General features: G+C 36.1%; 5 protein-coding genes and 1 pseudogene across 8 annotated transcripts; 4 read left to right on the top strand and 2 right to left on the bottom strand.

Moving 5' to 3' along the window:
• Positions 1-36,833: 36,833 nt before the first annotated feature.
• On the top strand, positions 36,834-37,411 carry LOC132309133 (uncharacterized). The gene is made up of 2 exons (XM_059807481.1): positions 36,834-36,882; positions 36,954-37,411. Exons 1-2 carry the CDS (start codon positions 36,834-36,836, stop codon positions 37,409-37,411), a joined length of 507 nt encoding a protein of 168 aa, XP_059663464.1.
• A 14,346-nt stretch (positions 37,412-51,757) lies between these two features.
• Positions 51,758-56,927, bottom strand: LOC132306270 (probable polygalacturonase). The gene is made up of 6 exons (XM_059803599.1): positions 56,660-56,927; positions 55,275-55,592; positions 53,939-54,059; positions 53,657-53,831; positions 53,482-53,552; positions 51,758-52,834 (listed from the first exon to the last, which is right to left on the bottom strand). The coding sequence occupies exons 1-6, from the start codon at positions 56,687-56,689 to the stop codon at positions 52,161-52,163; spliced, it is 1,389 nt and encodes a 462-aa protein (XP_059659582.1). The 5' UTR covers positions 56,690-56,927; the 3' UTR covers positions 51,758-52,160.
• A 10,498-nt stretch (positions 56,928-67,425) lies between these two features.
• On the top strand, positions 67,426-86,943 carry LOC132306269 (ATP-dependent RNA helicase DEAH13-like). 3 transcript variants are annotated; one of them, XM_059803598.1, is made up of 14 exons: positions 67,426-67,981; positions 69,087-69,186; positions 71,237-71,306; positions 71,395-71,469; positions 71,590-71,639; positions 71,741-71,801; positions 71,906-72,310; positions 72,485-72,727; positions 72,858-73,088; positions 74,577-74,690; positions 74,792-76,027; positions 76,360-78,015; positions 81,216-81,297; positions 81,480-84,130. In XM_059803598.1, the coding sequence occupies exons 2-12, from the start codon at positions 69,122-69,124 to the stop codon at positions 77,839-77,841; spliced, it is 4,032 nt and encodes a 1,343-aa protein (XP_059659581.1). In that variant the 5' UTR covers positions 67,426-67,981; positions 69,087-69,121; the 3' UTR covers positions 77,842-78,015; positions 81,216-81,297; positions 81,480-84,130. The 3 variants fall into 3 exon arrangements, with proteins under 3 accessions (XP_059659581.1, XP_059659579.1, XP_059659580.1); XM_059803596.1 differs by lacking the exons at positions 81,216-81,297; positions 81,480-84,130 and adding an exon at positions 86,421-86,943; XM_059803597.1 differs by having other exon boundaries at positions 81,216-84,132.
• A 10,242-nt stretch (positions 86,944-97,185) lies between these two features.
• LOC132306268 (uncharacterized) lies at positions 97,186-99,518 on the bottom strand. Its single transcript, XM_059803595.1, has 2 exons — positions 98,204-99,518; positions 97,186-98,101 (listed from the first exon to the last, which is right to left on the bottom strand). The coding sequence occupies exons 1-2, from the start codon at positions 99,509-99,511 to the stop codon at positions 97,286-97,288; spliced, it is 2,124 nt and encodes a 707-aa protein (XP_059659578.1). The 5' UTR covers positions 99,512-99,518; the 3' UTR covers positions 97,186-97,285.
• Positions 99,519-100,878: 1,360 nt separating this feature from the next.
• On the top strand, positions 100,879-109,902 carry LOC132306267 (probable ethylene response sensor 1). 2 transcript variants are annotated; one of them, XM_059803594.1, is made up of 7 exons: positions 100,879-101,037; positions 102,820-102,906; positions 104,071-105,002; positions 106,987-107,355; positions 107,516-107,779; positions 109,022-109,152; positions 109,396-109,902. In XM_059803594.1, exons 3-7 carry the CDS (start codon positions 104,094-104,096, stop codon positions 109,616-109,618), a joined length of 1,896 nt encoding a protein of 631 aa, XP_059659577.1. In that variant the 5' UTR covers positions 100,879-101,037; positions 102,820-102,906; positions 104,071-104,093; the 3' UTR covers positions 109,619-109,902. The 2 variants fall into 2 exon arrangements, with proteins under 2 accessions (XP_059659577.1, XP_059659576.1); XM_059803593.1 differs by lacking the exon at positions 102,820-102,906.
• Positions 109,903-112,108: 2,206 nt separating this feature from the next.
• LOC132310537 (U2 spliceosomal RNA) lies at positions 112,109-112,244 on the top strand (annotated as a pseudogene).
• The last annotated feature ends 31,935 nt before the right edge of the window (positions 112,245-144,179 follow it).

Here is a 144,179-nt window from a genome sequence, read left to right as displayed (position 1 = left end):
ACACACCCAAAGGTAGGCATAAGTACCTAGTCTTAACAGGGTACACCTACCTACTATATCCAACTACGCATCTACTACATATACGCACCCTAACCAATGAGTCTAAGACTCAAGCTCATCTCGTGGTATTATAACCATATATCTAAAGTCCGTTCAAATCCAGAGTATGTCATTCAATTAATAATTGACGTGACATACAATACACAATCCATCTAGTCACTTAACTTATTCAGTTGATATGACTTAACGCAATTTAGGATTCAATATTTTACAATCCATTCCTTTAATCCGATAGGTTAGGTCTTAGCGTTTTGAGCTAAACCATCCCTAGTATGCCACCGTTCCATACCGGTGCATACAATCCTCCATATCCATATAAATTACAGAACCAAGATAACAGTTCAGCAACTTAAATCCAAATTCATAATCCAGTTACCAACCATAACTCAAGTAATTGCAGAATATGGTATAATATTTCAACAAGTTCAGTTAAAAACGTACTCCAGTTAATTGCAAAATAAGATTTAATATTTTAACAATTAAATTTCAAAACCATTATCCAGTCCAAATCCGAAGTCCCATTAATTGCAAAGTAGTGTGTGAAATTACAACGATTAAATACAAAGTATAATCCAGTTTAAAGAAAACCAAGTAAACTACAAAATTATGAACGTAAGCTTAGCAACCAAAGTCCAAAACAAGCATAGGTCAAAACTAATAAATACCTGACCCTATCATGCATTTAAAACAATTTTATAAACATATTAGATCCCATTGGAATGCTCAAAAATAAGCTTAAGCAATTAAGTTTTCATCCATCCATTAACCGTATACAATGTGCATAAATTTTATACGGTTTGTTCTATTAATTTTGAGGTAAACTTTAATCATTTAAAGTCTTATTAACACCCAAAATTAAATTTTTAATCACTCTGGAGAGTCCCAAAAAAATTGCACAACAGTTCAGACATTTCAAAACAGTTCAGACACTCAACAGCTTTAAAAAAATGCGTTAAAAACACATTTATGAAGCAATTTGGAAGGGAGCCTGCTCCAAAACTTTGGGAGCAGGCTCCAATCAGCCTGGTGCCAGCTCCAAGGATTTTGGAGCCGGCTCTACTTGTGTGGGAGCCGGCTCCCCCTTCTATGGAGCCGGCTCTCACCTCCTCTGAGAGCCGTCTTCAACTGCTGCAACTTCTACGACCTTTTGCTTCGTCTCCGGTCGCTCCCAACTTGTCTATTTGGTTTTAAACTATTCCTAAGGGTCCTAACTATGTCCAGTATAATCCCCATGGTGTGTTTACAGTAGTTGAAATTAAATACAAAAGCTATAAGTTCTACAGACTAAGCATGCTTTAAGAATACAACTGAAACCATATATGCACGAACCATATTTTATCAGATTTTAACATATATATATCATCAAAATAGCATCTAATATACATGTAAAACTCAGTTAATGATTAATTAAACCCTAGAGACTATCTAGGTGCACAGAACACAAGCCAGAGGGAAGGAGGAAGAAAAGAACTTGGCTGTGATTTCAGTTTTGAAATCTCGGCGTCGTGTCCACTATTCTGGCAACACTGAACTACTATATATCCTCCTCTTACTTCTACTCTTCCCTTCTCCTAGGTCTGACCTTGAAGCCCCAGTCAAATCCCACACCGAGCATGCTCTATTCTCTCAAAACCTCACTCTGTAACTCTCTGTTTCTTTCACTACGTGAATAGGGGTTCTATGCTTGTGGTTTACAGAATTAAGTTTTCTGTTCTAAAACCCTAAGTCGACATATCCTATAGTATTTATAGGCTTCAATCAACCAAAACCCTATTCCAATTCTAACTATAAGTCGGCCATGCTGAATCCTGAAACCCTAAGTTACGATAAACAAAATAAATAACCAGTGAACTAATTAAATAAATCAATTAAATAATTACATTAATTAAAAACAGTTAAGGCAACCCACGTAATTTAAATAAGTCAAATAATACAAATAATAAAAACAATTCAGATAAAGCAAATAATGCAATTAAATCAAATAATCTAAACAAGTTAATTAACCAAGCAACACAACAATTAAATACTTAAAAATGCAAACAAAATAATTAATTAAAATACCAGGACTATCCTTTTAAAATATGGGGTATTACACATTATTGGGCAGTTACCCGGCCTAACTTCATCAGCATCATGAACGGGCCTCCAAAATAGCATAGTCCAAAAGAATGAACCGGCCCATTAGCTTCCAAACTTGGGTACCAAGAGAGAGGTTTAAGGCAAATGTAAACTTCTATAAATAAAAGTTAGAGAATGAATGAGAGGAAGGTTGTTTGGAGTGTGAGAAATCTTTCCATAATAGAGAAGAACATTTCTTGCATCTTCAAACCTGGACCATCTAATAATTTCTCCCTTTTTAGCCAGACTCGTTCTTATTAGTCCACAAGACTTACGCATTAATGAAGGCACATAAACAAGACACACACGCACTCTTATCTTCCTTCTCAAAACTAATTTGTACCATTTTAAATAATATCCAAATTTAAAGTAATGAAGGGCTCATCTTATTTTTCCGTGCTCAGAATTTATAAATAGGCCTCCGAAATAGGGATTCGTTGCGTTTACAGGAAGCTAGCTCATAAAAAAATAATAATAATAAAAATAAAATAAAATAAAAATTCTTTCTTTGAATAATGATTTATGTAGGGCACCAGTTAAATTAAAGATCTGCAGTGTGTCTCCCGGAGAGTCAATGCATTAAGATGAGACTGTACTATTAAGGTTGTGGAGGATATTTCATTTAGAATGATTATAAGTTAGATGAGGATTTTGTTACTGATCAAAATGGACCTATCTAAATATTATAGGCTCATCTATTTAGGTGTGTTGCAAAGAATTTAGTTAAAATATACCTATTTAATTTTTCTGGACATGTCGATCGTTGACTGGGAAGTTGTGGATTAGTTTCTAAATTAGTTTTTGAGTCTCTAAAATGTTAGTCTTGTGAGGCAAGGCGTGTTCTTTTGTATGTGATTATTTATTCCAAACTCTAATTTGACTTTGTGTCTAGCCTACTTTAATTTCTAAAGGACTTGTGTACTTTTAAGAGAAAATCCAAAAGCCAAGTTCCTGAGAAAGTTTGTCTCACCGAGCAGGTCAGTGCTATTCTTAAGTATAACACTCCTTTTAAGGTTAAAGATCCTTGTGCTCCTACAATTTCTTGCATCATTGGAAACAATGTGATAAAGCGACCGCTTCTTGATCTTAGAACAGGTGTAAATCTTATTCCCTACTCGGTATATGAGAAATTAGGTTTAGGAGAGTTAAAACCTACGCTGGTTGTTCTACAGCTTGCTGACCGTTCTGTCAGACAACCACGAGGTATTGTTGAAGATGTACTCATAAAAGTGGATAAGTTCTATTTTTCGGTCGACTTTCTAGTACTTGATACAAAACCAGTCCACGATTCGAAAAAGTATATTCCTGTCATTCTTGGGTGACCATTTCTAACCACAAAAAATGCTTGCATTAACTGTAGGACTGGAGCCATGGATTTATCTTTTGGGAATATGAAAGTCAAGTTAAACATCTTCAATGCTATTCATCATCGCCACGATGATAATGAATGCTTCTTTATTGATGTTATTGATGAGTTAGTTGAGGAATCACTCCCAACTATTTTATCTAAGGATCATTTAGAAGCTTGTCTGAATCACTTTAATTATGAAGATTTCGATATCGATTCTTCAATAGCTGAAGTGAATTCCTTGCTGGATTCCACTCCTATCACAGATTTTCCTCCATGAAAATCTAGGTTAGAGCCTCTTCCACCACTTTCTAGTACTCCACCTATTCCTTCTTTAGAGTCTCCACCTAAGCTTGAGCTTCAGTCACTACCGGAAAAACTCAAGTATGCTTTTTTGGGTTTAAATGACACCCTCCCGGTGATCTTTGCTCCCAATCTTACAAGTTCCCAAGAAAGTAGTCTCTTAAAAGTTCTTGAGCAAAATAAAGAGACTATTGGGTGGAGTGTGGCTGATTTAAAATAAATTAGTCCCACCATTTGCATGTATCATATTCATTTGGAGGAGGATTCCCGAACATCTCGGGAACTCCAATGAAGATTGAATCCTAATATGAATGAGGTAATTTTAAAGGAAGTTATGAAGTTGCTAGATGCGGGTAATCTACCCCATCTCAGATAGCAAGTGGGTGAGTCCTACTCAGGTAGTACCTAAAAAGACAAGTATTACAGTAGTTGAGAATTATGAGGGAGAATTAGTTCCATAGTGCACCACCACTGGATGGCGTGTGTGTATTGATTATCGGAAACTCAACTCCGCTACTAGAAAAGATTATTTTCCACTTCCATTCATTGATCAGATTCTAGGGCGATTGGCTGGCCAGAGTTATTATTGCTTTTTAGATGGATATTCTAGTTATAATCAGGTGGCCATTGATCCTAAGAATTAAGAGAAAATTACTTTCACTTGTCCATTCGGTACGTTTGCATATAGACGGATGCCTTTTGGATTGTGTAATGCGCCAGCAACATTCCAGAGGTGTATGATGTCTATCTTTTCAGATATGGTTGAAAATTTTCTCAAAGTCTTTATGGATGACTTCTCTATTTTCGGGTCCACATTCGAAAACTGTCTCCAAAAAGCTTCAGCATTGTAGGGAAACCAATCTTATTCTTAGTTGGCAGAAGAGCCATTTTATGGTTCAAGAGGGTATTATTTTAGGACATATCATTTCAGAGAGAGGTATTGAAGTTGATAGAGCTAAAGTAGATTTGATCTCTAAATTGTCTCCTCCTACCTCCGTAAGGGGAGTACGATCATTTCTTGGGCACGCCGGGTTCTATCGATGCTTCATTAAGGATTTTAGCAAAATTTCTCATCCTTTGTGTAATCTTGCAAAGGATGTTCCTTTTGTCATTGATGAGTCATGTTTAGAAGCTTTCCAAAAGCTTCAATCTCTTTTTTCTTCAGCTCCTATAATGAATCCTCCGGACTGGGCTCTTCCATTTAAGATTATGTGTGATGCATCTGATTATACTATGGATGCGGTCTTAGGACAATGAGTAGATAAACTTCCTCATGTTATTTACTATGCGAGCAAAACTCTTTCAGATGCATAATTGAATTATACCACAACTGAAAAAGAGTTGCTTGCAGTTGTCTTTGCTTTGGACAAATTCAGATCATATCTATTGAGTTCTAAAGTCGTAGTCTATTCTGATCATTCTACTTTGAAACATCTTCTTTCCAAAAAGGAAACCAAACCCTATTTGATTTGATGGATCCTCTTACTTCAAGAGTTTGATTACGAAATCAGGGATAAGAAAGGGTCAGAGAATGTGGTAGCTGACCATCTTTTTAGAATTCTGATTGAGGATACCTCGACTTCACTTCCAGTTTGTGATTCCTTTCTGGATGAACAATTGGTGGAGGTTTCTTATAAGGATTTGTCTTGATTTGCTGATATTGTGAATTACCTCGTAATAGGCAAAATTCTTTTTCTTGGTCAAAACAGGAAACAGATTGATTCTTCTCCCAAATTAGGATGTACCATTGGGAAGATCCCCAGCTATTCAAATACTGTGTTGATCAAATCATTCGAAGATGTGTTCCTGAGAATGAGTTTCATAGTATTCTGACATTTTGTCACAGTTTGGCATGTGGAGGTCATTTCAATGCAAAGAATACTGCAGCTAAAATTCTTCAATATGGTTTTTTTTGGCCTTTGCTCTTTCGGGATGCATACTTATTCTGTAGGTCATGCCTTAGATGTCAGCAGCTAAGATCGATTTCTAGAAGAAATATGATGCCCTTGACTCCAATCTTAATTATTGAGGTTTTTGATGTTTGGGGTATTGATTTCGTCCTTTTGTTCAGTCTAATAAAAATAAATACATTCTTGTGGCTGTTGATTATGTATCTAAATGGGTTGAAGCAGTAGCTACTAAAATCGCCGATCATGCAGTCGTGATTGAGTTGATTCAAATGAACATTTTTAGTCGGCTTGGTATGCCACGAGCTATTATTAGTGATAGGGGTGCTCAATTCTATAATAGGTATTTCCGTACTTTGGTACAAAGATACTCCGTCACTCATAAAATTGCTTCTCCCTATCATCCCTAAACAAGTGGCCAAGTTAAGCTATCCAATCATGAAATTAAGAGAATTATTGAGAAAACGGTTAAGGCAGATCATAAAGATTGGTCTTTTAGACTGAATGATGCTTTGTGGGCTTACCGAATGGCATATAAGACTCCGATTGGTATGTCACCTTATCATCTTGTCTATGGTAAAAGGTGTCATCTTTCTGTAGAGTTAAAACACAGAGCTTTCTGGGCCATAAAAAAGCTCAACTTTGATATGATATCTGCTGGTTCTAATAGGAAGCTTCAACTAACTGAGCTTGAAGAATTACGTAATGATGCTTATGAGAGTGCTAAGGTTTATAAATCTAAGGCTAAGGCATTTCATGACAAGTATATCTTGCGTAAGACTTTTAAGCCTGGGAAGAAGGTTTGGTTGTTTAATACATGACTGAAACTTTTTCTTGGAAAGTTAAAGTCATGTTAGGAAGGTCCATATATGGTTATTTCTGTTACACCTTACGGTGCAATTAAGAAACAAGATTGTGAGACTGGAATATTGTCTAAGGTCAATGGACAGAGACTAAAGCCATACATAGAGGGTAGTGTGCAGAGAGGCACAGTGGAGTCAGTAGAACTTCATGATCCTATTTACTTAGACTAGAGGTCAGGTTTTCGTCGAGCTATCGACATTAAACTTAGCATTTGTATGTTGTACTATAGTTTATTTTGATTTTTATTTCATTATTTTAGTTTAATTTAATTATTTTCTTTTCTAGATGTTAGATTTATTTTAGTCTTCATTTAGGCTTAGATTAGTTTAGGTTTGACTAAAATAGAAAATAAAAATAAAAATTGAGAAAATAAGAAAAATCCAAAAATAGGTCTCAATGCTCGAGCCTGAAAGTTGGGGCTCGAGCATCAGCTACTACAGGTTCGAGCGTCAGTACCTCAAGCTCGAGCCTTCCGTCATCGTGTTGTAAAGATTGATGGTGGTAGACTCGAGCTCATACCCTTAAAGTTCAAGCCTGAGGTTCTAAAAGTTTTAAAATCGGAGTACTCCATCTCCTTGAACATAAAGGACATCCATTCTCTATATAGGCTCTCCAAGTTCTTTCAGTATTCATATTCGTTAATGCTTCATATTTTTGTCCCAGATCTGCAGGGAATATTGAGGTACAACTCTCCTTCTTCATCCTCTTTCCATTAGTTTTTCCTTAGTTCATTAAATTTTCTAGATCTAATGAAGGATAGTATGAGTTATTCTTTGAATACATGATTCTTTGGATTTTGTTTCTCCATCATCCACATAGACTAGTTGTTTAGATCAACTATTGATTGAATCGTAAACTGAGATTTCAGATCTGTTTTGCTGAAATCCAGGTAAGGCTTGAGCTCTGCAAGTTGAAGCTCGAGCATTGGCTGAAGCTCGAGCGTCTGGGAAATTTGAAGGTTTATCTTGAGGATGGTTCGTCCTACTCCTGCTAAGCGTGCTAGAGGGATGAAAGATGTGTTGCCAAGTCCGTGGCAGACAATTCCAATTTCTTATGAAACGACATTTGATTATCAGGCATTCATTAATGATCCTCACATTAGATGGGCTATGAAATCTTTCAGTTACAGGCACCTTCTCCATCTCATGGTCCCTGTTACTCAGGTTACTTATCCTCGCCTTGTTCGTTTGTTTTACCTCAATCTGATTTATAGTGAGGATGACCCTTGGGAGCTTAGGATTAGGATTGATAGGCATAACTTGATTATTAATCATGATGCTATTGCTGCAGCTCTAGAATGTTATCATACGTTTCCTGAGATTATAGATGAGAGGCGTAGCTGTCCTACTTTCACACCTTTCCCTAGAGTACCAATTGCAGAAAATCTGATTAAAAAATTGTGTGATGGTAGGTTTGCTAAAAGAAAGCATAGTAGTACTACCAAGGTTAAAATTCCTAAGAGATTATGGATTCTAGATTCTATTATCTCAGCTAAAGTTCATCCTCTTGGGCATAAGACTATTAGGAATACTGACTTTCTCCAAGCGCTTTATGCTATTCAGTTTGAGCACTGGTATTCATTCCCTAGGATGATTTTCTGCCAGCTACTGGAGTTTTGGTATGAGATTGGGCCGCATAAGGATATTCCTACACATGCGCTTCCTTTTCCATATATGATTACCAGGATATTAGAGCTACAGGGTTTTGTGATATGTCACCAAGGAGTCATGTAATGAGTTGCCACAATTTCGAATGAAGGAATGGGATAAGGTGTGGAGACATATGTCGGCACATCGCCATAATGCAGTGGAGTTTGGTGACGAGGGTTATATTGCAGTTACTGTTAGGAAGGATGATGGTGATGAGGTTACGGAAGAGATGGATCTCTTCGATAGCCAGCCCTAATTGAGGAGGAGACCAGCTGTTGCAGCCCAGCCTGAGAGTTCTTCTCAGGCTGAGATTAGAGCTTTACAGGCCAGGGTGGCCGAGCTGCAGGATGGTCAGACGGTGCTGCGGCAGATGCTGACTGCGCAGCAGAGCATATTGGAGGAGTTACTGCGCCGCACTCCGTCCGCTTCATCTACTTCTATAGATACTCCTCCATCTTCTATAGATTAGCTTTTTAGGGCTTTTCTGTATTTTTGTTGACTAGGGAATCTTTCTTTCAAAAGTATTGTACTGATTTCTGATATATATACATACTTTTTGCTTATATTCTCCTTATGTTGATATTTCTCTATACTTACTCCATATAATTGATACTCTGATGTGTGTTGGAGTTTATTCATTTTACCGAATACTACAGATTAAGTTTGGGGGTGATTTGTCTAACAGCACCATTGGGTGGTTTTGAGAGGAACCACTATGTTGAAGGAGACGATGCTGCGAACTCATTTTTACCCGTTTGTGAATTATTTTGCCATATCTTTGCTGGTCTGCTTGTATGGTAATATCTTTCTAACTCTCTTTAGTTCTTACACATTGAGGACAATGTGCACACTAAGTTTGGGGGTAAGGTTGGGAAATTTTTAATTTTTGGCTTAATTTGTTTACATAAGGACATATTTTCTTAGTTGATGATATAAGCATGAGTTTGAGTCTGTTGATGGTTATGTAATCTGTTTGCAGTCTAATGTTGGTTAGAAATGGTTTGTATGCTAAAATACTGTGAAAGGGATTCCTTGAAAAATTTTGAAATCAGTTAGTGGCTTGTGGTCCACTTTGTTAGGATGATTATTGTTTAATGATGTTGATCTTTAAGATGCTACACTTTGCACATATTCACACTTGCATGAATTCTGTGGGGTAGAAATTGGAAGTCTTGTTTTGTTTCGAGTTAGACTAAGATGAGCAGGTAGATTTGATAGTTTTGATAACCAAGGCATAAAAAAAATAATAATAATAAAATAAAAATAAAATAAAAAATATTTGGTATATATGCAATGCAATAAAGAAAAAAATCTTCACTAATGTGAATGTAAAAGAAAAAAACTGGATGAAAAAGAAAAAGAAAAGAAGTAGAAAAGGATCAAATTCAGGTTTGTACTTAGATTGCTTGAGTGATTAAGTCATTAGGGGTGTGTTCTGACACCTGATGTCCTAAGATCATCTGGTTTGGGAGTCATTGGCTAAAAGCTTGTTACATAAGGGGTTTAGGTTGCCTAGATTACTTGAACAATTAAGTCCTAAGGGGTGTTTCAACACTTAATGCCCTAAAACCATCTGGTCTGGGAGTCATTAGCTGAAAGTTCGTTACATGGGTGATTTAAAAAGCTTAATAAACCTGAACATTGCACAGTATCCTTTTTGAAAACAAATGCATACCTTGAAAAAAATAATAATGCCTTGGGAATCAGACTTTGAAAAGTTTGCCTGTGAATTGAGGAATAGTAAGGAATAAATGCAAGTATGGACAGTAAGCCACACGTTGAATTGTAGGATCATTTTCAAAAAGTGTTTTAGAGATTAGGATTATTGAATAAATGATTAAACTGATATGTGGGGACCATGGTTGCTTAATTGAAATTGGAAGTTGAAAGTTTTTCTGATTATATGATTGGTATACTTGTTGTATTTGACTGATTAATGGAATGCAAAGATGATATGATTTGAAAACGGACTTGAATAAGCTTACTATGCATTAAGGAACTGATTCGAGAAGTTTGTGGGTATTTTCACTGGAAACCCTTACGAGACTATAACTTGTCCACTAGGGGTAACATAGGGTTCAAAGGCTTGTTGCATAAGCTAAATGCAACCATGAATCCCACGAAAGCGGCTTCTTAGTTCTGTATTGCTAAGGGACTAGTGTGATACCTCTCGGATCCGAGACACGGGTTGATCAGGCCCAGGCCCAAACCTGAGGGAATATCAAACAATTAAAGTATTTTAAAGTGAACACAGATGACAAAATGAAATAATAAAGATGGAATAAAACTAAAAGAAACATTAATAATAAAACCCTCCATGCATAACTGAATAATAAAACTCCAATCCTCCGAAACTTCAAGGTTACAACTTGGGAATCCACTGGTGGACCCCTAACCAAAAGTTCAACTGAAACTGAAAATAGATAATGCTAAAAACATCGAGAGAAATTCTACGAAATCAAATGAATGTGAGACTGTCCTCAACAAGCACGATCAAGCTCTAAGGCTGGAACCATCCTGTACCTGAAAAGAATAATAAAGGAGTGGGTCAGACCCACGAGCAAGTTCTAATCTAACTGCAATCCATACAGTGACCCGATACGCAGATACACCGTAAACACCTCACAATACCTATCTAGTCCACACATATAAATATATCCACACTAAGGGACATTCACTGGTCTATAATAGGGGTCTCAACCTAAATAGAAGGCAACATGCGAATACGCACCCAAAGGTGGGCATGAGTACCTAGACCTAACAGGGTACACCTCAACCTATTATAACCAGCTACGCATCCACCGCATATACGCACCCTAACCAACGAGTCTAAGACTCAAGCTCAGCTCGTGGTATCATAAACATATATATATAATCCATCCAAATCCAGGGTATGTAGTTCAAATATTTAATAAACTGACATACAACAAACCAACTGGTTAGTCACTCAACTTATTCAATTGATGTGACTTAACCACCGTCCATTAATCCAGGAAGCCACTCAACTTAGTTGCAGTTGATATGACTTAACCAAGATTAGGATTCAATATTTATAAATCCATTCCTTAAATCCGTTAGGTTAGGTTTAGGTGCTTGGAGCTAAACCGTCACCAGTATGTCACCGTCCCATACCGGTGCATACAATCCTCCATATCCTTGTAAATTACATCATATATATAACAGTTTAGTAATTTACAATCCAAAACTAATATCCAAATAATTGCAGAAAGAATATTAACAATCTAGCAATTAAAATCCAGTAGTAATCCATGTAATTGCATCGAAGAATTAAATATTCTAACAATTAACATCCAACACATACATAGTTCAAATTTAATAAAACAATAACCTATCATGTATTTAAAATTAGTTCTATAATAATATTATAGTCTAATAAATCACTAAATTAATTTAAGCGATCTAGTTCCCTCCATCCGGTAACCGAGTACTAAGTCATATACTTATATTTTGTTGTATCCTTTAGCACAGAGCCCCCACTATGCCACAAGTCCAATATATTACTTTAAAAGACTTCATTGGGCATCTAAAATAAATTTAAAATCATTTTATAGCACCCTAAATCGTCAGATTAAAATTAATCAACAAATCTCCTTTCAGCCGTTAACTGTACGCAAAGTTGTCAAATAGCATACTGTTAATTCTATTTAAAACTAAGGGGTAAATTTATGCAATTCAAGACCTTAGTTACATGTTAAAATTATTATTTAAAAACCCAATTAAATTTTTAAAACTGTTCAATAACCCAGAATGCCCAAACAGTGACTGGAAGTCACTTTTACGCACAAACAAAGAAAGAGCCTGCTCTAGAAAAGTGGAGCAGGCTCAAGGTGACATAGAGCCAGCTCTACCACACCTTGGAGCTGACTCTAACAGGTGGGAGCCAGCTCTTGGCATTCCAGAGCCGGCTCTCTCTCCCCCTGTGAGCTTCCTCTCCGTTTCAACTTTATTCTGACCTCTGTTCCAACTCCGGCCAACTACAACCCTTCTGTTTGGTTTCTTAAACTGATCTTAAGCATCTTATTAACACCCAAGAACATCCCAAAGGTTTGATAACAACCATTAGACCCAATTACAAAGATTAAATTTTGCTACCGAACTAACATGCGATAGGAAAAAAAATCTAAAACTATTTGACGAATTGAACCGGAACAAATTGCAACACATATTTAAAACAGAATAATAACAACCCTATGAGTTTTATATAACCCCAGTATTGTTCCTATATTTTGTTTACAGTAGTTGCAATCAAATACAGAGACTAAAGTTACAACAGAAACGACATGCATGAAGGATAGAAAACTGGAACGAAACTTATATGCACTGTAACAGATTTATTTTCAACACCACAGATCATCAATATAGCATAAGTTAAACAGGTAAATTCCAGTTACTGATTTATTAAACCCTAAAGATTATCTAGGTGCACAAAACACTAGCTAAAAAGAAGGAGAAAGAGAAGAACTTGCCTGTGATTTCAGTTACGAAATCTTGGCGTCGTCACTAAGTTTCCCGCAACTACTGAACACCGGTAAACCTTCTACTGCTCTGAATCTAATCTCAATCAACCTCCTTGGTCCTTTCTGTAAAACTCCCCTCAAGCCTTGCTCTGTTTCTCTCACGTCTCTGTTTTCTCTCTGTATTTCTTTCTTGTCTTTGATACGTGAACAGGAGTGGTATAAAGACTTTTTAAAACCCTAAGTTGTTATGATGATATATTTATAGGTTTTAAACTAAAACCCTAATCCAAAATTTCTATTTAAGAAGGAAACACAAATACTGATATTCTCTACCTCAGTCAAAAACGTGAAACCCTAAAAGAAAAAAAAACCCTACGATAAACATTTATTTAATTAAATTTAATAAAACAAATAATTAACAAACCAACACAATCAAAATGCCAATTCATTTAAACAACAAGCAAATAAAGTTCAAATAAATCAACCAATGAAAACCAAACAAATAACCCACACAATTAAACAATTAATTAAATAAAAATGCAATTAAATCAATTAAACAAATAAAATGCAATTTAAACAATAAATGAAATACCAGGACTATCCTTTTGAAATTAGGGGTATTAGTTGGTATCAGAGCACTCTAGGTTCAAGTGTCTCTAGGACGTTTCGTATTAAGACTTCCGCGTAGCGTTTTTTTATATATAGAGCTCATGTTTAGGATTCGTTGAATTCTTTTATGGTTCGTTTAAACTCGTATTGATGCCTGTCTTTCTATGTTAACAGCATGGTTAACACTAGAAGAGGACAGAACATGAATAGTCGACAGAGGAGAGCAGCATGTAGACAACAAGAACGTCTACAACGTCGACAAATGGAAGAAGAACAGCAAATGCCAGGGTTTCAGGAGGAGCAGGAGGAAGTTCAACAAGCTCAGGGTCTGGTCAGAGATCCAGAGATTCCTCCACACCTCAATGACCTTGTTGCTCGGGCTATATAGAAGCTAGGGTAACAGCTGCACTCCGGAACCAACCACAGGTTCAGCAGGGGCACCTGTACCGGCACCAGTGGCTCAGACGGATTCTTGGGGAAAGGCTAGGAGCTCTTTCATAAAGGGGAGTCCAACTGTATTCTCAGGCTTCACCGATGTGCGAGCAGCTCACCAGTGGAAATAGGATATTGAGCGTCATCTTCGTTTGGTTCAGTGCACGGAGGTTCAGAAGCAGATGCTTGCTACTTTCAAGCTAGTTGGGGATGCACTACAGTGGTGAGAGTTAGTGATCACCCCAGAGGAGAGGATGACATTGTCTTATGATGAGTTCAGTGCTCGCTTTGAAAAGAAATATTTTCCCTATGCAGTCAGAGCAGCTATGAAGACCGAGTTTCTAAATCTGCAGCAGGGAAACATGACAGTGGCGGAGTATGAGCAGCAGTTCACACGCTTGTCTCTCTTTGCACCGGAGGAGGTGGATAAAGAGGAGAAGAAGCGCAACAGTTTCGTCAAGGGACTGATGTGGTCTATCAAAAGAGCTATTACAGGTAGTCCAGCCTACACTACATATGCTCAGGTGGTAGACGCCGCTCTACAGCAGTATCAGTTGACCGTGGACATCAGACAGGCTAGAGGTGAGAAGCGGGGTGACAAAGACTCTGTTAATCAGTCAGGGGAAAAAGGGAATGGCAATAGACACCGGCAAAATGACAAGGGCAAGTTCCAGGGACAATAGCCTTGGAAGAAGCACAAGGGTGGTTCAGATGGTCACCGGAATGGGGCACTTATTCAGAGGCAATAGAATGGGGGACCACGGGTAGGACAGGGTCAGCCACAGGCTAAACGACAGAGGAGGCCATTCGGTACTTTTCAGGGTAGTTGTTACACTTGTGGAGAGTATGGTCATACCACCAGGCAGTGTCCTAAAGCAGGACAGGGACAGGGACAGTATGTGCAGTAGGGACAGAGGGTGCCAGTGCCTCTACCAGCTCCACAGGTTCCACGGATTCAGGGATAGACACATTTGGCTTTACCGGCACCACCGCAACCTCAGGGACAGGCACCGCAGCAGTTACATTATGGCAGGGTGTACAACCCTAAGCCATAGGATATGCAGACACCTCAGGCTGTTGAGGGTAAGTTTCCTATACATGGTTTCATGGACGTGTTTTATTTAATACAGGTGCTATACACTCATTTGTAGCTAGGACTTTTGTTGTTTTATCTGGGATGAGGACAAGGGTATGCACTAGACCTCAAGGTATTTCTACACCATTGGGCGATACAGCTATTATACATGAGAGTGATTGGCCTGTGACACTAGATATTGGCAGACTCAGATTTCTAGCCAACCTATTGGTCTTGGACATGCAAACTTATGATGTGATACTTGGGATGGATTGGTTGTCACACTACTATGCCCAAGTTGATTGTTTTGATAGATTTATTATATTTACCATACCTGGTCAGGATATGTATGTAGTAGCTATGCCACGTTCTAAAGGGGGCGGTAGCACCTATTTGTTCCATGTGGAGGAGGAAAAGGATGAGGGGATTACTGGGTCATTGGATAACATACCGATTGTAGAGGATTTTCCAGATGTATTTCAGGAGATTCCAAGATTGCCACCTAGTCGCGAGATCGATTTTGTGATAGACTTAGCTCCAGGCATTGCGCCTATTGCTAGGGCACCCTATAGGATGGCACCGGTGGAGATGAGAGAGCTGAGGGATCAGATTCAGCAATTACTCAGCCAGGGTTTTATTCGAAGGAGTACATCACGTTGGGGAGCAGCGGTGTTATTTGTGAAGAAGAAGGATGGTTCGCTCCGCTTGTATATAGATTACAGGGAGTTGAACAAGGTTACGATTCGTAACAAGTATCATTTGCCCAGGATTAATGACTTGTTTGATCAGTTAAGGGGAGCCACATACTTCTCCAAGATTGATCTGCGTTCTGGGTATCATCAGCTGAGGGTTAAGGAGCAGGATGTTCCTAAGATAGCGTTTCTCACGAGATATGGTTCTTATGAGTTTCGTGTTATGCCGTTTGGGACGACTAATGCACCTGCAGTGTTCATGGACTTGATGAACAGAGTCTTTCGGGCTTATTTGGATCAATTTGTTATTATCTTTATTGATGACATCTTGATCTATTCTCGATCGGAGGACGATCATGCGAGACATCTTCGGATGGTGTTGTAGACGCTTCGTGAGCACCAGCTGTATGCCAAATTTAAGAAGTGTGAATTTTGGCAGCGAGAAGTGAAGTTTCTAGGTCACGTGGTGTCAAAAAGGGGGATAGCGGTTGATCCAGCCAAGGTTTCAGCTGTGGTTGAGTAGGGACAGCCTACATCACCTACTGAGGTTCGGAGTTTCCTCGGTCTGGCAGGATATTACAGGAGGTTCATCCAGGGGATCTCCAAGATAGCGGGGCCACTCACTTATCTAACCAAGAAAGGTGTACAGTACGTATGGGATGAGCACTGTCAGCGAGCTTTTGATGAGCTGAAAAAAAAAAGTTGACTTCTGCACCGGTTCTGGCTATTCCACAGAGCGGGATAGAGTATCTTGTTTATACGGATGCTTCGTTGCAGGGTCTTGGATATGTTTTAATGCAGGAGGAGCGACCGATTTCTTATAGATCTCGGAAGCTTAAGCCTCATGAGCTTAATTATCCAACACATGATTTAGAGATAGCAGCTGTGGTCTTTGCTTTACGTATATGGAGGCATTATCTTTTGGGTGAGTCTTTCGGATTATTCAGCGATCACAAGAGTCTGCAGTATTTGTTCACTCAGCGGGAGCTGAATATGAGACAGCACAGGTGGTTAGAATTCATGAAAGACTATCACTTCTCGATACAGTATCACCCAGGGAAAACGAATGTGGTAGCAGATGCACTCAGTCGCCGACTTGTTGGTAGTCTTTCTGTCTTATTCACCACTGAGTGGAATGCTTTGAAGAATGTAGATGAGTTGTCGGACGCTTTTATAGCTTGCATGGTGGTTACACCTTCCATTATTTGTAAGGTTTTACAAGCACAACTCACCGATCAGCAGTGTATCGACAAAGTTGCAGAGATAACTTCCGGAGAGGTTCTATTCTACTATGTTGGGGCTGATGGAGGTTTGTGGTACAAGGGTCAGTTAGTGGTACCTTCTGCTGATGATTTGAGGAAAGATGTGATGACTGAGACTCACCACTTCGAGTTTTCTGTTCATCCAGGAGGCGACAAGATGTATCAAGATATGAAGCGGCAGTTTTGGTGGGCAGGTATGAAAAGGGACATTGCTCTTTTTGTCTCACGATGTAGTACTTGTCAGATGGTCAAGATTGATCATCAAAGGCCGCCAAGAGCTCTACAGCCACTACTGATACCGGAGTGGAAATGGGAGAGCATTTCTATAGATTTTGTGCAAGGATTGCCAAATTCTTTCAAGGGGCATAATTCCATATGGGTCATTGTGGATAGATTAACCAAGTCAGCTCATTTCTTGCCTATTTGCACTGACTACACTTCGGAGCAGTTAGCGAGGCTTTACATTTCAGAGATTGTGAAGCTACATGGCATTCCATTGTCTATTATATCGGACAGGGATTCGAGCTTTGTATCTGGATTTTGGAAGAGCTTTCAGCAGGCTTTGGGTAAGGAGTTACATCTTAGTACTGCTTATCATCCTCAGACTGACGGACAGACTGAGAGGGTAAATCAGATTATGGAAGATATGCTTCGGTCATGTGTTCTTGATTTCAAGGGTCATTGGGAGGATTACTTGCCACTTGTGGAGTTTGCATATAACAATAGTTTTCAAAAGACTATTGGTATGGCACCATTTGAGGCATTGTACAGTCGACCGTGTCACTCACCTGTTTGTTGGATGGAGGTTAGAGAGAATCGATTCTTGGGTCCTGAGTTCATCAAGGATACCTCTGAAAAGATTGCTCTTATTAGGGATCGCATGTGTACTGCTCAAAGTCGGCAAAAGAGTTATGTTGATCGGCGTACTCGTGCTTTGGCGTTTAGAGTTGGAGATCAGGTTCTACTCAAAGTGTCCCCTATGAAAGGCGTTATGCATTTTGGGAAGAAAGGGAAGTTGGCACCGCGGTTTATCGGTCCATTCATGATTACGGATCGTGTTGGAGCTGTTGCTTATCGGTTGGCACTTCCAGATAACTTGGATCGCGTTCATAACGTGTTCCATGTTTCCATGTTGCGGAAATTTCTGCGAGATGAGGATCGGTATCAGCATATCGATGTTGGGGAGATTGAGTTGCAACTGGATGCAACTTATCTGGAGCCACTGTGTCGTATTGTCAATCGTCGGGATCAGATCCTTCGTAATAAGGTGATACCTTTGGTGCGTGTTCAGTGGAGTCATCACAATGAGGCTGAGTCCACTTGGGAACGGGAGGATGTCATTCGCTCGCAGTTTCCTAGAATATTGGATGAAGGTAAGAGCGAATTCCGAGGACGGAATTTCTTTTGTTTGGGGGGAGAATGTAATACCCCTAATTTCAAAAGGATAGTCCTGGTATTTCATTTATTGTTTAAATTGCATTTTATTTGTTTAATTGATTTAATTGCATTTTTATTTAATTAATTGTTTAATTGTGTGGGTTATTTGTTTGGTTTTCATTGGTTGATTTATTTGAACTTTATTTGCTTGTTGTTTGAATGAATTGGCATTTTGATTGTGTTGGTTTGTTAATTATTTGTTTTATTAAATTTAATTAAATAAAAGTTTATCGTAGGGTTTTTTTTTCTTTTAGGGTTTCACGTTTTTGACTGAGGTAGAGAATATCAGTATTTGTGTTTCCTTCTTGGATAGAAATTTTGGATTAGGGTTTTAGTTTAAAACCTATAAATATATCATCAGGACAACTTAAGGTTTTCAAAAGTCTTTATACCACTCCTGTTCACGTATTAAAGACAAGAAAGAAACACAGAGAGAAAACAGAGACGTGACAGAAACAGAGCAAGGCTTGAGGAGAATTTTACAGAAAGGACCAAGGAGGTTGATTGAGATTAAATTCGGAGCAGTAGAAGGTTTACCAGTGTTCAGTAGTTGCAGGAAACTTAGAGACGACGCCGAGATTTCATAACTGAAATCACAGGCAAGTTCTTTTCTTTCTCCTTCTCTTTGGCTCGTGTTCTGTGCACCTAGATAATCTTTAGGGTTTAATAAATTAGTAACTGGAATTTACCTGTTTAACTTATGCTATATTGATGATCTGTGGTGTTGAAAATAAATCTGTTACAGTGCATATAAGTTTCGTTCCAGTTTTCTATCCTTCAAGCATGTCGTTTCTATTGTAACTTTAGTCTCTGTATTTGATTGCAACTACTGTAAACAAAATATAAGAACAATACTGGGGTTATATAAAACTCATAGGGTTGTTATTATTCTGTTTTAAATATGTGTTGCAATTTGTTCCGGTTCAATTCGTCAAATAGTTCCAGATTTTTTTTCCTATCGCATGTTAGTTCGGTAGCAAAATTTAATCTCTGTAATTGGGTCTAATGGTTGTTATCAAACCTTTGGGATGTTCTTGGGTGTTAATAAGATGCTTAAGATCAGTTTAAGAAACCAAACAGAAGGGTTGTAGTTGGCCGAAGTTGGAACAGAGGTCAGAACAAAGCTGAAACGGAGAGGAAGCTCACAGGGGGAGAGAGAGCCGGCTCTGGAATGCCAAGAGCCGGCTCCCACCTATTAGAGCCGGCTCCAAGGTGTGGTAGAGCCAGCTCTATGTCACCTTGAGCCTGCTCCACTTTTCTAGAGCAGGCTCTTTCTTTGTTTGTGCGTAAAAGTGACTTCCAGTCACTGTTTGGGCATTTTGGGTTATTGAACAGTTTTAAAATTTTAATTGGGTTTTTAAATAATAAGTTTAACATGTAACTAAGGTCTTGAATTGCATAAATTTACCCCTTAGTTTTAAATAGAATTAACAGTACTATTTGATAACTTTGCGTACAGTTAACGGCTGAAAGGAGATTTGTTGATTAATTTTAATCTGACGGTTTAGGGTGCTATAAAATGATTTTAAATTTATTTTAAATGCACGATGAAGTATTTTAAAGTAATATATTGGACTTGTGGCATAGTGGGGGCTCTGTGCTATAGGATATAACAAAATATAAGTATATGACTTAGTACTCGGTTACCAGATGGAGGGAACTAGATCGCTTAAATTAATTTAGCAATTTATTGGACTACAATATTATTATAGAACTAATTTTAAATACACGATAGGTCATTGTTTTGTTAAATTTGAACTATGCATGTGTTGGATGCTAATTGTTAGAATATTTAATTCTTCGATGCAATTACATGGATGGAATTAACTGATCGTGTAAACGGGATATGGATTACATCAGTTATGGTAATTGTTGGAGAAGTAAATTGCATGTCTTTGTTTGTCATTTAACGGACTGTAATTCGGATTTCTTGGTTTAATACTGTTTTAATTATATTTACACAGTTTTCTAAGCATAGTAAATTCTTGGAATTAGCTATATTTGGTTGGAAGTAAATTGATATAACAATTCAGATAATTTTATCAATTAGTGGACTTGATGCATGATGTAAATGCTATGTTTTATAAATAACAAATTTAATGGTTGGAATATAATTTCTAGGCCTGGACTGAATGCCTAAGTTTTATAATTATGGATTAATTTGGTTTGTGCATATTTTGGGAGTTGGGTCGATGACTATCTAGTATTGTTTTATCAACTCTGTTAACTGGAGGATGGTATGTACCGGTATGGGACGGTGACATACTAAGTATGGACTAATTCCAATACTAAGTCCTACCTAATTTGGATTAACGTATGGATTAATCATAAAGGTTAAGTCCATCATCTATATGTGTCATATCAGTTGTGAATTGAATGACCTACTATGATTTCAAGATGGATTTGTTATACATATATCAGACCACTACATAGATGGATGGTATACTGTATTGGGAGGAGTGCGGACTTTATATATACATATTATATGGTGCCGTGGTATGAGCTTGAGTCTCATGACCATGGTTAGGGTGCGTATATCGCCTAGGATGGATAGCTGGACAGAGGTGTTATTACCTGGTAGGTCTAGATACACATGACCACAGTATGTGCGATTTGCATGGTATCTCTATTCAGGCTGAGATAAACCTTTTTGGACTAGTGAGTGTCCTATAGTGTGTACTATATACATATATGGACTATTCTATATATTGTTGAGTCTTCCTAGGATGTATCTGCGTATCAAATTACCGTTTGGATTGTAGTAGATCAGGACTTGCATGTGGGCCTGACCCACTTCTTTATTTTTCAGGTGCTCGTCAGTTCCAGGGTTAGAGTTTGGACGTGCAAAGCAAATACAGCTATTCATTCCTCCGAATATGTAGGAATCTTCTCTATATTAGCTTTGGATTTTATTTTTATTATTTCAGCATCTTTTGGAGAATTTTAATAAGGGGTCCAATGGATGGATTCCCGAGTTGTAAGCTTATGGAGTTTTGGATTTTTGGATTTTAATATTTATATCTTAAGGATTTTCAGTTAGCACTCTTTCAGCTTATTATTTTTATTTCTTATTTTATCTTGTATTCTGTGTTTGGTAATATATTAATTGTTTGATATCCCTCGGGTTTAGGCCTGAGCCTGATCAACCCGTGTCTCGAATCCGAGGGGTATCACAACTAGCAATATGTAAGTTTGAGGGTATGATGAACGTTGAATATATTAATATTCGAGCCTCTAAATATACGTATGTTAAGGCCTAAAGTGATACTTTTATCCATAGTTAGACTAATTTATGTTTAATATGTGTTTACAGGTACTTTCGTAGAGAAATGGTTAAAACTGGGACTTTATGATGATATCGAAGCTTACAGAGTCATTGCCGGTCATTCAAAGCAAGCCGAGAGATAAAGTTTGAAGAAATTCAAGCCCCAGAGCTTGAACCCAAGTGTTGAGGCTCAAGCAACACAACAAAAAAAAGAAAAAAAGTCAACAAGACATTAAAGCTCGAGCCTTGTACCTTGGTGCTCGAGCTTTACCTAAGGGTGCTCGAGCCTTGACCCTCAAGCTCAAGCATGAGGCGTCAGAAGTTGAAGAGTTGATTTTAATTGAAAAGCTATGTTCCCAGGTCTCGTGCCTTACCTTCAGGATTGAGCATCATTACTTGAGGCTTGAGCCTGGAGTCCCAAATGCTCGAGCCTAGTACCTAGTGCTCGAGCCCATGAAGCTTGGATCGAGCAATGTTAAAAGATTTCAATCCCAAAAATATTCTAAGTGTGAAAGAAAAAGACGCTTTAAAAAATAGTTGAAGAAAATTGGCTAAGTGTCAAAGTGAAGATCGAGTACCAATTCTTGAAGCTCGTGCATCAATCTAGAGAAGCTCAAGCCTTGTCCCTAAAGCTCGAGCCTAAACCCTAAATCTCGAGCCTCTGTTCCTAAAGCTCAAGCCTTCCATAACATGTCAGATTTAAAGTACGAGATTGCTCTCTTTATCAGCCGTATCTCATCTCAGATAGGCCAGAAAACCTAAAAGCCCACCAGATCCTTATTTTCTTCTATAAAAGAAAGCATAAGCCTTGATAGAAGAGGTTCAAAATTTGACGTTCTTTTTACGGTGTTATTCAGAAGGCCGGTAGCGTGAAGATCCTGAGAAGAGAAGTGTCGTCCGTGACGGTGGAGACAACGCCAACATAGATGACATCCGACATCATTATGAGTAGCTAATTCCTCTCTTAGGGCACTGATGTAAACCAATCTAATATTATGGTTTGATTATTTTAACTCTGGGATTTTATTTTAATATATAATATTTTCTTAATTATAAGACTATGAGCAATTGAGACAACTCAATTGGTTTTCATGCTTTAGTAGATTATAAACTGTTATTCCCTTATCTTAGATGTCATGGTTTATTGTCTATTCCCAACCTATCTTGTTGTGCGGTATCTGGCGGAGCCCTGCCAGACACAAGAATAAAGGTCATATAATGGTATTCTAACGTTTTTTACAAAAGAATGTTTTCATAGTCTATGCTTAGGAAAGGTGGATTATTTACAAAGTAGTTAGGGCAGTTAGAGTAGGTAGGTGGATAGTCCTCGCTAACCGTAGATAGGTTATAATTAACTAATTTTGTAAAACATCTTTCTTTAAAATCCGAATTGAACGAATGTTATTGAGTTCAATTCATTTGAAAACATAATTGGTTAAATTCCCAGAGTTGATTCAATTGACCCTAGTATAATGATTGTGATAAAGTCAAAGCCCTAAGATTTTCTCTCTCTAATTACTTAGTTTAATATTGCAGTTTAATTTTAGTTTGTTTTTAATTATGACAACCAACAAACTTTCCAACCAAGTGACCTGTAAACCATAAAACGAAATTAAAGACTGAAATAATCTCATCTCCCTGTGGGTTCAATATCTCTTTCTATAGCACTATTCTACACGGAATCATCTTATTACGAGTGGTAAAATTAGACACGATTAGCCATCATACGGGCACTTTTGGAGAATTGTGGTTACGGTAGATAGCTTCCTTGAGGTATGTGGGTAACTGTGGCAATTCGGGATGTCTGGTAACCAAATGGCATATTAGCCTTTACCAGATCAGTAGAGGCCATGTCTACCTTGAAGGTATGACAAGAAGATGGCCTTGTCTTGATTTCAGAGTTTATAGCAAAACTCAGTGAAGAATGAACAGCCAAACTATCCTTAGCATGAACAGTAATCAACTGATTGTCAATGATGAACTTGATTTTTTTATGAAAACTCGAGGGGGCTGCCCCTACATTGTGGATCCATGGTCTACCTAACAGGAGGTTATAAGCAATTGGAATGTTAACCACCTGAAACTTGACGTCAAATGTTGTTGGCCCAATCACAATTGAAAGATCAATTTGCCCAAGTGACTCCCGTCAGGCTCCATCGAATGCTCTTAACACTGTATTGCTAAGGCGAACATGTTTTTCCATCTCTATCCACTTAAGAGTAGCAAGTGGATATATATTGAGAGCAGACCCATTGTCGATGAGTACCCTTCCTACTAATAGATCTTTGAATTCTACAGTGACATGGAGAGCTTGGGTATGTTGGGTTCTTTCAAGAGGTAGCTCTTCATCAGTGAAAGTTATAGTATTGTAGGCTAACACATGGCCTACTATTTCTTCTACCTGCTTAATTGTGACACTGCTTGGAACATAGGCTTCATGAAGCACTTTTAACAGAGCCTCTATGTGTGTCTCCGAAGTAACGAGAAATTACAATAAGGAGATTTGACTCGACATCTTACTGAGGTGTTCCATTACATTGTACTCACTCCTCTTTAGGATTCTAAGAAATTCAGCAGTCTGTTGTTGAGTAATGGGTTGCTTAACTTGGTCATCCACCTTATTGTTTCATTTCTTTTGCTATTCAAGCTCCGCGGGTGTGTAACACCTACCCAATCTTATAAACCCTCCAATCTAGGTAACAGCTTGATCTTCTAAATCAATTTTTCTGCCGGATTCTGTTATTATCTCGACATTATAATTCCACGGTACTTGGCGGGTGTCTTTGATAGGCAATTTTCTTGGGATTGCAATTGTGACGGATTCTGGGAATGGTAGAGGGAATGTTTTGGGAGCCGACAATGTGGCCTTTTTGGAACGGCCAAATGTGGGTGCAGCAGGCAATAGTCTTGGAGCCAAAGTCAATAAAGGCTTGATTTTTGCTTCTGTGTCCACCATGTGGATACAGTGTCTCAAGTTCTAGTGGCTTTGACACATACTACCTCTCCATGCCTTTCAATGAATATGGTGGGATTGAAATATAAGTTATCCAGTCTAATCATATTTATGTCTTTCATGGAAACCATATTGGTGGAATGATCTGGTAATGGATTATTTGAAGTATTGGGCTCCCCAATCTTCACCAAGTTGAGCATACCTATTTCTATGATGGTGTGGGTCGTGTCGCTTCAAACCTAAATTGCAATGAAAATGTGCATAGTGTGGCCAAGTTTAAATTTATGAAATACCACTACCACTTCTAACTAAAAATATAGCTAGGGTGAGTAGGGATCATCCCAAGGGATCGGAGGTGTATTTGTGATGGAAATTAATGTCGGATTACTAGGTCGAGTGATCAAAGATTGCTTGGTGATTGGTTAATTAAACTACAATACAATTAAAGATTAATACAAGTAAAAAGAAAGCAATCTAGAAAATAAGGAAAAGATATAGGAGAGAGGTCTTAGGGCATAGAATCACCACTAAGCTTTACTTTATCGAACACTAGCAATTGTACATTAATGGGGAAATTTAAATTATAACTTGTGTGTGTGTGACATCAATTGAAACTAAGCATGGATGGCAAATAAGTATAGATTGTCTAGCTAATTTTAATGAATAGCACAACCTATCAAATGAGACCAATATCCATTCAATAAAATCACAATTAATGCACACACTAATATCTAAAGATATACACTTTTTGCATTCACAAGTATGGACCATCAAGAAACAAGAATGAATTGTTCACCTACCTAAAAAATTAAAGCATCTACACTACAACTAGGCTAGAGACATAAAATTAAACTAATTAGACTAGAGATGTGATACAATCCATCAAGAAACAAGTATAAACCGTTAAATAAATCACAAAAGTGTTCCATTAAGCACCATGCCTTGACCATCACTAAATTAACATCATCAATACACATAGACATTCATCAAATTCATTAAATCTAGAGATAAAAACATGAACATCAATTCTAGCATACATAGACATATAACTAGAGCTAAATGATCAATTAAAAGCATTAATCCATACAAATCAAGTAGACATCACAAGATCTATATTTATTAATGGTCAAAACATCTATTACAACTAAAATTCCCAAAAATACACAAAAGCTAGGTTTGAGAAGCAAGCCTATGGGCTATCTCTAGCACCAAGAGAAGGATTTAGCCACTCATTGTAGTAGATATGGAACCCTTAAGGGCTAGCTTGGAGGCATCATTATCTTCATCCTTGCTTTCTTCTCCAAAACCCTAATTCTAGAGAGAAAAAACTATCTATTCTATAATTGGTAATAATAATAATATTCTATCTACTACAATGATGTTTAATAAAACAATTATACACTCCTTTGAGTAAGGACCAAGTCAAAATAATAGCCTCTGATTGGAGGAATTCGCAATTATGCATGGTAGGTAGAAATCGGCGTGCTCGGGAATTAGACAGCTCACTGCCAGAAGCATTTTCGATTGATTGAAGATTTTCGATCGATCAAACACTTAGCTTCGATCAATCGAAGCTGACGTGGCATCAAAAATATCTTCAGGCCTTATCCACTTTGCTGAGCTGGCGCCGCCTTCATTTCGATCGATTGTAGACCACTTCGATCGATCGGGACTTCCCTTCGATCGATCGAAGTTCCTCTGATGCAATTTTCTTAGCTTCTTTCCAACTTTGCTCCTTAACTCCAAAAATGGTCTAAATGGCTCTTATTAGCCTGTTTGAACATTATTCACCTGAAATAGGCAATAACACAAATAAGTATCTAAGACATGAAAGTAAAATAGATGAATGGACTAAAATACCCTAACTTAGGTGCTAAAATACGTCACATTTGAGCACTCATCATATGAGATCTTGGATTTTATGCTTAAGAAAAAAACAGTTTTCAGTAGAATGACCTGCCGGCCCTAAGTGGTAGTCGCACTTTTGAAAGGGATCATGACCCTTTAGAGGGGGATTAGGAATGGGTCTTGCAGGAATTAGTGGAAACAAATCTTTCAAAGAGACTGGAGCTTCAATGTAGGTGCAACCTATTGGGGTAAAAACTCGATTTCGCCTATCAAGTTGCCTTTTTCTGCATTTTCCCTCGAGGTGGTGAAAAATTGAGGTTTAAGAGTTGGCACGACTTTCCTGGCAGGGAGGATTGCAGAGACTTCCTCCTCTTTCTTTTCTAGCTTCTTCGGGATAAAAAGACGAACACCAAAAGATGAAGCTTCTTTTCTTGCCTCCGCAATTTTGCCATCTCTGATACCATCATCTATAGTTTCCCCTTGGATGATAAGCTCAGATAAGCTGACTCCCATGGATGTGCATAATCTCTAGTAGTATGGCTTCTTTAGAGTATGTATGAAGGTACTAACCATTTCCCTTTCTGACAAAGGGGGACTGACTTAAGTAGCTATTTCTCTCCACCTTTGAACATAATCCCGGAATGCTTCAGAAGGCTTTTTCATAACCCTCATCAGAGAAAACCGATCCGGGGCTATATCGGTGTTATAGCGATATTGTTGCAGAAAAATGTTAGTGAGATCATTCCAGCTTGAACCTTGTGAGGGTCAACCTTGGTGAACCACCTTAGAGCAGGTCCGGTAAGACTTCTCTGAAACAACTATATACGGAACTTCTTCTCTTGGCCATGAAAGCCCAATTCTCCACAATAGACTTTCAAATGAATGTATGGGCACCCATTACCATTGTATTTCTCAAAATCTGGAATCTTGAACTTTGCAGGCAACTTGACATCGGAGAATAAGCAAAGGTTAAAGTAGTTGGTCCCGCCATAGGCGTCGATCCCCCTAATGGATTTGACTGTCTCTTCCAAGCTCTTGATTTTGAGATCAATTTCGCCTGACTTAGGAAGAGTGGAAGAGCTTTCTTCGATTACAACTACTTTGCCTTTGTCTACAGGAGTTGGAGGGGTATACTCTTTTGTAGCCCCTCTGGGTTAAAGTGCTTAGAAAACAGGTCCACCAGCATTTGAACAATTTTGTTGGTGTTAGAAACATCTTTGGCCAATTGGTTGAAGTCCTCTTGAGTGACAGCTTGATTATTATCTTCCTTGTTTGTCCTACCAAAAGACATTATTCTAACCTTACTGCGAGTGCCTATAAGACTCTGAACAGCTCGGACTTGCTTCTTGGAGATGGCACGTTTTTTTAGAGCGAAAGGATTCTTCGGAGCAATGGCGTTAATCTGTAAATCCCTTTTTTTTAAGGACCAAAATAAGAATAGAAAAGAGAAATGTATTAGTCTTGACTGAGGAAAAAAAATGCCTTATGTGATATGTGCATTTAGCAATTGTTTTTTTTTTTTTTTTTTTCTTTTTATCAGGGAATTAAAAATGAGATGATGAGGGGATGGGCCTTCTTCTTTTGTCTGCATTGCAGTGATGATGGGAGTACACATAGATTAAAAACTGCCCTAGCTAAGGGCTTAAGAAGTGGAAAAAATACACTGAACCTTTACATTGAAAGGGAAAGGGGGTATATGAAAAGATAAGGGATTATAATTACATTCCGGAAAAATACATGAAGGTAAAAATTATCCCATTGACTAATCTCTTCCAAGTTGATTCTTACTTGTTGAACACCCATCCCATGTTTACTTGCAATATATGAATGATTGGGCTTTATATGTGAGCTTTCTATATTTCATGTGTGCAAGATAAATGAAGATAATAACAGAGGGGTTAGCAAATAAGATGATATCCCTCTCCTTTAGTGTCTTACAATGCAACATTTATACTACATGTAAAATGTGGTTCACGGTTGGCTAGTGCAACCTAATAGGCCCGGTCCCCGAATCTTCAAACCTAGCCACTCTCTAATGAGAGTAACCTTCATAGGTTGGTAATTTGAGCGAGGGAGGTTCCATTGCGCTACCATTGCCTCCAACATACGCCAGTGTCCAATAGGCTACCAGCATACATACCCCCTCTATCGAACTTACAAGGTTTATTTAGGTTATGTCATGAAAAATGAATGTAGTGTACGTGTGTTTTTCAAGGAGAGGCAAAAGATGCTTTCATAATAATAAAATGACAGTTATTTAAATCATTAAATAGAAGTGCATCAATATAAATGCTTTAAAATAAAAAGACTGTCTTTGATTTTTTTTTTTTATTCTCCTGTGAAAAATAAGATAAAAAAAAGAATGAGTTAGAAACAAAAGTAAATGTATTCCAAATAATATGTTAAAAATAAGATTGTATAAATATATATTCTTAGAAGGAATAAATTATACTAAATGTTTTCCAAATAATATATAGAAAATGTGTAATAAGATACAATAGGATGGAATGCAACAAAAAAAAGTGTTCAAGGCTTAAACCCTCTAAGCATTCGCGTCCCCAGCGGAGTCGCCAACTGTCACGCTCGGATTTTCCCTGCCCTCTCTAAGGGTTATATTAAACATTTATGGGTCAGAAAATGGGTTTAATGCGACAAAGTGACTATGGTCAAATTATTATTTATTTGGAGCTGCCACCTAACATAGGATTTATTGGTGTGTTAGGTCACCCTAAAATGTCTAAGGACTTTAGAAAATATTTTATTATTTGACCTCCATTTTTTACTCTACGAAAACCAAATTAATGGGTTGGGGGGTTTGATTGTGCATGGGGAAGGTGTTAGGCACCCCATGACACCCGTAGAAACACGGTTACCTTACTTTCTATGTTGCATTCCAAAAAAACACAAATATATATATATATATATATATATATATATATATATATATATATATATAAGTATAAATGTAGCATCTAAAGATGCCTAAATATGACTTTGGAAGCTTAACCTTATTTATGAGAGAAAAGATCAATGCTTTCGTAAGCACGTAATATAAAAAAAAATGACTTTGGTATATATATATACATATGTTTAACGTATGGGTTTTAGAAAATTTGAACTTAAGAGTTCTTAAAGAGATTTGAAAGCATATAAAAATTTGTCTTTAAAATAGTAAGCTTTGAAGAGAAATATTTTTGTTATTTGTTTAAACACAAATTATTTAAATACAAAATTATTTAAAGTCTAGAGTGAATTTCATTATGACCTAGTTTCAATACTATGAAATTGTGTTTTAAAATAGCATGGAAGGAGCTCTACATTCAGGTCTTTAGGAAGACCTGATCCTAGAATTTAAAACCTTTAGAATCAATGATCTTTAGGAGAAAAAAATATATATATATACTTGGGCGGTTTCTATGGAAACTAGAATGACGCCATGTGAGTCCTTGAAAGTTTACATCATGAAATGTTGTTCTGTTTAAGGTGACTATAAGACTAAGCCGAAAACTTTTAGGGTGTGTCTGGTAGGGTTGATTTGGAGGGATAGGGAGAGAAAAGAAAAGAGAGGATAGTGTGAAGGTGTGTTTGGGTAGGTTAAGTGGAGGGATAGGGAGGGATAAGGAGAGATAAGGAGGGATAACTATCCCTACCTATCACTTTTTGCCTTTCTCTCCCAATTTGAGAAGATAGGGAGAGAAAGGATAGTGGGAACAAGTTGTAAAGTGCTAATACCAAAAATGCCCTTTAGAAATTAACACACTGAAATGTAATTCCATTCATGTCCCAATTATATATTATTCTTACTAGGGCAACAACCGATTAAGAAGTGAGAGGCGACGCAACTTAAAATCGATTAACTTGAAAGGCGACGCTCCTTCAGAATACTTCTCTAGCTTTGGGCAAGGGTGACACTGCTTCTTTCTCTTCTCCAGCTTCGGCCGTCACCACAAATCTTCCTTTAATCAGAGCAGGTCAGTATTATTCAATCAATTGATGCTTTTGAATCAATTTTTCGATTTGTTTTTCTTGTTAATTTTTAGTAAACCCTAGTTTTTAATTTCTTTGCACTTTCATCAAAGGAGTGAAGATGGTGATGATGTTAATAATAATGATGATGATAATTAAGGATTCTGATTGTTGGACATTAATTGATCAAGAAGAGACTAACTTAGTTTTAACTAAAAATGAGGGTTAATAGGAAATAAAATGAACATGAATACTGACTTGGAAATGGTATTTATAAAGTTCATCTGAATAATGAACAGAGAGTGGTGATGAAAAAACACATAAGTGATGATATGTCTGCAGTGCAGTCCTTTGTGCTATGGAGCATGCGCCCAGAAAATAAATGCTTTTTGCATCCAATAGAGCCTAGTAATCTGGCGGCTTGTAATGGGATTCTCCATGTGATTGATGGTCATTAATTGTATTTTCCAATATAGTCAATGGTGAAATTAGAATGGTCCAGATAACTATCAATCCTCATTGAGATTTGAATTATTGAAGCTACGCAAGTGAAGTTGTTCAATTACATAGCACATTTGTAACTAGGTTTCGAGTTACTGTTTTTTTTTTTTTTTTTTTTACCATCAAGTGACTTCAACATTATAAAACTTCTATGCAAAGGTTTTGACCTTTTCTTGAATTAGGTAAATTAAAAATTAGTGATTCACACCCAAAAATAAAAAATATGAGGGCAAAAAGTTGTAGGGGTTTCAATATACTTTTAAAAGCTCCATCATTTTCTTCTACTTTTTAACTTTTTAGGACTAGTAATATATATATCTGAGTACAAAGCTTTCTAATCTCTTTCCCTCTCTCTGGTCTATTATTATATATGACCACTTTATGAGAATCTTTCTGTCTCCAGTTACTTGTATTATATCAAGAGTCATTTTCTTTACCCACCCATATCACCTTCTTCCCTTTACAACATAACTTATATTATAGGAAAAAAAAATTCTGAAAAGGAAAAGGAGGAGTTACGATTCATGAAGCATCATAGACTACTACTATGAAAGTTCATCAGATAAAGTCGATGAATTAATTGGCTAGCCCACTGATCTACAGTACTTAATAAGATTCCTTAATTGCAACTAGTTCTTTAATATATGTGGCATGGTAATTGGCACATTTGCATTTAAAATTTTAAAGTATTTGACCAGTACAGGAGTGAAGTCAAAAAGGTGAAAACTGTGTAGGACTCTTTTGGGATTTTCAATAAAAGAAGATAACTTAACAACTAAGTATCTTGTAAAGTGTAAAGTCACAACTCCCTTCATTTTATTTGTTGGATCATACACAGACTCTGCATAATGCCCTAACTGAGAAGAAAGGACACCATAATAAGCTGTGTGAACCTTGGATTTTCTTTTTAGATTCAAATTTACTGGTCTTTATATCCTAAATGCTTGTTTATCTTGTCAGCACCAAGTACCATATTTTCCTGTATCAGTCCAAGTATTGTATAGTTGAACATATTTAAGATTAACGATCACCTTCGAATTTATGTTCCAAGTTCGCTCTAGACACAAGTACACAACCATTTCTATGAAAAATTAAAAAGATTTCATAACTTATGACCAATTTTAAGATTATTCATCAATTTTAATTCATCAAGTATTGTATAGTTGAACATATTTAAGATTATTCATCAATTTTAATTGCTTTCAATTTTTTTTTTTTTTTTTTTTTTTGGTTATTAATATATCATTTTGCATTTTACAATTTTAGATGGAGAGACAATGAAATGGGATACGAAAATTACATTTAATGTGGGAACAAAGACGACGTAAAATTGCAATTCTAGTCACTACCATTGCCGTGCATTGGTTTATGCGTCGAAAACGTAGAAACTAGATAGATAAACCTATTACACAACCAGAAATTGAAAGGCAAATAACACGGGATAAACTAATGAATGAGTTTAGGGTAAGTGTGAAATGTCGTAACATTACTCATATGGACCAGAAGCTTTTCAAAATTTCTGTGAGCTACTTATGAGAGATGTTAGTCTTTGACCCACAAGACATGCAAGTGTTAAAGAGCAAGTTGCCAAGTTTCTTCACATTATATCACACAATGTGAGGAATCGGACAATGTCATTTTTCTTTTGTCGTTCTGGTAAAACCATAAGTCGTCATTTTCATAGTATGTTAAAAGCAATAATATCCTTGGAAGGACAGTCCCCCCAGAAATACTAAATAATGATAGGTTTCATCCATATTTTAAGGTAAACATGATTATTACTTGTACCCCTCAATACTTCAATTTTTCTTTTCTCACCAACTATTACATATAAATTTTTATATAATAATTTATCTTAGAATTGCATTGGGGCAATTGATGGAACACAAGTTCATGTGAAAGTGTCTAATGAAGATGCACCAAGATATCGTGGTAGGAAGAATTATCCAACAATAAATGTGACGGCCCAAGTTTTTCAACCCGGTGCGTCAGTGATGAATCGAAAGTTAATCCGATAACGGATCCGAAATGCAGAAGCAAATGATAAACCAAGGTCTTAAGAGATAGGAATCACTCCTAAGACACAAATGTGACCTTTCATGAGATCACGGGACTTAAAGAAATAACCAGAAACGGAAACTAGAATAAAAAGGTCAAACGGTGCCCTATGGCACCAGTGACACCCAAGGGAACAAGATATAGTTCAAACTAGATCACATATACTATTAAATGGTCCAAACAAGATGAACGAAGTCGAATGGAAGAAAACCAATTGGTACAAGCCTAAGAAAGACAACCACCAAACAACATCAATAAGGCAGCTCCATTTCGGTCCACCGAAATGGAGCATCGGTCTGCCGAAACAACCTGGAAAAAAAGAAGAGAAAAGAACTCTCAGTTCGGTCGACCGAAGTGACAAACCGGTCAACTGGTTTAAAGCTCGAGATGAAAAAAATGAGTTTCAGTCAACCGATGTAGAGAACCGGTTGACCGATATAAGCCTCGAAGTGAAAAAGGTTACTGGAATTGGGATTTTTGCTGAACCATGAAAACCAAGAGAGGTTCGGTCGACCGAAACAGGCCACCGGTCGACCGAAACTGGTCAAAAACGTGAAAAATGAACCTGTTATGCATCAAGGCTAAAATGAGTTCCTAAGTCTTATTTGAATTCCACATGGCATGATCAAACTTAATTATATACTATTATATGATAATGTGAACATACACGCAAGTATAAAATGGTATTTTAAATATGCTACAATGGCCCATGGCCTTATTACAATTCATTTACAACAATTGATATGTCAAACCTCCAAGTTAGAAAGATTACATTTCAAAGGCAAACTCAAATATGCTAACACTTCCATGTGAACAAAAATACTTTAAATGAAGCTTCAAATCTACAAATCGCCCAAGGCAAGTGCAAGTCTCCAATCTTGAATCCTGTATCTGAACAAATCCCCAGTAATTTCGAGGTGAGTAAACAAGTTTACTCGTAAAGAGTGAGCATGCATCGACTTGATTTCTTTATAAATTTTTATAACAACATGAAACAATTCAAAAGGGTCATGCCACCTAACGTCTATGTCAAAGGTTAGACTCAGGAAGCATCCTAAGCTACCTTAACTCATTTCTAGCATAAACACATCCTTTATGCAATTTAAACCACATAGGAGCATGCTATACGAAGCAACACAATATAGATTCTCAAGGTCATCAACTTGAAATCTAAAATGCAAAAATGACAAAAGTGGGTCATGCCACCTAACGTCTATGTTCCAAATGAATCTATAGGTTCATTCCTAAGTTACATTTGAATAACAAAACACAAATCACAATATCTATGCAATTTAACCAACATAGAAGCATGCTATACAAAACAACAAGATATAGATTCTCAAAATTATCAACTTGAAATCTAAAATGCAATAACAACTAAATATATCAATTTAGTACAATTAGAATTTCTAAAACCACACATCAATACATAGATTCTCTAAGTTATCAACTTGAAATCTAAAAGTGTGAAAACAACTAAATATAACAATTAGTATAGATGTACTTAACAACATCAAATCGCCAATAGCCAAAACCACAAGTTACAATTAAACATGATTGTCAGCTTGGAATTGAATGCGAAATCAAATAGTGGAAGACTTGGACATCATGCTCGAAATTCTGCCGAAACCTCAATGGTTATTCCGGGCATTAACTCGCTAGGAAAACCACCCTAGTGCGCACTATCTCAATTGGGGAGAACTCATACCTCCTGCACTAAAGCCAAACTCTAGCCATGTCACTTGTAACAACAATGTCCCAAGACTCCAAAATAATCCAAATAAGTTCACAACTTATACATAATTTATATAATGCATGAAAACACTTTCCATGCGCAAGTAGGTTGGAACCACACAATTCATGCCTTAGAGTTTCAATTCTAAAATGACATACATAATGTCAATTACAAAGTGTGCAAATCATTACACAAGGCAATAATATATTCCATAAAGAAAACATGTTCTCATGAATATAAATTTTACAACAATGTACTCAATGTTTAAAACATAACCAAGTGACTACACAATAAGTCCAAATCCATGATTTAAATATAGAAACAACTTCTACAACATAATTGAAATCCATGGAGTAATGAGATAGAATTTAATTAAATCATAATAATTAAATCTCTATTTTTCCAAATCAACTCTAAATGATCCCAAATCAATATATGCTAGTACACAAGTCCTAGTCATCACAAATATCAAGTTAAAACACAAGTAAGCCAATGGAGCCTTTGAAATAGATTTTAATTAATACTTTTAATCAAAATCTCTAGATTTTCATACTCATCCAAATGCTCTCAAATTAAAATGATGATGAACATGTCAAGACTTAATTTAAAAGCATATCACAACTTAATTTCATGCAAGGTACGATCATGATAATTAATCTTTCACAAAAGAAAAATATTAAATAAAAATTGCAATTCTATTCCAAATAATCCAAATTTCATATATGTTAACTAACACATCAAAACTTAATTTCCTAGCATGCCACAATTTAATTCTAAGTTGAATACCATCATGAGAATTAAATCTTAACCATAGAAAATAATTAAATTAAATTTTAGATTCTTAACAAAAGCATGCATACAAGTTGTATAAGTATCAAAAACATGCAAGACAACAAAATATGAAATTATAACACCCCCTACCTCCATTTGAGATGAAATCTCAAATCCCCACTAAAACGAAACTGCTCTGAATCCGACGAAACTTCTAGGTTTTGTCGGGAACAACACGATGAACATAACCCCCAAGGAAGCCCCATCAAAATCACAACTTGACCTCAAACTCGAACTCAAGAAATGACCAAAAACGGATTCTAATAAGGGGGAAAGGTAGAGCACGGCAAGGCGAACATAAAACGCTAAGGCACTACACCTTTTTACTAAAGGGAAATGGCCGGAAAAGAAGAGAGAAGGGTGGTAGCCCCTTGGCTGCCATGGCTACCGACCAAGAGAGAGGAGAGAGAGAGAGAAAAAGATTTTTCTTCTTAAGACCTCCTATTTATAGAAAAACCCTAAAAGTGTCCCGAACGGGCCCCACCGAGTCCGGAAAAGTGAAATTTGAGTAGACGTGCTCAAACGACAAAACACCGTGAACAAAAAAGAACTGAAATGAGAAAAGATGGACAACGGAAGAAACTGCGTCAAAAACTGAGTCTCGAGCAAAAAGATATGCCCCAACCGGGGCCAGAAACCCTGAAACTAGAGAAAAACCACCAGAAGGAAATTCCATGAGTACACGACTCGACGAAAAGTGAAAATGAATCCCGTACGATGATCTAGACTCAAAATAAGGCATTTAGCAATAACTTTCATTAATTGCACAATGGCCCCTATAAAAAGTGAAAAGTGCGAAACTGCCCCAGAATGAAAATATCTTCCAAAAGATATTTTCTTAGATACCCCTGAAATAAAATATCTTCAAAAGATATTTACGAAAAATACCACAAGAAAAGAAAAGATTCTGAAAAATTATGCATCCATGCCCCTATGGACACCGAGAGCAACCAGAGTACATTCTTACAAAAGTAAAGATACGTATTTCGTGAAAACCACTTAGAATGAAGATACATGAAGTCAAAAACCAACTCCGAACATAAGAAGTAAGGTTATGCCAATAAAGTGACAAACGGGGAAAAGACAAAATAGGGAAAATGACGAAATAGGGAAAATGACGAAAAGTGAATAGTGTCAAAAAACGAAAAATGTGGAAATGACTCGGTCCTCAAAAGAAATTGTCAATCCAAAGAAAAGAGTCTCGGAAATCATTCCAGAGCACTCAAGACGACACTAAGCGACGAGAAACTGAACTCAGAAAGGAAAAGACCAACGGAAAAAATAAATAAATAAATAAATAAATATTCGTAAAAATCTGAGCAAAGGAAAAGAAGAAAAAAGACCGGGTCATTACAATAAATGTGTTAGCTGCTTATTCATTTGACATGAAGTTTAACTATGTCTTACCTGGATGGGAGGGTACCACTTCAGACTCAAGAGTTATGGCTAGTGCATTAGAAAGAAATGGAGATAAACTAAAACTTCCTCAAGGTAAATTTTATTAATATTAACTAATAAATTATTAATATGAAGCCAATTTTAATTATTATTGTTCTTGATAGGGAAATATTATCTTGTTGATGCGGGATACCCATTAAAGGCTGGACTTATCACGCCTTATAGAGGTGTGCGCTACCATTTAAAAGAATGGTCCTCACATCGACCGGAGAATCCTCGAGAGTTATTCAACCTTCGACATGCATCACTACGCAATTTTATTGAGAGAATTTTTGGTGTCTTGAAGAAACGATTTCCTATCATAGGAAGCAGTACTGAACCAACATATGATGTTAATACTCAAGTTGATATTATTTTAGCATGTTGCATCATACACAACTATTTAATGGGCATGGATCCTGATGAAAGCCTTATTAATGAAGTAGACCGGGAGCTGTTGAATGAAACTCAAAATGAAGAGGCTGGTCCAGTTGAGGGAAGTGAAGATCATAGTTTAGGGGAATACTTGAGAGATTCAATAGCTTCCCATATGTGGCATAACTATGTAGCTAATCAAATGTGATATTTCATATGTTTATTTGCTTGAAAAAACTTAATGTCTTTTTATGTTAGAGTGCTTGTTTTGATTTGGAGATGTAGAATGCTAATAATTTGTTATAAACTTCTACTTTGCATGCATTTTTTTTTTTTATCTATTTTCAATTTTCATTTTATTTTTTTGTCTCTTTCTTTGTATTATACTTGTTATTATGTAGACATAAGAATGAGTAAAGAATCAACCATAAATGGTGTGTCGAAGAGGGACAGATTGGATTGGAATGCACAAATGGATGATATATTTGTGGATGCATTACATAATCAATATCTCAAGGGAAATATGCTTGATGGGACATTCACAACAAGAGCTTATCATGAAATTGTTGAAGAATTGAAACAAAAACTCAAAATTGATATCAACAAAGCTAAAGTGAAGAATCGATTGAAAACAACCAAGACTCATTTTAACGAGTGTTTTGACTTGTTCAAAAATGGTTTGAGTGGATTTGCTTGGAGTCAAGAAACAAAAATGTGGAGCGCTGAACCTGAAGTTTGGGCTGATTTGATTGCGGTTGGTTTTCTAAGTATGATTATTATTATTATTATTTTACTATTAAGAGATGCATTATTTATTTATTTATTTTTTTCATTTTGAAATAATGATAATATATATTTTTTTCTCTTTTATGTTTTGGCAACAGGCAAAACCAGCTGCCGAGAAATGGAAGACTGCTACGATTTTCAATTATGATAAGTTGTTGGATTTATTTGGCAAGGATAGGGCAAGGGGGTTTAATGCCCTAACTGCTAAGAGGAGGATGGAAAAATGGGCAGCAAATGATAGGGAGAAGAATAATGAATCAGCAGCAAGTGCTAATGAGAGGAGCAATGAATGGGTGCCAACTCATAATGATGATCCTATGGATAACATTTATGGTATTGATCACTTGGTATCACGGAATGAAGCAAGTTTGGATAATACTGGTGTTTTTTGATCCTAAGTTTGAAGATATGAATATAATGTCTCCTGAAACACCTTCAAGTGTACCTTCCCATTCCACTTCTTCTTCAAAAGGAAAAAGAAAAAGGAAATCTTTGACTGCTGATGAAGATAACCTAATGATTGGAGTAGTGAAAGGTGTTGTTGAATCTCTTAAAGAGAGAAATGAACTTCTTAAAGAGGGAAATGATCTTCAGAAAACATTCAACAATCTTTATGAGAAGTGTAACCAAAAGGGAAAATATGAAGAGGATGTCTTTAAGGAGTTGGCAGCAATTGGAATAGAGGAGCATGCAATTGTTAAGGCTTTCATTTTTTTGACTGACCATGACCATCCTGCTAGAATGACACAATTTCTTGGTTGTCCATTTAATCATCGCAAGCAACTCTTGGAGGAATTCATGTCCGCTGATTCTAGACGTTGACTATGGTTTTAGTTATACTATCTTTTGGGGATGTCTTTTGATGGAACTTTCTACTATTTCTTTGTTTCGTTATATTATGTTTCTCTTTCGCTATGAAACTTTTGGCATATTAACTTTGAGACCGTATGTTTGTTTTATTTTAATGAGACATTATAACGCGTTATTTATTTTGGAATGCTTGATATAGGTTATTTTATTTTTTTTGTCTGCTTGTTATCTATTATGGAAAGCTTGATATGGGTTACTTTATTTTTTTTTTCACTACTGGTATCTCTGTTATGTGGTGGAAGCATTTTGTGAGTTCCATTCTAGTGGCTATATGGCTATGTTCCTTCTATTGCTATGTTGTTTGATGGGAAAAATGATAAGATTCTTGTAGTTCCAAGTAAAAATAATACTTCTAATTCTATTTATTTTGTACCAGTAGATGATGTATAAATATCTTCTTCTGTTACTTCTTTTCCTGTTTTGCATACTGATGACAATATGTGGATATTATCTAAGAGCAAGAGACTTTGTCTTCCGTCCTATGCTAAGGGGATGTTTTAGTTGTTATTATCATTTATCTGAGAAATTTCATTCTTTGAATTTAGCAGGGTCAACACTATTTTGTATACATTAGTAACAGATTGCTTTTAAAGTATATGGGACATACAGGAAAGACAATTTACCATCCAAACCATGCATTAGTGCACACATGATCTCAGACCTCTAGGTTGGTTGATACCGAGTGAGACATTTCCAGTGGAGACGAGAATAGCAAGGTTTGCATTTGTTGTGAGCACTAACATGTTGTTCAGTTTCCTCATTGCTCAGGCATTCTTGTCAATGTTGCACCCGTTTGTTTTATTGGAAATGGAAAGAAAATTCAAGAATGCATATTGAAGTGTCCAACCAACATTTGACATTCAAAATATATGACGATTTTTCAATAAATACATTCCATTAGGGGTCATAGATTCCAGTGTTCGATCCATTGAGGAAACTATATAAAGTCATACAACATAACAAATTAACATGTCTCACAGTTCATAACTTGGCAATCCCATGATGTGTTTACACATCACAGCCTTATCAAAATCAGGATCATAGACCTGATCACTGCACACACAACAATAAAGCTCAGCCCTTTCCATGTCCACAGCAATCTCATGACCATTATGAGATTGGGTGTGCAAATGGGCATGATTAGAATCAGAATCAGAATCAGAATCAGGAGGAGGAGAGGAACAACACGACACTGATGAACAGATCAAACACATACAGAGTCTGCCTTGATACCCAGAACATAAACTGCATCTGGGTATCTCTGATTTGGTTATGTCAACGGTTGTTCTACCATTTGGGGCTGTTTTGAGCCACTTTTGGATCAAATTATAGCCACTAAGCCCATGTTTCAGCTTCAAATCTACAAGGTGCTTTCAAGGCTTCGGGGTTATGTAGGAGGAGGACATGTTGATAGAGATTGAAAGAGGTTTTATTATATTTATGGCAAGTATATCAAACAAATATGAAAAAATCTTAATAATACGTGCTACTAATTAGTAACGAAAAAAATAAATCAATCAATCAATAATAACAAAAAAGAATGAAAAAATGACAATATTATTATTATGGAGAGTCGAATTGAATTAGATTGATTTGAGGTTGGATTGAAGGTTGAGATGGGTTTGGATTTATTTGGTGGATTTATTTATTTTAATATAATCCACCAAAGAAACACATTTAATTGCATGATATGTAGCATTTAATTTTAATGACCTGTAAGGGTAGGATAATGATTTGGTTACTATCATTTATTTTCTTTTCTCTCTTCCATCTTATCCAAACAAGAATAATTATTCTTTCTTTTCTTTTCTCTCCTATTTATCCAAACACGAATAGAAATTATCCAAACACAAATAGAAATTATTACTATCATTTCATTTCTTTTCTTTTCTCTCCTAACTAATACTATCCTTTCTTTTCTTTTCTCCCTTATTTATCCAAACACACCCTTAAATAAACTCATGTCTTAAATCTGATGTTTAAAAAAAAGTACTCTAAGAAAATTTATTTGATTTGAACCTTTAGCTCCTAAATTAGACCTTTATGCAAACTAGAACCCAAGACACAGAAACACATATTTAAAAGGTGATTTTGTTTATTTACTGTTATAAAGATCCTGAGTTGGAAGTTTTGTTTTAAAAGTTTATTGAAACCCAAAACCAAATTTTGAAGGATCTAGGGCTTACTAGTTTCGAAAGAAGTTTAGGAACTTAAATAATAAATTTTCTATTATGAAGAAAAAGTGTAAAGAAAGTTCATACTTTAGAAAAAAAATGTTTTTTTAAGTACGTGCTTACGAGACTACAAATTACGAAACCATAAAACTTTATTCATATGTATAAATATAGATATAATTTCCTTGAGACAGTAAGTTTGGAATTGTTTCGATATCACAAGTTTGTGAAATAAATTATTTTTGAGGATTTAAGAAGCCCCAATTTACCAAGACCATATATATAAGTCATTTAATGAATTAAGAACTCCTTGAACCTTATGTGCCTAAATAAACTACAGAGGAATAAATTTGTGTTTTAAGAGAAGTTTTGAAAACATGACCCTCCAGTTACTTAAGAGATCTCTAGTATGAAACCTTTTAACAAAATAAGGGTTTACTGGCACTTAAAGAAGTTGCTTTGAATGATAAAATAAATAAAATAAAGACAAAATAAAGAATGTCTAAGAAATGTATTTTCTTAGGAGATGGCAGGTCTGCGCATTTCATAATGATGATACACGTAACTTCCTTATTACAATTTTACAAAGAGAAACGGAAAGCAATCCAAACTTCACAATCATATATGAGTGGGCTTAATAAACCATTCTATAGTTAGTTGCCAAAAAAAATATGATCAATAATATATATATATATATATATGTAAAACACAGCATAACCCAGACTTGTGAATCTATAACCAGGTCTCACAGGAAAGGAGTAAATAAGGTTTTGTGCCCTTGAGAGTATCACCAAGTTCTAATGACCCTGCAACAGCCCTCATGCTTTGGAATTATGGCTTACATGACAACTAGGGTGTCATGAAATAATTGTATCTGTGGAGTTCAAAAATCAAATACTTGAAGAAAGAAAAGAAATAAAATAAATAAATAAATAAATAGATGCTGAGACGATGAATAAAGCAAACTACAACTGTCATGACAACTAAGGTGTCATGTAGCTATTGTAGAGATTCTATATAAAAGAATGATCAATATGACAACGAAGATGTCAGACGGCCACAATATTTACAAAGTAAATAAATATGCGCATAACTAAAAGCAATATATGCAATGGAACTAGGATCTAAATAAATGAAGCAATCTTTAAAAATAGAAAGAAAAATACTTCTACATTGTCTTATTTTTAAACACACTTTTTTTTTTTTTTTTACAGAACCTTCACTATTGAGTGGTTGCCGGCATATGATGGAAGTAGAAGTTTGGTGATGGCTGAAGAGGGGTGTGAATAGTATTAACAAAATGCTTATCGCTTTCGGGTCCCTCCCTCCTTTTGCCAATCTTGTATTTATAAGCCGACTCGCTCTGGCAGACAAGCAACGCTTGGCATTATTTTAAATTCCTGCCTTAATTATTTACTCACCAATCATGCTATCCACTAAATGGTGACGCAACTCATGCAATAGGAGTTATAAAACTGATAACTGGCTTTCCTTTTTTAATGTGCATGCGTGCATCTGTGTGTGTGTATATATATATATATGTATATTTTAATTATACTTTCCTTTCTTTTTATTTTATTTTGTTAACTTATTTTTGTTAACATTCTTCCATAGAGAGATCATGGCCTTGCGCCGTGGCTTAATGCCTGGACCGAATTTAAATGTGTGTGTGTATATATATATATATATATATCATATCTTTTCTTTACTTAATGCAAATCCTGTTTTGACCGGACAATAATATTCTAGGCAAGCATTATATGCTTAGCAATATGTTTATTTACTTACTTTATTTATATATATTTTATATTTTATTCATTATACATATATAGCACACAATTGCATGGTCTTTTTTTTTTATCATTAAGTTGGTTTATCCCTTGGCTTAGCGAGTAGGGCTACTTGGTGAATAGATACACACACACATATGTATATATATGACACACGCCAAAAATATAAATAAATAAATCAATAAAATAAAGAAAAGCAATAAAAGTTATGAGCTTGTATATTAACACCAATTTTGTAGTATAAAAAATTTAAGTATAGAAAATATAAGTTCAAACTATAAAGAATATAATATATGTGGATATGCCCCTTCTATAAAAAAAATATATATATAACGTTTTAGAAAAATATTATTCTATGCAACGTGATTTAAAAATATATATTTATACGTGTGATGGATTAAGAAGATCAATAGCCATTAAAAATAAATAAATACTATTATAATTTTTAATAAAAATTTATCGGAATGTCCGAATTAATGGGTGAGGCAAAATGGGGTGTCTACATCACCTTCATGTAGACAAAAGAAATCTTTATTATCCTCATCCTACAATTGATGTTGGCATTGGCGATAGCCAAAAGGACGGCCAAGGATAATGGTTATTTGGCTCTTTAGATTGGGAACCGGTTCTGTGTCAATGACTATGAAATCAACCGGGAAGAAGAATTTATCAATCTTGATCAAAACATCCTCAATTATACCCCGGGGCTTTTTGATAGATCGGTCGGCTAGTTGCAAAACTACCAACGTTGGCTTTATATCGCCCAAACCCAATTGAACATATATCGAGTATGGAAGAAGATTCACGCTTGCCCCTAAATCCAAAAGAGCCCGATTAATGACATGGTCACCTATATATGGTGCAAGATGTAGTCGGTGAACCGGGGTCTTTGAAGTTAGATAAAGTGTTGTGTTGCAAAATTGAGCTCACTTGCTCGGTAAGGACAACTTTCCTTGGTGTTTGGCTCGTGTTCTTTCTCTTTATAGTGCACAAATCTTTTAAAAACTTGGCATAAGCCGAAAATTTGTGTAATTGCATCTAAGAGAGGAAGGTTTATTTTAACTTGCAGAAACAAATCAATGATTTCATTCACCTTACTTCAAAAGATGCAGACGCTTTCAAAGCATCTGAAAATGGAGCCTTTGGCTTAAAAGATTTTTTAAAAAAATATTTTGTGAAGAATTCTCAACAACGGGGTCATTTGTTCCAAGTAAAGGAGGAATAGAATGTGAAACGGGACGGATGTCAACACTAGGTTGCATTGGTTCACTCTCTTCATTAGAAACATCAACTTGGTTATCAATCACCCTTCCACTTCTCAAAATGGTCACCGCATTAACTTGTTCAAATGAAAGACCTTCCATTTGGGAAGTTGTCTCTACTACGAATTGTTGCTTAAGCGCGGGATTAAGAGGCATTTTTCCTTTTTCTCTTGCATTTAATGTGCTAGTTATTTACCCTACTTAGGTTTTTAGCTTGGCGATTGATTGTGAGTGAGAATGACGCAATTGAGTATTTGCCTCCAAGGTACCTAGAGCCGATAGAACTTTTTCCTCAAAAGCTGGACTTCTAGGATGACTTTGAGAATAAAATGGTTGATTGGGACCTTGAGAATTTGAAAATTGGCTCCCATCGGGAGCTTAGTAAGACAGACGATAACCTTAAGAATTTTGGCCTTGCAAGTAGGGTGGAACATACTTTCCTTGAAAACCACCTTGGGGAGGATTTGAACCTTCCCCTTGGCTTTTCCAAGAGAAATTGTGGTGATTTCTCCACCCAGGATTGTAATGATTTCCATAGGGATTATTCCATTGATTCACAAATGCGGCATTAACTTGTTCATAATGCTCATTATGCATATGTCCATGGAGACAATTGGAAGTAGCATGTAACACATTTGAATATGTCATGCAAGACTCACTAGAATAATGATGATAAGGGGAGGAAGACCCTTAATGAGCCAAATTTTGATTGATCAAACCTTTAAGTTAAAGACTTTACCTTGGCAACTATGTCACTAGAATTTTCTACTTGATATAAGCTTGAATTCTTTCTTCCTCCTACATTAACATTCCTACCATTTCTAAAGGACAATGTTTGATGCATTGAGTTTTCACTCATGCTTGCATATAATCTCCACACATCATCCTCATGCTTATCCAAATAAGAACCTCCCATCGAAGCATCAACCATGCCTTTATGGGTATCCGACAAACTTTCATAAAAATGTTGGACTATTTGCCACTTAGGAATGTCGTGATGATAACATTTCTAAAGCAAGTCATTCAATCGTTCCCATGCCTCATGTAACATCTCCCTATCCCCTTATAAAAACTCACGAATTGAAGTTCGCATGGCATTGGTTTTGGAAATGGGATAATACTTTCTTAAAAACTCTTGTTGCATTTCCACCCAAGAAGTTATGGAAAGAGGTTTCAAATTGCTAAACCAATATTTTGCTTTGTCCTTTAGGGTAAATGGAAAGAGTTTCAACCTCAAAACTTCTTCCAACATGTCTGTGTAATACATAGTGGAACAAACTTCAAGAAACTCATCCAAATGCTTATATGATTCCTCATTTGTTAGGCCATAAAAATTCAGAAGCATTTGAATGGTTTGTGGCTTAATTTCATAATGATGTGCTTGAAATGGAAGAAGATGAATACATGTGGGTGCATTATATTCATTTGGTACATAGTGATCTTTTAAAATCATGGGAAGATTTGCAATTGGTGGCTCTACATGAGCTCCATTATTAACTTGGACAATAGGTGGTAGAGATGGTACAAAGAATGGCCTTGGCATTCCAATTGGAACTTGGCCTTGTGGTTGAGGAGCAAAAGGTCTAGGCATGTCTAAGGGAACGTGCATATTATCATGTTGTTGCATATTAGGATGGAGTATGCCTTGTTGGTCTACATGACCAAGGTCTTCAATATGATCGTCCATTGATGCAGTGGATTCAATTGAATTGCCTTTACCCCTTGGATTGCGCACAATTGACTAAAGATTAAGATTCAATAGAACAAGAGGATGATTTAAAGACCTACGACCATGCATAAACAATGCAAATCAACACGAACAACAAACACAACAAATAGCAAATACTTCTCCTCCACAACACAAATCAATCAACAACAAGCCTCCACATACAATGTTCCCATACTCCCATGCTTTTCAACAAATGCAAGAAAGTAAGTTGCCTCCATATGGGCTGATGATTTAAACTAAGCAAGAGGAGTTTAGAAACGCTCACAAAAGTCCTTAAGCAACTTCAAGAATTTTTTTTTTTAAGCATTTTGCTTTGCTTTTGCAATTGCAATTTTTATTATTTTTGCTTTGTACTTTTATGCTTTGCTTGCTTGCTTTGAGGCTCTCTTTGCTTTGCTTCTTTTTGCTCCAAGTACCTAGTCAATTAAGAGTAACAAAAGGAGAAAACAAAACAAAATAAAATAAAGTAAGGATCAAATGAGTACTAATTCCTAATCAATTCCCAATACAGCGTTGCTAATCCTTAGCAACGGCGCCAAAAACGTGGTGCGTCCTTGTTTTATACCTCAAAATGATGTAAAAAGTGTGAGTGTGAGAAGTGGCCACCACGTTTAGAATTTATAAAAAAACACTTAACACTACACTATGTAGTATGAGTGAAAAGGGATCGTCCCAAGGGATTTGCAAGGTATTACGGAATTGAATTCGGGTTAGTAGGTCGAATGATCAAAAAGGGTTTGGTTAGTTGAATTAAACTAATGATTCAATTAAAAACATGCAAAGTAAGAACAATCTAAAGATTAAGATATAGAGAATGAGAGAGAAGTCTTGGGACATAGAGTTCACCACTAGGCTTTACTTCACTAAACATTTAGCATTTGTCAATTCAGGGGGATTCCATGTTGTAAAACAAGTGTGTGTGTGTGTGTGTGTGTGCACCATTAATTAAAATACTAAGCATGGATGGCAAATTAAGCATAAATTGCCTAATCAATCTAGTAAGTAACACAACCTATAAAATTAAACCATTAATCATTCAATATACCCACAATTAATACTCACACTAAAATCTAGAGAAATATACTACTTGCACTCATAAGCATGGATCATCAAATAATAAGAATGGATTGTTTACCTATCTAGGAATATAAAACAACTACACTACAACTAGACTTATGATAATGAAATTAAACTAATTAAGCTAAAGAGGTAGCACAATCCATCAAGAAATAAGCATAATTCCTCAAACAAACCACAAGAGTAATGAATTAAGAACCATGTCTTGACCATCACTAGATTTATAATTGCAACACACATAAACATGCATTAAACTCATCAAATCTAGTGTAAGCACATGACCATTTATTATAACATACATAGACATATAAATAAAAAATAAAATATCAATTGGAAGAATTAATCCATACAAATCATGCAGAAACTCAAGATTTATATATAATCATGGTCAAAACATTATTTACAACATAAATCCCCAAAAACTACAAAACTAACTTTAGGAAGCAAGCCTATGGGCTATCTCTAGCCCCAAGAAAAGGATTAGCCACTCATGGTTGTTTTCATCCAACCCTCAAGGGCTTTTGCTCCAAAAAAACCTAATCTAGAAAGAAAAATTATCTAATTGTATTACAAAAGTTGGAAAAATACTTGGAACCAAAATTGGGAGCCCTATACAATTGGTTTCATTTAATTTAAATACAAGCCTCTTTAAGTAGGCAACAAGTTAGAAAATAGGCCTTTGATTGCTGCAATCTCGCAGTTACAAAAGTTAGTGGAGTTCAGGTGCGCTCGGGGAATTAAAACAGCTCACTGCCACCAGGGGCTTCGATCGATCGAAGATGATGTGGCAAAAATATTTCTGACAACTGGCGACCTTATCCATTGAGCTAGCACCGCCTTCTTTTCGATCGATTGTAGATATCTTCGATCAATCGGGACTTCCTTCGATCGATCGAAGACTGTCCAGTTTTTCTGACTTATTCTGAATTTTCTTCTTGACTTCAAAAAGGAGCTAAAAGGCTCTTTTTAGCCTTTTTGAACCTTATTAACCTGAAAAAGACGAAAACACAAATTAAAACTAAAACGGGAAAGTAAGATAGATAAATGGACTAAAATACCCTAACTTAGGTGCTAAAATGCATCACATTTGAGCACTTATCATATACATCACTCCAAGAGTTACCAAACAACTAGCACATAGACTCCGTTATGATACAAATCGCACATATTACTCTAAGACACAAAATAATAAAAGACAATGCCAGAATCAAATCTCGGACACGAAAACGAGATTGGTGCACTTCCACACCCCATTGGCCAATGTTCCAAAGGACTTTCAATCCACCGGACGCGATGTCCACTTTTTTCAATAATCGGATGGCGTCTATCCTTCAAACTTGTTATGTATGCCGTGCACACACAACTAAAACCTCATAGACGTATAACGAAACGGTGACCACTATACTCCTAAAGCCGTAGTGGCACGCACACCAAAATTTACACACAAGTTAACATTTCTACAAGTTCACAATGCTTAGTAAAGATAGACTTCACCATAGCCACACAACTAAGCCTAAATTGAGCACACATAAGTTAACATCATATTGCAATGTAGAAAACTAATTAATGCTAATATAAAGTAAGCTTCCAAGTTCTCATTTCAACATCAACAGGGTATTGAATATTAAACAATTCATAGGCATGCTATAAACATAAATCAAGAAATCTATATACATAGAAATCACTAGGTTTAAGTAACCACTAAACATGAAAATCTCTAGATTTTAGGTTACTTCAAATGAAACAACATAAACACAATATATAGGTTGTACACAAGTCATATTCAACATGAAACCCTAAGTTCATCATATACTAAGCAACCTATACGCAATTCTAGAAGCGTAAGCATGCATTAAACCTCAAATTAAACCTTAAAACACTAAGGGTATAAACATAGGACATTCCCTACCTCAATTTGAGATGAAATCTCAAATGACGCCAAAACGGAACCTTTCCGAATGCGACGAAACTCCGGGGTTACGACGAGGAGAACACAAAGCCCTCTTGCGGCAACACCCAAATCCAAACCTAAGCTAAATCCCGAATTGAAAAATTGGCCAAAACTGGATTCTAATTGGATGGAAATCGAGGCCTCTCCAAAGCCAACAACAAAGCCTTCTAAGGCTGGGTGAGAATCAAAGTGGAAGGAAGCTAAAAGGAGGAGAGAAGGAGGAAGATCAAAAAGGGGGAAAAAGGGCAGCAGCCGTGTGCTAGGGGAGGGGAAAATCTAATTATTTTTCTCTTCCCCCCCCCCCCCCCCCCCCGGCCCCCTTATATAAAGTCCAAAATGACCCCCGAACGGGCCCTGCGCGGCCTCGAAAAGTGAAAACTGTCCGGACGCGCTCAAACGGAAAAAGTCCGTGAATGAAAAAGTACTGACGTGAGAAAAAATGAACAACGGAAGAAATGGCGTCGAAAACTGAGTCCCGAGCAAGTTTGGCGATAACTGAGGTTAAAAACCCTAAAACTGAAGAAAACGACCGGAAGACAAATCTAAGAGTCCACGACCCAACGAAAAGCGAAAATGAATCCCGTACGAGGATCCTAGCCCAAAACGGGACACTTGGCATTAACTTTCGTTAATTGCGCAAAGGCCTCTCCACAAAAGGATAACTGCACAAATGACCCAAAATGAAAATATATTCCAAAAGATACTTTCTTAAAAAAACCCGAAATAAAATATCTTTTAAAGATATTTACGAAAAATACCCCAATAAAAGAAAACGTTTCCGAAGAAACTATGCATCCATACCCCTACGGGGAAAAGTAAGCAACTAGCATGTTTTTCTACAAAAGTAAAGATATGCATTTCATGGAAATAAATCAAAGAGATGGCACGTAACATCGGAAAAAGAAATCGGAAACAAAACCAAGAAATCAGGCACAAAACCCTAACTCGGTTTCCTAAAACCTTAAGGTGCGGGAAAGGAAACAAATTTACAAAAAAAAAAAAAAAAAATCAATGAAAACGAAAGTTGCCAAAAATGACTGGGTCATTACAACTTGGATCACTATGCTTTATTGCCTGATCTTCATCCAGTTTCCCCTAAGGCGAAACGTCAGTTTCATTTTGATGTAAACTGGACCATAAATTACCAATGTGTTTCCATAATTTTTTTTTTTCCGGAAGGTATATGTGTTTCCATAATTGCCAAAACCTAGAATCGGCCTGTCCAAGGATCTCGATAGTATTGTTGGGCTACCAAATTAAGAGTGTAAAAAAAGCTTTGATCCAGTGGGCTAAAGGAAACCAACATAATTCATTAAATCTTTGGCGATTGAAGGAAAAAAATTCTGATTATGATCACTCCCCATGTTCTTTAGGCTGAAGAAAATCTTAAGAAATGTTGGGTAGATGAGGAGCTTTATTGGAAGCAGAAGTCCAGAAATCAATGCCTTCAATTTGGTGATAGAAATACCAAGTTTTTTCATGCTGCAACTAGAAGAAGACGGGCTAGAAATTCTCTCTTCAGTAAATTAAGGATGAAGTGGATACATGGTACGAGGAGGAAGCAACAATTCACTCCAATTTCTTGCGGTATTTTCAGTAATTATCTCATTCTCAAAATCCCAGTGGCATCGATCAATTCCTACGTTGCATCCCTTGTCGCATTTCAACTGAAATGAATAAAATTTTACTGGAGCCGCCTACCGAACTTGAAATTAAACAAGCGGTTTTTGGCATCTCTCCTCTCAAAGCTCTTGGACTGCCATTATTTTATCAACTCTATAAATACCAGTAACACTCCTCCCATATCTCCACTACTCTCAAATCTCAATATACCATCGTGTCAACCCAATTGTTTCTTCTTCTATTTTTTCAAGAGTCTTTGTTGTGTTGAACCTAATACCTTTAACAAATTAAGCCCAGGAATTCACATCTTCAGTTGCTCCAGCAAGGATGCTCAAGGCTTTGGTCCTCGACTCCCACAACCTCATCTATTTCCTTCACATTGTTAATTTGAATGTAAATATCATTTTATACTATGTTCTTGCAGGGAGTCGCTTCAAGAACATTGAGTGAGGCCATGCCTTTCAGAGTCACACGCTGCTTTAGAACGAAGACACCGATAAAGTTCAGATCTACAGAGCTAAATCTTCCATGTACTGTTGGTCTTTCATGTTTTCGATTGGTTCTCTGTTATGAACAATGCAAACATTTTATCATGCTGGCTCTCTCCATTCGACTTGAATACTTGAAGCACAAGATTGATGCTCTTGATGCAGACAACCACGAATGCATTTATACTTTAATTGAGGGTTATTTGTTGGGCAACACAAGTCATTGTAGTCCTTTTAAAGTTGTCAATCATCAGTATGCCACCATCCTAGGTCTCCAACACAAAACTGCAAGTTCTGAAGGAGAAATTATATGGTCCCGGTCCCAGGCCAATCACCATTGCTGTAAGCAATTTCTCCGAAAGAAGAACCATAATAGGCTTGTGCCAAAAGCCTGTTCTCTAACTGAGGTTTATATTCAAAGTTCACGAATATATTATGGGGATATCCATATTTCAGCTACTCAACTATGACAAACAAACACCATGGTTTCAACATTTCCTTTTTCAACTTCCTTTCCATATATAATTTCACCATCCAGAAACAGATCAAATCCATTTTGAAGCAAGAATGCTATAACCTACCACTGAATAAAAAGACAAATAGTTTACGTAGAAATTAAGTAATGATCAGATGAGCTCTAGTCTGTGTAGTCTGATGAGGTATCTATTTTCAAGTATTACCAAAAAATGCATACATCAATATAACAACATAAAGAAATTCTGCAAAGAAGCGTCGTCGCGTCTTATGCACAGAAAGTGATGCAAAAAATCAACAAGCTAGTAGCAGAAAGGTGCATCCTAGTAATTCAGAGTACAGAAGACAAATTTTATTTCAAGAATATCATCACTCCATGACACCTTCCCCTCCCAATCTACTATTAATCGATCATAATGTCCATATCCATTACATAAATTTACATTGTGAAATAAATGACAATAAAATAAATTAAAAAAGAAAATAAAGCACCGAAAGTAATAAGTATCTGAGTTGTACTGCACTACCAAAAATTTCCTTGCAAATGAATGAAGAAAACGAGGCTGTACAAGAGCAACCGACCTGGATGATACCAATTTGGGGAGTTCCATTTCTAGATGAGAGAGTGTTCAATTGATTATCCACTTGAATTCAAAGCGGAAATGGCAGAAGCATTTAGACTCTCATTGTATAGGTTGGATGAAACAAATAATTGTAGTTTAAGGTGCTGGTATCATAAAATTGCAACGAGACTATTTGGATACAAGAGGAAGAAGCAGCCTGTGGAAGAATTAGAAAATGAGCTCTGCAAATCAGGACATGGTTCAGGAGACACGGCCTCAGAGAAACCTGACACATTAGAACATACCCATGAAGTAGAAGGGCCGGAAGTGATAGATAAGGAGATGTTTGATAGGCAAATTGAAGTGAAGGGAGATTCATAGATTCCAGAAAAGACTCCTGCTGTTGTGATATTCGTGCCAACCATGCTCTTAAAGGTGATGTCAGTGACAATTGGGAGTGCACTAGGATCATATTTGTCATCTGGATGGGATTCAAATTCCCCTGTTGCCTCAATTGCCAGCTGAACATTAGCCATTTCCACATATGATATGATAACGTATTTTATATAACCACCCCTGCCTCTTGATGTCCTAAGTCCAATGCCAGTATATGAATCATGTATATGAAGACGCTCGGCAAGTATGTTAGAAATGCCACCAGACATCTCACTGCCAAAAGCCAGACCAGAGCCCGAAGATGACTGAAGGCAAACATCCCTGATGTGAACATATGCAGTTGGTTTGCCATATGCAATTCCATACTCATCCCAACCGCTCTTGAGCACAATGGCATCATAACCCATGCTAATGTTGCTATTTTCAATGCAAACGTGCTCAGAGGAATCTGAAATTTGCATTTGGATATTGTTACATAAAGATATAATATTCTGCAACCTTCTAACTCGAATTTATTTATTTATTTAATTTTGTTATGAAAAAAGAAAACTTTGAAACAAGATTTGGCCAACAAAATTTCTCACACTCAATGTTATTAAATAAGATATTTAAACTTTAACAATTATGTACTGCATCATGCTTCATCTACAAAACAAAACAAAAAAACAAAAAAACAAAAAAAAAGGTAATAGTAATACAAGTAAATCAAGCATAACCTCTAACACAAGATTATCGGGTTATTAAAAATAAAAATAAAAAAAGTCTCTATTTATCCCTAGAAATTACCTGATTGCTTCTGTTTGGTTATCAATAACTTTTAAAGAACAGGTAATGGGCTAATGCAGGGAATTAGCTAACCATCTGGAAGTAAATAGATTTATAACAAAAATCAGATAAAGAATTTCAGCTGAAGACAAGTTTATAGCCTTGAAGAAAACAGAATGCCCGATGATAAGGAACTGTTCAATTTTTTTTGTGATTTATAACCAAGATAATAATAAATTGGTAAACATATTGCATATAGCATCGACAGATCCTCAATCACATGCAAATAAGAAATGTAAATCTCAAGTAACGAAATTTTTTCCAACTAACCTGGGACTATTCCACTAGTGAAAGGAGATTCAGGTGGAGAATGAACTGTTAAGTTCTGAACTAGCACATTACTGCATCATATCCACATAAAATATTACTACTCATCAAATCTTACTGAAGTTCATCATGCTTGCAAAGAGTGAAGGATAAACTTAAAGGATAAAAGCCAAGCTACCTGCAATATACTGGATGAATGTTATAGAAAGGGGAATTCAAGAAGGTTAGATTCGAAATAACAACATCATTAGAGCCAATAAATTCCACAAGATGAGGACGGCTATACTTCAAGGAATGAGAACTGAACTGCTCCCACCACACAGAACCCTGACCATCAATAGTCCCATTACCACCTGGTGCAATCAAAAGATGTGTGCAATTTGTCAGAGAAACAATAGATTTAGATACATAATAAATTATAAAATCATCGGACAAACAAAAAATTGAGGGGTGTCCCTGCCTGTAATCACCACGTCACTTAAATTATGTCCAGTAATCAAGCTGCGATATCTTCCACCTGGCAGTTCAATCCCTCGGCCATAAGATGGTAAGGGCTCAACTACTTCCCAATGAGAATAATCCTATAAATAAATAAATAAATAAAAATAGAAAAAAAGAAAGAAAGATAAAAGCAATAAGTAAAACTCACCCCAATTAGATGGATGCAAGTACTGATATAGTCCACAATATAACCTTACCTCTATAAGGTAGAGCATAGATACTAGATTGAAATAAATAACATGGAATGTGGTACTTTAATTGTTTGGTAGGCAAAAGCATCAACCTAAATTTTTTTGCTAAGCTATTTTTCCCATTGATGCATGAAAGAGAGTAAATTGGGAGCATGAGAAAATTATGGAGGAAAGATTTGAAAAAGTTATTTGCTCTAGTTATTTTAGCCACCTCCCATCTCCACATTTTTCTCCCTTCACAGAAGTTCCCGTCACTGATTGCTTGCCGACCACCCCCCTTCTCTTCCTCCTCTCTCCCCCACAACACCAATCCATTGGTTTCCTTTCTCCATTAATATCCAAATTTCTTGCTTATTCTAGCAAGATCTTTAGATTTTCCTTTAGGTACTGAAATCAAGACACTATTTAGGTTATTGGATTTTTTTGGCAACTGTAGTAGCAAAGGATTTCTGAGCAAGTGTATTGAAGACTATATGGAGGTAAAGAGGAACCGAGCAGGGAAGAAAGAAAGAAAGGCGCCTGATGTCACCACCAGAAAATGAATGAATGAAAGAAAGAAGGAAAGAAAGAAAGAAAGGTAAAAAGGCACCTGATGTCACCGCCAGAAAATGAATGAAGTTGAAGGGCCTATTCGGCAGAATATTTACTGATTATCCACTCAAGAACCAGGTTAATAAAACCCCAAAAACTATAAACAAAAACTAGAAAGGGACCATTTCCCTGGAGATTGAGCAGTGTGTTTGTCACCTCGTCTCCATTAAAAGTGGTTTGAATATTGATACAACAGCCTAATTGAAGTGTTGTGTAGGGAGGAGAGACAATGGAAGAAAGGTGGTAAAATAAGCCAAAAGTAGAGCCCCTCGTCATTTCGCTCCCATGTTGTCACACATTTACGCATTTCACTCCCCTTTTGTTGTTGTTTTCTCTCTAATACTGAGCAATGGTTTTAAGTTTAAGTTATCCATGGTTCATGGCTGCCCCCAAAAAAATAATAATAATAAAGGGACTCTGTCATAGTTTTTCATAGTTTCTAGAACAAGAAAAATGTATTGTTTTTCATTTTCATGAAAAAATAAAAAATAAAAATTAAGTTGAAATGAGAACCTGTGATCCAAAAATAGTAGCTCCTCTTTCCAGAAAGAGTGTAAGGTGGCTGGTAAGGTTGAAGCTTCCAGTAAGCCACCTGCCAGACGGAACGTACAGTTGAGCACCGCCCTTGTCTGCGAAGGACTTAAGGTAGAAAATGGCATTCTGGAAAGCGACCGTATTCAATGTCTTGCCATCCCCAACTGCTCCGAATTCCAAAATGGACACACTGTGCGGTCTGGGTTCCAGCGGCCTATTGAATTTACACTCTCCTTCACTTCCGGCCCCATATAGTTCAACAGCATCACTTAATGCCAGAAGCAAAAGCAGTGTCACCTGAAAAAAAAAAAGGGGGGGGGGGGGAACAAAAGAAAAAGGTAAAGAGCATTGCAAAACAAATATTCAACTCTCAAGCAGTTCCCTACTTTTCAGAATCAACCTATGCAACGCTCTCTTTTCCGTACAAACTGTTATGCCATTTTAATAAAGAGCCAATCAAAGGAAAAACAGAAGTTACTATGAGCTACAGAAGCTACATATAGAAAATCAAATCCAATCCTTCTACTTCACAAATCACAATCAAATTCCAGGATCATATAATAGGTAACTAAAGCAAAGTCAAAGAAATCAATATGATTTATGTTCATAGAAATCGAGGTAACACAAAAAACATCTGAACTCTTGAGTGAGAAACTGACCACTATGATGATAGCTTAAATGTAGACTCATAGCAAAAGATTAATTTTTGATCAAAGAGATAGCTTAAATGTAGACTCATAGCAAAAGATTAATTTTTGATCAAAGAGATAGATAATAGGTCCCCAAAACAGAAATTACAAAAAGGAACAACTCAAAAATTGATCCCAATTATCCCTATTCATGAACAGGAAAGTGAAAATTAAAATCCACTCCCTCAATACAACACATTGAAATTCTTTCTTTGCTTGGCGAACATTGAATCTCAAGAACAAGCCCCACAACAATTGAAAGCAGATCAACTTGACACTGATCATACAAAACCTAAATAAACCAAGCATAAAAGTATAAAATGGGAGTTGCTTACAGTGCAATACACACTTCAAAACTCAATTTAAAGGCAATGATCTACAAAACCCATTAAAATATAATTCCAAAGGACACAAAAAATATCATAAATAGTAAATTTACACTAAAAATATCAGATCAGTGTCCAATCAAAAAAAAAAAAACCCACAAAGATCAATTCCCAACTAGAACAATCACTTGATAAACATAATTGAATAGAATTACAACAAGAATTCTCATATAACAAATATCAAACAAACCCAGATGTGGAAAATTTCAGAACAATCAAATCAAGTAGTAAAGCCTCAGAATAAAGTGAGCATAAACCAGAAATTAAAATGAAAAAGCAACGTACTTACTAGCCTCTTCATGAGTCTCCCCTCTCTCATTCAGGGGCACCCAAGAGGCAAGAGCTCACAGCAACGGTAAATTGGGCAGTGACAAGATTTGATGAAATAAAAAAAAGGAAGTGGAAACAGAGAGCACAGGAAAAGGGTGTGATTATAGGATGCCGATTAAGCAAATGAAACAAGAATACAAACGGATGGGTTATAGAAAGCGACAGCCAAAAAAAAAGAAAGACAGCTCTTCATGTACATACTCTTGTTATACACATACATATAAAGAATATATACATATCAATGTAGTATAATCCAAGGAAAGTGCAATAATAATAGTAATTTAGACCCATAATTGCTGTTTAATCACTCCAGAAACCTACATTTCAAATGGGCTTTGCCGACACTAATAATTTAGACTCATAAATTTGCTGCTCAAGTATGTGTGTCCGTTATATATATATATATATGTATAGAGAGAATATTATATGTTGATTTGGGTGACTAAAAGTGTGGAAATTAATAAATAGTGCCGAAACAAGGGAATTAAATGTGGGATGATGCGTCTACATGGCGAGAGAGGGGGCAGGGGATTGTGAAGGAAATTGGGACCCACGGTCAATGATTTATCAAAAATGCTAGGCTGGCGTCACTTACTTGCCAGTTGATAACCCAGCAATTGGTGGGCCCACAGGTTTCTTCCTTCCAACCCCTTCTTTATGAGTGTCTTGTGTCCCTTAGCTTCAGCATCAAAAACTTATTCTCCCCACACCCCTTACTCGTGTCTTGGTAATGAATGACATGTTTAGCTTCATAACTCTCAAATTTTGTGTTTGGTTTGTCTTACGTTTTCGCCTTAGTCTCTCCGGCGTTTTGCGGTAAGATCGATTTTGGTGTCTAGACGAAGTGTGTCTAATTTAATTAATGTGAGTCCAAACTCTTTTTGTTGTCACAACTTAATAACTTACCTGTGCGTATTTGTCACGACTGATAAAAATAAAATAAAATTTTCAAACATGTGTATATTTGTCGCAACTAATAAAAGAATAAAAAATAATAAAAAAAAAAGTTTTTAAAACGTGTCTACTCCCCTAACATCTTGAGGGGTTAGAGCATTTCCAATGCAAAATACTATATTTTTATGTTAAATTTATATTTGAAAAGTAATTATAATGTCAAAATGTTATATTTTTGCAATTCTGCTCCAATGGTCTATTTTATTCAAAATGTTATTTTTGACAAAATAACTATTCTATATTTTGAAAACTCATTAGAGTGCCTTATTTTCATTTTAGCAATTTTTGATAATCTCAAAATATGATAAGTCTTTTGAGAGAGCCCATTAGAGTGCCTATTTTCATCCACTTGTTATATTTTGAATTTGAGAGGTACTATATTTTAAAATGTATTTGAAAATATTAAAATATGAGAGGTCTTTTGAGAGGCTATTGAAGTGCCTTATTTTTATCCACCTGCTATATTTTGAGTTTGAGAATCCATTTGAGAGGACATTGGAGATACTCTTAGTTAACATCTTTCGCTATGCTAAATTCCAAAAACAAATTAATTGGTTAGGATAAAATCAGAGTATAACAAAATCTTATTCTAAATAATATTTAACAATTATATTAACAAATTCTTTTCTTTTGTATTTAAAATTCAAGTAAATTTAAGAACTAGTAATAGAACAATTGTTTACCTAGCCGAAAGGAAGAAATTTGGAATCTATTCCGTGCATGTTCCTATTCCAATTAGAATACACGCAAACTTATTGGACAAGGGTTGTTGGGTAACTCAAATTTCAAAAATAATCTTTTTGAATGGAATAAGATCGTCTCAATTGCCTCAATTAGCATTAATAAATTATTATTAATCTTTAATTACATCTTAAATAATTGAATAATTGATTGATTACTATATGGATTTCCAGTCCACGAGTAATGAGAAGTGTGAGCTTCCTTCTCAATTATGAAACTAAGAGAGAGGTGTGCATTCTGAATAATATTATGAAAGATGTGTGTTGGAACAATCTCACCACCACCCTTAGAGGTAGACTTTTACAGTAATTAATTTGTCTCTCATCTATTGTTGACGGGGAGTGTAATCTGATAGGTTTATCCTATCTTTAACTTTAATAGAGAATTATAATAGCTTGCTCACACATCAGCCTATTAAATACATCCATTACTTATTTCTAACTCCATTATAAATAAATAATTGCACTCAAGTTTGCGAATAAATATTATTAATTATAATCTAGTCCTAGCAGTTATTTATACCATGAATTGACCCTTTCACGTTCATTAGTTATTTGGGTAAATATTACCATCAATCTGATGTACTAATTAATTAATATTATTGTTTGATAAAACTGAATATTAAGTACTAAAAATTTTAAAAGCTGAATTTTAAGTGCTTTTTTTAAAATTTAAGTGCTTAAATTTTTAGGATATGTTTTTTGAGTTTTTAGTGTTTAACATTCAGTTATAAGTGTATCTTTGTCACTTAAAATTTTATTCAATTTTAAGTGGCGCTTATCATTTTCAGCGATATTCAAAGTATGTTATCGAACGCACTTAATTAGATAAGTGTTGAATACATTCAAAATTAAGCTCTAAATTGAGTAATTAAATAGCACCTTAGTCTCCTACATTTATCCGTTTGATCACATATATTTAATAAGTAAAATCATATATTAAATATAACTTACTAGATTTCCCGTGATCAAATCAACCTAACTAAAATATTTTCACACATGGATTCCATCGTGATGAAATACGTTCTGCAATATTATATTAATATTTATATAAAGTACCCAAATGTATCAACCCACAAGTCATTCAAATAAATTAAAGCAAATATTAATATTACCCCAACTAGTATACTTCTTAGGCTTAAAAGTCAACTTATATTAGTAACAAATAAGAAAAATTACTCATGATGGTGTGAGTAATTTATCTACTTATCGACGATCCGTTCACCATGTCCCACACTGAATACATTCAGTTCTGAATTACCTCATATAGATGATTGAGATAAGTCACTCCACTTAGAACCCGTTTGGGGTTGCTTTTGGAATAAATAAAATATATATATATATATATATATATATATATATCATTTTTATCAATAGAGCTGTCAAAAAAATATGGTTAGTAAAAAGCATTTTAAGTATTTGGTGACACATTACAATAAGTACTTTTCATATTTAAATTATTTTTTAATTTATTTTGTAACAATATTTTTTAAAACACTTATATTGCTAATTTTATAATAATAGTCTTTAATATGATGTTATCATATTTGATAATAGCAACTTTATTAAGGAATTAGTGTAATGTCTTTATAAAAAATAAAAAAGATATAATTGACTAATGAAAAAGAATTATCTAAAATATTCAACCTCTACTCATAACGCATTTTAAAACCTCCAAATTCTAGCTTTATTCAAACGTTCTACTGAACTAAATTTAGTAACTATTAAAAGAGCTTTTAATGTTACCAAACACATCTAAATGCAATTTTTCAAAATAAAAGCACTTTTAAGCAATGGAGAAGCAATTGCAAACGGGCTCTTATGCTATGTTTGGTTTGAGGGAGGGACTGAGGAGGGATTGATGAGAGGGTGGATAAAATAAATTTTTCATGTTTGGTTGGAGGTACCCAAAATTGGGAGGAAGAGGAGAAAGAAAGAAGTAACAATTAACAAAAATATGTGATTTTTATAATTTGAAATAATGAGAGTATATTGGTAAAAAGAATATAAAACCCCTATTTCCCTTCCTTCCAACCAAACAAAAATAATATATCACCCCATTAATCCTTTTGACTATCCATTCAATTCAGCCAAACAAAATTTGAGAGAGACATCTTCCCTTCCTAAGGGCATCCATCCATTCTGCTCTGCCAAACAAAATTTGAGAGAGACATCTTCCCTTCCTAAGGGCATCCATCCATTCTGCTCTGCCTTCCATCTATTTTTCCATCCCTTCAACCAAACGCAGCATTAGTGTTTCCACTGAGTTAGAAATCAGCAGTTACATTCATGAAATTAAATGTCTAATTCTTTTCCTTTGAGTGAAAACATTAATAATTACGAATATCAATAAATTTATATATTATATGCATAAAAATTCATCATATCATAATTAATGGACAATTAGATCAAAAACTCTTTGAATAACTCAATACAATAAATTATCAATATTATATGAAGACAAATAAATCATATTTCATTTAATAAATGTCAAATTACAATCAATGGTTGTGCATAGCACACACAAACCCTAAAGCTAGACTAGTCTTGAATAAGAAAATGACCATGATTTGTGTTTTCAATGATAAAACCACTCACAATAAAACGAATCCTAGTATGATATGGTTATATTGAGAGTGTCAAACCTCAAAGACCATGATGGTATTGTTAAGTATAAGAATACTTCTGATTTGATTCAAAAGAAAAGATTGATTTGTTGTTTTTCTACTTCTAATTGCAATAAAATTAAAAATTGAAAATAAACTAAGTCAGATGATAAAGTTTTCCAAGAGAGAAGATCTAGGAAATTGACTTCACTACTAACCTCATAACAATGGTCAATTATATTTAATTTGCGAAAATTAACATTATGTATAATTATGGATCTTGTGGCTACAAGCTCACAATGGTAATATCAAGAAAATATATATAATCAAACATTAAGTATAAATTATCTTTGGTTGGTACAAATTGTCTACCTAACGACTTTAAACTAGGGTGTAGCACAATTTGTCTTCCCTTAGTATGAACTATCAATGTAACAACCCTCACCCTATCCAGATACAATATTATTCGCTTTTAGTTCCCCCGGACCAGAGATTTCCTAGAGGGTCACCCATCCTAGTACTACTCCAGGTTAAACATGCTTAACTTTGGAGTTCTGGTATATTCACGGTCATCACGACTTTAATTCGCGTTATATCATCGAAGGGTGTAAAGCCTACATATAAAACTTCACTCTGTAGCCTTCCAATGTTCGCCCACATCGCATATGCCAACAGACACTCGTCATAATCAAGACACTTATTTATAAATTCAATGAAAACTATTACATGATCATTACTTTTATAATCACAGAAAATATAAGTAATTTGATTTCAATTTAAACAAAATTAATTCTAAGACAATATCATGATTCTATTAAAATTGATTATAATCAATAAATCCTTGATTGCTTAGTACAACTAAGTCAATTCTCCAAACCATGCAATCAATATACATAACCAGAAAATTCCCCAAAAAATAAGTATAATTGACCACGTTACTTGGCTAGGGTTACATTGATTCCCTAAGAAAGAATTTAGCTACTCATGGAGAAGGTAGAAAGCATCATCGTTGAGAAATATGCCATCTCCATGGACTACAAATCTAATCAGAATCACCTTCTTCAAGCTTCAAAAATTAGCAATAATGAAGAGAAGCCCTTAGCCGCCAAATCTCTCTCTTCCCTTAGCCGCCAAATCTCTCTCTTTCTCTAAACTTGTGTAATGTCCTTGCAATTGTTGGTAATCTTACTCTAAATCAACTCAAAACAGGCCCAGAATATATGTCATAAGCATGTAATGAAGTCCGACCCTTATATGGTAAGAAGGGATCAAAGTATAAAATTCCTGCAACTACTAGGATTATCATCTGATGCACTTAGGAACGATCCTAGTAAGTCTACAATTGATTCTAGGTCTCCCGTTGCGATCGATCCTAAAGAATTACGATCAATCCACCATGGTAGTATACATATAAACTTTGTCAAGGCTTGTAGTGTTTGGCTTTACTCCTGAGATGATTACGATCGATCCTAGACTAGGATTTATTCTAACTTTTTGAACATTAGCTTCTCATCTTCCTTAAGCCCTGAATCAACCCCGGACACACCGAAGCCTTCCTTCCTTAGATCATGTTATCATCATTCAAAGCTCAAAATAAGCAAAATTGAAGGGGAGTACCTGAAAATATATGAAACCAAGAAAATGGCGTAAGTACTATTACAAAAGCATTACTAAGACATTAGCATGTGCAACTTTAAGGTCTGAATGTGCAACACTTAACGCTTATTAGACCATCCTATACTTATTTTATTCATGGCTTCTTTTTTTTCTTTTTCTTTTTCCATTTTTTCTTCTTTTTTCTTTTTTCAATTTTTTTTTTTTTTTTTTCTGTCAAATAATGCTCATGGGAGACTTGAATTCTTTGCCTTTCACTTTAAAAGGAGAGGTGAATAAGGTCCTTGGTTTATTCACTTTACCCTTATTAAGAGAGTGTTTGGAAGAATAAAAAGGTAACTATAGGGCTATGATGTTTTGAACTTTTGAATTGCCAATAGGTACTCCACAATACTAGGTTGGCATCCTCGTTTGGTTACAGAAATGCCCTTGGGAAAATGTTTTAAGGATGTGACACTTATGAAACACCAATTTAGACATTCATGGAATATATTTACTTCAAAAATGTAACAGTCATGCAACATATTTACTTCAAAAATGTAACACCCATGCAACACATTACATCGATATGCAACACTTCATTACCATTAAATTGAGAATGCAACTTTTTTTTATCATTATTGCATTTAAGATTGATTAATGGCATTATATCCTTATTTAATAGTGATGCGCGGTATTGTAACATTGATTTAATTGTATAACCAAAATAAATTCTGAATAAAAGAATTCAAATTCTTAAGTTAGTGACATGATTGACTGCTATGATATAGTTAAAATTAGTTTGAAAGATGGTTTGTACAAAATTTGTCGATTCAGGGTTGTAAAAGAGAGATCAATTGAATGACTCTTACATGGTATTGGCCCGCCATTCTTAACTATATAGCTCTCAACAATCATAGGAGTGTTTTTAAAATAAAAATAGCTAAATGGGATTTCAACCTTGACCTATAACTTGTGCAAGTGTTGTAATCCAGTAATCCACAATTGCACAATTATCTTTTGTTTATAATACTTTAATTGCAAAAACCATAAACCTTTCCTTGAGAATGCAATTTGTGTTTATTATTCTCAAATATATTTATGTATCCTTTCTTTAAGAATGATATTTTTTACTTGTATTTTTATAAACCCCAATTTTCCATACCAAGGGCAAATTGCTAATTTTGATGATATAACAACCTATTACTGTGTGAATTTGATATTATACTTGAGTATGATCAATTTAAGGATATTTTATAAACTCAAGTATGCAAAGATCCATGGATAAATGCAAAAGCTCAATTGGATCTAAACTCATGGCCAATGGAACACGAAGACATTGAAGATCAAGACCATAGGGTAATGTGGGTTGGTGAGAACTAAATTACTTTTAAAGTAATTTTTGTTGCATTTGATTTGAAAGCTTAATTCTAGGAACTAAAGAAATTAATGACCCAAAAATGATTTAGCCCATTAACTTAGATGTCCCACATAAAAGGGCAAAATACTCATGAAAGGGAAAAAATGCCCGCCAGCAAGATGAAGGCACGTGCCCCAATCCACGTATGACACGATGGCCCAAACAAGAAGTAGATCGACCTAAATATGACGAGTCAAGTTTAATCCATGCATCACAAGATGCGGACTGGGCAACCAGCGGCATAAGAGGCCCATGACCCCAAAATGTAGGCACTAAGGAAAGAAAAATTAGGGCAAAAGGAACAAGATAAAAATAGAAAAAAGAGTGAGAAAAAGAGGGGGTATTGTATGGAAAAACTTTCTATTTCATGTAAGAGAGGATTTATGTACCTACACCTTTTTGGCGTCGTTACAAGTTTTTGTCTGGCTTAAACTGATTAAGCTTTAAAATTATTATGGATTTTTGAAATTGATAATAACATGCTATCAAATCTGTTTTGTGAGCCAAATTTTTATTGTAATTTTCTTCAAATTCAATTTAATCAGTAAGAAAAATTATTGACATAAATTGATAGCATTAAAATATAGCCTTTAAGCTTCCAATTGGTTTTGGTTTTATGAAAATTGGTTGAAATTTGATTTTTTTATGAAATTTCAAAGTGAAGTACATTATGTTAGAAAAAATGTTTCGAACAGATTTTTGGCTACTGGTTTTCTTAAAACTTTACCTATTGGTCAATTGATTGTTTTATTAAAATGTTGATATCAAAGTACACAAGGTTATTTTCCAAACGGCATTGGATTCAGCTCATTTTTAGTGAATTTCAAAAGATGAATGTTATTAGGGACTGTTGTTAGTGTCTTTCCTACTGAGACTCTTGTCTCACCCTATCATTTTTAGGTACCAAAGTCATTCGGAGATTTTAGAGTTGATCTATGACTTGTTATCTTATTTGAGGAGCTTGTATATATTAATGTTGATTTATATGTTATTTGAGGTTTTGTATACTTAAATGATTATGTGATTATCTCTTAAACCAATAATGATGCATTTTGTTCTGGGTGGATTTCTTCAGTTTATTATTAAGTGTATATATATATATATATATTTTTACATGACAAACAAACAGGCAAACATAAATTACAACATAAAGGAATTTTTCCTCACCCTAGAAAAATCTTGCTTAGCAATAAGGTAGATGTCTGCAGGGATATGCACCAAGACCATGTCAGTATAAACATTACGCCGAAAAAGTTTAGCAATAGTATGTGTAACCTCGTTGCCATTTCTACCCATATGGCTAAGCTGAAACCAGGTCAAAGTTTGAAGCGCTAGCTTAATATTCCCTCTGTCCCAAAAAAAGTGTCCTGCTTTGGGAACTGTGACACAATTCCCAAAGCAGGACACTTTTTTTTTGGGGACGGAGGTAGTATCAGAAATGATACATTGCAAATGAATAATACAAGATTCAGTACTGAGCACATTGTACACGATCAACGAGTCACATTTAAACCAGCATTTAGTAAACTAGAGGGACAAAGCCCAAACAATTGCTTTACGAAGACACATCGCCTCAGCCATTGACACATTGCTAGCTGTAAAAGGGCTGAAAACAATCACTTTCAGAATTTGCCCATTCGAGTCTCTTAAAACACCCCCACCCCCTCTTCCTCACCTCTTAACAAAGATGTCGTGGTAAAGGATGGATCGACATTGCACTTAATTATTCCTTGATCAGAAGGTCGCCATAAGGAAGGGGATGAAACATTATCTTGAGTATTAGCTGGTGCACCAAGTGAACTGTTTGATAAGTCAATAAATTCCCAGAATAAAGAGCAGGCTCTATTAACCACAAGATTAGGATCCCAACTTTCATAACTAAAAACAAAGGCATTTCGAGATTTCCATATCATCCAGCATAAAAAAAACCCACCAAACCCAATTGATGTAAACCAATTTTTCCACATCCCCAATGATTCACCAAATCACTCCACCACTCTAAGAATGAAAATGGGCAAGATGAAACAAAATCTATATGGCGATAATTTCCATATGGTTAAGGAATGGGGGCAACTAAAAATAAGATGAACTAGCGATTTATCTTCCGTACCGCATCTGAGACAAATAGGATCAATATGCATTGCACGGTAGTTGGGGGGGGGGGGGGGGGAATATGAATATTGCTAAGTTCAGTGGTTGATCATTAATAAGATGTCTTATATACAAGGGTATTGCATATGTAAATTTTTGTTGAGGATCAACGTGGCGACGCGGGGGGAGGGGGGGGGGGGGAATTGTTTGATGAGATCTAGTGATGTTTGTATCTATTTTTTATGGGCTTAGGGTTTTTGTTTTAAAATGAATGAATGATAAAAATAGATTAGGTTACGTTGAGTTGTACATCTAAAACAGAAGTATCTAAATATTTAATGGACCAATTGTACGTGGACTAAGCCTTCATAGCATAAATTTATCTATATAATTTTCACGAGCCCAAATGAACCTATTCACAAGCTTGTTCACGAACATATAAGTCAAGCCAGGGGCTGTTTGAGATGATTCGTTTATTAAACGAGCTTGAAAATCTTATTTGACCTTGGTTCATTTACTAAGCAAACGAACACAAAACAAGCTCTTAACGAACCGATCATAAATGCAATAAATTAAGCCATATGCATGTCTTGTACATGATATAATATATTTGCATCCTAAATGCAACAATTTTAAATTAATCATGCAACAATAGGTAAATGTGTTAAATTCTTGACTTAATTGTGTTATAGCGTTGCAACACGATTGCATGAATGTTTGATATAATTATATTACATAATTTTTTTAAAAATTATTGCATTAGAGTCATTTCGTAATGTAATTGTATTCCATTATGGTAACCAAACAAAAAAAAAAAAAAATTGCGTTGCACTGATGACATAGAGTATTAACACTGGTGCACAACATTTCCTAAACCGAAGGGAATCTAATAATCGAATGCGGCTTGATACGGATTTGGAGTTTCTAGAGTGTGGATGAAAAACCATTTTTTTGGTCAGGCAAAACCGCAATTTGGAAACGTTGGAGACACCTTACAGTAATTTTGTAATTATATTTTCTAAAAGAGAAACAAAATATAATTTTTAAAAATGTTAGAGGTCAACACGAAAAAGACATCACCCCCAGACCTAGCCCCAAATTTACTTTCTCTGCCTTTCCCACACGATCACGCCACACACCCATCCCTAGTCGCGACCTCCTCCACCGGCGAGAAGAAGCAGCCCCACCATTGCGAGCTCCACCACATTTTTTCTCTCTCATTTTGTCTCACTTTACACCACCACCCAGCACCACCACGTCACTTCCCCACTCACTTTGTCTCACTTCGCAACCACAAAGCACCACCACCACCTCCACCCAAGGGCGGATGTAGGGGTGGACTCTCGAAAAAAAAAAAAAAAAATTTATTATACTAATTTTAGCCTAGCCCAAAAAAAAACAGAAAAGAAATATTAATAGTATTAGCCCACCCCAAAATTAGCCCACCCAATCAAGTTGAAGTCAACTCAGACACCATACTAAGGCCCAAGCCAAATAAGCCCAAGCCGGCCCTGACCCAATAATTCCAGCCTCCCCAATCGCCTCCATCTCTATTCTGGTGGTACTCAACTCTGAACTTGCCCTCGCTCTCTCTCTGTCTCTTTCTCTCCCTCTCCAACTTCAAACTACAAAATCTACAAGAATCAGAAGTTCAAAACCCATATATTTCAGTTTATCGATCTGTCTGCAAGAATCAAAAGTTCAAAACCCATATCGGCATATCATTTCAGATTGTTCAAAAAATCAAAACCCATATCTTTCAGTTTCCATCGCCCGCGGTTCCAGTTCGGGTTCGCCGTTCGCAAGCTTCAGCCGCTGGCCCGCTGTCTCTCAACTCTCAAGCTTGCCCCCCCCTCTCTCTCTGCAACTGCTAACTTGTATGTATGGGTTTTGTTTTAAATTTTTTTCTAAATCAACTAATCAAGGTCTGTAATTCTTGTTTTGCAAACTAAATCCTATTTGGTGAAATTTTTTATGATCTTTTTTTATAAAATATATATATTTTTTACAATATAAAGTAACAAAATTTGCATTGCATTGCATTTTGAGGTAATCACCGTAATCTACATTTTATTTCAGCAAAACAAATATATATTTTTTCTTTCTATAACTTCTATTTCTGTTATGTTATTTTATTTTATTTTTTTGTTGTCAATTATGTCTACAAGAAAATTTGAATCTGGGCATGAAAAAAGAAAAAAAAAAGAATCTGAATTGGATTAGAAATCTGCAGAGATTGAATCTGAAACAATTTTTATCAACATGCCAAGCTTTTTGAAGCTGTAAATCTTTTCAGAACTAAAAAAAAAAAAAAAAAAATCATAACAAGAACTTGGACAAGCAAAAGTAGTTAATATAGGGTAAAGCTCTTGAAAATTAAAATACTTACAAAAAGCATGCTTTTGAGTGAATTCCATAGTGTTGGAAGGGGCTTGCCATGAACTACCTCACACTGTGCTTCCACTAGTAGATTTTCAAATAGGATTAGTAAATTGTTCAAAAGAAGAGATAGGTTACTGGGTGGTGAATTGTTCAGAAATAAATTGGTAATTTTTTTTATTAATTACCCAAATAGGATTGTCTGTACCTTAATCAGTCAATTGTCTTAAGAAACATTGTTAATTAAGTAAAATTGAATTAAACAACAGTTGATTTTGGTTGATATATTTTGATTTAGCCCACCCCATTGAGAAATCCTGGATCCGCCCTTGCCTCCACCGTCCACCCAGCCACCGCATCATCACTCACTTTGTCTCACATCTCTATCTCAATATGCGTACTGATCTGTTTCATTGATTTTCAGCATCAAAATTTTCTGTTAAATGCAAATTTTTATTTTATCTTTATATAATAGTTGTAGAGTTTTTTATTGGTTTCAAATTGATTTACTCTACGACTTCAATATATTTTCTGATTATTGGTCTAGTTCTGTTGGGAAAGGAAATTATATTAGAAGGCTTTGATTTTATTTTTTATTTTCAGGCCTGTCGTTTATTGAATTGTGTAATCTGGAACAAATGGAGACGTGTTTGGAAGTTTCAGAACAGTCCGTGGACTTCAATTGTGAACAAAATGCATGGAGGTAAAATATGTTCCCTTGTTTCCACAAATATTATTCTCATTGCCTTGAAAAATTGAAGATAATGTAGGTAATATATCAAAGAAGTGGTTTAAAAGAATGTTGCATTTAGATGTTAATGCATCTTTATAATTATAATTTAAGTTCATAGTAAAATTATAAAAAATTTCAATAGATTCTTATTTTGTTATGAGCTGTTAGATTTTGGTCTCTATTTGGGATTTTTTTTTTTTTTTTTGGACAGAGGCGCAAATTTTATTAATCAGAAGTAGAGGTACAATCAACTAGAATAACATGAAGAAGCCATGTAGGCTATACATCCCAATCCATATTGGTTGTTTTCTCCAGTAAAGCTCTTTTGCTCATCTCATGAGCCACTCCATTGCAATGATTGCATCTTTGGGCACCCATACTAAGTTACATTCTGGCAATTGTTAAAGCGAAAAAGCAGTATCATCTGGACATCCACTAAATCTTAACTGCATCGACCGGCTTCAAGTGCATAATAGGTTGGCAATCCCCTTCAATGTCGACTTCCTTATATCCCCATTGAAGCAACAATGTAACACTATCTCCATATAAGAGCCTTTGCAGAAGTAAAAACACAGATGCTGCTTTAATTGGTATACCCAAATGATCTCTCAACACTATACCCCCTCCACATTTTTTAGACCACTGATGGTATGAAGCATCATCATTAAGTTTGAGTCTACCATTTTTAGGAACAATCCATTTTACCAAATGAGAAACAGAATAGAATATAGCAGGCATAGATTCCAACTTCTTTTGCAACTGAACTGACTTTAAACTTGATAAAGAAAAACACAGCTCTCTCCATAACTTGAACAGGATCCAGTTGAACACTGCAAAATACACAATTGTTTCTCGCCTCTCACAAGTGCCAACTAATGAAAGCACAGCCAAACTGATAAGATCAGCACCTCTATTGTCTCCTTTGCATTGCTCAACCGAACTTTGCCACATCTGGTATTAAGAGAGAGATTAAAATGAATCCTTAGTGGACTAAGTCTCCATACTATTTGTGTTATAGGACAATTAAATATGACTTGTGCAGTAGTTTTCTCAGTTTGGCCACAGAGCTTGCGAATAGCATCTTCTACCAAACCCCTTCTTTTAAAATTAGTTCTTACTGGAAGAGCATCATGGCAACACTACCACTGCAGCTAGCATTTTCAACTGACACTTTTCATCATCTTCAAAGCCAACTGATAAGCAGTCTTAAGTTCTTAACTGTAAATCTCCCATTAGCCGTCAATCCCAAATTTTGCAGTCCTCAATAGTTGTAAGACTCAATGAAATTTGAATTATGAGACTACTATCTCTATGATTAAAAATCAACTTTCCAAGTATGAGTCATAATTAATAAGTTCTGCACCCAATGCAAACCACAGTCTTTTGTTCTTAAAGAGATGCATTGATTCGTGTGATCAGGAAGCCAATTATCTCCCAAAATTTTCACTTGACTACCATTACCTATTTTCCACCTTAACCCTTGTTTCAAAATAGGTTTGGCAGCCTGAATGCTCTTCCAGGCCCAAGAAGCAGTTCGGGAACAAGAATAATTTAAAAATGAAGAAGGAAAGTACTTAGCTTTGAGGATTTTAAATAGCAAAGAGGTACCTCCTACTTCCATCCTCCAAGCTAGTTTGGAAAGGAGGGCTAGATTAAACGCGTCAAGACACTTAAAACATAGACCTCAGTACTTCTTAGGTATGCACAGACTTGGCCAGCTTATCCACCTCAGTTTAGACTCCTCACCACCACTCCAACAGAATGTAGAAATTTTACTCGTCATATCCTTATAGAGGGAAGAAAGAATTTTAAAACATTGAAATGTGCAAGTGTGGAGGGCTGCCAATGCTGTTTTCAATAACACACGTACTGGTTGTGATCAATTTCCAATAAAAACGGTCAAATTGCTATAGTTTTGGAAGCATATGTAATGTTTAATGCATCACGTGTGTGTTTGAACTTTGAAATTCTCTTTTTATGGTTGGTGAACCTCTTTTTCTCTTTGTTTGCATTATCATAGTTTAAATGGTGATAGTAATGCGATCATCATGCCGGGAGAGAAAAGGATAAAAAAGAATGGCAAAAATCAGGTATTTGCAGCAAACTTGCCAGTACTTTACTGGAATTCTAGTTCTAGTATGTTATTATCTAAGTTTTAATGTTCAATTACACACCCAGGGACATGAACTGGTTGAAACAAAGAAAAACCCGAAGCTGAGGAAATCCCAGAAAAGAAAGCTGAAGAAGCTAGAGGTCTGTTTGCTTGCACGTTTTTTGTTTGTTTGTTTCTTTTTTTTTTTTCTTTTTTTTTTTTTTTTTTTTTTTTTTTTCATGTTTATTGAATATGGAATGACTTGCTTTTCATATGTGTAGGAGGAGAAGGAGAAAGCATGTCTATTATCCAAAAGCATTGAGACCTTGGAGTAAGTTAGCTGCTTGGTCTGTCTTGGATAGTTAAATCAGTAGTGCTGTCCATCTTTATTCCAAGAATGTTTGATACACATGTTGGGTGATCACATTTCAGGAAGTACAAGATACGAGATGATGTATATTCACTTATGTGGTCTTCACGGAATATTGGTCAGGTTTGTATCATTGTTATGATGCCACTCTTAGAGTGAAAGTAAAAAAAAAAAAAAAAAAAAATCCCTTGTAGGTTGATTTTATGAAAGGGCACATCCATTTGTAGGTTGAAACTGTCCGCGAAAAACGTAGGAGGGCAATGCAGTTTTCGAAGGTGGGTTTAGGAATTCAACACAATGATCAATCCTTCAAGAGCAGGGTTGCCATCAGTACTTTCTCCGAAACTGAACCGGATGCCGATGAAATCCACTCAAGACGAAACCATGATGATGATAACTTTTTGCAACCAACAATAGCAGCCGAAAATGTCCCAAGCAACGTTCCTGTTTCTTTAGGATCTTTTCGAGAATCAATTTGTAGCAGTGGACTTGGTGCAAAAGGTGGACCTGATGCTGCTTGTTCAGTGAGGGAAGTTGCGGATCAGAAAGGTGACTCATGTATACATGATGATGTGCCCAATTCTTCCCCCACACCATGCAGTCATGATGGCAGAAAAATTATTCAGCCAATGGTATACTTCACTCTTGAAATATTGAAGAAATCTTATATTGAACGGTTTTCTTAAACTGAATGTGAAGGGAAATTGGTTATTATTTATAATCAGACACCATGCATTCATATTGTACTTGTTTTTCATATATATATTATTGTGCCTAATGGTGGTTGGGGGCTTAATATGGGACAGGATGGCACAGATCAGGGTCCAACAATTATCAACAATATGAGCAATCTAGCAGATTGTCCTCCAGTGACAGTTCTAACAGCCCCAACTGTAGTGCATGTATCAAGACCAAAGGAGGTTGAGAGCAAGAGAAATGATCTTCCAATAGTTATGATGGAACAGGAGATAATGGAAGCGATAAATGAAAATACGAGTGTGATTATATGTGGTGAGACTGGTTGTGGTAAAACCACTCAAGTTCCACAGGTGAGCTAGTATGATGCCTCTTATAGTCTATCTGCTGGAATCCAAAAATTTTTATTTTATTTTATTTTCTTACTTTTTTATTTTTTGCATGGGTGATGGTCGTTACTCCTTTTTTAATGGCATCTTTCAGTTTCTTTATGAAGCTGGCTTTGGTTCAAACCAGTCCAGTGTTCAAAGTGGTATCATCGGTGTAACCCAACCACGTCGTGTTGCTGTCCTCGCAACTGCTAAGCGAGTGGCCTTTGAACTTGGATTTCGTCTAGGTAAGGAGGTTGGCTTTCAAGTTAGGCATGACAAGAGGATCGGGGACAATTGCTCCATCAAGTTCATGACTGATGGAATTTTACTACGAGAAGTGCAGGTTTTGCTCATGCACTCTTTACTTTTTAATCATGCATAAGTGAGGTCTTTTAGAAATATGAGATGTTTTTATTGCTAACTCTTTGCTCTTATGTCTATATGCTATGGGATACTATTTGTCATCTAAAGTACTTCTCATTCCATGCGAGGCCTTTTGACTTTTGTATTCTATTTTTTTAAATAACACCACCCCAACAACACCCAAAACAAATAAATCACAATGTAGTTGGTGCTTTTTGCTTATTGATTTTAGTATTAGGTGTTAGCACTTAAAATTTAAATGAATAAATGGAAGAGAGGATGGCAAGGAAGCATTGTCATAGTTTCTTATAGCTGTTAGGGTTAGTTAACTTCTAAGTCTCTTCCTGTTTTTCGTTATTAAGTTTGTAGTGGTTCAAAGTTCAAATCCATGAAGGAATTGTGGTATTAATTTCTTTTGATGTCACATATAATTTTTGATTAACAATATTTAGAATAGAGAAGAAGGTTTGATTGGTTCACTCAAGAGGCCTTCAGTACAGCCATCTTATTTGTGATACTAGATTGTTTGTGGAGGTAGACATCCAGGATTTGGTATTGATGGCTATGTTGAGGTGGATGTTTTTTCAATGCCATTAACATTTGGAGAACTGTTGGTACTATTTGTGAAGTGCATAAATTTGAAGTTGTGTTTGGTTGGTTTGTGGGTTGATATAGGATGGGATTTTGATCCAGACCTTCAAATCGGAATCTTGTTGTGTTCATGATGCAATCTTTGATGGGTTTGAAAATCCACCTCAAATTTAAGATTTGAAGTTTACTTATCCTGAGGAATTTTACAAATAACAAGAAATGAGGTGTTATATATAAATTCTACTCACTAATAATTAACACAAGTTGTAAGAGGTAAAAAAAGTGAAGAGTATCAGTGTCAGTCACCATTACCACAGGACCAAAAGGTCCAAAACACCTACCATTGCATCATCCTCATAACTGTGAACATTGCTATCACTAGCCATAACCACGAACATTGATCTCAATAGTCACCACCTACTGCCACAACCCCACCACCACCACCATGATCAACATCCCTCTGTCATTATGTTATAACCACAACTGCTATCTACCAGAAGCACCTTCATGACAATGCACTACTAGTAGTGTCATGAGTGACTCTCCATACCTGCATAGGGAAATGCTTTCACTGGACGCTAGACCTAAACAAGTCTTAGAAAATAATCCCTTGTTGCTACGACTTTCTCTTGCTTAGTGTTAATTCCTTTGTTTCTTTTTTCTTTTTGCATTACTCTTTTGTTGTTTTAAGTTCTTGTGAGAGAAAATAAAAAATATCATTTTTTTGGGACTGTTATAACGGTGCCATCATCTATGTTTGCATGTTGGATTTTTATTATTTATCATTTTTTGTGAGCCATTTCACTAAATTACTTTTGCTCTCATTTTGGAACGTTTTGCCTCACTTCACACTATAATATTTGCCTTTGAACTGCAGAGTGATTTCTTATTGAAACGATACTCCATTATAATTTTGGATGAGGCTCATGAAAGGAGCTTAAACACAGATATACTTATTGGAATGCTTTCCCGCATTATACAACAGCGGATGGTGAGAGCTACGGAATAATTTTATTATTTTAATTATGTGTTGATCACTTCTTTTTTTTCCCAAACTTTTTCTCATAGAGATATATCATGGCTTGATGGCAGATAATATATGAGGAGCAGCAACAAAAAGTCCTTTCAGGAGAAAAAATATGCTCTGAAAGTAAGATATTTCCATTAAAACTCGTGCTGATGAGTGCCACCTTGCGAGTTGAAGACTTTGTTTCTGGGAGAAGGATATTTTATGATCCACCTCCTGTAATAGAAGTTCCAACCCGACAATATCCAGTTACTATACATTTCGCGAAAAGAACAAAGGATGGGGACTATATTGGCCAAGCTTATAAGAAGGTCATGACAATTCACAAGAGGCTTCCAGCCGGTGGTATACTTGTTTTTGTTACTGGACAGAGGGAAGTAGAGTACTTGTGCAAGAAGCTGCGAAAAGCTTCAAAGGATATGGTTGAGAACAGTTCTAAAGGAAATGAGGGAAATGATGTTACTGCATCCTCTGAAGGGAAAAATATGGATAAAGATGATATGATAGATATCAATGAAGCATTTGAGATGCACGGGAACTTAGGCCACCAGCAAACTGACCGGTTCAGTTCTTATGATGAAGATCATTGTGATCTAGATGAGGATGAGTCAGATTTTTCCTATGATTCTGGGACAGAGAGCGATATAGAAGTTGTTGATGATGAGAATTTGTTGAACCAGAAAACTCTGGAGGCTGATGGTAATCTTGCAGATGTCTTAGGTGAGGATGGGAGCCTTGTTTCACTGAAGGCTGCCTTTGAAGCTTTGGCTGGAAAAACTACCGTGACCCCTTATTCTGAGGTGGAACAGATTGTTCCTGTTACTCCAGAAGGATGCTCAAATCAATCCAAATCCAGCTTGGGAGAGAAAGGGGGAGTATCAAATGGTTTCTGTGCAGGTTCAATGTGTGTTTTGCCCCTTTATGCCATGCTTCCTGCATCAGCACAGCTTCGTGTGTTTGAAAAGATTAAGGAAGGAGAGCGTCTAGTTGTTGTTGCTACTAACGTGGCTGAAACATCTCTAACTATTCCAGGCATAAAGTATGTAGTTGACACTGGAAAGGAGAAGGTCAAGAACTACAACTCCTCCAATGGCATGGAAACGTACGAAGTACAGTGGATAAGCAAGGCATCTGCTGCTCAACGTGCAGGAAGAGCTGGAAGAACAGGGCCTGGCCACTGCTATCGTCTATATTCTTCTGCAGCCTTTAGTAACACATTTCCTGACTTCTCAAGTGCTGAAATATCAAAAATACCAGTTGATGGTGTCGTCCTTCTGATGAAATCCATGGGTATTAGTAAGGTATGTTCCCTATGTAATATGAAGCCCACCTGTTCATGCACATTTTTTATTCAGCAGAAGTGTGTTCAAGTTCACCTGTCTCCCCCAAACCCCCCCCCCCCCCCCCCCCCCCCCCCCCCCCCTCCCCTCGCCTGCTCTCCCTCTCTCTCTCTCTCTTTAAAATAAAAAAGATCACCAGGGGTCCCCATATTCTGCCTAAGATCTCATTTTAACTAAATAATGGTCAACATATGCTTGTCTCAACTACATGGTCTTCATTTTCTTTCTTTATTCATCTTCTTTTTAATTATTGTGGCCATTCTTTAGTTGTATCTAATATGTCTTCATTCCAGGTCGCAAATTTCCCATTTCCTACTCCTCCGGAGGCCACTGCATTGGTTGAAGCAGAGCATTGCTTAAAGGCTCTTGAAGCACTTGATGGCAAAGGAAGACTGACACCCCTAGGGAAGGCAATGGCACAGTATCCAATGAGTCCTCGACACTCCCGGATGCTCCTTACAGTTATTCAAAACATGAGAAAGGCGAAAGGTTCTTCACGGGCAGACCTAGTTCTAGGATACGCAGTTGGAGCTGCTGCAGCTTTGAGCTTGTCAAATCCTTTCGTTATGCAGTTTGAAGGAAGCAATGCTGACATGGATTACTTAGAGCAAAATGAAAAATCTAGCAGTATTAATAGCAAGAAAATTTTAGAGAAGGAAGAGAAGTTGAGGAAAAAGAAACTAAAAGAAACTGCTAAAGTTTCCCGTGCAAAATTTTCTAACCTCAGAAGTGATGCTTTGATGATAGCATATGCTTTGCAGTGTTTTGAACTTTCTGGAAGCCCAGTGGAATTCTGCAATGACAATGCATTGCACCTAAAAACCATGGAGGAAATGTCTAAGCTGAGAAAGCAACTACTTCAACTAGTATTTAACCAAAAATTTTATGGTTTGCAGCAGGAATACTCATGGACTCATGGGACCATGGAGGATGTAGAACGTTCATGGAGGGTTTCCCCCGATAAGTATCCTTTGTTATTGAATGAAGAGGATGTACTGTGCCAAGCTATTTGTGCTGGTTGGGCTGATAGGATCGCTAAACGCACTAGGGCAGTTTCAGAGTCATCATCTGGAGATAGAAAAGTAAATGCAGTTCGCTATCAAGCTTGCGTGGTTAAGGAAACAGTGTTCCTTCATCAGTGGTCATCTCTTTCTCGATCTGCGCCTGAATTTTTAGTATACAATGAACTGATACATACAAAACGACCGTACCTGCATGGAGCAACAAGTGTGAAATCAGATTGGCTTGTTAAATATGCTGGGCCTTTGTGCAGTTTCTCTGCCCCCCTTGCAGATCCCAAACCCTATTACGATCCTCTTACGGACCAAGTCTTCTGTTGGGTCGTTCCGACTTTTGGCCCTCATCTGTGGCAGCTTCCACTGCATAGTTTGCCCGTCAAAGACGATGACCGTCGAGTGGCTGTATTTGCTTTCTCTTTGCTTGAAGGCCATGTGTTGCCTTGCTTAAAATCAACCAGGAAATTCATGGCAGCCTCCCCTGGTAGCATTTTGAGGCTGGAGGCATTGGGTCATAGACGGGTTGGGAATCTTCTAAGCAAGTTGAATACAAGGTTGAGAACTATTGATAGCTGTGCTATGCTGAGAGAGGCCTGGAATGAGAATCCTAGAGAATTGCATTCGGAAATTATGGACTGGTTTCAAGAGGGATTTCATGATCAATTTGAGGAGCTATGGGCAGAAATGCATCATGAAGTCCTTTTAGATCCCAAAGAACGCTTTCCCAAAAGGGTCAAGAGAAAGAGAAGGGTAAAATAAACTGGTTTAGTGAAAGCTAAATGGGTGACGCCTCTATAAATTATATGCGTCAACTCTACATACGTTCTCTCAATGATTCTTCACCAACTCCGAACTTTGGAGAAGAAAAATGTGCTTCACATTTTAATTATCCATTGAAGAGAGCTCCATTTTAGCATTGGAAGTTGCAGCAAGGTAATCTTTTAATCCCATGTTGGCTTCTTTGCATAAATCATCCAGTGTGTAGTATTTGTTGTGCTTCAATCTGTGAAGCCTCAATTGTTTTGAATTAACATATTCTAGTCATTCCTCATGTATGATTATTTTACCCTACACTGATGGCTATCAGCTATTTTTTTATTTTTATTTTTATTTTTGAGAAATAAGCTGGTTTATCGTTCAACTACAAATAGGCAAAGTCTTATACGACCTACTTGGGGCATACCCCAAGGAAACAAAAAAACAAGATTAAAACCCCAAACCCACCAAAGTAATAAAAGCCAAACAAGTAAGCCAATAATACAAAGCCAATCCTCAATAACAAAATACAGCAAATCAAACATATATCAGCATAAACGCTCTGATTATGCCTATACATTCTACAGTCAAGAGCTGATAACCAATAGTCCATGCCACTCCAGTAACAATTAAGAATGGCAGGATCATACCAGTAGTACAGGGTGTAAAGCTGATGCAAACCAAAGCAGGGAAAGCAGCACCACATCATCACATAAATCACCCTCCGGACGAGCAAATTAGACTGTTTCAGACTGCTAGTGATAGAGTACCATTCAGTCTGATACCCTTTCTGAAAATAAACAGCCTTGTGAAGAAACAAAAACCAATCAATATAACCTCTGTACTTACTTCTGAACATTGGCACACCAAAATACTTCCCTCTGATACCATTTCTGAAAATAAACAACCTTTTGAAGAAATAGAAACCAATCAATATAACCTCTGTAATTCCTTCCGAACATAGACACGCCAAAATACTTCATTCTCAGCACCTGCAGCCAACCATAATAGAACAACACACCCCAAACAGCAGCAGCAGACCATTCATCAAACAGCCAAAATAAAAGAGCACAGTTCTGAATCTCATACTGTAGGAGAGCAGAACTGTTACAGTAATATATGGAGCACTAGTCATGACTGAAAATGGAATCAGGTAGTTGCCACTCAGTTTTCAACCATTGATTAATTCTTGATTCATCGACTCTCTTCATAGAACATAATCTGTACCTAACATTCTGAATAACAGCTTGCTTGGCAGCCTCCCAATCCCTAAATTCATTTGCATACGTTCTTTTATTTCTTTCTTTCCAGATCTCTTACACAACAGCTGCTAGGGATAATTTGTTAATAATGGAAACCATTTTTTTTTTCCCTTTTAAAACCATAGTTGCCCTTTGAAAATACCTTCCCAGCTACCAGCAGGCCATTGAATAGCCCCTTTATGAGTAAAAACTTTATACAATCTGTTTGTGGAAAAAAAGAGGTGATCTCGGTCTCTATTTTTACAGAACACACAGCTGCCATTTAGGATAATCCCTACATGAATAAGTCTCTGCTGAGTCCATAACCTGTTTTGAACAACTAGCCATACAACAAGGGAACCAGATATCTTTCCAAGGAACTCTCTGTTTCCTATTGCTAATAGCTTCCTATGTTGATTTAATAGAGAAGGCACTCTTTTTAGGCTTCCAACTGATCTCATCACCCGTATCAGGACAAGGCTTAAAATCAGATGAAACACCATATCTGAGGCTCATCCATTTCAATGTATTAGTTATAGGCCATCTCCAATCATTACCTTGAATAACTGCCTTTACTAAAGCCTCTTTAGCCAGGCCTGAGTTAACAATAATTTTATTGTTATAATGCATTCAAATAGGACCTTGAGGCAGCCAATAGTCATACGGTTATACAACAGGGAAGTCAAACTGCCATCACCAACTTTGTGAAAAACAGCAACTTATCCCTTATCTTCAAAAGCTTTCTCCAAGTCCAAGAGCACTCATTTGGGACTTTTATATTCCAGAAAATTTTTCTCTTCACAAGATGGTGCCTAACCCATATGTCCCACAAAGATTATGATTTAGGTTGAGCAACCTTCCACAAATTTTTTGCCATAGCAGCAGTATTCCACATTTCTACAACCTTAATACCAAGGCACTCTTCAGATTTAGGTAAAAACACATCAATCCATGCCACCATATTTGTACCCTGGCTCAAGTTAGGACTCTTCCATACAAATTTCCTCATAATGTACTTATCAAAAAAAAAAAAAAAAATCCTCATAATGTAATTGATTTGCTTAAGAACAGACTTGGGGAGAATAAAATTTGATGCCTAATAAACTTGCACAGAAAACAGAACAGAATTAATCAACTGAAGTCTTCCAGCAAAAGATAGATATCTACTAGTCCAAGATTTGGCCTTATCAACAATTATATTCACCAAGCTTTCACATTGCTCCCCTTTCAATTTGGAAGACAACAGGGGCACACCTAAATACTTAACATGTAACTCTCCTTTCTGAAACTGCAGAATCTGCATAACTTGATCTGTTTCAAGAGTAAATAATCCAGCACAGAAAAACCATACTTTTAGAAGCATGAGGGCATAGACCAGACATGAGACTGAAAGAATTCAGGCCATCCATCAACAGAGTAACGGAGTTCAATTCCCCTGCAGAAAACAGCATGACTAGATATCTCATGTCCACTGCTCTTCGAACGATAGCTGAAACCCCTTTGCTCAATTCTGTACTTAAGCATTCCAGTCAATATTTCCATCCCCATGACAAAAAGACAAGGAGACATAGGATCAGCTTGCCTCAATTCCCTGCCACTAGTAAAATACCCCTCAAGGCTTCCATTAATATTGACAGAGTACATAGGAGTAGACATACATATCATAATCCACTGAATCATAGTTTCAGGAACTTTAAAAGCCTTCAAAACAGTTTTCATGAAAGCCCAAGATGCTGTCATAAGCTTTTTTCAGATCCACTTTCATAGCCACTCTAGCAGGTTGAGCATTTTTTGAGCTAACCCCTTATTAATTCTTGATCCAGCAGAATATTGTCAATAATTGTAATGTTTTTAATTGTGTAGTGTATTGTTGTATAATTATGCAAAAGTGTAAGTGAGATATTTGTTTATTAAGTGGGCCCCACAAAGCACTAAACACATATTATACCACCATGCATCATTTTGTGGCCATTTCTCTCTTCAGATTCGGGACTGAGCTTTCTCTCTCTCCCTCCTTGCTTTCCTCTTTTCTTATTTTCTACCATTTCAAGCTTTGATTCATCATTTTTCTTTGAGTATTCAACTTTGCCATTGAAGGCAAAGTTGATAAGCTAGTTGAGACCTTCATTTTGATAGGAGTTGATCATCATTTGGAGCACTCTTGGGAATTCGAATGGGGCTGAATTAGGGCTTTGCTTGGTTTTATCTTCAATTTGAGGTAGGGGTCTTCCTAATGCCCAAGTTTTGATTCTATTTGAGTAAATTTCTCCTTCCTTTGAGATATGTCTTTAGAATTATTAAATTTTGGTATGAAATTAGGGCTGTCTATAAAATGTCTCCCCAGTTGTAGATGAGTGTTGATATTGAGCTAACCAGTCTCTCTCCCCTCTTCCTTAACAGCAACATTAAGGGGTTCTTTATACACTATTTTTTGGCACTCAAGTCAGGTAAGCTCTATCCACCTTGACTTGATTAGATAAATCAATAATCTGTCCTTATTAACTTTTTCAATTCAACCTTCAACCTCTGCAACTTTTGGGTCACACTGAACATAGTAGTTTCCTTAACTCTGCAAAAGCAAACCCTGGCAACAATATCATAAAACTGAGGATGATCAAGTAGAAAATTGTTAAACCTGAAGCGCTTCCTGCTAGTATGATTAACAGCACCAAATTTCAGCAAAATGATAGCATGATCAGATATATTAGGAGGATAAAAAACAGCCTCTAGACTCCCTGAACATACTAAGCGAAGAATCATTAACTAAACTCTGTCAAGCTTCCTGAAGTAAGTGCCATTAGACCAGGTATATTTTATTCCAGAAGGCTTCAGGTCCATGAGCTTAGCATTTTCAATACATTCCCCAAACTCTTTCATATCAGCATTCCACTCAGTGGAAACCCCCCAACTATTTATGTCTGAATCTGATAGCATTGAAATACCCAGCTAAAAATCAAGGGTCATGCTTATGAACAGTAACCAACTTCTCAACACTAGCCCAGAGCTTCCTTCTCTCAATTTGGCAGTTAAACCCATAATTGAAAGTAGCAATGTATTGAAAAGACTTGTCTTTGACAAAGAAATGGATCAATTGGGCATTACACTCCAAAGTAAGGTTATCAGAATTACTACTATCCAACAGCACCCAAATCCTCCCATTTGGACCATAGTCATTGTTAGTTGCCAAATTCCAATTCTTTGCAATAGCAGTGAAAGTCTTACTCAGATTCTGTTACTCTTAGTTTCAACTAGACACAGAAGAGATAAAGCATACAACTGGATCACCTTCCTCGCATCAGCTTGTTTAGAGGGGTCATTTAGACCCATAATATTCCATACTCCAAAATTCATAAAAAAAAACTAATGAAAAAGAATTAGCAACCCTTAGTACCCCCAGGACTGGGAGTTCTAATGCCCTTAACATAGGGCAAGAAACCCCTTTAACTTTAGATTGTGCAATCACAGACAGATTACTAATTAAGGTAGAGTTTTGATTAGTAACCTTGATAGGTTCTTTGTCCACATTCATAACTGGAATAGGAAGCGCCACACCAGAAGCGTCTTCGACTGAAATTCCCTCAGCTAAGCTATCCACTGCTACAAAACTCACATTTACTGGATCAGCTATCCACTGCTACAAACCTCACATTTGCTAGATCATTCTCATTAAATACCTGCTCTGCTGAAGATGATGCCATAGACATCATTTGGGAGATCAGAAACTGTCATACTCTGAACATGATGCATAAACTCAGCAGAACCATCAGCTGACCCGTCCTCCTCCTCCTCCAGAGTCCTCAAAGCTTGATAAAGATTAGGACAAATCACCACTGCCCTGTTCTGAATCAGAACAGGCTCTGTAAAGGACACCTGAATCCCACACCATCTCCATTAGGCATATTCACTGTACCATCAGCTTTTGTCGGAACTGGTTGTATGAGAGTCCCATTCTTTTTTAGCCATACGCTGCTGACCCTTAACATTTACATTATTTTCCCTAGTCAACAAAACAGCCTCTTTCTGAGTAGCTGGACAATTCTTCACCACATGCCCAAATACTTTACAATGTGAGCATTTTGATGGAACCCACTGATATTCAGCATATACTGGAACTCTCGACCCATTCGGCAATTCAAGTTTGAATTCTGAAATAAGCTCTGACTCCACACTGTCTTCCACACGGATTCGAGCAAAACTTAGCCATTTCTTCCCGTCATCGAGTCAGCATACAAAGGCCGACTAACTGTGCTGGCTATGTAGCTTATCCCATCTTCATCTGAATATTCAAGCGGAACATTTGGAAATTTTACTCATATGGGATGCTTATCTACAGTCTTTATGCAGAGACACCTTTTCAGCACAATTAGATGATTAACAAAATGACATGGCCCTCGTTCAAGAACACAATCCCTATATCCTGCTGTTGCAAATTTAAAGAAATAAAATCCCTTCTCTGTACCAAAGACTTCCATCAAACCATCCTTATCCCATAATCGATGAGCAAAGGAATTTACAGAATAAAACGGAAGTTTCTTATCGATGAAATAGCCAACCAAACAATTCCCCCTTTCCCCTCCTGCTACAGCAATTTTCACTAGAGGAGTAACAAAAATTCGTATGTACTGAGTCGGGTTGACCTGCAACCACATTTGCCCGTGACCCTACTTCTAGCCCACCCATATTCATCTTATTTGGAGAAGCTCCAACCTCTTTCTGGTTAGACATAAATGGTTCAGTGGATGTGTGGAAATTCATTTGGAAGGGTTGGGATGTCTTCTCTTCCCATATCAGATTCAAAGTTCGTGATGGTAGATATGTTCGATTTTGGGAGGATTTATGGTGTGGTGACCAGCCATTATCTTACACTTTCTCAGATTGTATAGTATTGTCACCGATAGACATGCCTACATAGCTAACTGTTATCGGTTTAATAGTAGTGGGATTGCGTGGGATGTGCATTTTAGGCGTTCTTTTCAGGATTGGGAGATGGACGAAGTATGTGTTCTTCTGGATATGTTGTATCAATAAGAGACAATTGGCAGAGGTAGTGATGATCTTCTTTGGGCCCCCTCTACCTATGGTAGATTTGATGTCCGGTCCATATTTCTCTGCCTCTCCAACTTCGCTAGCCTTGATTTTCCATGGAAGATCATATGGCGCTCTAATGCTATGTTTGGTTGGAGGAAAGGATTAAGGGGGGATGGATGAGAGGATGGATGGATAAATATTTTTGTGTTTGGTTGGAGGGAAGGGAAGAGAGGGAGGAAACAGCTTCATCCCTCTTTCCTTTATGTTTTTCTATCCGTCCACTTTTGGGGGAAGAGAGGAGAAAAAGAAGGCATAACTACCTATAAATTTCTAATTTACTATTTTAACATTTTTAAAAATTTTAAAATAAATATCTATCTTTTATAATTTTATATAAAATGGTGTATTGGTAAAAATAATATAACAACTCTCCTTCCCTTCCAACCAAATAAGAAAAAAGTATCATTCCATTCATCCTTTCTACTATTCATTCCATTCAACCAAACATAAAATGAGAAAGACACCCTCCATTCCCTATGGATATCTCATCCATTCCTCCCTCTATCTCTTCTATTTATTTTTCCATCCCTCCAACCAAACGAAGCATAAGGCTCCACTTAGAGTGACATTCTTTGTATGGACTGCCGTATGAGGCAAGATTTTGATGCTTGACAACTTGAGGAAGAGAGGCAATAATATTGTTAATTGGTGTTGCCTTTGCAAACGAGATGTTGAGTCTGTGGATCATATCCTCCTGCTTTGTCCCATGGCGTACGACTGTTGGAACCTTATATTTGGCTTATTTGGTATGCTTTGGGTAATGCCTCGATTTTCTAAGGGTCTGATTAACGCGTGGAGGGGATGCCGCGTGAGAAGCAGTGTAGACAACTATTGGAGTACAGTTCCACATTGCGTTTGGTGGTGCATTTGGAAGAAGAGGAATAACATAATGTTCGAAGGGAATGAGTCGTCCATGGCGATGTTGAAACTTCATATTATTCACTCTATCTTTACTTACGTGAAGAGGAGTTCTTGCTCCTCTTTCGATGACTTAGTTAATCTATTTGACTTTTTGAATCCATAGATCTTGATTCCGCTTTTGTATAAAAGACGCGTTCCCCTTTTGAACATTTTTTTAACCGATAATTACTTGTAAAAAAAATAAAAAATAAAAATAAAAAAACTGGTTCAGTGGATACTCCAATTCATCATGTGGCACAAATCAGGGAAATTAGTTGTTGACATCTCAGGACATATCTGAACTGTAGATCCACCAGCATTTATGACCATAGTATTAGAAGCAGTTACACCTGCCTGCTCATGCAGAACCATTGGATCAGAAGATTGGATGTGATTCGTCAAAAGCGCTGTTTGCACAACTAGATCCACGCGCATTGTTCCCTTCACTACGAGGCACCCTCTGGACCTCCACGCTTCTCACGGCCTGGTTCGGCAAAACACCAGAACCTTCATAGCCACCGTGGCTAGGACCAAAACGATCACCCCAGCCACGATTACCACCGTTCCTACCCTGAAAAGTACCCCGCCAGCCACCAAATCGTCCCAAGCTAGCACCAGCATCTGAATTTTGTTGCCCATCACCCACAAGAGCTCTCAATTCCTGATTCTCTTGATGCATTATACAAATTGCATTTCGTAAATGAATCATTTCTGGGAAAACCTTAGTCATATCCTCTGGATTCACAGCCTCAGTATCATATTCATCAAATTCAGGCTCAACAGCATCAATCGACAGCAAAGATTCAGCACCATTATTTGAACAACCACAAATCTCACTACACTTATCATCCTCACCCTTGGCCTTCATCACACCACATCCTTCATCAACTCCTACCTCAGTCATACTTCCACATCCGGGAAAGCGTCGCCAGAACAAACAGAGTGCGCTACACCGGAGAAGAATACCAGTGCAACCTGCTGCCGGGAAAGCAAACGCCAGATCAGGAAAAATACCAAAACCACCGACAAACACAAGAGTACAAAAAATCCGTCCAAGAGCAAAACTAAATCTGAGAAATGAAAAATAAAAGAAAACAATCTGGAGAAACAATCAGCTGTAGAAGACAACCGATCAGATTACTTAATGATCAGATTGTAGAACAAAAATCAGATCTAGTTAGCCCCAAATCCTAGAGAGAAACTCCTAGTGAGAGAAGCTCTCAACTAACCCATCCTTCACTTTTCAATCAATCAAATCCATTCCTTGATGACTATCAAGCTTTTCATTTGCGAATTTACAAACTGTCATCATATGTTTTTCTCATGCTCAGTCTTCTATTATCTTTTGCACAGGTGGTTGTGATCTTTTTCATGATGCATTGGTAAAAGAGGCCCTACATGCCTGTGATCAGCTCATGGACCATTCAGTTGCTCTGGATTTTAGTTGGGCAAGAGGCAGAGATAGCTCTCTGTACTGGTGACGATTTTCAAGCTGTTATGGAGTATAAATGAGGAACATCTGTGCATGCCATCATAGCTTTTAGAAACACAGCTGATTTCAAAGATTATGATGGTATAGCTTCCTCCATTCCGCGGTATCTAAGGAGTTTTAGATGACAACAGTACAATATTCTAGCATCAGTGGACTCGGATTGTGCAAGTGATGATGAGTTTTGTTTTGTTTTGTTTTGTTTTTTTTTTGTTTTTGTTTTTTTTGTTTTGCCCTTGCTTTAACGGAATTTTGTTGTTGGACCTCAGCATCCTTAATTCTCGCATAAAAATCCAAACTAGCCATGCAACCAAGTATGGAGTTGATGATTGAGATCCAGATCACATTCTTGAACAGAAAGCTTTAACATACAGATGCTTATCTTTTTGTTTTGTTTTGTTTTTTTGTTTTTTTTTGTAGTACATTATTTGTTCACAGAACAAGCGATCATCACGGGTTGCTGGAAAAACTGGAATTCTGAAAAAATAATGTCAAAGCACTTATGTAAGAATAATTCTCTCATTTGACAATGGAAAAACATACATTTCGTATTTTTCAAAAAAAAAAAAAAAACATACATTTAGTTGACAGTTCCAATAAAACTCTAATATGTATCATCCAATTTCAAAGGAGCCTGTTTTCTCTGGGAATTGTTATTATTATTATTATTTTATTTATTTATTTTTAAGTTAACACGAGCAGCTCAACCGGTGTTTGGGATACTCCCCTTTGTCTCTAGTTTGAGTCTGGTGGAAGGGGATACCTGGGTTTAAATGATTACCTGGGTTTGTGACCGCGAGATTTTTTTGAATCATCAGAGTCCAACGCAAATGGTCAGTGGGTTGATTGCTTCCACTGCATAGTTCACCCAACAAAGACGATGTATTTGCTTGAAGGCCATGTGTTGCCTAGCTTTAAAGGTCCTGGAAAGAAAGCGGCCGCACCCATGAGCACGGATACACTCGCTTAGAGAGTTACGCGCTTTACTAATTAAGCCATGGGGTAATTAAAGCATGGTTTTATGATGATATGGGACCAAGGTAGACTTTGACGCGCGTAGACACTGTTGCACAAGAATGGCTCATAGTTGTGATGTTTAAAGGTGATTTTAAGGCCCGCTATAGCATTTTTGATGTTTCGCATGCCCAGCGGAAATGCTGTTGTTAATCATTGAAATCTTGTTAGTCATGAGAATTTATTATAGCTAACCAGTCACTGTCAGTAATCTAGAGTAATTTTCTTTCGGTGCTTTCAATTTGCTATAACAATGAGCTAATTTTAAAGATGAAAATGATTCTTACACTAAATAGTTATAGTAAATTGTTAGACTTACTTTTTTAGTCGGCTAATTATGTAACAAATAAAAAAGTGAAGTCCATTACTTAATTGTATTTGATATAAATAGTCAATTAAAAATTATTCCATTAAGCAATTCACTTCAAGTATTCGGTGTAAGTGTCACTATTCTTTCAAATATTATGAGGGTATAGCTTCCTCCCTTTTGTGGCATCAAAGGAGTTTTAGAGGGGTACTACCAAATAACCTAGTAAGCAGAGAGTGCACCAACTTTTTAAACGAATACGTCCGTGTTCGAATTTTTTTTCTCTTAATTTATGGAAGAAAAGAAAAAAAAAAAAAAAAAAGAAAAAGAAAGTTTTAGATAACAAGTTGACAGTGAATCCAGAATCTGCAAGTACCTAGTGTTGTTTTTTATATTTGTTTTTTTTTGTTGTTGGACCTCAGCATCCTTAATTCAGGCATAAACATCCAAACTTGGCTAATAAAGTTAAATGGTATTTATGTGATGGCAAATGCATTGTCAGTGCAGGTGAACCCAATTTGCAGAATTTAATATTACAGGGGTGATGAACTTGGGTGTGACAAATCAAATCCGCCATAATTAAAAGCAAGGCAAAAAACAATACTACATTAAATTCATTTTTCAACCCACATTGGTGGGTCCCAGCATCATCTGACAAGACCCAGTCCTGTTCCAGTGCATTGAATCCTGCATAAGAAAACCAAATGGGCCCCATACATTCACAATCTTAAAATATTGCCCCTATACTTTGACGGTGGATTGAATGAAAAAGTATTTAAATGAAAAGGACATTCAGGGCTAAAGTCGTATATCATGAATTCATGATAAATCTCAAGAATATAAAATTTGGTCAAAAACATAGTTAGGAAAATATGTTACCCGAAAAAGTTGGATACGAAAGTGCAGGAGTATAATTTTTTTTTTTTTTTAAAGAATATGTTATAAAAATTCAATTAATAAAGATAAAAATATAAAAATACAAATACAAAAAATTTGGTACAAACATTCTTATTTCAAGGAGATTAGTCCTATTTAAAGATGGGAGGACTACTATCATTAGGAGCTCATTTGGCGATCACATAACGTATATTTGTTGCAAGATTTTTTGAAAAAAAAATGAAAACATATTTGATAAAATTGTGTTACAAGTTTGAAAAATTAAATGACTAATAATAAAGGTCATTAAAGTTTTTTTTTTTTTTTGAACAGTACTTTTGCTACCGTGCGGACGCAATCGGAAGTATCAAATAGTTTTGGCTTCTTTTTTAGATGCATTTTGTTACTATTCAAATTGCAACAAATGTTATCAAACGCTTCGTACTTTTGCTTTGTTACACCACATGTTCGAAGCAAAACAAGAAAAGAAAAAGAGAAAAGATGCAGAAGCCGTTGTCAAACAAGCTTAACGAGTTTGGAAAATGTTACATGTATAAAATTTTATCTTTATGCTAAGAGGTTGCATCAAATTTTATTAGATAGGTGTGACCTTCATATCATAAAAGAACAACATTACTCTTCTGACAATGTCACAATGATAAATATAAATAAGGAAAAAAAAAAAATCCTTAGGTTGATTGCTTGATATAGATTTGAAGAAATAATACTGTTCAAATGGTATGGATAACCCATGGATCAAAGAAGAGGTTAAAAAAGGAAAATGAAGTTCACCTTCTTTGTTATGCTAAATGTACCATTCATTTGTTGTTGAAGCTGTCACTTTTCTCTTGATGTTGCTCAAATACTTGAAAGTGACATATCACGGGCAGGTGAGTATCCTTTGGCTTTTGTAAATTGTAAATTATGAATATAATCTCTTTTGGTCTTCACTAATTGGAGAGTTGCTTCCTACTTTGGTAGCCTAACTTATCATTATTATTATTATTTTCCTTTCCCTTTTCATTTTGCTTACTCCCTAACCAAAATTATATAATAATAATAATAATAATAATAATAATAATTTGACGAGTCATAACCTAGACCCTTCTTCAAACACCGTAGGGCTATAACTAAATTAAATTTTACATTATAAGTTTTAAGCAACAAAAAGATTTAAAGGGGAATTTCAACAAATCCACCCCTCTATTTTTTTTTTTTTTTAATTTTTATTTATTTATTATTATTATTATTTATTTTTGTTTTTGGCAGAGAGATATTGGGATATTAGGCATGCGTAAGAAAAAAAGGAATGAATTACTCCCTCCATTATACTCTTTATAAAAAAAAAGTGTCCACTTTTCTATAAGTGGTTATCCCAATTCAAAATTTAATATATATATATATATATATATATATATATATATATATATATATATATATTGAGGAGGCCCCGGATGACATGGGCCAGATCCGATTCGCAAACATAGCATTCAGTCCGTACAGCTGGGCCAGCCCATAGAAGGACACTGCCATATGGGCCGAACGAGAGTAAGCCCATCAAAGGTGACCAAGGCTTATGAAGGAATAGGCCCAGATCCAGCAATTAGTAAATATCATGTAAATATCTTGTAAATATCTTGTAAATATCTATAAATAGGAGATGGAATGAAATGGAGGGGGATCTTTTTAGGGTTGAGGTGTAAGAATTCTAGAGAGAGAAAGTGGAGAAGGAATTTCTTGCATCTTCAATTGGCGCCGTCTGTGGGAAAGGCATGGAAGTTTGGTTGATCAATGAGGAATATCGAATGGATTCAAACCAATTCGGTTGATCGAGACTCGATCTTTGGGATTTGAATCCAGAGCTGAGCGATTGTGACCTGCTCTGGAGGAATTACAATTCTTGAAGCTTTGGAGTGACTTCAGATCTACGAGTTGTTCGATTGTGGCAGGATCTGACGGATTTAGAGTTCAGACAATTCAGATCTCATAAACAGTGAGCATAATTCGGAAAATTAGAAGCCAGATCTAAAAATTCCTACTCACGAAGCTCAGATCTACTCGCGAACTTGAGATTAATGCCTTTACTCCGTTCGGGAATAATGATAGGTGAAAGCTCCAATCCGATGGAGGCTGTCCAGCAAACAAAGCTTGAAGAGTTGATGAACTTGATTGAAGCTCTCAAAAAAGAAAATGCAGAATTGAAAGCTGGACTGCAGCATCGGCAGATACCTGCGGTTTCGCATCCACTTCCGGTCGGAGAAGGAGGTGTTCAATCTAATATCGCGCATCAAGGCGATCAGGACGAGAACAATCAGTCAGCTCACCACCGTGATGAAAGGATGATGGACAATTTGTCGCCAAATGTTCGTCGAGTTGAAGATCACGAAGGATCGACTCACGTTGATCCGCAGCGGGAAAGGTTTGACCGAGAGGAAGTGATGGAGGTTGATCGCCGTCGAGTAGCGTCGCCTTGGCAAAGAGAGTTCATAGAGGAACGGTCGTTCGATCCGTCTTACCGGCCCTCCATGGTTACTGTCACTCATCACGGTTCGGAGGGCAGAACCGTAACTCACAGAGCTACCGCTGGACTCCAGAGAGAGAATGAAGCTCTCCGATCCGCAGCTCGGACGGTGGATTCACCATTCACCGACGAGATCTTGAATGCGCCGCATCCAAGGAAGTTTGCTATGCCAGTCTTTATTCTGTTTGACGGAACGACCGATCCGATCGATCATGTGTATCATATCCAGTTGAAAATGGCCCTGAATACGGAAAACGACTCTTTAATGTGCAAATGTTTCCCTACAAGCCTGGCCGGACCGGCGCTCAGCTGGTTCAAAAACTTGCCTAGGAGCTCCATTGGTAGTTTCAGGGACCTGTGCGATCGGTTCATAAGCCAGTACTATGGGAACAAACGCCCGCCGAAGGACATCTCGAGCCTATTCACGATGCGGCAGCACAAGGATGAACGTCTCCAGGCCTTTCTTACCAGGTTTAATCTCACTAAGAGTATGGTGATCGAATGCCACCCTTCTACGGCAGTTCAAGCCTTCAAGTTAGCCATGACACGCGGAACTCCATTTCACACCAGTCTGGTAGTGAACACGCCGACTACTATGGATGAACTCAATGAGAGAGCCGATGGCTTTGTGCGCCTAGAAAAAGAGGAGGCAGCTAATGCTCGGACAACGTCGCTTGTGTCGACCGAGGAAAAGTCCAAGGCCAAGATCAGGCAGAAGCAGGCTCAGCCGCAACGTCAGACCACTTGGAAGGCCGAAAAAAGGTCCAGGGAGGAAGAGTTGATTACTCCGCTGAAGGTCACTCTGGCGAGGCTGTATCAGGAGAACAAAGACAAGTTTCATCCACCACTGCCAATTAGGCAACCCCTCGAACAGAGGGATCAAACTAAACATTGTGCTTTTCATTCTGATTTCGGTCATCAGACTACGAATGCAGGAACTTGAGGAGGCAAGTGGAGATGTTGATAGCTAGAGGGGAGTTTGCGAGTTATGTTCAAGGTTCGGCGATGGAGCAGAATCGACCGGTGGAACAAATAAAAAGGAGCCATAAACAAAGCTCCCACAATTCGCAACCAGTTCGTATAATCAATGCTATCCATGGTCGACCCGAGCCTAGTGAAGAGTCAGATGAGCTGCTCCGGGTGCGCCTGCGGCAGGCGCAGATGAAGAAAAGGGTCGGCAATCTGACTACTCTACACCAGCAGAGCCCGTCAATGCAGATAAAGTTCGACTGGACAGACCTGCAGCGTGTTCAACTGCCTCATGACGACCCGTTGGTAGTCAGTTTGACAGTGGCAGATTGCTTGGTGCGCAGAGTTCTGATCGATCCTGGGAGCAGTGCGAATGTCATGCCGAGGGACACATTTGACAGGCTCGACATTAAACCAGAGAGGCTCAAGCCCACCGGAAATCCCTTACTAGGGTTCGATGGGAAGAGGGTGGAACCCGTCGGGATGGTGGAAGTGGAAGTTCAAGCTGCAGAACGAGCTCTTATGGAAACTTTTGTGGTTGTGGAAATTCACCCCTCGTATAATCTCCTGATGGGAAGAGGATGGATTCACAGAGTCCGAGGTGTACCCTCAACTCTGCATCAGGTCATGAGGTGCCTCGGGCCCGATGGAGATAAAGTAATAGACATTCGGGGGATCAGGTCGCAGCCAAAGAGTGTTATTCCGTCACACTGAAGCATGCTGGGAAAGGAAAGGCGCCCGTCCGTTCGACAAGCCCCAGATAGCAATTACAGGAACCTCCGCTCGAGCAGAATAGGGTGGAGGAGTCAGTCGACTTGACCGAGGAGCCCCTTCTGGATGTGCAGATCGATCAGTCCAGGCCAGAACGAACTACCAGAGTAGGTATAAGACTGACCAGAGAAGAGCAGCAAGAGCTAGTGGATTTCTTGTCCCACAATGTCGACGTATTTGCATGGAGTCACCTAGACATGCCTGGAATTAGTCCTTCCGTATCCTGTCATTCCCTGAATGTCAATCCTAATTTCAAACCAGTGAAACAGAAGCAGCGAAGATTTGCTCCAGAACGTAATCAGATCATAGCGGAAGAAGTCGATAGGCTGCTTGATGCGGGATTTATCAGAGAAGTGCACTACCCTGAGTGGTTGTCCAACGTCGTTGTGGTGCAGAAGAAAAATGGGAAATGGCGAGTATGCATTGATTTCACCAATTTGAACAAAGCCTGTCCGAAGGACAGCTTCCCGTTGCCTAAGATTGATCAAATGGTGGATGCCACCACTGGGTATGAGCGTTTAACCTTTCTGGACGCATATTCAGGTTATAATCAGATTCCTATGGACCCCGCAGATGAAGAAAAAACTTCTTTTGTCACCGAGCGAGGAACATACTGCTACAAAGTTATGCCTTTCGGGCTAAAGAATGGGGGAGCAACTTATCAACGACTTGTTAGCAAAGTTTTTAAGAATCAAATGGGTAAGATTGTCGAAGCCTATATTGATGATATGGTGGTAAAGAGTAGGAAAAAGGATGATCATCTGAAGCATCTGCAAGAGGTATTTGATGTACTAAAGCGATATGGGATGAGGCTCAATCCGACCAAGTGCTCGTTCGGTGTGAGTTCCGGGCAGTTTCTGGGACACGTGGTCAACCGCAGGGGCATCGAAGTTAGCCCCGCTCAAGCAGAGGCTTTGATTAAGAATGCCGAGCCAAAGACGATCAGAGAGGTGCAAGCCCTAACAGGACGAATAGCTGCATTAAGTCGATTTATTTCAAAATTGTCAGACCACTGCAAACCATTCTTTGACACGATTCGGAGCCATGGAAGGCAGGTCTGGGGGGATGAGCAACGACAGGCATTGACTCATTTGAAGCAATATATGCAGAATCCACCAGTCCTGTCAGCCCCAGAACCGGAAGAAAAGTTATTTCTATATCTTGGAGTATCTGGTGTCGCGACGAGTGCCGTTCTGATTCGTTGCAAGGAAGGGGTGCAATACCCGGTATTTTATGTAAGCAAAACACTGATGGAGGCAGAAAAAAGATACTCAAAGGCCGAACGGGTGGTACTTGCACTTGTAAATGCAAAAAGAAAGTTGAGGCATTATTTCGAATCCCACCCCATAGCTGTTCTAACAACTTTCCTAATCAGAACGCTTATGCACAAGCCAGAGCTCTCGGGCAGAATGACAAAGTGGGCCATAGAGTTGAGTTCATTTGACATAACGTATGAGCCGAGAACAGCTGTTAAAGGGCAAGCGGTAGCCGATTTCCTACTAGAATGTGACGCCGAAGATACGGAAGAGGACCTTAGAAGCGGCTCTTGGAAACTTTTTGTGGATGGCTCCTCTAACCAGATGGGGGCTGGGATTGGGATCAAACTGCAAACCCCAGAGGGTACTTCCTTGAGCCAAGCGCTCAGACTTGAGTTCCGAGCCACCAATAATGAAGCGGAATACGAGGCGTTGCTAAATGGATTAAAGTTGGCCAGAGAGCTACAGATCAAAAGTTTGACAGTGTATAGTGACTCGCAGCTGATTGTTCGGCAGGTAAATGGTGAGTACGCGACCAAGGATGACACGATGGGGGCATATCGTTCTGCCGTTCTGCATAGAGCCAAGGACTTTGCAAAGATTGAATTCATACAGTTGCCGAGGGAACAGAATGCAGATGCAGACCGTTTAGCATGCAGTGCTTCGAGTTGCGGTGAAACATTGGCGAGGGTGATTCCAGTAGGAATAGTGACCCAGCCATCTATTTTCGAAGAACCGTTGGACTCTGACCCTTGGCAAGTCAATGTCATACCGTATGAACCGAGTTGGATTGACCCAATCATTACCTATATTCGAGATGGCGTTTTGCCTATGCAAAGGGATGAAGCTAGGAGACTCAAAAAGAATGCTGCCAAGTACGCCATCGTGCGGAACCAGCTGTACAGAAGATCCTATTCTGGCCCGTACTTGAAATGTGTCACCCCCGCGGAGTCGCAGCAGGTATTGCGAGCTATTCATGAGGGTGTGTGTGGCAATCATTCTGGCGGGCGATCGTTAGCGCATAAAGCAATGACACAAGGGTATTTCTGGCCAAACATGTCAAGAGATGCGGAGGAGTTCTCTCGAAGGTGCGATAAATGCCAACGATATGGACCATTGATCCACCAACCACCTGAGGAATTGCACGTAATGGCCTCGCCGTGGCCTTTCGCGCAATGGGGGATGGATGTGGTCGGTCCTCTGCCAACTGCAAGAGCTCAGAACAAGTATGTGTTACTGGCCACGGATTACTTCACTAAATGGGTGGAGGCAGAACCGTATCCTAGCGTGACTCAGACTCAGGTGAGACGATTTATTTGGAACAACATTATCTGCCGTTTCGGTGTTCCCAGATCAATAGTCATGGACAATGGCACAAACCTCGACAGCAGGCAAGTAAGAAAGCTGCTGGAGGAGTATGGAATCAACCAGAAGTTGGCTGCAGTAAGTCATCCTCAGGCCAACGGACAAGCAGAAATCACAAACAGAACCATTTTCGCCTGCATTAAGAAGAAGCTGGAAGATCATAAGGGGAAGTGGTTGGATGAACTCCCGAACGTTCTATGGGCTTACAGAACCACCCCAAGGCGGCCGACTGGGGAGAGCCCGTTCGCAATGGCGTATGGTACCGAGGCAGTTATACCGGTTGAGCATTTAGTCCCCACTATCAGGAGCTTAGCATGGAGTCGAGATCAGAACGACAAGATGTTAAGATTGAACCTTGACATGATAGACGAAAGGAGGGACGCAGCGGCTATAAGGCTAGCATCGTATCAGCAAGTGCTGGCGAATAGTCACAACAAGAGAGTAAAACACAGGGATTTTGCCCCTGGCGATCTGGTTCTGAAAAGAAAGGTGGGGATGGTCAAAAAAATGATGCCACCCTGGGAAGGCCCATACAGAATTGCAGAAGTCATTGGCAAGGGGGCATATACGTTGGAAACCATGGTGGGAAGGTTGGTCAGCAAGCCCTGGAACGCCACGTCTCTGAAGAGGTACTACCAATAAAAGCTAAGTTCCGGCTTTAATTGGATGTTGTTTGTTGTCAATCAAATACGTATGAATGAGCAAGTTACTGAAATTTACAAAAAAGAATTTTCTTTTCCAATGGTCTACTATAAAAATTCAAAGCCAAGTGGCAAGTGGCATTCTAGCCGAGCGCCAGGCACTTAAGCAAGATAAGTGGCAGCTGGCACTATAAGCCGAACGCCAGACACTTGCTAAAAACTTAAAGCCAAGTGGCAAGTGGCATTCTAGCCGAGCGCCAGGCACTTAAGCAAGATAAGTGGCAGCTGGCACTATAAGCCGAACGCCAGACACTTGCTAAAAACTTAAAGCCAAGTGGCAAGTGGCATTCTAGCCGAGCGCCAGGCATTTAAGCAAGATAAGTGGCAGCTGGCACTATAAGCCGAACGCCAGACACTTGCTAAAAACTTAAAGCCAAGTGGCAAGTGGCATTCTAGCCGAGCGCCAGGCACTTAAGCAAGATAAGTGGCAGCTGGCACTATAAGCCGAACGCCAGACACTTGCTAAAAACTTAAAGCCAAGTGGCAAGTGGCATTCTAGCCGAGCGCCAGGCACTTAAGCAAGATAAGTGGCAGCTGGCACTATAAGCCGAACGCCAGACACTTGCTAAAAACTTAAAGCCAAGTGGCAAGTGGCATTCTAGCCGAGTGCCAGGCACTTAAGCAAGATAAGTGGCAGCTGGCACTATAAGCCGAACGCCAGACACTTGCTAAAAACTTAAAGCCAAGTGGCAAGTGGCATCCTAGCCGAGCGCCAGGCACTTGCTAGAAACTTAAAGCCAAGTGGCACATGCCATAAACAAACACACGGCAAAGCTAATATAAAAAGAAAAAGAGAGAAAAGATATGTATGTACTGAAGATGAGTTGAATAGAACACAACACATAGGGAAAAAGAGTTCTGTCGTTTTATTAATATTGAACATTGAGTTTACAAAAGAGAGATGTCCATCATTACAAGAAGATATAAAATGGAAGAATTCGAAGGAGCCCTAGCTAGACGCCTCAGTACCAACAGCATCCTGGTCGTGCCGACTCGCCTCCTCGGCCCCATCAGCCGCCTCACCTTTATGAGGTGGGGAATCAAGGTGAATGACTGAATCGTTCGGCTGGGGTTCAGCGTCAGCAGTGGCTATGGAAGGAACCACGGTTGACGATTGAGGAGCGGTCAGTGGCAGAGCGGTAGGAGGAGCTGTGATGATCCTTGAGGATGCGATGTCCTGGCACTCATCAAATATACGTTCCGCTTCGGTGGGTTCTGGGTCGACATAGACCCCCAGAGGTTCGATCCCCAGATCCTTGTCTACCTCATCCGGAGTGGAGCTGGTCTGTCCCTCATCCGGAACCCGGTCGGCGAAACCTTCCCGGAATCCTTGAGCATACCGAAGAGCACCGACCCTTGAGAACCGAGCGTGAAGGGCCAGCATCCCACCACCCACTCTGCTGATCGCGTCGATCAGAGCGGTACGCTCGTCCAGAGCTCTTTTTTCAAAAGCCATCCGAGCAGACTGTTCATCAGCTAGAAGGCGCTGGAGTTCTGCCTTCTCTTCTCTAATTGATTCCCGCTCTGTCTGCCAGACGCTCTTCTCAAGCTGGAGGGCGTCCTTCTCATCCTGAAGGGAATCATTCTCCTTCTTCAGGACATCTCTCTCTTGCTCGGCTTTGTCAAGCCGAACCAGCACCTCGGTATTCTTCATGGCAAGGAGGTCGTTTTCTTTATTAGCCACCTCCAGGCTGTCAGAATACTTTCGGGCCCTGGCGTTCCCCATCTCCACCTGCTTCTGCATGGCCATCATCCCGAACAATGTCTGCATAGGTGCACAATAAAAACGGTTAAACCAATAGTCAGAACGGGCGAAGGCAAGACCAAGTAATATAAGAGAATTCAAGAGTTAGAAAATAAAAGTCACCTCCATAGCAGATTGGGGAAAGCGGCTGAACACATCCTTCTGGGAAAGGCCCTTTGCCGCCTCAAGGTCCTTTGGAGTCCACATGCTCCTGTAATAGGCCATAGCGGTCTGGCCATCCTTCAGCATGGTCTCATTCGGTTTCACGAACGTCCCATCCGTTCGGGTGTACCGAGGGGCCCATGGCGGTAAGCTGGGGATAGAAGGGGGGCCTGAAGCAGAAGCAGAGCCACCAGCTGCAGGAGGCCCAGAGGGAGAAGGAGCTCTGATCGCTCGGTGCAAGAGAGCACCCGGCCCAGAGACCCGGGTCCTTCTAATGAGAGGCTCCTCCTCAGGATCGATTTCACTGTCAGGATGAGGCCTTTTGCCTCGTTCTTTGTCCCGACCGCCCCCCGCAGCAGCAGGAGCTATGGTAGCTGGGGAGGACGCGTTCTGGTTGGCAGCAGGGGCGCTGGCAACAGGGTTAGTAGCCACTGCGCTCGGGACAGTGTCAGATATGGTGGCTGAAGAAGAAGCTGACGCTGGAGAGGAGGTCGCCCCAGCAGCAGGAGTGGCTGGGGGAGTATTTTTCCTCCTGCCAAAAGAGGGAATCTGAAGTCTGCTAATGTTGTAGCCGAGTGATGAGAGCGCTAAGAGGTTGTCTGAAGTGAGGAGATCTGAGCAGGAAGGAATATCGTTCAGAACGTATCTCTTCAAGTAGTTACTCCTATCCCTGCAAACACTATAGCTCAAGTCATCACAAGGTATTCCCAAGGAGCGGCATAAGAAAGTGCAAAAACGAGGAACGCATGTTTCACAGGGGCAGTCATGTTTATGGGATTTGAATTTTTTATAGGAGGAGACAGAGCAGACACCAAAGGCGCTCGGGATTGGGTAATCCTCTGCAGCTGGCGAAGACCAAGCCCCACTAATGCCCACTATGCTATCCCTCCAACCCTTTTCAGATTTTATTGTGTCAGTACATATGGACATCTTCTCGAACGGGTAGAGGTGGTAGAAGGGCTCGTTAGTACGGATCTTACTCACCTTATAGCACAGAAGGAGGTCTATAAGGTCAAGGTCCAGATTTCTGTCACGCATCAACAAGAGCATAACAGATATGATTCTAAAGAAGTTGGGGTTGACCTGCAGAGGGGATATCCCCAATCTATTGAAGACATAACTAAAGAAAGGGTGCAGAGGGAACCTAACAACATTCAATTGAAGGTTCGTGAATAAGACTTCGCCGGGCAGGAGGCCGGCGCCGGTCGTAATGTTAACGTCTTGGGGGCAAACCCTAACTTCGATGTTGTCAGGAAGTCTAAGTCTCATACGAAGAACATCCAGATCTACGACCATGGTGGAAGTGCTAGAAGAATCTACAAGAGGGTAAATGGAAGCCTGCCGAAAGTAAAAAGAACGAAACTAACCTCGGAGGACTGCAAGATCGCTGGAAGAATGACTCTTGAAGGATTTCACCAGAGAAAGCTTAGCACTGTACTAGAAAAGAGAGAGACTTGGCTGATGATGGAGACGGTAAAGGGAAGTGAAGTGGAATTCTAGAGCATTATAAAGGCGAGGGGGCCCGAGGGCCGAAGCGTCGGGAAGGCGAGAAATCCCTCGAGCCCCGGAACATTGATTCTGGATCTGACCGTCCGCTCCCCCACGTGGTTATCTCGAGCCGTCAACATCATGATGAGACGCCATCAATAATTACCCCTTATTAAATAAGGGGCAATTATGGGGGCAGTTGAGGAGGCCCCGGATGACATGGGCCAGATCCGATTCGCAAACATAGCATTCAGTCCGTACAACTGGGCCAGCCCATAGAAGGACACTGCCATATGGGCCGAACGAGAGTAAGCCCATCAAAGGTGACCAAGGCTTATGAAGGAATAGGCCCAGATCTAGCAATTAGTAAATATCTTGTAAATATCTTGTAAATATCTATAAATAGGAGATGGAATGAAATGGAGGGGGATCTTTTTGGGGTTGAGGTGTAAGAATTCTAGAGAGAGAAAGTGGAGAAGGAATTTCTTGCATCTTCATATATATATATATATATATATATATATATATATATTAATTTTCTAATTTACCTTCCTTACCTTGAAGTAGGGATGCATAAAGAACCGATGGAACTATTAGGAATGCATAAAGAATCGATTACGGTTCCAAATGTTTGGAATTGTCAAGTTTTGATTCCAGTTCTTGGAACAGAAATCGGAACGGTACCAATAATTATATATATTATTTTTTAATTATACAATTACTAATATATAAACCTATATTTACCAAATATATATATGCCAATATTTACTAATATATATATATATATATATTAATGCCTGTTGCCTCCAAAGGTATTGCTATTAAAAAAAAATAATAATAATAAAAAATAAAAACTGGTTCAGTTCGGTTCCGATTCTATGTCCCAATAGTTCCGATTCCGATTCTAATTTTTAGGAACAGTTAAAAATTAATTCCTTACCACTATAATAATTTTTTTTAAAAAAATCTACCCTGTTAAAAAATTAAATTCTCAAAAATGAACATTTGTTTTTGGACATGGGACTAATAAAAAGGGAATGCATTTATCATTTTCATGCATATATATAGCTGATCATATCTTTTTCAATTTTCATATGCATAAAATATACACACACGTGCGAGTGAGGTTTAGGAGTAAAGTGGATCCGAAGCAGCAGTCCTTTTGCAACAGCTCGAGTCCCCCTTCTTGCCCGTGACGCCCTGCACTTTACTCTCTCTCTCTCTCTCTCAGAAAAAAGTTTGAGAGTCAAAAGAACTGGCACTGAAACAACAAATGCAAACAAAAGAGATAATCCTTCTTCATTAAGGTGATGATTCTATCCCACTGTAATTCCTTTTAATAGTTACTTATTTTTCTGTTTAATTGTTCAATGAAATGATCTGGTCTTCAAGGAACCAATAGCTGAAGCTCTGTTTGGTTGCTGAGAAAACTTCTGGAGAGAAAGTAATAGAAAATTGAGTCCTTTTAAGTGTTCCATTGTTTTAGTTCCACGGAAACAAAAAAGAAATAAACTATGATTGTAGAAAATGTCTTTTTCTTTATTTTTATTTATTTTTTTATAATTTTATTCAAATTTGTTATAGGAAAATATTTGACTAACCTGATCTGTTAGCATCGATTCAGTTTAATGACTTGTTATTCACCTCTCTGCGGTTGATCATTGTAAATTACAGCTAAGAAGCATGTTAATATGGTTGATTAATCCAATTTTAGCAATGAAATGTTATTTACTTATTGTTGTTTTCATGTCTTTAGTTCAATAGCATAAAATTGTTAAGAGTAGGATGATTCTATTAGTTATGTGCTGAAAAATTGGTAACATGAGTTCCTTTAGGCCGTGCTTGGTTCTCAGGGGCAGTAGGGGAGAGCAAAAATGAAAGACAAATGGAAAAATAAAGGAAGAATCCATATATATATATATATATATAATTATTTATTTATTTAAAAATATTGATTTCCTTTGCTTATAGAACTCTCCATGCTTCCTTGATGGATTATAAGGAAAATTGGGATTCCTCAAAATTACAAAAGTTGGTATCACATCTTTTTTTTTTTTTTTTCTTTTTTCTCATACCCTACTTTCTCTCTGGTCCTACATCATTCTTTTTATCTAATTAGTGTTTCCCCATAGTTTTCCAACAAAACCAAACAAGGAAAATATATTTCCTTATTGCCTCTTTTCAATCACTACTGGTTCTAGAGTTCTGAATGGAGCCTTAATATCTGCACAGGAAAAAAGGAAAAAAAGAAAAAAAAAAAAAATTGGTTGTTCAAAAATGTGCATAAGATTGCTGATTTATATATAAGAAAGGAACACAGCCATTAAATGGAAAATGAATACAAAATTCAGTATATACTGCTTTGATGCTTTTGACTTTTTATTGTAGCAATATTTCTTTATACTGACTATAAAATGTGTGCTGGTATCATGTGTGATCGTGTAATGCGAAAAATAGATTAAAACTATGTGGTATAACTCTCTCTCTCTAAAACTTTGTAGTGGATAGGGGGGTCACTCAACTTCCATTTCAGTAGTTTGAACAAGTAGTGTAGACCAACCAACAGTTAGATTGTAAATTCAATAGTTGCATAAATATTGTCTTAATTTGTCAGGGAGGGTTGGCAAAGTACTAATTTTCTTGCTAATTTTAGGAATATTGACATGAAGGATCCATTGCTGATTTCTTGCCCATAAATTTATCGATCTAAATTACAAGCATACGGCTAATAGGTAAACATTGACCACATAGATGTTTGTGGAACTCACCACTTTTAGAAACTTGTTATACCTGATTTGCTTATCAAATTTATCATGAAGATGACACAGTTCATCGGTGGCTGCATTCACCATGGGCAAAGAGTTGTATGTTGTCTGACATTTATGTTGTTGAGAGATGTTGCCGATTACTTGGAAAACATGTTGTTTGTAGGAAAATCTTCTTCTGTCCATTCTAAAGTTGAAACTGTTTTAGAACGTGAGTACAAAGTTTGATGGCATGTTCTTAAAGCAAAAGAGTTGCTTTAGCTCCCTCCATAGCAAGTCTATACCAAATCATAGGAAGTGCTGATCTTGAGCATTGTTTGTCAGACTTATGGGGGAAACAAAGGCACGACCGCATGGGATATTTTGCAATAATTCATGTTACATGGACTCAGATTTATGTGTTGTGTGCGGGTATGTATTCAAGCGTCAAGCATGATAAATTCCCAGATGGATTATTTACTATTTTATTTTATTTTGAATAGTAAAATAGTGCCATGTAACATAGTGTTTAATATAGGAATCTTACTTGTTTTGAAACAAGAATAATGAAATTAAATAATTGGATATGCTTTTTGGTGTATGTCTAACTAAAAGGGTTGGACACAATTTCATACCCATGTCTGAGCCTTTTGTGTCCGACACAAGTACTTCACCTGCTTTTGAAGTGTCCACGTAACATAGACGATATGTCAGTATTGTGTTTCTAGGGTTTACTTGGTTTCTTTCTTTACGTTACAAGATTGGTTTTCCAACCACAAGTTTAGAAGGTGTTTTTCACTCATTTTGTGAACGGGAAAAAAAGGTACTCTTGTGTGTGTCACTGTGTTGTCATATTTCAGGCCATATTTGAGAAGACTTCTTTTTCACATCTCATTACTGATTTTGGTGGATTTATGCGTGGAGAGCCATGAAGCCTCCTTTTTAGAATGGGTTTCTCACACGAGTTGATATTTCTGGTTGTTTAAGTGTTATATTTGTTCTTCCAAATTGTTGTTAGTTTGTTACTCTTCTATTTTTTTTAGCTTTTTTATTTTATTTTATTTTTTATTTTTGCAATTATTTTTAAAAGGTCTCCAGATATTTCACATAGAGGTCGGAAGGCTTTGCTTCCTAACATATTATAATCATACAACCTTATATCAACTTCTAAATTGGTCCAACAGTATAATCTGCACAAACTAGTTATAAAATGTTTTCATTTCTATCTTAAGGAGCAATGCTTTCATCATGTGGCTGCAAGATATTGGTCTAAATAATGGTTTACATACGTGCAATTTCTTGGTGACTAGCCTTGCTGACATCCACTAGATTCTTTGTTCCACATGATTTTTCTGATATCATCTGTTCCTCTCTACATAAAGCACCTCTTTTGATAGTGCTCTTTTGACTAGGAAAGTTGTCTCTCTAAGCAAGAGAGACAATAATGCTTTCTATGCCAGGCATAGTCATCATAGGGTAATCCAGACCAGCAGTGGACCCTGGCTTTCTATTCCCGAAGTTTTTATTTGCCTAACATGGAGAATCATTTTGAACAGTTTGTATTTATAATTTTATAACCAATATTGTGTTTTTCAGGCGTATTGGTGTAGTTGACAAAGATGGAGTCTTGCGACTGCATTGTTGAGACACAATGGCCTGCAGATGAACTTCTGGTGAAATATCAGTATATATCAGACTTCCTTATTGCCTTTGCATATTTCTCCATTCCCCTGGAGCTTATTTATTTTGTTCAAAAATCAGCATTCTTCCCATACAGATGGGTGCTAATGCAGTTTGGTGCTTTTATTGTTCTCTGTGGAGCAACTCACTTAATCAACTTGTGGACATTCTCTATGCACTCTAAAACTGTTGCTGTGGTGATGACTGTAGCAAAAATGTCCACTGCTGTTGTATCATGTGCAACAGCTCTAATGCTTGTTCATATTATTCCTGATCTGTTAAGTGTGAAAACACGGGAACTATTTTTGAAGAATAAGGCCGAGGAGCTTGACAGGGAGATGGGCCTTATTATTAAGCAAGAAGAAACTGGAAGACATGTCAGAATGCTTACTCATGAAATTAGAAGTACACTTGACAGACATACTATATTAAAAACTACTCTTGTAGAGCTGGGTAGGACTTTAGATCTAGAGGAATGTGCACTGTGGATGCCATCACAAAGAGGTTTGAATCTGAAACTTTCTCATACTCTAAACAATCTGATGCTTGTTGGATCTACAGTGCCGATTAATCTTCCCATAGTCAACGAAGTTTTCAATAATGCTGAAGCAATACCAATTCCACATACGTGTCCACTGGCAAGGATCAGACCTCCTGCGGGAAGATATGTTCCACCTGAAGTTGTTGCTGTTCGGGTACCACTTTTACATCTTTCAAATTTCTTAATCAATGACTGGCCTGACCTCTCTGCAAAAAGCTATGCTGTGATGGTTCTGATTCTCCCTATGGATGGTGTACGAAAATGGCGTGAGCATGAGTTAGAACTTGTGGAAGTTGTTGCTGACCAGGTTCGTGTTACCTACTACTCACTTTGACTGACTTCATATTTGTTTGAAGTGGCTTCTTTTACTTCTTTTAAACTAATACTAAGAAAACACTGCCTTCTTGTTGTTACCTCATACTTGTTTAACTGTCTCTTAAACAAACTATTAGGCATTATAATGCCCCCCTACTTTGATTGAGTTTTTGGAAAATAAATCATGCCGTCATCTAGTATATATTGTTATAACTGGGATCATTGTGTTCACCCATGTTTTCCTTACTATGGAAATAGTTATATCTATCCATTGCCAGGATCTGTTCTTAATTGGATTCAATTTTCCACTCATTTTCTGTTCATCTTTCCCTCCCTATGCAACAGAGTACAAATTCACTCAATCGGTAATCAATAGTATAGCTAGTTTTTCAGTTTACTTTTTTTATGCGACTAAGATGAGGGAACTATTTATTTTCTCTTAAATTGCTTAAAAGTAGATGAGGTCATCATAATCTACAATGGTCATTTGTGCATTAATCTTTCTTTGCGCATTTTGTGGTGGCACTATTGTTCTGTAGAAGTCTTCAGTTTTGTTAACTGTTTCTCTCATGCCCCATAAATTTGTACTGTGAGTGAACATTTCCTGTTAACTCCAAGTTATTATCCAATTTGTGACTTAGTTTTGAGAATATTACGTGGAAAATTTGGTTAACGACATTAAAGCAACTAATGAATCGAGAAATAAACAATCCTCTTGAGTGAAAATTCTTAGTTTTTCAATTGCAAGCCACTTTCAAATTCTTTAAGGAGAAAACATTAAGTGAACCATTCAAAACAATATTATGTAGTTGAGTTAATGAATCAATAAAGAAATATTTGTTCTTGTGTATGGAATGGCAGGATTATTGAAGTGCTCATCTATGACTACATTTGTAGACAAGACCAGTTTTCCTTCTTTACCGGGATTGTCGGTACAATAAGTAGTTTTCTGGTAACAGTCACTACCTTTTTGTTTCTTTTGAAAGGGATTTTTAATCTCTCTCATGTAAATAACTTGCTAAATTATCCTATCGGTCAGTATTATATGTGCTGATGTGTTCCATTTTTATTGACTTATTTTAGTGACAAATTTTAGAATATTTCCTTTTTTTATGTTTGACATTTTTGCTTGGTATATTTTATTAAATTTCTCACATTACCTTTCATCTCGTTTCTTCTCATTCCCTCTCTTTTCTTTTTCTAACTGGTTCATAATGTACATCACTTTGACCGAAAACTTGCGATCCCATTTATTGTGATTGATGTATAATTTTCAAATTTATAGTTACTATATCAAGGTAAGTGGGATATTTGCCATCCCCAAAACTTGTTCTTTTTCATGTTCAATTTGAAGTGAATCCCCTTCCTCTACGTGTCTTTTGTTCTTTTTGTCATTTGGGGAAAAACTCCCTTGCGTGTTCGATATCCTAGTACCACTGACAAGGCATTGAATATGTTCAGTTCCCGTTGGATATCAAATGCATGCATGATACTATAATAAGATGATACATTAGTTGTTTGCTATGGTCCTGCAGTTTCTGTTTCAGTGACTTGACTGAGGCTTAGAACATGAGCAATTCTTCATAATGCATCTCCAGTTGATTGAATGTTAAGTCCAACTAGCATGTTTATCATGCATGCATTGCACAGATTAGGAGTAAATTATGGTCAAAATACGAAAATTGTTTCTTTTCAGAACTCCTACACATTTTTTGCTCCCTATTATGTGTGAGTTACTGAACCACAGATAGGAAGATAATGTACATTGTAGGTTTTCTTGTACTTCCTTATAATTATATTTGACATTCCTAGTTTTCCAAATATTGCTCATTTAGTTTCAGTATATTAGTCATTACTCATGTATGTTCATTTCTCTGACGCTAATGGTTTTCAAATTTCCATGGCTTAATTCATGACTTATAAAATGTCATCAGAGCATGTTTTCTCATATTTTTCTACTATTTTCTTTTGCACAGGTTGCTGTTGCTCTCTCTCATGCTGCGATTCTGGAAGAGTCTATGCATGCCCGTGATCAGCTAATGGAGCAGAATGTTGCTTTAGATAGAGCTCGGCAAGAGGCAGAGATGGCTATCCGTGCTCGTAACGATTTTCTAGCTGTCATGAACCATGAAATGAGGACGCCTATGCATGCAATTATAGCATTGTCTTCGCTTCTTTTAGAAACTGAGTTGACTCCAGAACAGAGGGTTATGATAGAGACGGTGCTTAAGAGTAGCAATCTTCTGGCAACACTCATTAACGATGTTCTTGATCTTTCTAGACTTGAAGATGGTAGCCTAGAATTAGATAGCAGAATGTTCAATCTTCATGGGGTGTTCAGAGAGGTAACTAGCCCAAACTAAATACTTTATCATCTGTTGCTTAGCAAAAGGAAAGAAGGTGGAACCAAGCACTTTATATCTGCTAATACAGATTTAAGACAATCCAATCTGCAGTACTGTGGCATCCTGATAACGTTGTTGGATTTCATCTATTAAACTGCAGGTCATTAATTTGATAAAGCCTGTTGCAGCAGTAAAGAAATTATCCATGACCTTGTTTTTGGGCCCAGATGTACCTGTCTATGCTGTTGGCGATGAGAAACGGCTTATGCAAGCTATCTTAAACGTTGCAGGCAATGCTGTGAAGTTCACGAAGGAGGGTAGTATTTTAGTTGTGGCTTCTATTGCAAAACAAGAGTCTTTAAGAGACTTGCAGCCTCCTGAATATCCTGTATCAAGTGATGGCCACTTCTACTTGCGAGTGCAGGTTTAGTATTCTGTTTCCTTTTTCTTTGGGCTAACGTTAATTATTTTTTGCAGTCCGTATTGCGGGTATGGAGGTTTTAACTTTGTCCATTTATATGTTATACTTGAGTGGTTTATTCGGGAATTGGAGATTGCACCTCTAGGCTTATTTTTACTAGGTCCAAAGTTGGACAATGGGAGGTAAAAGAGCTTGCAACCCCACCCCCACCCCTCCATTAGGCCCAACATAGATCTAGATGGGGGTGAATAGATCTTGTCAAAATTTAACTCATAATAGCTGATTTTTAAATTGTGTTAATTATAGTTTGAAGCAATAATATGATTCAGTTAAATATAGAGAGCAAAAATAAATAAATCATGGAAGAACACAAGATTTCACATAGAGAAATCCTTAATTGAGAGTTAAAAGATCACGGGACCTACTCCAGACAAACTAATCCACTCTCAAGATGTTCAACCTGGGTCAAGTTCAGGATCTTCAAACTCCTAGTTGATCTCAAGATGAACCTTTCTGGGGCAACCTTCGATCGAACGAGATGAAGTTTGATTGATCGATCTAATCTGCAGAACTTGACTGCATGTAGCCTGACTTTGGATGTTTCGTTGAAGTATCGAATGGACTTGAAATTAGGATATAATATATCGCTGGAAAGTTAATCAAGTTTAGTTTCTAAATATATAAAGCCCATAACTAAATTCAAAGTATTTTGTTTCTGGTGAGTTTTTTAAGACACGTTCATTTTCATAGCCGAAAATCTTCACTAAAAAAATTTTTATGCATTCAAACATTTTTTTCATGAATCAAAACATGAATGCATGGTGCCCTAAGATGGATTATGATAACCATGCATGATGATGAATTCCTAATTGGTGAGTTTGTTATTCAATTAATGATTGTTTTTTTTTGACCTTTGATGTAGTTTCAAGTTCTGATTCTGCTCTTGGACATTGGTACCACCACAAACTAACGAAATTTTGACAACCTTATATATATATATATATATAATAAATAAATAAATAAATAAAACGTCAAGGGGTGAGGGTACACTAATAAAAGGACAAACATGCAACAACAGTCTGATGTGCGATCAGGTCAGACATCATGTGTGCATCTTGCCTTAGATTTCTTAACACGAGCAGTTATTGCTTATATCTTCATCTATGGTATAGTAATTGCTTGGAACAATATAAAACTCTTTTTTTTCCTCATGCGTGTCCTTGATGATATATCTCTCGTTTTCAGGTTAAGGATTCTGGCTGTGGAATTGTCTCACAAGATATTCCACACCTCTTCACCAAATTTGCTCATTCTCAAAGTGGATCAAGTCGTAGTAATGGTAGTGGTGCGGGCCTGGGACTCGCCATTTGTAAACGGTACTTTCCTTTAATTCATTTCACAAAGAGCTCTGGTCAACTTCCATTGTAGCAATTCTAAACTTTTAGATATTGCAGACAGAGAGCTTAATTGTTTGGTATTCTCCAGTTCTGAAAGTAACTAGCTAATGAACATTTTTTCAAGTAACCAAAAAAAAAAAAAAATGATGTTTAGCTGATTTGGATATTTCCATGTATGTTGTTTATCATTGGACTCTCACCATTTTAAAATGATGGAATCAGGTTTGTCAATCTCATGGAAGGTCACATCTGGATTGAGAGTGAGGGTGCTGACAAGGGTAGCACAGTCACATTCGTTGTCAAACTCGGATTCTGCAACAATCCGAATGAATCCACAGTGCAACAGGTCATGGTTAGCGGTAGAGCACATCAAGGGAGTGCTGATCTCATCGGACATAAACCACTAGTCAAAGATTTCGTTCCACGTTATCAAAGGAGTGTTTAGATGGCAACAGATACAGATGCTCCGGCATTGTTGGATCCAGATTGCGTAGGTAATGAGTTCCTTTCTTGACATTCTTTTTTAGGCTTTAAGAAAGTAGTGCCCATTAATAGATCTCGGCGGTCGCAGCAAAAGCTCTGCATCGTTCGTTGTCAAGGCCATGTATATTGATTTATCACCGTTCTGATTGAATCAGCATGTCAAGCTGAAAATTTGTGTTGGGACTTTGATAGCAGGACATAATTATAGTATTAATAAAGGTATCAAATCTATTCATCTTCTTATAACCTTATGCCCTGCTACTACTCATATGTGATGTTCAAATAAAAGAGTATTGCATTGACTGATTGAATTTGCCAATAGAATATCAAGCTGAAAATGTGTTGGCCTAAGAGAGCAGGACATAGGAATTTAATTGTGTCAAAGTGGATTTAGTAAGTTATATTTTGAAACGGATCAGGATTCTCCTTTAGGTCTAGTGTTGTCCCCTTCGTTTAAATTGATAACACAACTACTTTAAATCAATAACGCAACAATTGCAACAATTACGTAAAGGTGTTGAATTATCAATTTAATATTGTTGAAGCGTTACGGCACGATGTAATATGTTGCATGGGTGCTGCATATTTGATGTAATTGCGTTGCATGAGTGCTACATCGTTATTGCATGAGTTTACAACTGTAATGTAGTATGTTGGATTGTTTGAAGTGTGTTGTATTGTTCATTTAGTAGTACATTGGATGATCCTGAGCAGGATGAGGGACCGGAGAAGATTGCTTCCATTTTGAAACATAGGTTTACAACTCTTGTATAGCGAGTAGTGGCCTAGTGTAACAAGGGGAGACTTGTCCCATATCGGATCCGGATGGGAAGTAACATGGGTATAAATGGGTGAGTATGCAGTACTACCCGGGGTGACTCACCCGGACGCTTGGTGTGACACCAGATCAAGGACTAAGTCTGACTCTGATACCAACTGTTCCATCAATCATTTTTACCAAATGGACTTGCTCTGCATGTGACAAGTCTATAATTGAGTTTTAAATCAAAACTAAATGAAATTTGTTTGATACAAATTTGGATAATAATGAACATTTTAATCCCCACAACGGACTGAAAGAAGTTTTTCAAAAACAGTTCCACAAATACTCCACCAAACACACTATTTTATTTATTTTTTCTTTTTACTTTTTATTTTTTGCCATTTTAAAATTTTCTGCTTTAAAAACAGACCCACAAAACTTGCAATCGTACAGATAACACGAAGTTAAATGTCAGAACTTTGGATGTACACATGATGCATATATCCTTGTATGAAAATTAAGCAAACACCTTCCAAAAAAAAGAAAAATTTTATGAAGAACCCACTTCCCTGAAAACTTAAAAGACCTAAATTTATGAAATAGCGAAAACCCACCAATAAAAAATCCAAGCGGGATGCATGCCAACTGGTGAATCGTATCCCCATATATTAGCCCTTCGACCAGCAAACCAAGATATGACGGACAGGAATGGATTTAGAAATTCATACGAGGGGCAAATTTATATAGGTTTTTTTTTTTTTTTAGTAGGGACAATTTCAAAATTTTATAGACATAAATAAAAAAAGGTACAAATTTAGAGATATAAAATGCAATAACAAAAAATTTTAATAGGACGTATGCCCTCACTGTAAATCCGTATCTGATGACGAATTAGCATGATCTCTCTTGAAAAAGGAGAGGTTGAGTATTCATATCTTGGTTTTATCAACGGATTGGTATGATAGCAAACTTTCAAGCATGTTGCCATTGTGAACCATAAATGAATATAACAGGTCAATTTAAAATATGATCGGTATGCTTGAAAGGATAAATGAATATTTTTGTAAAGTTTATAAAAGCCTGAGACATTCTTCTCTTGTGACCATCATTTTTTGGAATTTTTTTTTTATTGCCAAACATGCCCTTAAATGTATTCTGTGCTACAGTGTTGCTGGGCTACAAAAGTTAAAAATCCAAAAAATGGGTGGGCCCGCACGTCAGAAGCCTACAATCGCTAAGTGGGTTGCCAAAAAGGGCTACCCATTCCGCGACCCAAAACATGGGGTCCATTTTTTGGAGACTCTATTGGAGTAGTCCATAGCTACAAAAGGCCCAGAATCTCTAAATTTTGGGCTGTTGGAGTTGCTATGAATGTCGTTTAGAATTCAGGTTGCATTGCCCGTTAGGTATAATCCATTGTCAAACCGACACAATTTATATATCTATATTATTATTAAATGTGTAAAGTGTTTCAGTGTTTCAATATTTCAGTATTTATTTATTAATTGATATAAATTCTATAAAACTCAAAATTACCTAATATAAAATTAAAATTAAAATTAAAATTAATTCAAATTGACAAAATATAAAAAGAGTTTAATTCAAATTACAAAGTCCCACATTGGTTTAAAATAAAAATGATTACATGAAAGTCCCTTATAAAACTATGGAGTTAAAGAAATAATAATCACACCTTCTTGGCCTTTTGGCTAAGATCAAGTGTAGTACTAAATTTTTTTGGATCAGTCTTTTGGCTAACTTTTTTTTTGATTTTTTGGCTAAGATCAAGTGTTGTACTACTTTCTCAGCCTTTGTGCAATGAGTTTCAGTATTTATTTATTAATTGATATAAATTCTATAAAACTCAAAATTAGCTAATAAAATTCAAATTCAAATTAACAAAATTTAAACTAAGAAATACTGAAATTCAATAAAAGCAAATCTAAATAGAGAATGAAATATATAATTTATTTCAATAAATACATAACAATAATTCTACATCAAAATATATCAATAATTGAATTTCAATATTTTAATATATTAACTTAATTAAAGCAGAAAATGTATAACAATTAAAATAGTGACTTAATCAAATTAATTTGGAATTATGATTTTAATTATTGATTGCACTTAATTTGTATGATCATTACCAACAAATAATTTGTTTCATTATATTTATATTTCAGGTTTATCTTATTTTGAGAAAGAGTTTCTACCACATAAGAGTTTCTATCATACACTATTTTTAGAAATAGTTTCTATCACATATTATTATTAAACTTAATTTGTATGATCATTACCGAAAAATAATTTGTATCATCATATTTATATTTTGGAGAATATCATATTTTGAGAAAGAGTTTCTATCACATACCCTATTATTAAAATTATGACTTGCACGTACAAAAAATAAAAAATAAAAATAAAAATGAAAATAATGTCTTAATCAAATTAATTTAGAATTATGACATGATTTTAATTATTGATTGCACTTAATTTGTATCAAAAAATTAATTCGTATAATCAAATTCATATTTAGAGTTTATCATTTTTTTTTTTTTTAATATTCTTGGCTGTTCTGGATCTTTTTATTGAAAAATTTTAGATGTTTTAAAACTCTTAACAATTTTTAGAATTCTATTACTATTATCTTGACGATTTTTTAAAATTCTCCAACTATTAAACTTGTAATTATTCTAAAAAATTACCTAATATAAAATTAAAATTAATTTAAATTAACAAAATATAAAAAGAGTTTAATTCAAATTACAAAGTCCCACATTGGTTTTAAGTAAAAAGGATTACATGAAAGCCTTTTATAAAACTATAGAGCTAAAGAAATAATAATTACACATTTTCGGCCTTTTGGCTAAGAGATAAAGTGTAGTACTAAATTTTTTTGGGTCGGCCTTTTGGCTAACCTTTCTTGGTCTTTTGGCTAAGAGATCAAGTGTAGTACTACTTTCTCGACCTTTGTGCAAAGAGTTTCGGTATTTATTTATTAATTAATATAAATTCTATAAAACTCAAAATTGCCTAATAAAATTCAAAAAAAATCAAATTAACAAAATATAAAGTAAGAAATACTGAAATTCAATAAAAGTAAATCTATATAGAGAATGAAATATATAATTTATTTCAATAAATACATAACAATAATTCTACATCAAAATATATCAATAATTGAATTTCAATATTTCAATATATTAACTTAATTAAAGCAGAAAATGTATAACAATTAAAATAGTGACTTAATCTAATTAATTTGGAATTATGATTTTAATTATTGATTGCACTTAATTTGTATGATCATTACCAACAAATAATTTGTTTCATTATATTTATATTTTAGGTTTATCTTATTTTGAGAAAGAGTTTCTACCACATAAGAGTTTCTATCATGAGCTATTTTTAGAAATAGTTTCTATCACATATTATTATTAAACTTAATTTGTATGATCATTACCGAAAAATAATTTGTATCATCATATTTATATTTTGAGAATATCATATTTTGAGAAAGAGTTTTTATCACATACCCTATGATTAAAATTATGACTTGCACGTACAAAAAATAAAAAATAACAATGAAAATAATGTCTTAATCAAATTAATTTAGAATTATGACATGATTTTAATTATTGATTGCACTTAATTTGTATCAAAAAATTAATTCGTATAATCAAATTCATATTTAGAGTTTATCATTTTTTTTTTTAATATATATATTCTTGGCTGTTTTGGATCTTTTTATTGAAAAATTTTAGTTGTTTTAAAACTCTTAACAATTTTTAGAATTCTTTTACTATTAAAGTTCTTGACAATTTTTTAAAATTCTCCAACTATTAAACTTGTAATTATTCTATTTTAAAAGTCTTGGATTTCTAAAATTCTTCACACAATTAACTATTTTTTAAAATTAATACTCCGTATTATTTTGGGATGTCAATTAAACAATAAACTATTTTGTTTTACTCGGTTCCAGCGTGGTTTTATAATTGTAATTTATGCATTTTCTTTTTTTTGTCGTAATCGTAGCATTATAAATTTTGTTGATAGGAAAGAATCCAAGTTTTTCTTCCAAAATTTCCCTTGGTAATATTCTATAAAACTCAAAATTACCTAACTCAAAATTACCTAATATAAAATTAAAATTAATTCAAATAAAAAAATATAAAAAGAGTTTAATTCAAATTACAAAGTCCCACATTGGTTTTAAGTAAAAATGATTACATGAAAGACTCTTATAAAACTTTAGAGCTAAAGAAATAATAATCACACCTTCTTGGCCTTTTGGTTAAGATCAAGTGTAGTACTAAATTTTTTTGAGTTGGCCTTTTGGCTAATATCAAGTGTAGTACTTTCAGTATTTATTTATTAATTGATATAAATTCTATAAAACTCAAAATTACCTAATAAAATTCAAATTCAAATTCAAATTAATTCAAATTAACAAAATATAAAGTAAGAAATACTGAAATTCAATAAAAATAAATCTAAATAGAGAATGAAATATATAATTTATTTCAATAAATACATAACAATAATTCTACATCAAAATATATCAATAATTGAATTTCAATATTTCAATATATTAACTTAATTAAAGCAGAAAATGTATAACAATTAAAATAGTGAGTTAATCAAATTAATTTGGAATTATGATTTTAATTATTGATTGCACTTAATTTGTATGATCACTACCAACAACTAATTTGTTTCATTATATTTATATTTTGAGTTTATCTTATTTTGAGAAAGAGTTTCTACCACATAAGAGTTTCTATCACAAATTATTATTAAACTTAATTTGTATGATCATTACCAAAAAATAATTTGTATCATTATATTTATATTTTGAGAAAGAGTTTTTATCACATACCCTTTTATTAAAATTATGACTTCCACGTACAAAAAAATAAAAAATAACAATGAAAATAATGTCTTAATCAAATTAATTTAGAATTATGACATGATTTTAATTATTGATTGCACTTAATTTGTATCAAAAAAAAATTAATTCGTATAATCAAATTCATATTTAGAGTTTATCTTCTTCTTCTTCTTTTTATTTTTTATTTTTTATTTTTATATATTCTTGGCTGTTTTGGATCTTTTTATTGAAAATTTTTAGTTGTTTTAAAACTCTTAGCAATTTTTAGAATTCTTTTACTATTAAAGTTCTTGACGATTTTTTAAAATTCTCCAACTATAAAACTTGTAATTATTCTATTTTAAAAGTCTTGGATTTCTAAAATTCTTCACACAATTAACTATTTTTTAAAATTAATACTCCGTATTATTTTGGGATGTCAATTAAACAATAAACTATTTTGTTTTACTCGGTTCTAGTGTGGTTTTATAATTATAATTTATGCATTTTCTTTTTTTGTCGTAATCGTAGCATTATAAATTTTGTTGATAGGAAAGAATCCAAATTTTTCTTCCAAAATTTCCCTTGGTAAGTACTTCTCTGTCTCTCAATTTTATTTTATTTTTTATTTTTTTTTATTTTTGAGATTGCAATGAGGGTGACCACGTATTAAGAGTTTAATTCACAATAAAGAGTTTAATTATTCTATCCCACAATCAATAAAGAGTTTATAAAAAACTTTAACACAAATTACCTATTTATCTATTTATTATGACTTTTTTTTTAGGATAAAAATGTAATTAGATAAGAATTATTAATATAAAAAAATATTTAAATTATCATTTATTATGAGTTTATTAAAAAAAGAAAATATAATTAGACAAGGATATATTTAAATAAAATAAAATAATTTCTTTAAAACTCTATCACAAATTGCCTACTTTATTTTTAATAAAACTCTATTACATTATACAATGATATATTTAAATAATTTCTATAAAACTCTAACACAAATATAAAAGAATATTTATTAATTGATATAAAAAAGTTTTTAAAAGAGTTTCAATCAAACTCTAATACAAATTACCTATTTATCTATTTATTATGAGTTTTTTAATAAAGAAAAATCTAATTAGACAAGAAATATTAATATAAAAAATATTTATTATTTGATATAAAAACAAAATAATTTCTCTAAAACTCTATCACAAATTACTAATTATTATGAGTTTTCTAATAAAAGAAAATCTAATTAGACAAAGATATATTTAAATAAAATAAAATAGGTTATATAAAACTCAATTACAAATTACCTATTTTACTTTCAATAAAACTCTATCACATTAGACAAATATATATTTTAAGAATTTTTATAAAACTCCAAACTCTAACACAAATTACCTATTTATTTATTTATTATGAGTTTTTTATGGAAAAAAATGTAATTAGACAAGAATTATTAATATAAAAAAATATTTAAATTACCATTTATGATGAGTTTATTAATAAAAGAAAATCTAATTAGACAAGGATATATTTAAAAAAAATAAAATAATTTCTTTAAAACTCTACCACAAATTATCTATTTTATTTTTAATAAAACTCTATCACAGTATACAATAATATATTTAAAGAATTTTTATAAAACTCTAACACAAGTTATCTATTTATTATGAGTTTTTTAAGAAAAAAAATGTAATTAGACAGGAATTATTAATATAAAAAATATTTATTAATTGATATAAAAAGATTTTTTAAAAGAGTTTCAATCAAACTCTAACACAAATTACTTATTTATCTATTTAATATGAGTTTTTTAATAAAGGAAAATCTAATTAGATAATAATTATTAATATAAAAAATATTTATTATTAAACAAAATAATTTTTCTAAAACTCTACCACGAATTACCAATTATTATGAGTTTTTTAATAGAAGAAAATCTAATTAGACAAAGGCACATTTAAACAAAATAAAATAATTTATATAAAACTCAACCACAAATTACCTATTTTATTTTCAATAAAATTCTATCACATTTGACAATGATATATTTTAAGAGTTTTCTATAAAACTCTAATACAAATTATTTATTTATTTATTTATTATAAGTCTTTTAAGGAAAAAAAGTGTAATTAGACAAGAATTACAAATATAAAAAAATATTTTTTAATTTATATAAAAATAATTTTTAAAAGAGTTTCTATAAAGCTCTAACACAAATTACCTATTTATCTATTTTTTATGAGTTTTTAATAAAAGAAAATCTAATTAGATAAGAATTATTAATATAAAAAATATTTATTAATTGATATAAAAAATTAATAATTTTTCAAAAACTCTACCGCAAATTATCTTTTATTATGAGCTTTTTAATAAATGGAAATCTAATTAGAGAAAAATTATTAATATAAAAAAATATTTATTAATTAATTTAAAAAGATTTTTTAAAAGAGTTTCTATAAAACTCTAACACATATGACCTATTTATCGGTTTATTATGAGTTTTTTTAATAAAAGGAAATTTAATTTGACAATAATATATTTAAAGAAAGTAAAATAATTTCTATAAATTCAACACAAATTAGCTTTTTTATTCTCTATAAGACTATATCACATTAATTTATTTATTATGAGTTTTTTAATAAAATAAAATCTAATTAGACAATAATATAAAATCAATCACAATAAAATATTTATTAATTGATATAAAAAGAATAGTTATTTTTTATGGATAATTATCACAATATAACCAGCCCAGCCCATTCAGTATTTTAGTATTTATTTATTTATATAAAAAAATATTTAGTAATTGATATAAAACTAATTTTTATAAAAATAGTTTCTATAAAACGCAAAAATTACCTAATAAAATTAATCACAATAAAATATTTATTAATTGATTTGAAAAGAATAGTTATTTTTTATGGATAATTGTTACAATATAATTGACCCGGCCCAGTTATGATTATGTCATCATCCTATTAATCTAAGAAGCTCTGCAAAATAGTTTTCAGTATTTATTTATTTATATAAAAAAATATTTATTACTCGATATAAAAAGCGTTTTTATCTATACTATTATTAAATGTGTGCAAAGAATTTCAGTGTTCAGTATTTATTTATATAAAAAATATTTATTAATCGATATGAAAAAAGTTTTTATATATATATATATGTAAACTTTATAAAACTCTAAAATTTACCTAATAAAATTCAAACTAACCTATTTATCTATTTATTATTAAGAATTTTTTAAAGAAAATCTAATTAGATAAGAATTATTAATATAAAAAATATTTATTAATTGATATAAAAAATTAAATAATTTTTCTAAAACTCTACCACAAATTACCTTTAATTACGACTTTTTTAATAAAAGGAAATCTAATTAGACAAGACTAATTAATATAAAAAATACTCTATAAAACTCTACCACAAATTAGTTATTTTATTTTCTTTTAGTATTTCAGTATTTATTTATTAATATAAACAATATTTTTTAATTGAAATAAAATGAATTAAAATAAAATGAGTTAAAATCACTATTAAAACAACTAAAAAATAGGAAAAATAAATAATTATTTCATAAAATAATTTATCAAATAATAAAATAAGTTACAAAATATTGATCATGTGCATCGCACGTACCTTTTCCTAGTATATATATATATATATATATATATATATATATATATATATATATATTTGTACATGTCTATATTTATTTTGGTGTGAAAACAATTTGGTAACATTAATAAAATACATGCAGGTTCGAATTTCCATTTTATTTCGAAAATTAGATTTTTAGACATGAGTAAGATTGTGGTAGGATTTTGTGAAAATTCTCATTCTACTAAAATTTGACTTTTAATAAATCTAAAAAGAAACAAAAAATTCACATTCTCGTTCTACTTCTACTACTATATATATATTTATATTTTTATAGTCGGTTGTTCGTTCAAAATGTGTAAAGACCAGATCTTTTTATGCTTTGTGGCATGCCATTCTATCTCCATATATATATAGATGTAGGAATGCATATATATATATTATATATATAATGTCAATTTAGTGTTATACTGTATTATACTTTATTTAATCATGTGCATCGCATGTACACTTCGACTAATTTGTTAACAACAAGCTCAGTTATTATCTATTTCTCAATTTCGGAGGAAGTTTTCGATCATTGGGATTGCAAATGCAGGGGATGTATGCTCAATATCTTGGTGTGCCAGCTACTTTGGGTAGATCCAAAAGAGATGTGTTTCAGTTAGGAAAGGTTAACTTTTTTGGAAGGCGAAGTCTTTGTCTAATGGTGGGAAAGAAGTATTGCTTAAGGCAGTTTTGAGTGTTTTACTTACATATGTTAAGTCTTCTTTTAAGCTCCCCACTGCCTTGTGTCAAGAGTTGATGAAACCTATTCATTCCTGCAATTCATTGGGTCCATTGGGATTTTCTTTGTCGGAGTAAGAGCTCGGGTGGTCTTGGGTTTCGTGATCTGAAGGCTTTTAATTTAGCGCTTTAAGTTCAGAAGCAATGTTTGTCGTATCAGCTTCTTAAGGCTAAGTATTTTCCAGATTCGTCATTTTTGGATGCTTCTTTGGGATCGCATTCTTCTCGAGGCTGGCGTAGTATTTGGTCTTCTCAATTTTTATTGAAGCAGGGCTTAAGATCCTTGATTGGGTTCTTACGTTTGCAGAGACTTTCCCCACCCCAGACACTTGTTCTGTACTCTTATGTGGCGGAGTTGATTGATCCTGCTACATATTTATGGGAAGTGGATGTTTTATCTCAGCTCTTACCGTGCAGGAAATTCTCAATACAGTGCAGGAAATTCTCAAAATTCATAATTCATATAAGTCGTTGGGATAAACGAGATGTTGTTATTTGGGCTCCGGAGCAGTCGGGTAAATTTTCAGTGCTGTCTGCCTATAAATTGCCTATAAATTGGCTGGGATTCCTTTTCCTTCTAGTGCTTGGTCATCTATTTGGCGGTGTCGTACTCTTTCTAAAGTGCAACACTTTCTTTGGCAATGTTATCTTCATGTTTTGCCAATTCGTGTTGCTTTGTTGGCTCGCGGGTGTTCTGTCTCGCCTTTTTGTTCTCCCCCATCTGGAATTATCAAATGTAATTTTGATGCATCATTTTGTCGGAGGTCATTGTTGGGGGGTGGGAGAGCTATTTTCCGTGATTTTCGAGGTGTTGTGCTCCAAGCAGTTGTTTTTTGTCCGTTTTCTACTTCTTCTTCTTTGTAGGCGGAAGTTATGGTGTGTTAGCGTGTTATCTTTGTGCTTTTGCATTAGGTTTCTCTTCCTTATGGTTTGAATCGGATGCTAAAGTGGTCGTGGATGGGGTGTTGCGTGGTGAGTCTTGTCCAACTGAAATTGCTTCTTTATGTTATGACGATCTTCGGCGGTTTTCTTCTGCTACTTTGACCCACGTGCGTTGCCATGGTAATCGGGTGGCTCATGCTTTAGCTAGCTGCTCTTTCACGTCCTGGTCTTGGATCGGATTAGTTTTTGGCTTCACTTCCTCAATCCATTGTTCCTTTTGCTGTGGCGGATGCAGAGAGTTAGTGTTTTTGTGTTGCTTTGTTTTTCCTTTTCCTGTCTTGTTTGTCTTTGCCAAAAAAAAAAAAAAAAACAAAAACCCACCGAAAAGTAATTGAGCTATTCAGAGTTGAGAGACGTTGAGAGAAGATGGTCTAAAAAGTGAAGAGACTCCAGATCTAATAGCTTCGATCTGAAGCTATGAGGATGTCGTCAATCCTCATTGGTCACCGGCCAACAGAAAGATTTAAAGCGTGGCTCGTTCTCACCAAGTCCTCACTGGTAGTCTGAACCGTGAAGATTGAATTTAATATGTCTCTCAAAAAAGGGTATGTGCGTTAAGGATGGAGTTTCTCATTTCTACAATATTTTATTTTTATTTTGTGTATTGTTCAATAACCTATAAATTTGGGTAATTTTCCTATCATATGCAAATAAACTGTAGCGACTGAAACCAATTTAAAAATTATTCACTTATATAACTTATTTATTTAATTCAACAAAAGAAAATCAAATTAGAAAAGAAAATATTAAAAATAATAGTAATATAGTAGTAGAAAATAATGAAATTCAATAAATGAAAATCTAATTAGAGAATGAAATATATAATATTAAAAACTTTATCTATGTAATTCAATAAAAATAAATCTAATTAGAAGAGAAATAGTTATAATAATGACATAGCTGTAGAATATAAAGAAATCCAATAAAAGAAAATTTTATTAGGAGAAAACATATAATTTATTTCAATAAATAAATAAATAACAATAATTTTATATCAAAATATACCAATAAAATCCTAAACTAAGTTTTCTACATACAAATATTTTATTTTTATTTTTATTTTGTGTATTGTTCGATAACCAATAAATTTTGGTTATGTATTCTTCCATTTGCAAATGAACTTTAGTGGATAAGGACATAATAATAATAATAATAATAATAATAATAATAATATAATTCTAGAAAATACTAAAATTCAATAAATGGAAATCTAATAAGAGAAGAAAATATATACAATATTAAAAAAAAAAAATTAGTTGCTTAATTAAATAGAAGAAAATCTAATTAGAAGAGAAATACTAATAATAATAATGTAGTTGTAGAAAATAACGAAATTCAATAAAAGGAAAACAATTAGAGATGGAAACATATAATTTATTTCAATAAATAGACAACATCAATTCCATATCAAAATATACCAACAAAATCTTAAACTAAGAATTCTATATACAAAATTATTTTTATATTTAATTTTTTATAATTATTTTAAAATTTTAGAATATTATTATTTATACAAATAATATGTTTTTATAATATTATTTATATATAATGAATAATAATATAAAATTATTCATATATATATATACATTTTTTTTTCTACCACTCATGTGCATCGAACGTGTGTTTTACTAGTATCTATGTATATCATATATGTATTACTGATGGATTTGGATTCTCTTTAATATTTTCTAAGTTAAATATTTTCTAAGTTATTTTAAGTTGAATTTGCTACCTTTTAACACGTGACATTTAAAATTTATCTACTTTAAATCACGCCGACTAATTTAAAGAAAGTTTGAAAACTACATCGTTTTGAGATAAGAAAAATTTACTAAAGTTTAAAAACTGCACCCATTTGAATTAAGGAATATTTACCGTACTTTAATGACGTTTAACGTCGTTATCTCTCCTTCATATTTTTCAAAAAAAAAAGGTCCCCTCCCTCTCTCTTCTCTTTATTCCTATCTTAAACAAGTCGCAATGATCTCTATTTCTCTTTTAACCTAACCGACATTCTCTCTCATCTTTTCTATATATATATATATGGGGCTTTTGGTTGTACTTTTCAAATTCCATCAATATCCATATATATATATATATATTCTTTTCCAACCATTACGATTGCCGATAAAAGTTGCATGTTTTGCAATCACATTTTCATCCATTTTAATTCCATGGCAAAGAACATTCATTTTTGGCATGAAATATTCCCCCAATCGTGGAAATGAGCAAGAGGAGAGAGAGGGAAGATTTTTTTTTTTGGAAAAGATGAGGGAAAGATAATAGAGTATGGTGAATTTTTCTTAATTCGAAATAATGCAATTTTTAAACTTTGTTAAATTTTTCTTATCTCCAAATGGTACAATTTTCAAACTTTTTTAAATTGATTGATGTGGTTTAAAATTGAAATGGACGAATTAATAATCAATTATTTTTATTATGATCGGTGGCTAGCGAAATTAATTGTAGCCTTTGGTTATATATGCGTTAACCCCAAATATATATATATATATATATATATATATATATATATCCTAATATATCATATATTATATAACGTGATTTTGAAATAAATATTTTTCTTAAATTATTTATTCTCAGTCATAATTTTAGTATGAAAAGGGTAAAAGGAATTATATGAGGTATATAACTTTATTAACTTTTTTAGAAAAATACTCGTCTTAAGACTCTTTTTTAGGATTCATTTGCCTCTACAAAAGTAGGACTAACAAATAATTGGACTATATAGAGTTAGGGCTGCAACTTGGGCGGGTTAACCCAGCCCAGCCCAACCCCAACTCAGAAATTTTGAAATCTGAACATACAATTCACAAATCGGGTTCATGTTCGGGTTGGGTTTTGTCAAAACCCAAACATATTCGGGTTGGGCTCGGGTTCAACCCGAACCAACCCAAAACCCAAAATTAAATTTTTATTTTTATTTTCTCCTTTTTCTCTCGTCTCTTTCTTTCTCTTTCTCTCTCTACTGCCGTCCCAACATGAAAAAGGGACTCATCCAGTGATGTTGCTTCTTTCCGGTGATGGCGCCTACCTCCCCGCCGGAGATTTGGGTTTCCTCTCCCTTGCTCCGGTGATTTCGCTAGAGGACGGCCGTCTTAAAGATGATATCATCTGTTGGTTTAATCACAGCCATTGGTTGGATCTTGGCTTCATTGACTTCAGGCAGCTTGTTGTTGGTGGGTTCGATCTGTGTAGGGATGGGTGGTTTCGGAATGAGTTGGATCTGCCAGTAACACCATCTTGTACCTAATCTGTTCGGACTCCCTCCTCCGATCACCGTTGAACTGTTCGTCGACCAGTCTCTGCCACACTTATATTAATTCCACGGTGGAGGCCTCGCCGTGCGAGGCAGCTTCGATCCGATCTGTTGTACGTTTCGGGCGGGTTTCTTCGTCGGGTGGCTCTGTTGTACGTTTCAGGCGGGTTTCTTCGTCGGGTGGCGGCGGAGGAGGAGCTCTGCAGTTGGCATCACATTCTGGCAAGTGGTGGTGGTGATTTGGTGGGTTTTAAAACAAATAAATAAAATTAACACAAATCTGAAAATATATGGGTTTTGAACTTCTGATTCTTGCAGACAGATCTGAAAATATATGGGATTTGAACTGGATTTTGTAGTTTGCAGTTGCACAGAGAGAGAGAGAGTTGAGAATCAGTGCGATTGTGGAGGCTGAAATGATTTGCCCTAAAATTTTGTTGTTTTTTAATAATTATATAATCCAATATAAATATAATATATAGAAATTTCTGGAAAAAAAAATTATTATTTTTAAAAACTCAACCCGTTAACCAAACTCGACCGGCCCAAAAATATTCAGGCTGAATTTTATTATAACCCATGTTAAATATAATTCGGGCTGACCCAACCCAACCCGATTCGGGTTGAGGTTGGGTTGGGTTGGCCTGCCCAACTTGCAGCCTTATATAGAGTTGAGAGACGTTGTCTAAAATGTGAAGAGACTCCATATCTGATGTGAAGATACTACGACGCCGTCGATCTTCATTGGTCAACGACCGACGGAGATCTGAACCAAAAAGAGACAATATAGATTTAAAGGGAGAATCGTCGTCACTGGTAGTCTGGACTGTGAAAATTGGATTTAATATATCGGCGCTCTAAAAAAAACAGGAACGCGCGTGGAGGTTAGGGTTTCTCACTTCTATAATATTTTATTTTTATTTTGTGTATTCTTCGATAACCTTTAGATTTGGGTTATTTTCCTTCCACATGCAAATAAACTGTAGAGACTGAAGCCCAATTTTAAAATCATTTACTTATATAACTTATTTTATTTAATTCAATATATGAAAGAATATCTAATTAGAGAAGTAAATAATAATAATAATAATATAGTAGTAGAAAATATCGAATTTTAATATATGAAAATCTATTTAGAGAAGGAAATATATATACTAAAAAATTTATTTAGGTAATTCAATAGAAACAATTCTAATTAGAAGATAAATACTAATAATAAAAATAGAGTTGTAGAAAATAATAAATTCAATAAACGAAAATCTAATTAGAGTAGGAAAAATTAATTTATTTCAATAAATTCATAATAACAATTCTATATCAAAATATACCAATATAATCCTAAACTAAGAATTTTATAGACAAAATAATTTTTATATTTAATTTCTTATAATTTATTTAGAAAATTTAGAATATTAATAATATATATTTTTAATATAATGAATAGTAATACAAAATTATTCCTATATATATATATATGTATATTAATTGAAAAGAGTAAAAGGGGGATTATATGAGGTATAGAACTTTGTTGAAATTTTTGAAATGTATTCGTCTTAAGACTCGTTTTTAGGACTTATTTGTCTTTAGACTGCAAAAGTAGGACTAACATGTAATAACATGTAATTGACCTATTCAGAGACGAGAGATGTTGAGAGAAGAGGGTCTGAAAAGTGGAAGAGACTCCAGATCTAATATGAAGCTACGACGATGCCGTTGGTCTTCACTGGTCGTCGGTGAACGGATGTCTAAACTAAAAGGAGAGAATACATATTTAAAGCGCGATTCATCCTCATTGGTAGCTAGTCTGGACCGTGAAAAGTGAATCTCAGATAAGGGAATGTGCGTAGAGGTTTCTCATTTCTACAATATTTTATTTTTATTTTGTGTATTGTTGAATGACATTTTTTTTTCTTATTTGGGTTATTTTCCTGCCGTATACAAGTAAACTGTAGGCCCAATTTCAAAATCATTTATTTATTTATTTATTTATTTTATTTTATTTTTATTTGGGTTATTTTCCTATTGTATGTAAGTAAACTGTAGGCCCAATTTCACAATCATTTACTTATATAATGTTGGTCCCATCTTTGAATTGGGTTTGTCCTTTTAAATGTCAAAAAGTTGTCGTAGGTCCATTCTTGTGAGTTTCAAGTGGCTCTGGTATACTCACTACATTCCAGATGCCTGTAGGGGTGACATTGTCATTTTACATTCATAAGGTATCACTTGAGATAACTTGATGAAGCTATATTGTATTGACAGTGCTTATTATAGTCATACTAGGGTTTACAGGGGTTGGTTTAGAAAGTGACATTTGGCTACAGAGTTATTCAAGGGCAATTAAGTCTTTTTACATATGAATTCTATCATTATACACTTGTTTGGAATAGTGCATTGTATTGAATTGCTCATAAATGCATTTTGATCAAGTGTTCACAGCTGCAGCTACAAGAATGTGTGTATATTGACAATTGTCTGTCACAGGGGTATATTGATCATTACAATTGATGAACAAATGTGTGACACGTGTTCTGTAATCCTAGTGTGAGACAATGAGGCTTGTTATGCATTGCTAAGCGGTTAAGCCTGATATATATTGGTGTATACATATATATACAAACTGTCAAATAGCATGCTCACTAGTGGACAAAATAGTGAGCTGTGCAAGGGGCATTGTGGTCTTTTTGTTGAGGGAATGTCAGAACACTCCTTGGCCAATCATTGGTAGATGGTGCTATGTGTATTTCCTTATTAGGGTAGGAATTTGAGCTCAAGGTTCTCTATATATATGTTGTTATAGAAAGTGAGCCTCTTGAGGCCTTATTAAGCACCCTTGTGAGCATCCTTGTGAGCTATATTGACATACACTCGAGACACCAAGAATAATGACCTTGTGATGCAGCAGTGGGTGGGGTGATTCGAAAACATAATTTAAGTAAATAAGAAAGAGGTTAAGAAAAAGATTGAGAGAGAAATAGAATAAGAATAATAGGGGGAAAAATCAGAATGAGAGAGAGGAGAAAAATCCCAGAGGGAGAAATCAGAATTAAGGGAGGAGAAACGCAATAATTTCTGAATAATAATCAATAATCAATCGTCAAAGCTATCTTTCATAATGTCTAAACCAACATATAAATAGGTATTAAAGAAAAACCCTAAAATTTCTATTACCATAAATAAAACTTCAAAATTCAATAATAATTATAAAAGCAAAAGCCCTCATTCTATGCTTCTTTCCCACGACTCCAGTAGTAGGTATGGGCCATATGGACTCCAAGCTCTCAGGCAAGGCCCGATTCTCTATCATTCGCTCCCGGTTGAGTAAAACACTCATTCGGAGAGTAAATGCAAATGTATATCTTCAAAAAGTAATAGTCAACATAATAAAGTTGTTTCGCTACAATCCATGTAAAATCTAAAGTTGGAAGGTAATTATAGACATCCCAAATATGATCAATCCAATCCATATATTGTAGCGGAGAAGATGGAAGTGCCAGATGCTAAGAAAGATGGAATGTCTGTAGGAACATATGTCAGCAAAATAGGAGGCTCAATGGTGCCTTGGTTAGGTAACAAATACTCCACATCAAAAATTGAACTAGTATTCATATCCAAAGACCAGTTAAAGAAATATGCATTACGTCCTGATTTTTGAATGATGTGGAAAAGTCTATCAATTTTGACATGTTTCATCTAGAAAGAGTTTTTATGATAAGGTGCAGGTAGTCATAAATTATAACATAATCTCCTTCATTAAATTCATGATTCCTATTATGAGCATATACAGTAAGTTTATAATTCTTTTTACTTAATACACTTTCTTGTCACATATTGGCATGAAAATTATGAACAAGCTGAATAAAGGAATCAAGAAACTCAATTGAATACTTATATGGAGGTGAAGGAACATGATTAATGGACTGGCACGGAAATGAATTATAGACAATTTTGAAAGAATAATTGCTAGTAAATTGATTTGTTAAACTTGTATAAGCAAATTCTATTACGGGAAAGAACAACCTCCAAGTGTTTAAATGCAAGTTAGTAAGAAAACTAACCAACTTTCCCAGACCTTGTTTCACAACCTCAATTTTCTTATGAGTTAGAGGATAAATGATCGGTTGGTCAATCATACATCAACCTTCGCAATAGCACGAATCATTGTAAAATAGGGCTATTGGTCGGGGAAGTCGAACCACTGGGACTGCGCTAGTCTAAGGCAACCTAAATGTCTAGAATCATTCTTAGAATGATAAGGGGTAATAAGGGTTTGTTTGTTTGTCACTAAACTAGAAATGTAAAGCTGCATAAACTAGTAGATTGCGAGGAATGTAAAGAAGTGAGATACAAGTAGAAAAGACTAGGGAGATGAATCCACTACCTACTCTATTAACATGCTAGTATGTGGTTAACTTGGGAAACAAATTAGATATATGGCAATGATATGTAGCAATACAAAATTACTATACTATCTCCAAGAATTTCATAGAATCAAGATTTAAGCATAATCCCTCAAAGTTATACATGCTTGACTACCTAAATGAAATTGTAGCTTCACATATTCACTAAGCTAGGGACTATCAAACCCTTCAATAACTATGGTGATAACACATGGAGCTAAGAATCAAGAATAAATCCATCAAAGGGGGACCCTAAGCTATGGATTAACAAGATTCTCAAATACATGCCAATAAAAACACTTTCACAATCTTGTTTCCATTGTCACTATGGAAATGAAAGCAATACAATCATGAGAACATACACTCTAAGAGAAGATAATATATTCAACATGATCATTTATAAGAGTTTATGTTCATTATATCAAATACAAGTTCTAGACCATGAAAGTGCCATATATATATATATTTCCCAAGATTAAACCAAAACTAAGACATGCTTACAAAGTAGGGCTTCATCACCTCCCTAGATAGGGAGTTAGTTACCCATTGCCAAGCTAGAAGAAGGAAGAAGCTCCATCTTCATGGCCATTTTTGTGCAACCTTCTTGGAGCTTGAAGAACCCCTCCTTTTCTTGCTCTCTTCTCTCTCCTCTATCTTGCAAAAATGTAGCTTAATGATTTTGTGTGGCCTTGCTTCCCTTTATTAGATATCTTATCCACTTCAAGAGGCTACCAACCAACATCTCCAACCACTTCATTAAACCAAGGTGCAAGTGGGCTGAAATGAGCCATTTCCGAAGGGCATTCTGCCCAAAATTCGAGCACTCGAAGCAAGGCCTCGAGCACTCGAATTTAGTGTAAAAAGCTCCATGCTTCACTTGCTCCGCCCAAACCTACTTTGATGAAATGGCCATAACTTTGCGCTCCGAACTCCGAATGACAAACTGTTTGAAGATTTGGAGAGCTAATTCAGAGCTTTAAATACTTCATGTTTTGGTGGAGATCCAATTCTCAAGGATGGTTATTCGAAAATGAAGATCAAAGCAGAATTTCATTGCTGCCAGGCAGTTCTGCGTACCTCTGGTAACAAGGCCATAACTCTCTGCTCCGAGCTCCGAATGACAAACCGTTTGAAGATTTAGAAAGCTAATTCAGAGCTCTAAATATGCCATTTTATAATGGAAGTCCAGTTCTTGAGTTTGCAAGGTCAAAATGGCGAGCAAAGTCCTGACTCCACTGCTGCCAGGAATTCAGCCTTGTGCCTTTTGATGGTCTAAAATCCACAAAGTCTTATTTGTACTCCTTTTTGGCAAAAGGACCTGAAAATATATACAAACACACAAATGGGGATAATCTACATAAAATAAGCAAACAATGGACTTAAAGAATGCAATTAAGGGCGCTTGAATATGTAATATTCGGCGCTTATCACACCCCCAAGCTTACATTTTGCTAGTCCCTTAGCAAAACTAGAATGAAAAACTTAATGAAAAGACAACCATGGGCATGCTACTACAAAAATATTATCCATGGTAAAATGAGATATATACATAGCTCAAAAATAACTTGAAACAGAAAAAGAGCTGGAGATGGGGTCATTGGGAAGACTACCTTGCAAATATGAAGCATTGATACTAAACACATTTCAACATGCATGCATCAACATCATAGTCCATATAAATAATTCAATTGTCATCTCTTAAATGGAAATAACTCAAACTTCAGTGAAAGTGAATTGAATTCTCAACATGCGGCTTTTACTTTCTTTTCCAATTTCAAGGCACAAATTTTCAAATCAATGAATTCCCCTTTACATGAAGTCCCTAAGGCATGATTTTATTTTCAAGACAACTTTTGTTGCCTTTTAACAATTTATTGTAACTCATAAGCGAAACATAGAATGGTTGTGCAATGCTGAAGTCTCTTAAGCTTTCTAACCAACCTATGTAGCAAGCGTTAGGCCAACAGCTCCCAAACCAGATAGCTTTAGGTTGTTAAGTGTAGAGACACTTCAAAGGGCTTAATAGCTCAAGTTGGAAAGGCTACGAACTCCAGCAAACCATGCTTATTACAAGTTTTTTTTTGAATGACCGTGCAATGTTTAAGTCCTTTAAGCTTTCTAGCCAACCCTTGTAGTAAGCGTTAGCCCAACAACTCCCAAACCAGACGGCTTTAGGGTGCTAAGTGTAGAGACACTCCTAGGGCTTAATAGCTCGAGTTGGAAAGGTTACGAACGTCAACTGGTCATTTTTTTTCTTTCTTTCTCAGTTTTTTTTAGACAACTTAAATCATGCCAAAGATATTCATCTATCAGGTTCATCAAATCAAATTAACTAGGCCAAGGTCAAGGTCAATCAAGTTGCATGCCTCATAGTTAAGTTTCCAATGTGCATCTGTGCATTGTGAAGCTTAAAAGAGTGTCAAATCCAGCGAGAATCTAATTGAGACATTTATATAGACTGATTTGAATCCACATGATCATTTCAACTCAAATTTTTCTTTATTTTCAAAAATGTCAATTACTTATATACACAAGGTATTAAACATATGCTTCATCCCCGACAAGTTCAAATCATACTATCATTGCTTAGCAAAAATGTGAAACCAAAAATGTCCTATTGCACCCCCAAACTTGAATGTCACATTGTCCTCAATGTGTGAAGACAAGTGAAACAAAATAAGAGCAAAGAAGGTAAAAGAACAATATTACCAAGTAGAGTGACGAATGCAAAAATATCCATCGATGTAAATGCGCAAACGAGTCCCCCAAACTTGGACAGGAAGACCTGTCAAAACATAACTACTATACACAAGTAAAAGCATAGGCTTTTAAGAAAAGTCAAAACAGAAATAAAAACAGTCACATGAATTATATGGCAAGATAAAAATCTAAACAAAACCTAAAAATTTATGTATTTATTTATTTATTTAGTATTATTATTATTATGTATATATATATATATATAGGAATATTATTATTATTATTATTTATATATATATATAGATAGTATTATGTGTATTTTTTTTTTTTTTTTTGTAAATAGTATGCATGAGAGGTTGGTTTGGGGTGGGATGTTTGTTGAAGGAGAAGGGTGAGGGTTGGTTTGGTGAGATGCCGAGAGGGATGAGGTTGGTTGTGTGGGGTTGAGGTGCATGGTGTTGTGAGTTGTGATGGCCAAGAGTGGAGGGATAGTGGTTGGGTTGGGTAGAGAGAGAAAGTTGCCGGGAGGTGGTGGGCATGGTGGTCGTGGGTTGCTTGGTTTGTTGCAGGAGGTTGGTTTGCATGATGAGAGGTTGATGTGCCGAGAGTAGGAGGCATGGATTGCCGAGGGGTTGGTTGAGATGGTGGAGTGTGGATTGGTTGTGGTATGAAGTAGTTGATGGAAGTGGGTTTGTCGAGAGGAGTTGTGTGGGTTGTAGGTTGAGTTGAGCAAGGAGGAAGGTGAGTTGGAGAGGGGTTGATGCATGCTGGGGTTGGTCTGTAGATGCCAAGAGGGTGGCATGGGAGAGTGAGGTTGGGTTGATGTGGTATGTGAGGAGTGGGTTGGAGAGGTGGTTGGAGGTTGGGATTGGGTTGCATGCATGAGGAGGGTTGAAGTGTGTATGAGTGTGGCTCGGGTTTATGAGGTTGTGGGTGCATGGTGTAGTTGAGAGTTGGGGTTGAGAGAGTGCTTGGTGTGCATGTTAATGTTGGAGAAGGTTTAGAAGTTGGTTGTGAGTTGGAAGTGCCGAGAGGGTTGGTTGGGTAGTGCCAAGGGGATGTGAGTGAGTGAATGCAGGTCGTGGGGTTGTGTTGAGTGGAGTGCTGAGAGGTGGGAGGTGATTGGAGTTAGTTTGCATGGTGCATGGGAGGTTGATGTGCCGAGAGAGAGAGGAGGTGGAGCTTGGTTCGAGCACTCGAAGTGGGTCTTCGAGTGCTCGAAAATCCGGCAGTGGGCTCGGCTGTTGTGGTTGGGGTTGCTCGAGAGTGCTCGAGCACTCGGCAGGTGGCCGCATGGGAAGGGTTGTGGTGGAAACCGAAAGGTGGTAGTGTTGCATGGTGTTGGATGGTGGGTTTGTGGAGGCATGCATGGGTATGCATGGTTGAGGAAGTGGGTTGTTGTTGTGTTGCAAGAGGTGGTGATGTTTGGTTTGTAGAGGCCGAGAAAGAGAGAAGGTTGGAAGGTTGGTTGGGTGTGTTCGGTTGAGGAGAGAGATAGGAGTTGAGGTTTGAGTTAATGCATGCATGGTTGCATGGTTCTGTGTGTGCGAGGTGGTGAGGTGGTGCAAGCATGGGTGAGTTGAGAAGTGGGTTGCAGAGAGTTGGGATGGTGTTGGGGTATAGAAGGATGCATGGTTGCTGGAGATGATGAGATTGGTTAGGATTTCGAGCACTCGAAATGTGGCTTTGAGTGCTCCAAAAACAAGCAGAAGCCTCGGAAATTTGCTGTGGAAGTTTCGAGCATGCTGAATTTTTGGGTTGGAGGCTCGAGCACTCAAAATGGGAATTCGGGTGCTCGAGATGAGGACAGTAGCCACGGGATGTTGGGTTGAAATTGGATGGCAGCAGCGAGCACTTGAAGCTTGGTAATAGAGTGCACGAAATGAAGACAGTGAGCAACATTAGGCAACATGGAAATTAAATTTGCAATGTGAGCAACATTATGCAAACTAGATGGAATTCTCAAAAATGAAATTTTCATGCTTAAAACATTGCAACCTTATGCAAACTGGATGGAATTTGCAAAAATGAAATTTTCAAGCTTCAAAACATTTGAACTTTATGCAAACTGGATGGAATTTGCAAAAATGAAATTTTAATGCATAGAGAATTTTTGAAAATTTGCATGTCAGTCCTAAATTCAAGCCATGCATGGAAAATTTGAAACTTTGCACATTATTCCAATCCAATGCATGGATGATTTTGAGAAAAAGTTGGAAAACTTTTCAACTTCTTTCTAATGCATGGATCAAATTGGAAAATTTTTCAAAATGTAACACCTTTCCAATGCATGGATGATTTTGAGAAAATTTTCAAGCCTTGGAACATCTCTTCAATGCATGGATGGGATTTAGTCTCTTCAAATGCATGGATGAATGTAGAAGAAAATTTTTAAACCTTGCAAATTCATTCCATTCCAAAGCATGAAAAATTTTGGGGAACCATGATCCAACAATGCATTGAAAATGAGAGGTTGTACACATGAGTTGCATGCCAAAGATCCTATGAAATTGCTAGAAAGCGATGGAAATTTCTGGGAATGAAAATTAGAGCTGAGAAGGTCTAAGAGGCCAGTCTAAAATTGCGGAACACAACTAAAGACCATTTCAGAAAAATCAAATTTTTAGCTTTTCTAAACCATTTCCCAGAAAATTTCAAGGCACGAGCAATTTGAGAAGGTAGGGAAGCTTGGAACATCGAAAGAATTTCTTCCCTTGCTTTGCTAAATTTAATGTCGATAACTAGACGAACCAGGATCGGGATCCATTGGAGAGATGGATCCTTAACGCTCCGTATGCAACTTGCCTTCTTCATATGGTCTCATACTTGGATCAATGAATGGTGAGGGATATTGATCCTTCCAAAGAGAAACAAGTTGGGCCTTAGAGGATTTGAGCATCGCTTTTAATCTCATTTCTTTTATTTTCAGATTTAAGCAAAGGTGTTGCTTGTTCGAGATTATGGAGGCTCGTTGAATGTCACTGTCTTGACTAACAATGGGAGGATCATGACCTTTCATATTTGCAATCTCCAAGTCATATACCTCATTGTACTCAAATGGTTTGTTCATAGGTTGAGTATCATGGACAATGATTCTAGATTGGGCCGGAATGATTGGAAGAATTTCCAGCAACTTGCCAACATTCTCCTTACCCTTGTCCGGTGGTTCACCTTCAAAATGTTGAGGTAACTCCGGTGAAGAAATGGAAGGAGATGGACAATCCCAAGATAGAGATGGATTTGGTGCTTCCCATAAAGGAGAGGAAAATGGTGATGGAATATCAAGCAAGGAGTTGACTTCCCGAATGGATTTGTCCACACCAAAATCCTCAAAATCAAAAGGGACCAAGTAAGCATGTAGGGGATCCTCCGTTGAAGGAGGTGGGATTAGATTTTGAATGTGTTCATCAGCAATAGTGATTGCAAAACACTCATTGTCATCTGAAGGAAGTTGCACAGCATTGAAGATATTGAGCTTAACATTCATATTCCCAAAAGAGATCCATCAATCTGGATCTACAGTTAATGGAAGCATTAGCTGTAGCTAGAAAAGGACGTCCGAGAATTATAGGAATGTGTTTTCTTGGATCATGGACTGGTTCCGTATCAAGAACCATGAAGTCTACCGGGAAGTAGAATTTGTCCACTTTTATGATCACATCTTCAATAATTCCCCGTGGTTGCTTAATAGATCGATCAGCAAATTGTAACACTATCGGAGTTGGCTTTAGATCTCCCAACCCAAGTTGTAAGTAAATCGAGTATGGGATCAAATTCACACTAGCTCCTAAGTCAAGGAGGGTCCTCTCGATTTTGTTGTCACCAATGACACAAGAGATTGTGGGGGCACCCGGATCCTTATACTTCGGAGGAGTGCTGTGCTGAATGATCGCACTAACATTTTCGGTTAACCTCACTTTCTTTGGTAAATGACTTCTGGAAGTGCGCTTTTAAGTGCACAAATCCTTAAGGAATTTTGCATAGGGAGGAATTTGCTTGATAGCATCCAAGAGAGGAAGATTAATCTTTACTTGCTTGAAAACTTCCCACATGTCTTGAATTTTGCAATTCTTATTCCCAAAATGTGTCGACTCTTGGAGACGTTGAGGAAACGGAGCTTTTGGCTCATAAGAAGTTTCCACATTTGGGGTGACATGAGTGGGCTTTCCGTGAATGGTATTTGGACAAGAAGAGCTTGAATTTGGACTTGAGGAGCTTGAATTTGGATTTTTCAAAGGAGGGTTTTTCTCACTTGTGTCTCCATCAACCTTGTTGTCAACCACTCTACCACTCCGAAGGGTGGTGATAGCTTGAACTTGTTCATGAGTCGGCCCACTCGGAGGAGGGGTTTCATCAATCACATGCATTCCTCTAGGATTTTCAAATGGTTGAGCGGGAAGCTTACCCTTGTCTTTTTGAAGAAGTTGGTTCACTTGGTTAGCTATTTATCCCATTTGATTTTCGAGCATAGCTATGGATTGAGTATGGGAGTGAACCATTTGGAGAGTAGGTTGCAAGGATGTCAAGAGATGCTTGTTGGAATCCATGATTTGCTTGTTTAATGATTCCATCATTTGCACATTTAATGATTCCATCATTTGCTTGTTTGCAGTCACTATCTCATCAATTGGATTCACAGGAGGTTGATTGGAAACATTTGGATTGTAAGGAGGACGATAGCTTGAAGAGGCTTGAAATGGTCTACCTTGATATTGAGAAGAGGGCTGATTTTGCTGCCCTTGGTTTTGGAATTGGGAATTTTGTAGGGCTTGTTGCCGCTACGAGAAATTCGGATGATCTCGCCAACCCGGATTGTAGGTGTTGGAATATGGATTGTTCCCGGGCCGTGAGAACATGGCATTAGCTTGCTCTTGGTTGGGATTGTGAAATTGCTCCGGTGTGGGGCAATCTTTCGAGAGATGAAATGGACTATTACATGAGGCACAAACCGAACTTGCCGAATTTTGAGACAATGAAGGAGGAAGATGTGGTGCCATCAATTGGTAGAATTTATGAGCTATGGCATCCACTTGAGATGATTCCTCCCTTATAGATTTTGGTTAAGAAAGGTTGGTGTTCTTTGCATTGGTTGAGGCCAGAGCCCTACGAGAATTATGTTGAAGTGAATTTTCGCTTAAATTCTCAAGTAGGGTCCAAGCCTCATCCGCATTCTTGGACATGAACATCCCACCACAAGGAGAATCAACCATGAATCTATGGGTTTCGGTCAAGCCGGCATAGAAAGCTTGCACTAATTGCCATTTTGGGATCAAATGATGAGGACATTTTCGAAGAAGATCTTGTAGCCTTTCCCAAGTCTCATGGAGTTGTTCTCCATCAATTTGAGAAAAGCTTAGAATGAAACGCCTCATTTGGTTGGTTTTACTCACCGGATAATACTTCTTAAGGAATTCTTGTTGCAATTGAGCCCAAGAAGTAATGGAATTGGGAGCGAGGGAGTTCAACCAATATTTTGCCCTATCCTTTAGGGAGAATGGGAAAAGATGGAGATGGAGTGCATTGTCCGGAAAACCTCTCAACCGGATGGTCGAACAGATTTCAAGGAACTCATCAAGATGCTTATATGGATCTTTATTATCAAAGCCATGAAATGATGGAAGCATTTGGATGGTGCTTGATTTGATCTCATATTGAGCTACATCGATGTTTGGCATTACTATGCAAGAAGGAGAAGCATATGTGGTAGGGATGAAATGATCTCTAAGAGTAATTGGCTCGATATTAGGAATTTCAGCCCTTTCATTCCCCGAATTTCCTATATTATCTCCCATTGTATTAAATTCAGTTTCAAGATCCCTTGTAAGAGTAGATTCCCTAAGGTTTCTTCTAAGAGTTCTTTCAAGAGAATTGATATCAATGGGCGAATCGATTGTGGGTAGAGAGAGTGACCTACGACCGAACATCAACGGTACAGCATATAATCAACAAAGCAATTCATTATCCACAACTCCACATACGATGTTCCCTTTCTCCTCAATTATCAAGACAGAAAATAAATGGCCACGACAAGGACCGATGCTTATACACAGAATTAAAACAATAATATAGCCTCAACAAGGGCTTGCAAATAATTTAACTACTTCTAAACTTAACACATGCACGATATCTTACAATGTGAAACTAAAAGGTCAAGAAACTTACCTGGGGTCCTCTAGACTTACGCTTTGCTAGCGTTCCCACGGCGAGATTCGAGTCCCTAGAATCTTACAACACGAAAATGGTCAAAAATACACAAAGAGTATTCACAAGACACAATATTCACAATCAAACTAAAATTAACCCTAGAACTTTAGTCGCTAAACCGTTTGTAGTCTCTGGCAACGGCGCCAAAAATTGATCGGTTGGTCAATCATACATCAACCTTCGCAATAGCATGAATCATTGTAAAATAGGGCTATTAGTCGGGTAAGTCGAACCACTGGGACTGCGCTAGTCTAAGGCAACCTAAATGTCTAGAATCATTCTTAGAATGATAAGGGGTAATAAGGGTTTGTTTATTTGTCACTAAACTAGAAATGTAAAGATGCATAAACTAGTAGATTGCAAGGAATGTAAAGAAGTGAGATACAAGTAGAAAAGACTAGGGAGATGAATCCACTACCTACTCTATTAACATGCTAGTATGTGGTTAACTTGGGAAACAAATTAGATATATGGCAATGATATGTAGCAATACAAAATTACTACACTATCTCCAAGAATTTCATAGAATCAAGATTTAAGCATAATCCCTCAAAGTTATACATGCTTGACTACCTAAATGAAATTGTAGCTTCACATATTCACTAAGCTAGGGACTATCAAACCCCTCAATAACTATGGTGATAGCACATGGAGCTAAGAATCAAGAATAAATCCATCAAAGGGGGGACCCTAAGCTATGGATTAACAAGATTCTCAAATACATGCCAATAAAAACACTTTCACAATCTTGTTTCTATTGTCACTATGGAAATGAAAGCAATACAACCATGAGAACATACACTATAAGAGAAGATAATATATTCAACATGATCATTTATAAGAGTTTATGTTCATTATATCAAATACAAGCTCTAGACCATGAAAGTGCCATATATATACATATTTCCCAAGATTAAACCAAAACTAAGACATGCTTACAAAGTAGGGCTTCATCACTTCCCTAGATAGGGAGTTAGTTACCCATTGCCAAGCTAGAAGAAGGAAGAAGCTCCATCTTCATGGCCATTTTCGTGCAACCTTCTTGGAGCTTGAAGAACCCCTCCTTTTCTTGCTCTCTTCTCTCTCCTCTATCTTGCAAAAATGTAGCTTAATGATTTTGTGTGGCCTTGCTTCCCTTTATTAAATATCTTATCCACTCCAAGAGGCTACCAACCAACATCTCCAACCACTTCATTAAAGAGAAAAACAAAATGAAGAAACCAAGGTGCAAGTGGGCTGAAATGAGCCATTTCCGAAGGGCATTCTGCCCAAAATTCGAGCACTCGAAGCAAGGCCTCGAGCACTCGAATTTAGTGTAAAAAGCTCCATGCTTCACTTGCTCCGCCCAGACCTACTTTGATGAAATAGCCATAACTTTGCGCTCCAAACTCCAAATGACGAACCGTTTGAAGATTTGGAGAGCTAATTCAGAGTTTTAAATACTTTATGTTTTGGTGGAGATCCAATTCTCAAGGATGGTTGGTCGAAAATGAAGATCAAGGCAGAATTTCATTGCTGCCAGGCAGTTCTGCGCACCTCTGGTAACAAGGCCATAACTCTCTGTTCTGAGCTCCGAATGACAAACTGTTTGAAGATTTAGAAAGCTAATTCAGATCTCTAAATATGCCATTTTATAATGGAAGTCCAGTTCTCGAGTTTACAAGGTCAAAATGGCAAGCAAAGTCCTGACTCCACTGCTGCCAGAAATTCAGCCTTGTGCCTTTTGATGGTCTAAAATCCACAGTCTTATTTGTACTCCTTTTTGGCAAAAGGACCTGAAAATATATACAAACACACAAATGGGGATAATCTACATAAAATAAGCAAACAATGGACTTAAAGAATGCAATTAAGGGCGCTTGAATATGCAATATTCGGCGCTTATCAATAAACAACAAAAGAGGATTTTAAATTTTCTCCTAAAGTGCCCAAAGTGTCTTCTAGAAATTAATATGGTACTTGATATCTTTATTCGACACAATGGAATTAGATGACTCATGATATTTTAAAATTCCTTCAAAGTGATTTTGAGGGAATTCGTTTTGTGCAAACTTATAATTTGGTTGACTTAGTTCAACATGTTCCCAAGGATGTGTGAGATTATGTATGGTAGTTGAATATAATTCTGGGGCTAAGGCAATTGTGTTTTGCATAATAGTCATGTATAATAATTAAGACACATCTTGACAAATAAAAGCGACTACTTCCACAAAATTAGTGGACAAAAGGCCCAAAGATTTTAGAGCCTTTGGAAGATGGGGCTCAAGAATTGTAGTATAGTTTTTCAAGACTTTTTCTCCTAACTTATAAGATTGAGGTGAAATAGTCTAATTTCTTTTCCTAACACTAGTTAGAGGAGGACAGAGTAACTCTACGGAGATATAGTCGCATTCCTCCAGTACAAGAGTCATAGTTTGCTCCATATGTTTAAAGATATTGTCCGGATGATAATATCTTATTTAGGTTGAAAAGTACTGAATCATCTGACAATCAACTATTCACATTCTAAATCTAACATTATCAAACTTGACTTGACACTTGCAAATGTGTTGAGGATTTTGACCCTTTTACCATAAGATGGACTAGATGTAACAGATAGATTTTCAAAAGATGATACAATCACCTGAAATATTTCTACCATTTGATCATCATTATAGGGAAAATCTGGTGTTGTAATACTTGTTAACTGTTAACATCACAATCCAAATGCTTTAAAAATTCTTTAGCAATTAAAGCCTTCATTATTGGAGAGAGTACAACCTGCATTGAAGCACATTGGTCCTGGTATACTTTGCAAAGCAAGTAATCAGTTTTGTTAAGCAACCAAAGGTAGGGCTGCAAATGAATCGAGCTGTTCATGAACAGCTCGGGCTCGGCTCGTTAAAAGCTCGATTCGGGCTAGTTCGTTTAGTTAGTGAGCCGAGCTCGAGCTCATTTTTCAGGCTCGTTTAGTAAATGAGCCGAGCTTGAGCAATGTTAAGCTTGCTTCGTGAGCAGGCCCGTTTAAATAATAATAATATTAAAAAGTTTAATCCATATATACTAGCCTAAATTCATGTTTGTTTAATTGGTCTAGTTAGTTGATTAGTAATTAAAAGCCCGTTGACAAATAGAGTCCATTAACTTAAATAGCGCACTAGCCCAACTAACTATTGATCTCAGCCATTAGATGTATAATATGTTAAAATAATTAGATGAAAACCCTAAAGTACAGGCATAACCACACTTTTGCAACCACAACTCTTTTACGGCAATCCTCCGTTGCACCATCCTTAGTGACAGGCTGGTGTTCTCTTTCTCCCCCTCTCTCTCTATATATTATTTTCTCTCCCTCTCTCTCTATATTCTCTTGATGAATCGAAACTTTACGAAAAAGATAGGTGATTAATAGATGAACATGGAAGTCGATTAGAAGGAGGTTGGTGGTGATTTTTTTTTTTTTTTTTTGTGTTAAGCAGTTTATTCATTTGATAATCAGAGAAGATGGGTGACAAAGTGGGAGACGATGACCATATATACATGATACACATGAACCCGATCTGAGCCGAGCCCGAGCTTATCAAAGAATTGCCGAGCAGAGCTCGAGCCTTGCTAGTCCAAGCTTGCCCGAGCCCGAGCACCTTTCTGACCTAGGCGTGCCGAGCCCAAATAGCCTAAAGCTCGGCTCGGTTCGGCTCATTTGCAATCCTAACCAAAGGAGATCATTGATTGAGGATGGAGGTTGAAAAGGCCTATTTTTAATTTTCAAAAGTTGTTGTTCCAAATTTATTTTTAGTGTTGTTTTTGTTTCCCTCTCATTTGTTAATTCTATTTTTGTGCGACGGGAAGCTTGGTTAGGACTCAACAATCTTAACCTTGATTGGCTTAGAACAAAGCCATTGGGGACATAAAACGATGTTCTCCTCTTACATCGTTAAGAAGATGTATCAACCAGGTCAGTGGACAAAGTTTAAAGAAGGTTCTTGATGGTCATTGTAGAATGTTATGACATAAGAATGGTTGAGGATAATGCCAACATAGAACTCAAATTGACTTAAGTAAACTAAATTATAAACTAGAACAATGCACAACTAAGAAATCTGAATGCAAATGAAATTAATTATGCTAGAAGTCATGCACTAGAGTGGGTATTTAGGTGTAAAAATAAAGTGGTAACAATGAAAAGAATTTTTTAAATATGCAACTAAGGTAATTTAAAGGGGTTTAAAATTTAAATGGGTTAAGTTAGGACCTTTTTGCAAATTTTTATACTAATTGAATGGATAAAAGTACTAATAACAATATTTAATTCAAGTGCATTTACCTTTTTCGTAGTAGAATGTAGATCCCAATTGAATGCTCCAAGTGTTGAAGATTACCCTAAAATAGCTGTTCGAACTGAAGAAGGAATTTTGTGTATTTTTTTTTTCTTTTTTTGTCAGTCTACTATTGAATAGGCTGAACTATTCTGTTGTGGCTCTAAAATTTGGTCTGATCTTCTGAACTGGGTTAAGCTTAGGCCTGAATACTCTGCTTCCTAAAATGGGTTGGATCTGACTATTTTAAATTTGAGTTTGGTCAAATCTTGTTTATAAGGGAAACAAAATATATCCTTTCCAATCCCAAATCTAAAATTTCCAAAACAAATGGAATAATCCAAAGTTGACTTTCCAAAATCAGCTGAAATTTTGGTGACAATAAGGATTGCAAAGATTGCAATTTCCCAAAGTTGACTTTAATTTAGTCGCGCTGAAATTTTGGTGAAAACTAACGATTGCAATAATCTAAAGTTGACTTTCCAAAATCACAAAGAGGACGCTGACATTTTGGTGAAAATTTACAATGATCTTGGGAAACGTTGACAGATTAATGTGAACCAGAACTGGCAACGATGATGAAGCGATGAGTTTGACGGCAAACTTTGGCGAAAGACATTGGCTGCTATGCGATAACTACTTTCTGATGATGGCGCGATGAGATTGTACTGAACTGAATGGTTGCTAGTTAGTTGTTCAAGGTTTGAGAATTAGTGTGGCATTACAAGTTTTTTTTTTCTTGGCTAGGTTAATAGAGTTTGGGAAGGTATTATGTTTGGTGGCAAAGGCTAGAGGGTGAGTTGGGTTTTATTAATGACCAATAATCAAAATAGTAACTTAGAGAATGCGGAGATGGCTGTTGGTTGTCATCGAATTTTGCGGGTAGGATTCTGAACTGAATGGTTGCTGGTTGGTTATTCAAGGTTTGAGAACTGCTGTGGGATTACAAGTATTTTTATTATTTTATTATTTTTATTTTTATTTTTATTTTTTTTACTAGGTTAATAGACTTTGGGAACGTATTATGTTTGGTGGCAGATGGTGGAGGCTGCGTTGGGTTTTAATTGATGACCAATAATTATAATAGTAACTTAGAGCTTGCGGTGAACAGTGAAATTTTTTCTTAAAGTATTTGCTTTAAATAAACTTGATTGCTTGGCTCTGATACCAATTGATGCAATGGGTAAAGGTGTTTGAAAACAAAATTCAAGTAAATAAGAAAGAAGTTAAGAAAGAGATTGAGAGAGAAATAGAATAAGAATAACAGGGGAAGAAATCAGAATGAGAGAGAAGAGAAGAATCACGGTGGGAGAAATCAGAATTGAAGGAGAAGAAACACAATAATTTATGAATAATAATTAATAATCAATCATCAAAGTTGTCTTTCACAATGTCTAAGCCAACATATAAATAGGCATCGAAGAAAAACCCTAAAATTCCTATTACGATAAATAAAAACCTTAAAATTCAATAATAATTATAAAAGCAAAAGCCCTAATTCTATCTTTCTTTCCCACGACTCCAATAGTAGGTGTGGGGTGTGGGCAATATGGACTTCAAGCTCTCGGGCTAGGCCCGATTCTCTATCACCTTGCACTAAGTTTTGAGACAAATTTGTAATCCATTTCAACTTAGTAATCCATATAGTGTGAGTATGCAATTGAAGATGAAGTACAAGGCTATGTATTGAAGGTTTTCTGCTGTAAAGGATTGGTCCAGAGGTTCAATCCATGCTTAAGCTAGGTTTAGAGGTTTCCAGAGGTTGAGGCAAGTTTGTTTTACAATTTTACAACTACATAACTTGTGGTCTTGCTCATATTCTTGCTGTAGTTGAGTTTGATGTCTCAAACCTCCATCTGTTGCTTGTTTTTCTGGTTTAGCCTTCTATCATGCATATATATGCATGTTATCTTGCTGTGAGTTGAACTCTTATCATTTGAGCAAAGTGAGAGACATCCGAGTATGTATTTACTTGCCTTACAACTAGTGGAGCTTACATTGGCTGTGGCCAAGAACCAAGGTTTTTGATCTTTAGTTGAGAAAGATTTTCCTTGTAAAAATCACTGAGCACTTATGGTTAAATGTGTTAGCCTTTTGCATTGAAATATCACTAAGTGTTAGAAGGATTTTTGTAGAAGAATCAATTCACCCCTACCCCCTCTTGGTTCATCAATTGGTATCAGTGCTTTGGTTTGCCCTACAAAGGTTTAATCAACTTGCAGAAAAGATCTTGAAAAAATGAATGAAGGTTAAGTCACAAACAAAGCCCCAGGGTTTGATGGACCAAACTATGATTATTGGAAGACTAGAATATAGGCTTTTCTCATGTCTCAGTCGTATGATGTCTGGCATGCCACTATTATTGGTGTGGTTGTTCTAAGTCTAGATAATCCTTCAGCTAATGACAAAGCAACTTTGACAAATAATGGAAAAATAAAACATGCTTTCTTCTGTTCTCTCAAGCAACAAGAGTTCATAATGATAAAAAAACTGTAAAACAACTAAAGAAACGTGGGATTTTCTTAAGGTTGCTCATGAAGGTAACAATTTGATCAAGGAAAATAAGATATAAGTATTGAAAGTACAATATGAAAGCTGTAAAATGGAAGAAAGGGAGGCTATCTCAGACTATTTGTTCAGGATCAATGAAATTGTCAACAACATTAAGGCA

The sequence above is a fragment of the Cornus florida genome, unplaced genomic scaffold (genome assembly GCF_030987335.1).
Source record: "Cornus florida cultivar Cherokee Brave unplaced genomic scaffold, ASM3098733v1 CherokeeBrave_3.0.0_Hap2_Chr05, whole genome shotgun sequence".
In the NCBI taxonomy this organism is placed as follows: domain Eukaryota; kingdom Viridiplantae; phylum Streptophyta; class Magnoliopsida; order Cornales; family Cornaceae; genus Cornus; species Cornus florida.
This window is presented reverse-complemented; position numbering and strand designations above follow the sequence as displayed.

What these genes read in the sequence shown, in the direction of transcription:
- LOC132306269 (XM_059803596.1), top strand. Translation starts at nt 69,122, where the DNA reads ATGGAGACGTGTTTGGAAGTTTCAGAACAGTCCGTGGACTTCAATTGT. An exon ending in CTTCACGGAATATTGGTCAG is followed by an intron (nt 71,802 to 71,905) that starts GTTTGTATCATT and finishes ATCCATTTGTAG; the next exon opens with GTTGAAACTGTCCGCGAAAA. An exon ending in TTTTACTACGAGAAGTGCAG is followed by an intron (nt 73,089 to 74,576) that starts GTTTTGCTCATG and finishes TTTGAACTGCAG; the next exon opens with AGTGATTTCTTATTGAAACG.
- LOC132306268 (XM_059803595.1), bottom strand. Translation starts at nt 99,511, where the DNA reads ATGAGACTTAGACTTCCTGACAACATCGAAGTTAGGGTTTGCCCCCAA. An exon ending in TTCCCCAATCTGCTATGGAG is followed by an intron (nt 98,102 to 98,203) that starts GTGACTTTTATT and finishes GCACCTATGCAG; the next exon opens with ACATTGTTCGGGATGATGGC.
- LOC132306270 (XM_059803599.1), bottom strand. Translation starts at nt 56,689, where the DNA reads ATGAGAGAGGGGAGACTCATGAAGAGGCTA. An exon ending in GGAGACTCATGAAGAGGCTA is followed by an intron (nt 55,593 to 56,659) that starts GTAAGTACGTTG and finishes TTTTTTTTTCAG; the next exon opens with GTGACACTGCTTTTGCTTCT. An exon ending in ATTCATCCAGTATATTGCAG is followed by an intron (nt 53,553 to 53,656) that starts GTAGCTTGGCTT and finishes GATATGATGCAG; the next exon opens with TAATGTGCTAGTTCAGAACT.
- LOC132309133 (XM_059807481.1), top strand. Translation starts at nt 36,834, where the DNA reads ATGGCTAGTGCATTAGAAAGAAATGGAGATAAACTAAAACTTCCTCAA. An exon ending in TAAACTAAAACTTCCTCAAG is followed by an intron (nt 36,883 to 36,953) that starts GTAAATTTTATT and finishes TGTTCTTGATAG; the next exon opens with GGAAATATTATCTTGTTGAT.
- LOC132306267 (XM_059803593.1), top strand. Translation starts at nt 104,094, where the DNA reads ATGGAGTCTTGCGACTGCATTGTTGAGACACAATGGCCTGCAGATGAA. An exon ending in TGGAAGTTGTTGCTGACCAG is followed by an intron (nt 105,003 to 106,986) that starts GTTCGTGTTACC and finishes TCTTTTGCACAG; the next exon opens with GTTGCTGTTGCTCTCTCTCA. An exon ending in TTCATGGGGTGTTCAGAGAG is followed by an intron (nt 107,356 to 107,515) that starts GTAACTAGCCCA and finishes ATTAAACTGCAG; the next exon opens with GTCATTAATTTGATAAAGCC.